The following is a 144,179-nucleotide window of genomic DNA, read 5'->3' as shown; positions in this document are numbered from 1 at the left end:
AAATGGAAAACAGGAAATCACTCTTAGCCTTTGCCATTGTCCAGGAGTCCAGGTAAATCTGACCTGTGGGCTGTGGAATTCCGAAACAGTAAGTCAGCTGCATCATATAACCCTTGAGAGCCTAACGAGCTATGCAGGAATATATTTTGAGAGAGGGATAGGATAGAATGCTGTGAGGGAGGTGTGAAGGAAGAAGAAACAGGGGTTGACTTCAGCTTTTGTAAAGAGGGCAACATTAGGGGAGATGAGTGAGTACAGAAGAAGAAGTAGCAGATTCCCTGGGTCACTCCTGTGGTGCAGGCAGACTGTGCATCACTAGATGCCTCATGTCACGATAAGCCTCAGTCACATCCTGTGACTCTTTGGAGAATATTTGCTAGAGAGGTAGGAGGTGTAAGGAACTCATGGTGGCAACAGTAAAGACAGACACAAGTGATCACAGTTCAAGGGTGTTTATTGAACTTTATAATGGAAAACACCTAAACTAAACCTAAATCTAAGATGGGAGTAAGCTACGACCATCAAATAATAATAAGGAAGTCCTCGTAGCGTCTTGTCAAATAAAAAAGGGCCTATATTAAAAAGAAAACTATTGCCAATCCTTACCACTAAGTTACAAAAAAAAGAAATGTGGTATAATGTGCACCAGAAAAGAAATAAGTGTTCACAAATAATAAATCAGGATGGAATGGCTGATATAGTTGGAAAACCTTGCTTCTTCAAAAGGTATCAGCAAGTTACTCCCTCATAAAAGGAAACATTTTCTCAAACCGTACCTCACACTTTACATGTGTAACCTACAAAGTAGAAAAATAGGCTAATATTACAGAATCAAGTGGGAGTGCACATTATGCAATACATTGGGAATCCTTATGTTGGGGCTCGCTCTGGTGGGCCTACACAACTACAGTGGGTGTAACTGCTTTTTGCAAGCAGGCAATCCTTTTGTTAATCAGCACCAAAATGTAATTCGAATGAAATAGGAATGTAGCTTGAGCCAAGAGCCGCACCTCCAGGGTTCCCTTTTAATAGCCTGCCCAAAAGCACCCCAGAACAGGTTTGAAGGTGGAGACTTCCAATGGTCGTCCAGCTTGAGCCACAACTGTCCATGGAGGTCTTCATCAAACTATACAGGGCAGCTAACTTGTGCACTTTATATCCCAGAATGCTTTGGAGTTTGGGAGACAAACAAGGGAGGATGAGAGGGTTAATAAATGTGTTTAAATGGAATCGAAACCTCCTTTAACAATAGCAAAGAAGATTGAACATTCTACCTAAAAACCAGAGGTTTCCTTGTTTAAACACATTTTATTTCCATTTTAAAATTATTCAGAAAATGTATATACTTCTATATACGTAAAACAAAGGGGAAGAAGCGAGGGGAAAAAAAGGGAGGAGAAGTAGGGTGTTGGTCTATCCAAATGAAATATACAATTCATTAAGAGCATCCCAGATTTCTCCATAGTCTTCTAATGTAGCCTTCTTTTGGAAGGACATCTTCTCCCCAATTGAAAGATTAACCACTTTGAGTGCTGTATATACCCATTTCTCCCCCCCACAGTTAAGCCCATGACTCATATCTAACCCAATACACAATAAATTGGAGATCTCGGGAACAAGATGCTCAATATTTTGTCTATGCACTGAGGAAACCTCATTCCATTAAGGTTCAACTTTATTACAGCACCAAAATATATGAAGAGATGTTCTGCTTTCACTCCTGCAGTTACAACACTTATCTGTATCCAGTAGTTTGCAGTGTCACATGTTCCAAGGAGACCCAAATAGGTAATTTATTATCCTTTGTTGAGTGTATCTCAAGTCCAGATCTATAACAAATAGAGGCTTCCTATTTGCAAGTTTGATGCCTTTGCAATTAATTATATGAACTATCTTCAATAAGTTTGTGACAGAACATTTAAACGGTTGACTCCCATGACTAATCGGCTGCTTTTAGAATGTCTTCAAATCTCCCTTGAAGGAAAATGTATATAGAGTCCATGGCTCCTCTGCTTGAATGATCTTCAAAGCAGTTATATAAATCCCTACCTCTTTCAGTATCCAATGCACCCAAAATGCGAGAGTGGTGGAGACATTGGGTGATGGAGATTGCACTAAGAAATGAGTGGAAGAGAGGCTGACTGCTTCCTGAGAGTAACAGTGTTCTGTTCATAACATCTTAAATAATGAACCACACAAAGTGTTTGGTCCTGTGGGAAAGATGGGTAAGAAACTGGGGTGAACATACATTTTGTTCTGCGTTTAATGAAAGTCACTCGTTCTGGTGAAGATACCTTATTATCGTCATCTAAAGCTCTAATATCACCAACATGATTTATTGAGATAAAGCATAACAATACTGTTGACATAGTGAACAGTTGCTTTAAGGTAAGAACATCATTGTCGGGTCATGATTGGAAAAAGCAGGATCCTAAAGAAGATTGGTGTGGCCATCCACGAAGCAGCACACCCACTGTGCCTTTTCTGAGTAATAGTGGGATTGGGATGATCTGTTGATTTGGGCGAGGATTCCCTGATGATTTGAAAAGTGTATTCCGAAAGGCCTATGAAATAACAGGAAGGGCTAAAATCTTCAAGGTCATGAGGGGCAGATGATCCTATCAAATGAAGTCATGGAGCTGGCACACAGGGGCTTTTAGTAGATGTAGATGGGAGGGGAGAAATCTTGGGAGATCTACTGACAATGCGAGGAGTACTGGGGCCCAAACCTGATATGGCCAAAAGGGAGTTAGGATTCGCCTCCAGCTATGAGCTGGAGGTAAATCCGCCAACATTCTGCCCCTTTTCAGCGGGTATTACCACTGCAGTAATTGCACCAAAAATGCCACATTGACTCCAATGAACCCAGAACAATGGGGACTTCTACACTACCACCTGAATCCAGCAGTAATATGTCCAGACCAAGTGGCGGTAACAGTCATTGCATTGGGTGGTATTCTGGCAGATTTAGCTCCTAGCTACCACCCAACTTGTGATGGGGTTCATTACCCCTATTCCTGAAAAAGTTTGAATATTCCAGTTATGGAGTGTATGTGCTTCATTTTTCTATTGAAAGTCCGGTCATTCTCATAATGTTTTCTCTTAGAGGCCAAGGGATTGTGATTAAATCCCCTGCATCTGATACAATTTACAATAAGAGTTTCTTTTGGATCTCTTCAAAGTTTACTAGAGAAGGATTCGTTTTTATCATCAATGTCTTTTTTTAAGGTCAATGAAGACTGAATTTGGTGGCAGGCAAACCCGTTTTGTGTATAAAGGTAGTTTCCTCCAGAGTACTAAATATTCCAAAGATACCAAACCGAACTCATGTCTAATCACTCAATTAGGTAGAGATTGCACAAAGCCCAATGTTTTTTTCCAAAGCAAGCCCTCTAAGGAATTCATAAAGGGACCCAGAACAAACAAAACAACTTCCAACCCATATATTAGGTCAGGAAATATTTTCAAAGAATACTAATTCAACACTGGTAAAAGAGAGAATTTACACAGTTGTGCAAATACCCATTTAAATTGGTCGGATAGGGGTTTGATCTTTGTTTTCAGGAATTGCTTAACTGCTTGACAGGAAAAGGAATCTGAGATGGTAAATCCCAAGTAGGTCAAGGAAGTAACGTTTTCCAATATGATGTATCCAAACGCCCAGTGTATAGTCTTGGGAAGTTTCTTACTGGTAAAAATAACCAGTAAGATTGATTTTTTATTCTACTGACAAGTAAGTTATTATGACTTAATGGAGTGAGATCAAAAAGGAGAAGATCAGCAGTGAAGGCTAACCAATTGCAGGAAATAGGACCCAATTTCATTGGAAAGAAATTCACATTTTCCCATAAATTCTCGATATCTGCAATGTAGAGGTTGAAGAGCATTGGGGGAAAAAATATAGCCCTTCCTAATCCCAACATTTGTGTTAATAGGTTGAGATAGAGAGCCTTCTTTGTTTCATCTAACTTGTACTTGAGTACTCTCATGTACTAGCATGATTAAACTGTGAAGCCCCACAGGAATGCTGCAGCATTTTTATTTAGTCTAAAACCTTTCTCTTATAACCCTATCGAAGGCATTAGACACGTCCATGCACACATTGTATACTGGTTTACAGGAATTCCCTTGCATTGAGGCATGAGGCCATCCTGTTTCTCGCTAAATGTATCACTCCTTCCGGTCCCCTCCACTTCTTGTAGTTCAAAGCTCTTGCGGTGTGTTGTTAGAAGACAAAAGGTTTCATTACGAGTTTGCCAGTCCGGATACAACGGTACCGGTAAGCTTACCGGTACCGTTGTATCCGGACTGGCAATCTCCGAGTTTTGCTCGCGGGTGCCTTTCATTCTGCCAGGTCTGACCTGGCGGAATGAAAGGCACCCGTGAGCACAGCATTTCGGATGCACAGGCACTGTTGATAACGGTGCCTGTGCACCCTGCTTCCCCAGTCCCATTGAGCCCTATTGGGCTCAAATGGGAATGGGGAATAATTTTTTCCGGCACCCAGGAATGGGCAAATACTGGGCCCGGCAAGGCCGTAATGCCCATTTCTGGGCGCCGGAAAAAATGCAACTCCGGTGGCATCCGTGCCTGTTTTACAGGCACCGCTACTGCCAATGTTGTAATGAGGCCTAAAGTCCACTTATTCCAAGGACAGTGATTGGTCCCTTGAAGCAGACTTGCGTTTGACCAACAACCTGCAATCTTTTGCCTATAAAAGAAGGGGTCCTTCACCAATTATTTTATTCACTCTTCGACAAAGACCTGAGGAAGAATTTGTTGGAACCTCATTTGGGAGAGTTGTACTTTCAAAGCCCTCAACCACTGAGGTGAAGAAGGAGAAGTCCGAGGCAGAGGAAAGCTCCTCTCCCTACTCACTACCAGGGCACATTTGGGGTGACACTTTCTGTGGGCCAGGATCTACAACTCTGCATTAGAACCTCCCTAGGCTGGGAGAGCATACCCTGAATGGAGTCATTCTGTCCTCGCGCTCCTGTAGTGGGTATCACAGCAGCTGGAGGACCAGGTTAGCTAAAGCTCCCTGTTTTGCCGTCTCTTACCAGTTAAACTTTGTTTGAACTGCGTTCACCATCATCGAACCAGAGGGATCCCACCGGGGCTGTTGTTGGCACTCCAACTGAACCTTTGAATGACTGTGCCTGGTTTGTTGAACCAGCTTGACACAGCATGTCAAATGCTAGGCTCATATCAACTGCTCATCACCGAGACTCAACTTGAATGACTGGAGTGTCACTCGCCAACTAGACCCATCGGTTACACCACAGCTTAACGAAACTCGACTTTGAAAAATACTGCTTCACCAAATGGAGCAAAATGATCCTCTGTTTGAAACAACGCTGATCACTGACTCAAACTGCTGAAACTAAATTCCTTTACCCTTCCCAGTGTCTACTACACTACTCTAACCAGCTCAACATCAAACAGATCCTGGTGAGCACACTGACCTGCATCCCTGAACCGCATCTTCGAACCTCAGAGAGCCACCAAATTTAAATCAGCTAAATGCGAGCTTGCTGCTTGCGCTTACATGATCCAACATACCCAAGCTGAGCTCCATCCATCCACACCATCCATTCACACCACAGCTAGAAGCCAGGATTCATGCTGTTGAACTGCCAAAGAACCACAAAAAGTTACTATTGACCCATAATTTCCCCTGGTCCATTTTGGGACACTAGAGACGAGTTAGGCCACTTGTGCACCTTTATAATTCCAACGACATATCCTTTTGTGATTGTTAAATTGCCTCTCCCCCCATATTCATACCCAGAGTGCTGAACCATTCTCTCCATTGCATATTCTCTGTTCCTTTCACAATGCTTTCTATTTAGTGTTCTTGTAGATGGTGTGTTTAATTAAAGCATATATATGTTTATAGAACTTTATCAGATATTTATGGGGCAACAATTAATGCAGGGAGTTTGATCCCTCCGCACAATCAAAAGCACAACACCAATAGCTAAATATTTTTGTGTTCTTCTGAGAAAGCAAAAAGAAGATATCGAGGCTGAGTACCCCAAAAGGAAATACACCAAACGCGGGTTCAAAAGATACACAGATCTTTATTCTACAACTGAACATTTTCAAAGGACAAAGCAACAGATAGCTATCAGGCTCTCAGTACAACACAGCGAATACCAGCCCTGTTCAGTGTGTTCAGTGAGTGGGACTGTACATCAGAATAGTTGCACCTTTTATACACTCCAAAACATGATGTCCAACCCACTTGTAATTTAATGAATCTCGGATCTAGGGTTCGTGCCGAGTTCGTTCCTAATTCATGCATCCATACATTTAGGGGTTATGCTTAATACATTCGCCAACAAGTTACAATAGCAACAGTGTGTCTTTGGATTTCATATTGAACCTTCGTACACATTTATACAATATAGTTAAACAAGTGTTCACATTAGATGCTCAAACAGTATTGTGCACGATATATGTTCATGGATTAGCTTCATTGGTACAGGTAATCCTCTATACATAGGTCAATGAAGGACAAGGTCTCAGTATATGACCCTAACATTTGGCCTGTGGGCAGTTTACATATTAACTTGTACACAGAGGTCAAGACTGCCATGTTACATTCAAAATGACACTGTCCACCATCTTAGAACACAGGGTGACTTTAGAGTGAGAATCTAAAATGGCGGATGAACCTAAAATGCCAGCTAACGCAGATCTAAGGTCAGGACCTTGCAACGCGGATTTCGTCACAGAGCGACTTGTCCTAGGCCAATATATATACATACGATCTAGAGGGTATAATATGATTTTCCGTTCGACAAACCCTCCTTTTGGCCTATGCTAAGCGCTAAACTACTTCTAATCACTTTACGAATAACTCCACGTCTCAACGTCCATAAACCCTGAATCATCCTCAGAGATATCAATTGCCATTAGATTGGTCACTAGAATTTATTTCAGCACATATTCATTGGAGTTCTTGTCTGGGGCGTATACCTTGCGTCCTAATGTACCCATCGCCTGTGCACAACATCCACTTAACATCGAACATATAACAGGAAGGCATTGTATACAGCAACAAAGGAACAACAGAATTCCCAAAATGATCAGCAAGACCGAGAGTACCTTCCAAACCCAGGATTGCAAGAAGTCCCAGAACCAAACGCTAAGATCCCAGTTTCCCTCAGGCACATGAACATCTGAATTTAGGACATGCAGATTCTGTATTGCCTTGATGATAGTTGGGGAGGAATATGGCAAGAAAACACAGTGAGCAGACCCCTAATTTGCATACCCTCCACGTTCAGCCAGGATGACATCTAATGCCATCCGGTTCTGAAGTGCTACTAACCTTATTGCTTTCTGTTCTAAAGTCATATTATAGAATATGTCAGTGGTCCGGTTGATGGTTCTCTCCAGTACTCTCGCTAGTCTCCTGATATCTTCTGAGTTCAGTATTTTTCCCCAAAATGGCACAAAGGATTTTGCTACGTCTCCCAGAACTGGTGCTGGAGTGTCACCATTCTCGTTCCGCCATGGACGAGCCTTTGTAACCTCTACAGTACTGGCTATGAATACCCCGGGTAACAGGATCCCTAAATAACAAGTTCCCTGCCAATCCCTGGGTAACCATGCAAATGCTACATTACCGCAAACAAAGTAGACAGGTTCGCCTACATACAAAGGTCTGTCTTCCCCAGTCAAATTCGCAACGTTGGCGCAATCTTTAAAATCACCCATTGACTGAGTACCATTCCTCTGTATGCAGAAAGAAACTGAATCGGGGCCATCATTGACAGTGTAGGAAGGAGGCATGGCATGCTTTTTGCCTATAGGAGCCATTTTAAAAGAAATCAAAGATTGAAAAGGACGAGACAGTCTATCAGAAGGCCTAGTAGAAGCAACATTAGGCTTACTCCAATTCGCAAAGAGCGAGCACCCCAAGGGAGTCAGAACACGTTTTTCAAACTGATTCAAATTAGTCCCATCAAAGTTCCCTGAGATGCTTTTGTTCCAGTGACCAAAGAATAGTGCTCTAAGAGAAGCATAGCATGCCGTTGTCAGAGGTAAAGGATGAATATACCAACCTAGCCCCTTATCCCCGTGTTGTGGTAAATGTGAGCAGACCCAACAGTTGGACTTATTAAAGATGGCATGTGTAGCATTCATAATGAGTAATAATGTGTTGTTATGATATCTCTGTCTATGCTGAGAGTCTCTAGGAGATAGAGTGTGCAGAAGCACGAAAGGAGTAGAAACAGTAGGTACATTTTCAGTCGGCAACAAAAACTCAAGTGGATGTACTTCTTCTAGGTACCAGAAGCCTAAAACAATGACTATTATAAAACCAATTAACATTATCACAAAGCAGCAGTATGTTTTCGGGGCCCACATAGTTAAATGTTCGTTTCCGTAGCTGGTCACACAGTCTTTTCCCTTTTCCATACGAGCGGAAGCGGTTGCAGGCATTGTAGTATTCAAACGAAAAACACCAATGTTTTTAGCTGGCGACCTCCAGGCCGAGCGTCTTCTTAGTCCTTCCACAAACCCTAGCCAACAGAATCCCCTTTTTAAACAATTAATCAGGCCAAAAGCAAGCCCTTGATGACTTTCTTTTTCTCCGAGCGCACAGCCGAACCGTGCCGTAAGTCTATTTCCTTGGACGCAGATTGTACCTTTTGATCCCTGGTACTGATTGATCCGTGAACAACGTGTCGTCACTTCCCACTGGAAGCGGCGAGCGAACGGAAGTAAGGTTAGAGGCACAATTGGGGATCGCCTCTGGAAACAAAATGGTTGGAGAGTGTGGGGTGGAATGGCTGTTTCCCCAGACCTCACAGGATCAGGGAGAATCCCGACACACTTTTGATGCCAGTTACTGCTTCGGGATCGTTGGTTGCAGTACTCATGAGGGGTTCTGATTCTTCTGTATCGTATGGCACTGGGTGTGGAATTTTCTTGGTGTGCATCGCACGGATCTAATTTTTTCGGCCTGACACCCGCACCGCTGTCTGTGTGACCAGTAGGACCTGGAAGAGGCCCCACCAATGAGGTGCAAGGCAAGAAGATCGCTCAAAGGATTTTATGAGGACCCACTCCCCAGGTGGTATGCTGTGGCCGGGGCCCTCGTATCGCACAGGTAAAGCCTCTTGCACCTGGTGATAAATCGAATACAAGTTTTTAGTCAACTGGCTACAGTAATCTGAAAGAAGTACATTTTCAACATTTCTCAAGGAATGACATTTTGGAATGTTCCAGATATTAGCAGGCCTCCCCATTACCACCTCAAAGGGAGAGAGGCCAGTCTTGGTTTGAGGGGTTGTACGCATTGATAACAACATGATCGGTAAGGCATCCGGCCATTTTAGTTTGGTGCCGGCACACGTCTTAGCGAGCTTGTTTTTGATGATGCCGTTGTGCCTTTCCACTAGTCCGACACTCTGAGCATGTCTGGCCGAATGGAACTGTTTATCGATCTGTAATCCCGCACATATCTGCAGAATTATAGCAGCGATAAAATGTGGACCATTGTCCGACCAGATGACTCTTGGTAGCCCGAACCTTGGGAAGTATTCTTTTAACATAGTCTTTGCAGTAGTCATGGCTGTTGCATCTTTAACAGGAAAAACCTCAACCCATTTGCTGAAAGCACAGATGACAACTAACACATACATCAGATTATTTCACCGTTCCATCTCAATGAAATCAAAGTGTATAACCTCGAAGGGGATAGAAGGTGGACCAAAACTTCCCCTAGGAGTTGATGTTCCCTTTCCCACATTATGCTGTAAACAGATCATGCAGTCTTGAACAAAGCGTTCAGCTACCTTAGAGATTTTGTCGTTTACCCATATTTTTTCCAACATTTTTGTGATTTTACGGGCACATATATGTGTGGGACCAAGGACCATAACAACCATCATCATAATGTACATGTCGGGAAGTAGCCATTTCCCTTCAACTCTGTCCACCCAACACCGATCATCATCAAGTTTCCCCAAGCCCTCAGCCCATTTCTTAGACTCCTCTAATGTGGCATCAGCTTGGATATCCCTTACAGATTCAATACCCTCATCCATTGTACAGGCATTTGTGGCTTCCCTCGAAGTATACATGTCTGAAGAGAGATCAGCAGCAGTCTGTTTAGCTATCTGATCAGCAAAAGTGTTCCCTTTTCCTACATCATCTACAATCTTTGATGTGCTGCGCATTTTACAATAGCCAGCTGAGTAGAGAGTGCAAGCGCTGAGAGTAGACGTACTATCACAGAGCCATGCTGGATTTTTGTACCATGTGAAGTTAAGAACCCTCTTTCTGACCAAAGTCTCCCAAAGTTGTGAACCACCGTAAAGGCATACTGACTGTCAGTGTATATATTCACGGTAAGCCCTTTGGAAAGTTCGCAAGCTCGGGTCAATGCTATAATCTCTGCGGCCTGCGCAGAGTTATGCGTGATTCTCTTGGTTTCCACAATCGTGCTCAATGTAGTGATTACATAAGCAGCTGTGGATGTACCATCCAGAAGTTTAAAGCAGGAGCCATCACAAAACAGCTTCCCTTGTGGACTGTTCAAAGGAGTATCATTTAGATCAATTCTACCCTTTGTCTCTTGTTCGGTAGTGTAAAGGCAGTCATGTGACTCTTCGTCACTGCAAGCAGTACCTTGCAGGAAAGGTAAGAGTTCAGCCAGATTAAGAACACAACACCTCTTAATTTGAATGTGTGGTGCAAAAAAGATCAATTAAAATCTCGTCAACCGTGCGGAAGTGAGGTGTTGCGTTTGAGTTCTGTTCAGTAGAACATCTACAGAGTGAGGTACCATCAGAGTTAAAGCATGGCCTAGGACCATTCCCTCACTCTGTTTTACATACGCAGCAGCAGCAGCGACAGCTCGCAAACATCTTGGCAAAGCGCATGCTACAGGATCGAGGGCGGAAGAAAAGTGACCACATGGCCTATTCTTCCCTCCATGTTCCTGCGTTAATACGGCCAAAGCACATCCATCACATTCATGCACAAACAACACAAAGGCCTTTTCATAATTTAGTGTGCCCAAAACCGGTGCCGAGCACAATGCAGTTTTGAGCAAATCAAATGCACGCTGGTGCTCTATGTTCCACGGCAATGGCGAAGAAATGCCCTTCTTCGTCAGAGCCAACATCGGCTTAATCGTTAACGAAAAATTAGGGATCCACTGCCTACAGTAAGAAGCCATTCCTATCAAGGATCTAACTTCTTTCTGTGTATTCGGAACAGACATGCCAGAAATGAGTTTTATCCGTTCAGGTGTCAATCTTCTTCCCTCCTTTGACAGGAGATAGCCTAAATAGGCGACCTCCTGGCAACAATATTGACATTTCTGAAGCGAAGCTTTATGTCCGTGTTTAGCCAGGTTAACAAGTAACAACACAGTGCCCTCCTTACAAGTGCTTTCTGAGTCGGCAGCTAAAAGCAAGTCATCAACATATTGAAGCAGTGTACAAGTAGAGGTCAACTCAAGGGTATCAAGCTGCTCTTTCAAAGCCCTACTGTAGATACTAGGATTTTCCGTGTAACCTTGTGGTGCACGGGTAAATGTGAAGGAGCGTACCCCTAAAGTAAACGCGAACAAGTATCTACTGTCCTTGTGTATAGGAATACTAAAGAAAGCATTCTTTAGATCCACAACACTAAAGTGAGTAGTTGAAGCTGGAATCATAGTCAATATCGTCGTCACATCAGGCACAATTGGAAATTGTGGAGCGACGATCTTATTGATGGCACGTAAATCTATTATAAAACTAAAGGGAATTGCATTATCGCCTTTTTTGTACATGGGCAAAATCGGACTATTGCACAAACTACCTGCAATTTCCTCAATCATCCCTCGATGCACAAAATTGCAGACAATGCATTTCAAAGCTTGTTCACCATCGATCGAGATCTTATACTGTGGAATACGTGGCAGCTTAACTCCATGTTTCAAAACTATTTTAACAGGCTCAATTTGTAAAACACTGACATCATTGTCCTCAATTGCCCACAAACACTCCGGAACATCACTAAATTCCGGCGGCAAAGGTCTAGTCAAGGATTGAGAGTCAGAAAGTTGCTGTGGTGAAATCGTCAAACATACTCCATCAGAGGAACAATGAATTACCACATTTAATTCCTTCAACAGATTCAACCCCAGAAAATGTCTCCACAATTCGAAGTCAAAAGCAATGGACAATGGTCCGTAAAGCGACCCAAACAAATAGGTACCGGCGAAGAAACCGGGCAGACAACTTGTGTGCCAGAAAACCCTACAGAAATGTTAGTTTGCCCTGACAGTGGAATGTTTGGAACTCGAGAATGATCATTGGAACACTTTTGTGCCCCTGTATCTATTAAGAATAGATGTTTCCTATTTCCCACTATCATTTCAACGTAGGGACCTTTCTGATTAACGGGAATAGGTGTAGGTTCCAACCCCTGCTTCGGGCAATCCTAACGAAACAGAATGTCATCAAAAGGAAGTTCTTCAGAGAGGTAAGCGGCAGAAGGATGGTCAAAAATGTTTCTAGCATCCACACTTGGTGCCTGATTATCCTGTGAAAAAGGTTGCTGTGAATCTGGTGCAAACTGACCTCTACCAGGGCCCCCTAAACCCGGGCGACCTCTGGATCTTCTACCCATATTCCCAAATGTGTTATTTGACCTCTGTCGGAGGATTGGGCATTGTGCACGCCAATGACCGTCTTGCCTACAATAGGCACACTGGTTAATGTTTACAGGACCCAAGGGCACATTTCCTTGTGGAACATACTGACCTCTAATTTGTGAATTACCCCCTCTAGGGCCTCTAACAATTTGCTGTAACAATATTTTTGTCTTCAAATCACCTTTTATCTTTTCAACTCTTTCCTTTTCATTATTGACACGATTCCCATAGTACTGAGCCATGTGCAGTACTTCTGATTGAGACTTCGCTTGCAAAGCGCTCTCGGAAGACATGATTTGCGACTGGATGTCAGGCAGCAATCCACGCACAAATTTATCTACAAATAATCTTTCCCCAGACTTTGTGCCTAAGTCTTGTCCACTGAAATCCGAGTATACCTGTTCAAACCGATTAAAGAACTCGATTGCACCCTCAGACTTCCCTTGGACACAGGCAGTTAGTTTGTCCCAAATAATTCTCTTTTTGGGAATTATAGTTTTCAATTTCGCAACTATTCTGTCAGGCAAAGTTAGTATCACCTGAGGCGGTCTTTCGCCAGCTGGCCTTTCTCCATTGAGTCTAATTATGTTAGCCCATGTAGCTCGTAACCCTGCTACACCATCTATAGTTCTAACCTGTTTCCACAAATCTACGGGCAGGAGCACAGGAAATAACAGATCAATATCACTCAAAGTGAATACTGAGGATTGCAAAACAGACTCTATTTCTTTATAGAACCCTGTTGGGTTTTTCCTAATTTCGGGAATAGATTGTCTAATGGTGTTCACTTCCTGTCTTGAGAACGGGACGTGAACGAACTGCGACACATAATGTGCAGGTATTTCCTGAGCAGCCGCACCCGTTGCAAGGTTAGCAGGAATCTCAACTTTCGGGACAAATGTCAGAGGAACCTCTCTCATAGGCAACTGAGAAATAGGAAACTCTGAACGCTTACTAAGCAACAGAGCTAAATCGAGCACTAAAGCAGCCAAAGAAGTGTCAAATGAAAAAGCTCTCTTGTAAATACTCAATAACTCTGCGGGACAACACATCTTTCTTTTTACACACTCATCCTTTAGGTATTCTACCATTACCTGTATCACTTTCCTCTGCATTTCTGGTGTATACTGACTATATGTGTCATATACTTCAACAGGAGTTATCGATGCGTCTGAGATCCATCTAATCGTGTCTTTCGGGCAGATTCGCATTTCCTCAGATATCAATTTTCGACAAGGAAGGAACCGTTTCTGCACATACATAATGTCCAAACTATCTCCATCTTCATCCTCATTCTGTAACCTTTCCAGCTCCTTTCTATACTCAAATACCCTTTCAACATGCTCTTGTACTCTCTCCGCAGTATCTCTAGAGAACGCTAAGATGTTCAGATCCCTCAATCCTTGTGGGAGATCTGCATTGTTTAATCTGTCCCACATTACACACAAATGAATCCCTAATCTCTCAATAAAAACATTTTTCTCAGGAAAATTGTCCATATTAGAAAGTGTGGCAAAAATATTAGCTTGATCACCCTTCTATACAATGCTTAGCCCATGCAATCAACTCACGTTTCTTCTCTGGAGGTACAGTATTGCGAGTGACAACCCTTGATCCCACTCCCTGATCTACTACAAGCGGTATAGAACCACTTGGAAGATGGAGAGTAGGTATGTTCAACGGAAGCGTTACCACTGGTGCAACAGGTAAAGGTGGAAGAGCAGGTGGAGGAGCAGCGACAAAAGGAGGACCAACAACTGGAGGAGGAGGAACAGTAGAGGGAACGATAGGAGCAGCAGGAGGAGGAGGAGTAACAGCAGGAAGAGGCAAACCAGCAGGAAGAGGAACATACAGAGGTGGCGCAGTGGCAACAGGCCTTCGTTCATTTAACAATTTGTCGATAAGTTCATCGGAAACAAGAAAGTCTTTGGAAGGATAGATTTTCTGGATACCAAGTGAGAAAGCCCTATCCGTATTCCTAGCTGAGTCAGACTGCTTATCTTGGTCATATAACAACGCTTTTTTGGCGTTTGTCTTATGACGGCGCGCATGTTTTTCTCTACTCTTAAGCTGCTGTAAAGCTTCTTTCTTCCAATTCTGTAACACATCAAATGCTGCAGGTCTAGCCTTTTTCTTTAATAATATAGATTCTAAATACTCAATACAAGGAATTTCAAAACTACCATTGATTGGCCACTGAAGTTCGGAAGCATGTCTAGTTTGTCTGTGCCAAATATCATTAAACACTATATTAGCAATGCCATGCTTACAGTAAATAGTATAAGCCAACGACCCCTCCTGTGGTGCCGGACGGCTAAATTCCAAAGATTGTTTGTCACCGCGGAATAACGCCCTGAAGCAGGCAGACAAAATCCCAGGCATGTCACAATACTGGTGTTACCTGGTCAATAATTATACTTGCAAGCACAATGCCCCAAAACAAATTATCAGGATACTTAAGAATCGTGTCACGACTCACCTGATCAAGCCGATCAGATATCAAAGTTTTTATAACAAATTTTACCTTGTGTTTGGTGATTTTGGCAAATCTGCCTTCCTCGATAAGTGGACCTGCGTCAAGATGCCGACTCGGACCGCGTGCTCACCGTCCAGGGATCGGGCCGTGCAGCGCTGCTGAGGTGTTGCGTCTCATTCAAGAAAGGGGCCCCTTTTACATTGTCCTATCCCGGTCCGATAGCCGCGTCAACCTTCAAAGAGCTGGCATCAATCTTGAGGGTCCCTATTTGGGTGCCATCTGTGAAAGCAAAAAGAAGAGGCTGAGTACCCCAAAAGGAAATACACCGAACGCGGGTTCAAAAGATAGACAGATCTTTATTCTACAACTGAACAGTTTCAAAGGACAAAGTAACAGATATCAGTCAGGCCCTCAGTACAACACAGCGAATACCAGCCCTGTTCGGTTTGTTCAGTGAGTGGTACTGTACATCAGAATAGTTGCACCTTTTATACACTCCAAAACATGATGTCCAACCCACTTGTAAGTTAATGAATCGCGGATCCAGGGTTTGTGCCGAGTTTGTTCCTAATTTATGCATCCATACATTTAGAGGTTATCCTTAATACAATAATATAGTTAAACAAGTGTTCACATTAGATGCTCAAACAGTATTGTGCACGATATATGTTCATGGATTAGCTTCGTTGGTACAGGTAATCCTCTATACATAGGTCAACGAAGGACAAGGTCTCAGTACATGACCCTAACATTTGGCCTGTGGGCAGTTTACATATTAACTTGTACACAGAGGTCAAGACGGCCATGTTACATTCAAAACAACACTGTCCACCATCTTAGAACACAGGGTGACTTTAGAGTGAGAATCTAAAATGGCGGATGAACCTAAAATGGCGGCTAACACAGATCTAAGGTCAGGACCTTGCAACGCGGATTTCCTCGCAGAGCGACTTGGCCTAGGCCAATATATATACATACGATCTAGAGGGTATAATATGATTTCCCGTTCGACACTTCACTAACACTGTCTTTAACACATGTAACACCACCATTATCCCTCACCACTTTTCCAATCGGCAAACCAAGAATAAGGTCAGTGTGCAGAAAGTGTATATATATATTTAGTAGACAAAATTCTGATCACACAATAAGTAGCAAAATGCACGCCATCTTACTGTGTGGCTCACAACCATTCCTTCCAATAACTTCAATACAAACAAGTTGAACACAATTCACTTTTGGGAGTAAAATTTGCAGAACATTTATGACACACCAACATATGCATTTTTCATCTTTACTTTCTATTCCCCCTTGTTAAATAGAAGCACAGGTTCGTGGAATATTTCATACACGTGGGTCACTCACAAAATACTCTTAATATCCAGTTAATTTAAGCAGCACCTGAGAACATGACATGACAGTATTGCTTTACCATAGGAATTGTAAATGGTCTGACTTTAAATGAAATGCAATGCTTTTTTATTTGGCAAAAGAATAGACATGTGAGGCACTCTGTATTTCACTCCTTCCTGCTCAGATTTCAGTTCTAGCAATATTCTGGCACAACAACATTAATAATACCTCTTTTCTCACTATATAAAGAAACGTTTCCTTTACGGCGAGACATTGAACAATCTCTCATTCAATTTGGAGTCTATCTCACTCTCATTAGAAATTGTGCTTTTAAATCAATTGTTTCACTTTGCTTAACCTAGAAAACAGTACATACTCATATATTCAATGAGTATGTGGTACCCTGTCTGCTTTAATGCAAGGCGCAGAGAGCGTTCAATAGTTTGAAATTTCGTTTTGCATCCATCTTCCCTTAAAGGAATGGTGCGCTCAGAAATATGAATTGCTAAAATGATTGACAATAGTCTAAAACATAGCTTAGACATATTTTGAATGGAAGTTCCTATGGTAACACTTTGAGAAAACGAGGCTCAAAGTGTTTACATGGGAGCATCCATTTTGTGATTTCAGGCAGCCTCCTCAGCTCTGCCCTTGCGGCACTAAACAAGCAGCAAAAGCCCCCTACTGGGAGCTTTTGCTTACTGCAGCCAGAGCAGAGCTGAGGAGGCTGCCTTCACTTTCATTTTACGTTTTATGTGCTCCCCAAGCCCAGATAAGCACAGAAAATGCAAAATGAAGGCAAAAAGCTGAGGCGCAGCAATTAAAAATAGAACGTTGTTGTATTTGTGATTGCCGTGTTTGGAAAACCACGGAGATCAGAAATACAACAACGTTGTAATTCTGACAGCGGCAGCTTTCGTGTGGAGTCTCCTGGGCTCCCCCAACCATGAGGGAGTCCAGGAGAGTCCAAGCGAAAGCTGCCACATTCAGAAGAACAACAACGTTTTTTGATTTACAATTACTGTGGCATTTACAAATACCAAAACGTTGTATTTCTCACTGCGGCAGCTTTCGCTTGGAGTCTCCTGGACTCCCTCAGGGTTGGGGCAGCCCAGGAGACTCCACGCGAAAGCTGTTGCAATGAGAAGCACTGCAGCATTTCAAAACACCTACAATGTGTTTCTGCCTGCAGCAGCTTTCACTTTGGGGCTCACGGGCTCCCCCCGGGGTGCCCAAGAGCCCCAAAGTGAAAGCTGCTGCAGGCAGAAACACAGCGGCATGGAAACACAACCATATCCTGTTTCTGCCTGCCTTGGCTTTCACTTTGGGTCTCCTGGGCTTCTTGGGGAGCCCCGGAAACCCAAAGTGATAGCCACGGCAGGCAGAAACACAACGTGGTTGTGTTTCAAAAATGCTGCGGTTTTTCTTTCTAAGTTTCTCAGGTTCCTCCAGCTCGGAGCAGCGTGAGAAACTTAGAAAGAAACCCGCCGCATTTTTAAACACAACAACGTTGTATCTATGTTGGCGGTAGCTTCAGCTTGGAGCCTAAGAGCTCCAAGCTGAAGCTACCGCAAACATAAATACAACATTTTAAAAGCTGAGGTTTTATTTCTAAGTTTTCCAGGCTCCTCCAGCCCAGAAAACTTAGAAAAAAACTGCAGCTAGTGCTTATTTAAAAAAAAGAAATTACCACTTACCGAGATGCAGCTGCAGCTTTCCTGCCTTCAGTCTCTAGTCTCTGTCCTCTGTCCGGCACCAATGAAGCAAAAGCCACCCAGTGGTAGCTTTTGTTTACTACAGCTGACTGGCTTTTGTTTCATTAGTGCCGCAAAGGCAAGTACAGGTGGCATCCATTTCACAAAATGGATGCCTCCTAGTGCTTCCCATTTTAAAGTTTGAGCTTCATTTGCTCAATACTTTACATAGGGACTTTAAAAATATATATTTTTTAGATATTTTTTTATTATTGCCCATCTTTTTGGCCAATAATATTTCTGAGCACACCATTTCTTTAAGGGTAATTTTGAGGTTTGCAACAGGGACACAGGTGGTCGAAAGTTACTTTATATGACTATACTGTTATTCACACTGGGAAAGAGGTTAGAGATTTTGAACTTCTCCAAGATCACCCCGTGTCATTTGGCTATGTGGGAATTAAATACATTATTAATAAATCGCAATGGCTAAGGATCTACTCCCGGAAGACCTCCCTACGAATGTCTACATGGGAAAAGATACAAATTAACAATACCCCCACCAATGGTTTGTTCTGTTGGGATTAAAATACATTGAATATCTCTCTGAATGTATGTTCAGTAAAGTCGTCAAGCTCCAGGGTCATCTCATGGCAAGCATATGGATCTGGTAAGACTGCCCCTCCAGCATCAATCCCTCTGTCCTGGTTCAATCAGGATTTTAATCTTTCTCCTGGTCTCATTCACCTCCTTCTGTCTCCCTTCCAATCGTTTCATAGAGCGCCTGTCAGCTTAGACAGCTCAGATTATTTCCAACAGCTCTCTTCATTCTGGACAGACAATACTCAATTTGGCAAGACTCCCTTTTCCCCATTGTGTGTCTACTTTTAAAACCATTATCACACCCCAAAATATCAAAATTATCATGTGCCAGCTTATTGGCTCATGATTCAGATTGGACATCTATTGTCCTCCCCCTTTTGCAATGATTGGTTCCTTTAGCTACTAAGCTCCATTTCTGAGAATTATGACTCCACCTATTTGGAAATGGCATTTCTAAATACTTCTACTGGGCTTTGAATCTTCAACATAACACATTTCTTCAATTTCTAAATAGGCGTCACACAATATACATTTCTGTTTTGCATGGCGGTCACAACACAATTTGTCTAATGTTGCACACGGTTCAAGGTGTGAATGGCAGATTGTTATGATTTATTTCTTCAATCAAGATCAAATTTATCATCACAAGATTTTCTAGACAGGTATCTAATTTAGTAAGCTACCATCTTCTCATCGCCATGACTTTTCCCAGGAAGCTATAATCAGAGTTGAATTTTGATGGACGTTATATCATCAGATGGTGCTTTTGATAAGCTTTTCAAGCATATTTGAACCATTTTTGTAAGTGTCACGGCCCTCAAGTTAATGGACAAAATATGATTCTCAATATAAACCTATAGCAGATTTATACATACTTTTCACTTCACTTAATCACACATTTGTTCTTCCCAAGACCCTGATGTAGTCCTGGGCACTCAGTGTTGATTCAGTCTGCAATAAAAGAATCATCTTCTTTCACTGTTAATGGCGGAATCCTGTTCTCCTTATCCTCTTCAAACAGAGGGGTACAACTCCACCCCCTGATTCATTGAACATTCTCTGGTGCATGTCAATTGTCCTACACTCAGGGCTTCACCACAAAATTGAATTTAATTTTGATTATAATTTAGAGTTCACATCTATTAGCAACCATTTTTGTTGACTCAGTGGTCATCTGTTCACCCCAATAAACCTTGGTCGGGAAAAAGTCCATCCCCTTCCAGAAGCTTCAAAGAGAGATTTTCCGTCTGGTACATGTAGGGGCAGGTGTGCCGTGCTTGGGCTTTTTAATCGAATGTGGGGAAGGTCTCTAGACTTAAACACACGTTTTAAAGTCAGCTCTGAAAAAAAACATTGTGCTTTTAAACTGCATTTTTCATTCCACAGTATACATTTTGCTTCAACGTCTGGCATCACATGAGATGTATTTTGCTTGCATCTTCTTTCTCTCAGTTTATTTTGAAACAGTGTTAGGCAGAATCCTGTGCAGCACCCTTTGGGAACACTACACACAATTAAGACTACAAGTGTAAGTACAATTTCACATTTGGTACAAGCCTGTACTACACAGTAAAGTGGTAACAATGGCTGAGCAGCCAGACTTATCTCAAGAGTAAAGTGAGCAGTAGAACAAGTTATACAAAGGACCAACAGTTACAATGATTCAAACAAACACTTACTCGAGGTTTCTTGGTAAAAAAATATACATATATTTACACAGTCAGTTTGAAAACATTACACTAGCAAGAGCAGCCCAATATCACACACTAATAAACCACAATTGCACAACCGGTAAGTAAATGAACAAGTTCAGCTCCCCTGAAGTGGTAGCAAAATGGCATTTCAGATACTTAATAAAGGGGTAAAAAGACAAGGTTATACAAATAGACAGCACAAATACTTGCATAGGCAGGGCAAAGGGTTTCAGTAAACTACAACCAGCAATTCAGTTCATAGGCCTGGGCCAAAGTCAATGGTTCAGAGTCTTTGTATAGGATAGCACAGTTCTAGTAGTAAACGGTTAAGTCTTTGCCACAGAGTTTAGAAGAATTTGGCTAGGTGAAAAGTTTGACAAATGTTTAGGGAAGGACAAGCCTTCAAAGTTGAGGAAAGTTCCACGAACTTTCGCGATGGCGAAAAATATTCCCGGTACCATGTTTGCACAGCACCTTGTTAGTGAAGAAGAGCTGTAGCTGAGGCAGTTGTCCCTGGTAGTTCGAGGAGATCTCGCTTTTCCTGATCTTCAGTCATGGGGACAAGAAGGAGGATGTCGGAAGGTTCCTGCACTGCCCAGGGATGAGGCCAAAAGCTTTAGCAAGTCATCGGTTTAAGGTGTGAGTGCCTTAAAGTCCACAAGCTGATTTCATTCCCTCTGGCTATCCGGTTTTCAACAGCACTCTGATGAAAATTCGACCAGATGGGGATGGTGTCCAGGTGGCTTGCGAGTTGATTGTTCCCACCAAACTCAAGGGAAGAAGTTAACCTTGAAGGGCCTCTGTCGATGGAGTTTCAGGCAATTCAGACCTGCAGCAGGACTTCACCGGTCATCCAGGAGTTGCAGCAGTCCTCTTCCTTCAGCTCGTCTTTGGTTCTTTCGTTCCAGTGGTTGACTCTGCTTTCCAAGTCCCAGAGACCTGCTTTTAAACAGTTTTCCCCCATTCATTCCAGCCTGGCTGTCACTCACACAGCAGGGTGGCTGTCCTTGCCGGACAGCCAGCCAGCCAATCATGCCAGAGTCTCCTAGGAGACTAAGCACAGGGAGTTTCGGGCACCTCCCTCACATCCTGTCCACCCCAGACACTCAGGCACCAAAGGAGGGCTTCACCACTGAAGCCCACCAAAGGCCAATGAACAAAGGGACCAAACCTGGTTTGGCACGCAGAGACAAACACAAGAAGGACCTTTCCTAAAAGAAATGGCGGAAAAAGTCAACCGGCATCTGTTTTTACAGATAAGTCTTGGGCGCCATATTGAAATATATGGCTGACCCGAATTTTAGCCACCGTTGTTCGTGGTCGGGAAAAATCATGGTAGTTTGTTCTAAACCACTGCCACCAGCAAGTAGAAAAGGGTAACATTTGACTGTTACTTGAGTGTTTTGACTCAGGGGAAGCTAGGCAACCCATTCAGCACTCTATAAGAAGATAGTGTGTGCTGGGTCAGTAAAGTTAAAGAGACTAGTAAAGTTAATTTAACTTTACATGCTCTGGGAGACAGTAGTCAGTCCCAGAGAAGGTATTTAAACCTTGGGAAGTCTGAAAGACATCCCTGTGCCACTGCACTGAAGGTGCTGAGTGACACAAAGAAAAAGATGATGCCTATGGAGATGTTTAAAACTCCTTAACCAAAGAACACAAAAGTAAAACACATTGAAAATGAAAAGTTCAAAGCCCCAAAATATAGCAAAAGACCTGGAGGGCTCTAAGGTAGAGGAAATGTAGCACTGAGAAATATCCCTAACAAACAGTTGTTCTGTAACCAACAGTTTCCTTAATGTGTGCCTTTGAATTTACTTCTGCAGTGGAGTTTCATCTGTCGATGTTAATTTCCATGCTGCAGAATGCACACATTTCCATGGTAGCTCTCTGAGTTAGCAAAGCTGCTCTTTGGGCTGCGGTCACATGTATTGGAGAGTAGGCCTCTGGTTTTGGGCATTGTCCTTCGAAACCAGGGCACATTTAATTTAATTTTTCCTTTTTTCTTCAGCCAACATTTTTCCACCTTCTTCAGTTGCTTGGTAGTTCAGAATTGAATGCTGGTCTTGTCTCTGCCAAAAGTGTGCATTCATATTTCTGCACCGTTTGGGCTTTACTCAGCCAGAGGCAGAGCATTTTTATCTTGGTGCTGAATTTACCCCACAGAAATCCCTGTGGCACTTCTCTCATGTTTTAATACCATAAAAGAGCAGGTGAGAACGGGGTTTTAATGGCAAGATCTCTGTCTATACGTGTAAAGGAATAGGGAGACAGCTTGCAGCTGTCAGAGAAAATCCTTTATTCATATAAGGAAAAAGAAAGGCCCTCCGGGTATCTTGCTTCAGACCTTCCGTACAGTGCCGCAGTTGGTAGGGGTGTCGCCTCCTCACTAACACCTGCTCAGTCTCCATAGGCCCAGGTGTGGTCATCCTCTCTTCTCCTGATCTCACTCTCCTGCAAGCAGGCTTTTAACAGGTCGACCACAGTAACGGGTAAATCAATGTCACCCATACTACCTGTGTCCCAGGTATACCCCATGGCCCCACTCCCTCTGTTCTCTATGGGGCATTGTGCCACCCTCTCCGTGCCACCCTGGCTCCGAACCCCTAGCATTTAGGTAGAGGGTTGGCCCCTGATCCATGGAATAGAGACTGGTGAGACCCCCAACTGGGTAAGTTTTCGGAAGCTGCAGAGACACTCCGAACTTCAGTAATCCATGGTCTGGTTGGCTCAGGTGATGCACCAGTAGAATGTGGAGAAAGAGCATCATACCGGGAAGGCAGGGACTCATAGTCCAGGCAATCCTACATGAAAGCAAGAGGGGTCCCTAGCTTGGAAAATGCTGGTGTTTTGCCGTCCCTCCACTACCGCCAGAGTACGGGAGGTTCTGCCATGGTCGCAAACACAGGGGAAAGCAGTCACCCCATCACATACCCCTATCGAGACATCAAGCCGTTTGGGCAGATCAATGGCACAGTACAGTGTTAGGGAGAATTCTCTGTTTAGGCTGAATTTCCCTACCTAGTGAGTCCCCCAGCAGCTTTGCTGGATTTCTGGGGTTCTTTTTTTCTCCTGCCAAGAGTGAGACTCTTTTACCCTCACTCTTGGACATGTTGAACTGTGTTATCTTGGACAAACCTTGTGTTGAATGGGCTATGGGGTCTTTTACTCCATAGGGCCTCATGTATTTTTATGATGTGGGTTACACAGCACCCTCTGTGCCGTGACCCAGGGGTGTCCTAGGGACTCCCCAACATAGACTCCATACCCTGGGACTGACTACTGTCTCCCAGGGCATGTAAAGTCACAAAAGACTTTGCTAGTCTTGAATCCTGAACAGAACCAGTACAAACCATCATATTGTGGACGTACTGGCTGGGGCAATTCGATTGCCCCAGGGTCTGTTAGTCGAGGGGGCACGTCTCCGTCCCCCCTGATCGAGTTTTGGCTGGTGGCAGTGGAAACTACGTTTTATATTCGACCGCGAATATTTTCCTATGGGATTTCCCATTGTTTTAGGCTAACACATTTAATTATTTATTTACGGTAGCCTTAAACATACCACCGGTTTATATATTTATTTTTATAACTCCGGTTGGGACTTTTTGCCAAAACTTGATGCTAAAATGGCGTTGGTGTTCGCCTCTGTAACTCTGACCCAAAGTGGAGCCCTTTGTTCCACTTTTGGCGGGCTTCTCCACAGAAGCCCTCCAAAGTGGTGCCACTCTGTCTGGGGTACTTAGGAGGGGTGGAGGGGGATTTAGGCACCCTGGACTGAGTTACCTTGGTAACTCAAGTCGCACTCCGTCCTGATTGGCCCCAGTGGTGAGCCGGTCGGCTCACCACTTAGCATGTTTGAGTGACAGCTAGGCTGGGTGAATGGGGGTTTGCTGCATAAAAGCAGGGCTTTGGGGACTGGAACTTCAGAAGTCGCCACAGGACCAAGAATCCGACGAGGGAAGAGCTGAGCCGACCTGCTTCGACGACACCACCCGGTGGAGCCCTGCTGAACCGTCTCACCACTTTTCCCGACGACCGAGGAGAACTCTTAACGGAGTGGCTCCTTCCCTTTACTGGTGGGGACAACCAGTTTTCGCCTTCTTTTCGCTTCTCGAGGTATCTCGTGGCCGCCTTGCCAGTGCCAAGCACCCCGGCAACCGGAACCCCACCACTTTTACCTCAAACCACGAAAGTCGGTACAACCCTTTAACCGGAGGACTCCGCGGCTGGTTTCTTCCCGGGCAGTGCAACGACCTTCTTCTTCTGCTCTTCAGCGAGAACTTCTTCTCCCCTGACCGACGTCGAGCCTTGCTGCCACTGCCTGGAACAACTGCCACCGCTGGAGGATCCTTTCCGCTTAAGGTACCGTGTTCCGCCTGGCTTCCCTTGCTACCGACTGTACGGGGTAGATTTAGCCCCCGGCTTTCGACCCTGGGAGTGCCTGGGACACCCTGGCTAAACTTTCTAAACCACTCTAAACTCTTTCTAACTCCTTGCAAGACTTTGAATCCCTAATAACAGTGTGATCTTGGGCACATTTTCGCTCCGGCTACTCTAAGAGTGGGCCCTGCCTAGTGACTTTTGCTCACCTGTGCTTCTTTGAACCTATTGCAAGTGTTCTGGATCTTAGAGTGGTGTGTTTAACCCATTTCTGCTTTTTCTCTCCCTTTCTTGGAAACTACTAGAGTGTCATCTAACGTTAAGCACTCACCTCTGTTTTAATTAAGTGGTGTTAACCTAGAGTTGTCTAGATAGGAGAAAGGATTGAATCTACTTTCGTTATAACTGTGTTTGAAGTGTTTACTATACTTTGCTAGAGTGCTTTCAACTTATGTGTGTTTAATAAATAACTATATACTTTTGAAACCAAGCTCTGGTCAGTGTTTGCTTGTGCTATTGTGTCTGGGTACATATTGTGTATACTCTGCATACTGCCTAACTCTTCTTGAGAGAAGTCTGACTGCTCAGCCACAGCTACCAGGTAAATCTGGGTGGTACGGACTGCTACCAAAGGGGTTTACTGCTCTACCTGTAGTCTTAAATCTTTTGCAGTGTTCCCCAAGGGAACTGCACAGGTTTCTGCCTAACACTGGTGTACAGCGGTGGGATTTGTATTGAGTATACATTTTATTGTGCTTTAGATACCTTAGTGCAACTAACCACAAAGCTTAGCACTGTAAAAAGTAATCCTCTAACATGTCAGTTATAGAAAGCTATAGTCAAGAGTCCCTTGCAGCCAAAACTGCTGATTGTTTAAGAGTGCTCTGTAAACATAAGGATCTCCTGACTAAGGGCAAGAAAATGGAGCTGATTGAAAGATTGTTGGCTAACCAAAGTCTGGGTGATGGTTCAGAGGAACCTACCACTCCAGCAACTGTAGATGACAGTATTGAAGTTAACATGGAGCAAAATGTTGATGATTCTGAGGAAGAGTCAGAAGAGGAGGGTGAGGCTGTTGTAACTGTCCCCCCTAGGCCTCTGCCTGCTCTACCTGCTGTACCTACTGGACCTTTACCAGGTCCCACATTTAGTCCTCAGTACTTTGAACTGGAGAAAATGAAGCTAGAATTGGAGTATAAGAAACTTAATGCTCAAACTGACAAAGAATTAAGGCTAAGGGAAATGGAGCTCAAGTATGACTTAGAAATGAAGAAATTATCTGTTGAGAATGCTTCTCTCTCTGGCTCCTCTAGAAGTTCCAGTCCTAAAAGACCCCGGATGCCTAAAGAATTGGTTGGTATGTATGAGCCTAAGTTGGATGTGTTGGATTGGTTGTCTCTGTTTGAATATAATCATGGGCTCCAGAACATCACAGGAAATGACTTGCTCACCTGGTTGTTCTCTAGGCTTCCCCCTGTTGCAACTGATGTGGTAATGGAGATGGGGGAGGAGGATAGGAAGGACTATGAATGTGTGAAACTAGCTTTGATAGCTAGGTTTGGGAAAACCCCTTCCCAGTATCTTAAGAGGTTTAGGAGCCTCAAAAAGCATGATGGTACCCCTTGGGCTACCTGGGTGAATGAATGTTTGAAAAACTTAGAGGGATGGATTAAGGGTTACAAGGTGAACACTTATGAAGGTATGAAGAATTTGTTTATGTTGGAGACTATTTATGATGCCTGCTCTCCTGAGCTCAGACAACACTTGGCTGATTCCAGGGAATTGGATTCCCGGAAACTAGCTAAGGCTGCTGACTTGTGGGTTGCCAACAGGGCCACTCACAGGGATTCTGGGGTAACTCAGAAGAAGGATGGGGAGAAACAGTCTAAAAAGGACTCCAAAGAGAATTCTAATAATTCCTATCCCAAAGAGGGCCCCAAACCACAAAATAACCAGGGTAAGCCACATGGGAAACCTATTCAGGCTACTGTACCTTCTGGCCACAAGCCAGAAGGAGGTCAGAACAAGCCACCCTTCCAGAGAGCATTTGGACAATGCTATGTCTGTCAGGGTACTGACCATATCAAAGGAGATCCCAAGTGCAAGGGTAAACCTGCAGGGATCAGCACAGTCTCCTTAGCCTTCACTCCTGAGGATGAAGTACAGATGGCTAGTGCCCACTTTGAACTCTTTGCTGAAGAACCCTTGGGTCTTCAAGCAACTGTAAACTTAGAGCCTATGGGTCTGGTTAGTCCCCAGAATAGGGTTGTGTATAACTCCCTACCTGTTAACTCTAAGGTGTATTATGTGGACAGTGTTCTTGTCAATGGCCAGGATACTCCTGCCAGGAGAGACACTGGGGCCAGCAGAACAGTAGTGGATGAAAGCTTCTTTCAACCTGAGGATGTGGCCAAAGCACCCAAAGGTCCCACTAAGATGTCTGGAGGCCCTGTCCAAATGGTTCCTATTCTACCAGCCCTCATTCAGTGTAACAACATGACAGTGAGGATCCCTGTCAGTGTTCAGACTGAGGTACCTGGGAAGGTCCTGTTAGGGAATGACCTAAGAACTCTAGGAGTAGTGTCACATACCCCCAGGCCTCCCAGTATGGAGAAGCAGAACTTAACCAAATTGGCTAGAAAGGCTACCTTGAAGGACCCTTCTAAGCCTGTGGGACCCTCTACTGAGAACCCCACTACAAGCCCTGGTTTTAGTAAGTTGACCTCTAACCCAGGCACAGTTCAGGATAGTATGCTAGGAACATGGGAGCCCCAACCAAGCTCCACCCTTGTTCCCCTAGTTTCAGAGTCTCTGACCCCCCCTGCTTCTGAGGAAGAGGTGGATAGACCAACTAGGCCCCTATCTGAACCTGTGAGAACTGGTAATTCTCAGTGCTGGTGGAAAACCAGAAAAGAAAAGTCTAAGGCCAGAAACCTTCAGACTGTTGGACCTTCTACTGAAGACCCCAACTCAAATCCTAATATTAGGGGGGAAACTCCTAAAATAGGTAAGGGTAGATCTAAGAGGAAGGGGAAGCAGGTACATTGCCTAACCCCAACCCCTCCAACCAAGAGGCCTAAGACCCAACCTGCTCCCACAAGAGAGGTGGTGAGGAACCTTGGAGGCCCCTCTAGATCTAAGGGAATCCTTTATAAGGACCCCTTCAAAAAGCCTAACCTAGGTTCAGAAGTTGTACCAACTTCTGAGGGACTGGTCAACCGGATCCCCTATAACAAAAAGACTGATGTTCCTCAAAGGGTCTGTAGGTCCGTTAGCTTGCAGAAGAAAACCTTTGAGTTCTCCATTGAACATAGGTCAAGGTGTCACCATCAAAATGCTGATGGACTCTCTAGGATGTATATCATCGACTAGAGGTATGAGGTTCATCCAGGAGTGGATTAAATCCTCCTGTCCCTTAGTCTGGGGGGGGCGAGTGTTAGGGAGAATTCTCTGTTTAGGCTGAATTTCCCTACCTAGTGAGTCCCCCAGCAGCTTTGCTGGATTTCTGGGGTTCTTTTTTTCTCCTGCCAAGAGTGAGACTCTTTTACCCTCACTCTTGGACATGTTGAACTGTGTTATCTTGGACAAACCTTGTGTTGAATGGGCTATGGGGTCTTTTACTCCATAGGGCCTCATGTATTTTTATGATGTGGGTTACACAGCACCCTCTGTGCCGTGACCCAGGGGTGTCCTAGGGACTCCCCAACATAGACTCCATACCCTGGGACTGACTACTGTCTCCCAGGGCATGTAAAGTCACAAAAGACTTTGCTAGTCTTGAATCCTGAACAGAACCAGTACAAACCATCATATTGTGGACGTACTGGCTGGGGCAATTCGATTGCCCCAGGGTCTGTTAGTCGAGGGGGCACGTCTCCGTCCCCCCTGATCGAGTTTTGGCTGGTGGCAGTGGAAACTACGTTTTATATTCGACCGCGAATATTTTCCTATGGGATTTCCCATTGTTTTAGGCTAACACATTTAATTATTTATTTACGGTAGCCTTAAACATACCGCCGGTTTATATATTTATTTTTATAACTCCGGTTGGGACTTTTTGCCAAAACTTGATGCTAAAATGGCGTTGGTGTTCGCCTCTGTAACTCTGACCCAAAGTGGAGCCCTTTGTTCCACTTTTGGCGGGCTTCTCCACAGAAGCCCTCCAAAGTGGTGCCACTCTGTCTGGGGTACTTAGGAGGGGTGGAGGGGGATTTAGGCACCCTGGACTGAGTTACCTTGGTAACTCAAGTCGCACTCCGTCCTGATTGGCCCCAGTGGTGAGCCGGTCGGCTCACCACTTAGCATGTTTGAGTGACAGCTAGGCTGGGTGAATGGGGGTTTGCTGCATAAAAGCAGGGCTTTGGGGACTGGAACTTCAGAAGTCGCCACAGGACCAAGAATCCGACGAGGGAAGAGCTGAGCCGACCTGCTTCGACGACACCACCCGGTGGAGCCCTGCTGAACCGTCTCACCACTTTTCCCGACGACCGAGGAGAACTCTTAACGGAGTGGCTCCTTCCCTTTACTGGTGGGGACAACCAGTTTTCGCCTTCTTTTCGCTTCTCGAGGTATCTCGTGGCCGCCTTGCCAGTGCCAAGCACCCCGGCAACCGGAACCCCACCACTTTTACCTCAAACCACGAAAGTCGGTACAACCCTTTAACCGGAGGACTCCGCGGCTGGTTTCTTCCCGGGCAGTGCAACGACCTTCTTCTTCTGCTCTTCAGCGAGAACTTCTTCTCCCCTGACCGACGTCGAGCCTTGCTGCCACTGCCTGGAACAACTGCCACCGCTGGAGGATCCTTTCCGCTTAAGGTACCGTGTTCCGCCTGGCTTCCCTTGCTACCGACTGTACGGGGTAGATTTAGCCCCCGGCTTTCGACCCTGGGAGTGCCTGGGACACCCTGGCTAAACTTTCTAAACCACTCTAAACTCTTTCTAACTCCTTGCAAGACTTTGAATCCCTAATAACAGTGTGATCTTGGGCACATTTTCGCTCCGGCTACTCTAAGAGTGGGCCCTGCCTAGTGACTTTTGCTCACCTGTGCTTCTTTGAACCTATTGCAAGTGTTCTGGATCTTAGAGTGGTGTGTTTAACCCATTTCTGCTTTTTCTCTCCCTTTCTTGGAAACTACTAGAGTGTCATCTAACGTTAAGCACTCACCTCTGTTTTAATTAAGTGGTGTTAACCTAGAGTTGTCTAGATAGGAGAAAGGATTGAATCTACTTTCGTTATAACTGTGTTTGAAGTGTTTACTATACTTTGCTAGAGTGTTTTCAACTTATGTGTGTTTAATAAATAACTATATACTTTTGAAACCAAGCTCTGGTCAGTGTTTGCTTGTGCTATTGTGTCTGGGTACATATTGTGTATACTCTGCATACTGCCTAACTCTTCTTGAGAGAAGTCTGACTGCTCAGCCACAGCTACCAGGTAAATCTGGGTGGTACGGACTGCTACCAAAGGGGTTTACTGCTCTACCTGTAGTCTTAAATCTTTTGCAGTGTTCCCCAAGGGAACTGCACAGGTTTCTGCCTAACATACAGGTAGCAGCGGCCAACTGAAAAGCATCAGGCTTATCTACAGTCTGGAACACAAAGAGCTGCAAGGTGAGGAACCATTGCAATACACAGTGATTAGAGTCTTTCTGGGCAGCCAGCTGTTGGAGGGGGGCATGATCTGTAAAGATAGTGAAAGAACGACTCATAAAGTAGTACTACAAGGTCTCCACATTTTTTAATATGGCAGTTTGTGTGTAAGTAACTTTCTACTGATGAAAACAATGGGATATAGGTCATCATCTGTCCCTTGGGACAATACAGCCTCTAACCCACAGCCCGATGCGTCGGTCTGTAGAAAAAAGGGCTGAGCAAAGTCTGGACATCTCAGGACAGGGAATGTAGAGATTTCCTCTTTCAGCTTCCTAAAGGCACGGATTGCCGGCACATCTCCTGAGAGGTCTCCTGAATGTGCTGCCTTAAGGGCTCCCATCAAGGGTGCTGCCAGGGTGGAAAACAAAGCAATGAAACACTGGTAATAACCGACAAATCCCAGAAATGCATAGATGGCTTTCTTTGTAGAGGGGAGAGGGAGCCGAATAATGGCTTCAACCTTGTCGAGTTGTGGTTTGATGAGACCGCCACCAACCATGTATCTGAGATAATGAGTTTGGGTAGAACCCAGGGCAGTTTTCTTTGGATTGATATGAAGCCCTGCAGCCATGAGGGCTGCGACCACGTTCATCAGATGCACCAAATGTTCTGTCCAGGTTCTACTGAAGACAACAATGTCATTGAGATATGCAGAACTATAAAGGTCATGAGGGGCCAAGATCTTGTCCATAAGTGACTGAAAAGTAGCCAGAGCCCCATGTAAAACAAACGGGAGAACAGTAAACTGCAAGAGCCCCCGGGGACTGGCAAATGCTGTTTTCTCTCGATCTTCTTTTCGTAAAGGGATTTGCCAGTAGCCGTTTGTAAGGTCAGTGGTACTCAAAGATGATGCAGAACCCAGCCCTTCCAACAATTCATCAGCCCTTGTCATTGGATAGGCCTTATAGGTGGAGATTAGGTTACACTGGTGGAAGTCCATACACAACCTTGTAGTTCCGTTGGGTTTCGGTACCAGAACGTTGGGGGAGGACCAAGGGCTGGACGAGGTTTCAATGATATTTAGTCTAGCATTTCGTCCGACTCGGCATGAACATCCCCTCTTTTTTCTTCAGGTATCCTATATGGCTTGAACCTCACTGTCCGGCGTGGGATGGTATTGATGCTATGCTTGATAACATTCATCCTTCCTGGCAGAGTGGAGAAAATTGAAGCAGTAGGGTTTTTGTAATTCCTCTAGTTGCAGTGGACAGAGGCCCTCATTACGACCCTGGCGCAAAGCGAAAAACGATGGCGGTAAACGATTACCGCCATCGTATTCCGCTCGGGCCGATTACGACCCGTGACCGTAAACTACGATGTCACTAGCGGCATCGTAGCTAACGCTGCCGCTGACTGCGCCAAGGGCGCGCGCACGCGAACATCCACACCGTACTTAGCGCCATGGCGGAAAGGTGCGGGAATGCCGACCCAAGCGGACATGCCCCTAACGCCATCACCCAGGCCGTTAAGTACCTTACCGCCATGGTGCAAATTACGCCATCGCGAACCAACCGTAAAGGGCCATGTAAAGTGAATGCAGCTGCCACAGGTGCACAGAAACAGCACAGGTGAAGGCAATACAGACACAGGAAGTACAAAAAGAGCACACCCCACCCCTTCCCACACCCAGTCACACTCCACAATGATACCAATAGGACTAGCAATGTTGGGGCTGGAGGACCTGATAGCAATGCGAGTGCTACAACAGCAACTACAACAACTACAACTACAACAACAACAACAACAACAACAACAACAACAGGCTGCACAGAGGAGACGCAGGAGGAGAAGGAGGGCAAGGCAGGCCCAGCAAGCCCCACCAGCACAGCCAGTGCCACCACGCAGGCAGCCCCCAATCCCACGCATCAGCCCCAGCCCATTCAACCTCACCGCTGAGCAGATCCACACCCTGTACCGACTGGACCGGGTCACCATCACCACCATTGTGGACATGATACACAACGACATCGTCAGCATGATTGATACACCCACTGCCACCCCCCCCTACTGAAGGTAGTGTCCGTGCTCCACTTCCTGGCCACAGGCACCTACCAGCACACAGTGGGGCACTTGCATGGCATATCACAACCATTATTCTCGCGTACACTGATGCAAGTGCTCGATGCCCTCCTCAAGCACACAGATGACCACATCTCATTACCACGGTCTGCCCAGGAGATTGCCAACACCAAAGTGGGTTTCCATGCACTGGCCGGCATACCTGGTTGCATTGGTGCCATTGACTGCACCCATGTTGAATTGGTGGTCCCACATGCCATGGAGGTACCGTACCGCAACCGTAAACATTTCCACTCAATCAACGTGCAAATGGTCTGTGACTCCAACAGGATCATCACACATTGTTGTGCCAGATTCCCCGGATCAACCCATGATTCTATGATCCTTCGGAACTCAACAATACCACGCTACATGGAGCGACATGCAGGCCCAAGATCCTACCTACTCGGTGAGTCTAATGACATGAGCATGGAAATGCAAAGTGGGTGTTGAATGACGTACCAATGCATATTACATCTGGCAGATACAGGGGGGTGGGTGCAACTAGCAGTAGCCAGATCATTCCCTGTGGCAGCACTGACGTCAACAGAGAAGTGTACACATCATGCCTGACCTAATCATCCCAACATGTGAATGAAAGTGCATCCCAAAAACGACACAACCATTTGCAAGTGCATTGTGCAAATTGTGGCCGCATTGACCCTAAAGAATAACACCAACATGCACGTCACCATGCACCAACTACTGAAAGGCCTGTCCCCCACAACTGCGCACAAAGGAGGCATATGACAGACAGGGACATCAATGCACCACTACAAGACCCACAAACTGTCCCCATTGACACCAGTAATGCTCACTGGGGTCATAATGAGCCAGACATCGAAGTTGCTATCATGTGAGCTTCAAGCTCACAGGACACGTGCAAGGTCACATGAATGACGTCCTGAACGGACACAGTGGATGGCCACTCACAAGGCAATCGTCCCCCCTGCACTGTGTTTTAGCATGCAAAACAGTACATGAGAGCCATGAACACATACTGGTTGCACAGTGTAAATCCATATCCACAACTCCAATTGGTGCACAGTAACAGTCAGAATCAAGGCATGGTTGTGCGTCTTGTTCACATATCAATCTCGTTCATGACACATTCTTTTCTCACATTTTACAGGTGATGCGGGCTATCCCCTGAAGAGGTGGCTCCTCACACCAGTCCGGAACCCATCGAACCAGCATGAGGAGGACTACAACCATAACCATGCACGTACCCGTGTGGTGATAGAGCATGCTTTTGGCCTACTGAAGGCACGTTTCCGCTGCCTCAGCAGGTCTGGCGGGGCACTCCTGTACCGCCATGAGAAGGTTGCAAAGATCGTCATGGCATGTGTCATGCTACACAATATGTGCATCAGACGAAACGTGCCTCTGCCCCCTGACGCAGAACCACAACCACCTGATGATGGGGATGATGATGATGAGGATGGGGCAGCACCTCAGGGAGGCAGCGATGCACAGGAGGGCCATATAATGCGTCAGAATGTCATTGACCGATACTTCTAGCACACACAGCGAGTGTGTGACATATGGATGGCACTTGGGGCACTGTGTGTGTCTGGTATGTCAACACTGTGGACTGTAACAATAAAGCACACATACGCAATGAGCAATGTCCACACTTTTAGTTTGTGAGAAAAGAAAAAGTGTATTGTACTACTGAATAGGTATAACAGTACCCCTCCCCCTCGCACACTCCAACACATCCAATACCCCCCTCCCCCTCCCCCCTGCACACTCCAACACACCCAATACCCCCCTCCCCCTCCCCCCTGCACACTCCAACACACCCAATACCCCCCTCCCCCTCCCCCCTGCACACTCCAACACACCCAATACCCCCCTCCCCCTCCCCCTGAACACTCCAACACACCTAATACCCCCCTCCCCCTCCCCCCTGAACACTCCAACACACCCAATACCCCCCTCCCCCTCCCCCCTGCACACTCCAACACACCCAATACCCCCCTCCCCCTCCCCCTGAACACTCCAACACACCCAATACCCCCCTCCCCCTCCCCCCTGAACACTCCAACACACCCAATACCCCCCTCCCCCTCCCCCCTGAACACCCTGCAAACATGTGACAGTGCCCGTGGTGAAATGAGTATAGTTCAGCACACTATTGACTGCCCCCTCTCCCGGAACCTGGGGCCCCCCTGCCTGTGCTCCTCAGGGTCCTGGATGACCTGCGGACGGGAGAGGCTTGTGCTGAACTTGCAGCCGAGGATGTACCGGGCTGCTCAGTACGGCATGTGTCCAGAATTGTCTGGATGAGCTGGCTCATCATCTGCCGCCCTGCAGCAAGTTCGGTGCAAATGTCCCTGCTGGCAGTTTGGATGGCAGCCCTGATGCCATCAGCACTCCTCTCCATGGCTGCACTGGTACTTACACATTCTGCTACATGCTGCGTGAGGAGTGTGCCCAGTGCTTCCTGCCTGTTGGCAATCTGCTCCAGCAACAGCTGGAATTCTGGCCCAATGGGGGGTGCCAATGGGGGACCAATGGGACTACTCCCATCTTCCACAACTCCCACTGGGCTTGGAGTTGCTGGCCATGAATTAGCTGGCGATGGGCCCTGGGTGTCATCTCCATGATGGCTGATTGGGGATAGGTGTGGTGAGTGCAGTTGTGTGTTGTGGTCAAGTCCGGTGTCATCCTCCACATCACTGTCGGAGCAGGCAGCGATGGCTGCAGTCTCCCCAACAGTACTGCTCCCTGCTGACGCATTGCCCTCAGTGGGCAACAGTGGGTGTGGTTGGGCTGCAGGTGCTGTCACGACCCCTTCCTCGGGGGACTTTGCTGCCCTGGGCTCTTCAGCCTGGCGTGGATTCTGCCTGGGTCCAGCAGAGGTGGATGCATGGTTCCCCTCTCCCACTTTCCTGGCCTTCTTGGCTGGGGTGCTGGTGCTGTCGTCCCTGCCAGTGTCCGATTGCGAGCCTGTGGTGGAGCAGAGGAGGGTGACTGTTATTGATGGTTCAGCGGACATTGAGCAGGCATTGTGAAGAGTGAAATGGATAGATGGTGGAGTTAGTAGCCCGTGACATACAGGTTGCCTCCCTTTAGGTTCGGTTTTGCATGCAGGTGTGTGTCTGCCTACTGTACAGTGTACATGCTGCATGTGCGCAGGGTGTGGCTCATCTGCTGATGTGTTGCGTCTGCCACATTGTGATTGTCACGTGCAAGTGTATCAGGGTGTCTTGCAAGGCTGGATATGAGGCACCTACCTGTGTCTCCAGATCTCGGGGCCCCTCTCTCCATCTCGCCGACACCTTCGATGCACTCAATGCCAATCAGAGAGGCACATGTCTCCTCCCATGGCTGCATCTTCAGTGGGGAGTCTGCTCCCCCGCCAGTTCCCAGGGCCAGGTTACGGTTGGCAGACATAATGCCCCGGACCCTGATCCGCAGGTCGTCCCATCTCTTGCGGCACTGTTTGGAGGTGCGTGGGGTGGTTCCAACAGCACTGACACGTTGTGCCACAAGTTCCCACACCTCCTTTTTGCGGCCTATGGCTGTTCGGGTCATCTCATTGGAGAAGACAACATCAGCCTTCTCCTGGAGCGTGTCTGCAAGCATTTGCAGTTCCTCTCGACTGAAGCGCTCCTGCCGCTGCCTGTCACATGCCTTCTTGACAACTTTAGGCATGGTTGGCTGTGGAAATGGGTGGGTTATGGGAATGTCAGGGTTTGAGGGTTGGTTGTGGTGTGGTTGGGTAGGATGGCAATGGATTGTGTTTTTTAAGATGGCCGCTGTGCTGTTTCCCGTTCCGCCGCGATTACGCTATTTCCGGTTCCGCCTAATTGCGGTCACCGCTAATTACGGTGACCGCTGACTACGGTCGGCGCAATGATGGGTGGCGGTAGGTCACCCTGCGCTGTTAACGAGGGCGGTAAGGGCTGTTTACGGCATGGCGTAGTTTACGTTACCGCCATGGCGTAATGCTCGTGCGCGATGGGTCGTAATGTGGCGCTCTTATCGCCATCGGACCATGGCGTTAACGCTCATTACGCCATGGCGGTAATTTCAATCACTTACCGCCTGAGTCGTAATGAGGCCCAGAGACTTTCACTGCGGCAAACATCTTGCAACCCAGAGGAATCGAGAAGTGGCAACTGTTCTTCTGGTAGATCTTCGGAGCACATGATAGCCACCTGTCTGGGAGGCTCTCTTCACTCCTTGAGGAGGTTAACATAGTATCTCTTCTCTTTTTTGCATTGATCTGGTTAGTGTTCCAGGTAGTTGACTGGTCCAAGGATGGCAGAGATCGTAAAGGGGCCCCTCCATTGAGCTAACATTTTATTTTGACTGGTCGGTAGAAGGACCAATACCCGGTCTCCTACCTTGAAGGAATGAATTTGGCTCTGTCGATTATAATGTCCTTCTTGGGTTAACTGCACCTGTCCCAGTTTGGAGTGAGCCATGCCCCAGAGTTGTTCCATATGAGTTTTAAGTTCGAAAACATAATGCGTCAAAGGTTGCTCCTCCTCTTGGGCTTCCCAATCCACGTTGACCAAATCAAGAATAGGTCTTAGCTGATGACCAAAGAGCAACTCAAAAGGAGTGAACCCTGTGGAAGACTGCAGAGTATCCCTCAGAACCATGAGAACCCAAGGTAAGGCACAGTCCCAGTTTTGGCCCATGCGAGACGTAACCTTCTTACGCATGTATTTCTGCATCTTGTCGTACCGTTCCACCAACTCATCTATCTGGGGGTGGTAAACGGATGTTCTGATTTGCTTTATCCTTAATTGTTAGTATACCCTTTTCGTGATGGTGGACACAAAGTTTCTCCCCTGGTCTGTAATGATTTCTGAGGGTATCCCAACCCTGGAAAAAAATAGGAAGAGGTGGTAACACACTTGAGTTTCACTGGTTCCTCTCATAGGGAAGCCTCTGGGTAGCACATGGAGTAATTACCCACAACCATCAGATACTGATAACCATGGCTGGTTGGTTCCAGAGCCCCCGCAATGTCATCCTTATTCGTTGGAACAGTCCTTGGATAAAGGCATCTTCTGAAAAGGAGCCTGGGGAGGTATGTAGAGACTGGTCTTCTGACAGGTTGCACACCTCTGACAACACCGAGTGATATCTGCATATACTCCAGACCAATAAAAGCGCTTCAAGGCTTTTCTTGTGTGTTCTCAGGTCTGCGGTGTCCTCCCGAGGCTTTGTCATGTGTCAACCGGATGGCAACCGTGCATAAACCCTTAGGTACCAACAGTTGTTCCCTTTCTGTGGCTTCAGGGGTCATGTCAACTCGACAATACAGGCCCATTTTCTCCATGAACCAAGGGCCTGGGAAATCCTGGGGGTATTGGGCAATTACCGCTCATTCTCTGGCTTTTTGCAATGTAGGGTCCATAAGAGTCTCACTCTTGAAGGAAATCATTGTGCCGTCGGTCATCCAGTCAGTCATACCAGCATTTGCTCCCACATGGCCCAGTTCTTCTTTTCAGTCTTTACTTCCCTCCGGCTTTTCCGGGTCTTGACTTGGGAAGGGGGTCCCACCACTGAATGTGGAAAAGGCCCCAGAAAGCCTTGTGGATGATGTGGAGGGTCTTGAACTTGATCCTCATAGCCACCAGGAGCCAGTGGAGAGATTTTAGGAGAGATGCAGTCTCTGGGCTTGAGGCCAAGGATATGTCTTGCAGTCCTATTCTGGATTAGTTGAAAGTGGCAAGGAAGGATAAAGGCAGATTGAGGAAGAGGCTGTTACAGTAGTCCAGCTTAGAGAGGACCAAAACTCTGGAGACATTAGGCCTCATTACGCGGATGGCGGAGAACCATGGCACTATTAGCGCCATGGTTCATGCCGGTAAAATACCGGCACCGCCCTGGTGGAAAGGGGAATTACCGCCCCATTCCAAGGTCGGTGGGGCGGTAATTCCCCCTTCCACCATTGCCCTTCCCCATTCCCATTTTTGCCCCATAGGGCATAATGGGAATGGGGAAGGCGCTAATTACGGTACCGCAAATTGCGGTACCGTAATTAGCTCCCTGGGTCCCTTTGCGGGTTGGTTTTTAACGCCTGCAAAAAGCAGTCGTTAAATTTCCCAACCTGGAAAGGGACCTCGTAGTAAGGCGGTAAGGATTTACCGGTACCGACAAAATACCGGTACCGGTAAATCCTTACCGCCATCTGTGTAATGAGGCCCATTGAGTTTCTGGGGGAAGGTGAGGAAAAGGAGAATGCCTCTGAGGAGGTGCAGCTGAAAGTGGGCCTTCTTGGCAAGGTCTGCGATGTGAGGAGTGAAGGAGAGAGAGGAGTTGAAAATGATGATGCCAGGTTTTTAGCCTCACAGGAGGGTGAATGTAGGGGACCCATGGAGGGCGGTCAGAGATTAGGAAGGATGGAGGGAACAGGGGTCCCAATGAGAATGATCTCAGTCTTGCTGGCATTAAGGCAGAGATCGTTAGCAGTGCACCATGACTGAATAGCAGTCAGACAGTCAGGAATGAGAGAGGAAGAAGAGGAAGAAGTGGGGGGAAGCTTGAAGGAGAGCTGGGTGCTGTCCGCATAACACTAGAGAGAGAAGGAGGAGTTCAAGTGGGCCAGAGGGGCAAGGTAGATGTTGAAGAGCCACAGCAAGAGGATATAGCTTTGAGGGATGTTGCAGGTGGAGAGTATGGTTGAGCAGAGGAAAGGGCCCAGTTGAACCTGGGAAGGTCAGTCATATAGGAAGGAGGTCAACCAGTCCAGTGCAAGGTTCATTATGAAAAAGGGCATCACAGAGTCGATTTATAAGGGTGTCATGATTGACTGTATCAAAGGCAGAGGAAAGATCGAGAAGGATGAGAATGGAGGGAAAGTTGGAATCGAGATTTGAGAGCAAGTCTTCACAGGTGTTCAGGAGAGCAGTTTTCATGCCTCTGGCTACTCTGAAGCCAGACTGGTGGTCGTGGAGATAACCAACAGATTCAGTGTGATGAATCAGTTGGGTGATGACCAACTCCTCCAAGAGTTTGCCCGGTAAGAGAGTAATGGATATAGGGCGGTAGTTAGCCAGACAGGAAGGGTTGGCAGAAGGCTTTTTAAGGTGAGGGTGCACAAGGAAGTACTTGAGGGGTAGTGGGAAGGTGCCAGCGGCAAAGCATTGGTTGCAGAAATTAGTCAAGACTGGAGCAAGGGAGGCAATGTTGTCCTTCATAGTCCTGGAGGAGCAGGGGAGCACCTGTTTGGAGGAGGCATTCATAGAGAGGACTTGTTTAGAGCCCTTATCCGGTGCTATGGGTGAGAAGGAGGAGAGTAGGAGTGAAGGAGGCCAAGGGTGGCCTGAGAGCAGGTAAGGGAAGAGGGAGGGGAGTAGAGGGGAGTGACGGCAGGATGTACTGAGTTTTGTGGTAGTGAAGTGGGAGGCCAGTGCAGTGCAGAGGTCCTGGGATGGCAGAGGAGAGGTGGAGACTGCAGTAGGATTGGTTGGTTTCTTGCAGATTTAGAACAGAGATGCGGGCTTCGATATGGGCCTTCTTCTTTGAGCGGATGGAGAGTCTGTATTGCCTTTGGAGCAGGCAGCAGGGCAGTCTGTCAGTGGATCATAATTATAATTGTTTTTTTTATAATGCACTTAATACCAAAGAGGTTTCTAAGCGCAGACTCTGGATTCAAATCCATAGAGATGGTGAAACCTCAGATGTCTACCAAGCGACCTCCCTTATTAGGAATTCCAAAGGAATTACACATGACATATTTGCATCTACTGCCCTTGTTTCCTTCCCTGGGCAAGGACATACCCCTGGACGTCTTTACCTCAACATTTAGGAGCGCCATCAATCAGTCGTTTGAACTTCTGGCCCCATTGAAACAGCCATCTCAAAAAAAGTAACCCCTCATAAGCTGTGGTTATCCCCTGATATGCTTGTTGCTAGAGCCAGAAAGAGAAGAGCAGAATGCCAATGGCGTAATTCTCCCTCTGATGTCTCTCTTTTTTCTTATACAGTTTCCATAAAATCCTACAAGAAACTTCTGCTGAAGGCCAAAGAGGATAAACTAAATACAAGAATTGAATCTGCTAAATCTAAGCCAAGGGAACTGTTTAAAGTACTCTCTAAATTAAAGGGATTCCAGCTGACCCTCTACTGGCAGCAGATAATGCCTGGTGTCAATTTATCCACAGAAAGTGATAGGTCGCCTACCCCTACCTATAGACCCTGAGTGACAACAAGGTTAAGTCCAAGGAAACCTCATGTAATTTTGAGGTTATAGAAAACACACAACCCTCATTCACATATTTAAGTTATTGTACAATTTTCAATTTATTATTCACAAGATTTATAAAAAACATTAGTATAAAAAACAACACCTAAGCCAATATAAAAACAAACTGTGCTAATCACTTACAGTCTTGCTAGTGCGAGTGTACCAGGCCTTACAAGAAGGTCATAAACCATAGTGAAAAGATAAAAATAACAGGAAAAACAGTATATCTTACTGTTCAAGTGTACATGTGTACTTGCAGGGGAGAGTCAACATATATTGTAGTCTCCCAACTACTGATGTATACCTCAAAGGTTTATGCACTGAGTGAATGATCTAATATTGTGTGTTTAATTTATTGATCACTCAGTTTCAGATAACTTGCATCGATATAGGGTAGCACAGGGGTATATGATATGCACCAGCTATCCTATTATAAATTATTTAATATGAGAGGTAGGAATCGGCTAATACACACGTTCCTCTTAACACGTCGACATATGTTTCGGCCTTGTGACTCATACGGGACTCTCTCTGGTGCCGTTGGTCGTGATGTAGATAATGGCCGTCTTCAGGACAAGAACAAATTGGTTTTTTCGTATTGAATACTTTCCCATTAGTTAGACATCTAAATTGGGATATATAAAAAAAGGGAGTACATAAGGGGTTGTTTGTAAAAATTTCCTTACAAGTGGGTGTGGATTGCCGATGTAAAAGCTGCAATACCTTGGACTAACCTGCAGGAGGCTCAATTTCTTGGGGTCTGGTGGTAAATATCGGTGGATTCAAATATATTCAAATGGGTTCCTACAGGAATACCATCCCTTTCACGTCAAATAGGGAGTCTGTAAGACACACGAACAGTAATCAATTAGATGCCTATATTGACTCTTCATCGTTTGTTATATATTAATTAAAAGGTGCCAGTAATTTATAAAAGTTACCTTTCATGATGTGATCTTGATAAGCTAACAGGCTAGAAGGACTTCACTTCACTCGATTAGCAGTATTCCTCCGTGTGTTGATATAACACTCTGGCTGTAAAAATATAGCATGAACAATTAGGGCTTGCTAGGGTGTGACATATCGAAAACCTAAATGTGCCACATGTGTATCTGTGCATCATGCACCAAAGGTGCTAACGCAGTCTTGTATATTTAAATAAACCGGTGTAATTATAAACCTCAGAAACATTTGACTTCTCACGTCCGTGTTTACACCGATCGCGTTTGGCAAGTGAATACAGCGACATAATGCTAACAGTGCCCTCAAACTAAATAGATCTAAACTCACCTCTTACACGAGCCATAGTCGGTAAGTTCTAGTTTAAGATGTTGTTGATACGTCTCATAGCACAAAGTATCGGCTAAGTCCGTACTTTAAAGGGAACGTCAGAGGCACGTGAGGAATATCACGTGAGTATATGCACCGCGGTAGTGTGCATTTCAACTGTTGCATTCGACGTTTTTACAAGAAATCTGATATTTTGTATTAAAGAGGACAAAGGTAGCACGGACAATCTGCGAACCTTCACAAAATATAGTGAGTCGCCGCACACCCGGTCGATTTTTAATGATGATCTGGCGAAGTGCACCTGTATGGTGCATGTTGGGGAATATAGTACATACGTTTTAACTATGTGTTAAAAACAACAAAATGTAGTAGAAACGACATAATGTCAAGCAATTATTTTATACAAAATGAAGGCATAGATCTAATCACCGGATCGGCAAATCCACTTATATTATTCATAACATAATGGATGCCAAGTAATAAAAACAAACCTGGCCTTAAAGGCCGTACATTGTATATTATCACGCAATGTTGCAAAAATGTAGTAGAAACGACATAATGTCGAGCAATTATTTTATACAAGATGAAGGCATAGAACTAATCACCGGATCGGCATATCCACTTATATTATTCATAACATAATGGATGCCAAGTAATGAAAACAGACCTAGCCTTAAAGGCCGTACATTGTATATTATCACGCAATGTTACAAAAAAGGACAACAGTGACAATTTGTGAACATTCTTCAATTTTCGTCAGTCAAAACACCTATAGCCGACTTTAGTGTTGGTCAAGAAAAGTACCCCTGTTGGGTGCGTACTGGGAAAGTGGTGCACACCGCTAGTTTATGTATTAATGGCAACAAAACAGCGTCATGACAAATAAATGCATTCTATACCTCAACGGCAAGAATAAGATTGTCAATTAGACCAACCCACTTATTATGTTCATGTTCAATGCATGCTGAGCAAATGAAGCAAACTGTAACAAGGACCGAAACGTCCGTATGTTGTATGTTATTTTCAAAATTTACAGAAATTTGTTCCATTCAACAGCAATATTTAAGCCATTTTTTACAGAGTTGGTTTCATAAATCCAGCGTTGCTCGCACTTGATCAGAGTTAGATTGCGGTCGCCACCTCTTATTGCTTGTTTCACAGTTTGTAAGACGCACCACAGCATCTCTGTTGGTTTATGCTGTTTTTGCACATAGTGTGCCACCAACGGTTTATTATCTATTCGGTTTTTTATACATGACTTATGTTCGCAAATGCGCTGTCTAACTTGCCTTTTTGTTTTTCCAATGTATGCTAGATTGCAGGGGCAGAGAATGACATAAACTGCCCAAGTAGTGGCGCAATTAGTAAATTCACGTAATGAAATGACTCGAGTGCCTAAGGTGATATTCTTCATGTTCTTTGTTTGTGGGCAAACTGAGCATTTGCCACACTTAAAATGTCCTGTAACTGGGGAGAGACCCCATAATGTGTTCTGAGTAGGTTGTGATATTTTTACGCCTGGGTGAGTATGTACCAGGCTGTCTTTCAGATTTTTTTGTCTTTTAAAAGCAAAACGAGGTTTGACTGGGTTGAAATCTTCTGTTTTTAACATATCCCAGTGTTTCAGAATGGTTTTTCTCAAACGTGCACTTATGGGGCTGTAAGTGCTTACACAAGTAATTTTGTTTAGTGTGGTTTTCTGCACTGGGTTAAGACAATTTTCCCTATTCATGTGTTGAGCTCTCTTGTAGGCTCTTTGAATAGTTTGTTTTGGATAGCCTCGTTCTCTCAATCTAGTTTTGAGAGCTTGTCCATGCGTTTTATAATCTGATATTTGTGAGCAATTTCTGCGGATACGCAGAAATTGCCCAAACGGAAGGCCCTCTTTTAGACTATTGGGGTGGAAACTAGAATATTTCAGAAGTGTGTTTCTATCCGTCGGTTTTCTATAGAGGACAGTTTCTAGTTGCCCTTCATCTGTCTTAATAATCTCAAGATCTAAGAAGGAGACTTTCAAGTTGTTATGTTCGACTGTAAACTGAATGTACTGATTTTGAAGGTTGAGCCAGGCATGGAATTCTATCAGGGATGATACAGTGCCTCGCCATAGCATGAACACATCGTCAATGTATCTGTACCATGCGATGATGTTGGATTTAAACGGGTTACTACAGTTGTAGATGAATTTGGTTTCAAAATCATCCATGTATAGATTTGCAAGGTCGGGCGCAAAAGTAGCACCCATACTGGTCCCTTGTAGCTGATTATAGAAAGTAGTTTCATACAGGAAATAGTTTTCTCTAAGTGCCAGGCGTATGCATTCTAATATAAAAGCTGTAGGAACTTTTGTCAAAGTAGTTGTACGTAAATCCAGATATTTTTGCATTACTATAAAACAATCTTGTTGGGGTATGCTCGAGTAAAGAGCCACCACATCTAGGGTGACCAGTATGTCATCTCGAGTAACTTGAATGTCTGCAATGATTTTTATCATGCTTGTAGTGTCTTTTATGTATGATTGCATCTTGTGCACAAAAGGTCGCAAAAACCAATCTGCATACATCGAGAGGGGTTCAAGAATGGAATTAATTGCTGCTACAATGGGACGACCTGGAGGTTTGAGTGAATTTTTGTGTACTTTTGGCAAGATGTAGAAAGCCGGTATGGTGGGATTTTGATTAATCAGGAACGACTGTTCGTCCTCGTCAATCCAGCCCTCATCTAAGGCGTATTTCATCAAACTTTGTATCTCATCTCTTAATCTATTCGTTGGATCAAGGGGTAGTTGTCGGTATGCTAGGGGGTCGTTGAGATGTCTAGCAACTTCTGTATCATAATCTTGCTTATCCCAGAGCACTATGCCCCCTCCCTTATCTGCAGGTTTAATTATAAAGGAGCTGTTTGCTTTAAGTTTTGCGAGGGCTTCTCTTTCTTTCCTTGATAGGTTATCTTTGTCATTATTATTCGTAGACAGCAGAGTTTTTGTTTCTGCAATAATACGATTCTCAAATGCTATAATAGATGGACTGACCATTGCATTCAGTGGTACAAATTTTGAAGGTGGTTTGAGGCCTGTAGTGCTTAAGTTTTTATCTTTTGCAACCGAGTTCCTGAAAAAATACTTTAGTCTAATAGATCGAAAGAACTTCTGGAGTTCAATTTCTGTTTCAAAACTGCGTGCCCTCGTAGTGGGGACAAAAGATAATCCTTTCAATAACAAGCTCTCTTCTTCCAGGGATAGTTGATGTTTGCTTAGATTATAGATTGGGACTACCAATTGAGAGGAGGGCCTTGCCAGTTCCTCGTTTGCATTCTGGGGGGCCCCTGATGTTTGTTGCGGCCTCGATTGCCCCGTCCTTGAAAAAATTGTTGTTGGGGCTGTTGTGCGGGCCTATTTGAAGTGTTACCCCCCGTAGAAGTACCTGCTGACGAGTCACTGCTGATTGAACTGTTTGATGAATTAGAAAAATTCACATACGATCTCTTCTTGAAAGTGGCATTTCTATACTGGGCTTGTTTGTTAAGGTCATCATAGTATGATTCTACCAGGTAGGGATAAGTCCGTGTTTCTTTATACTGTTCTACATCTTTCTTTAGTTTCCAAAGTTTTTTCTCGATGATAGTTTTGTTAAAGGTAACTATTTCTTCGTCTATTTTGGCTAGCACATCTTTTAGATTTTTCAAAATATTGTCCTGTTTAATTTTTTGTTCCAAAGACGCAATCTCATCTTGTTGAAGTTTAACTTCCTCAGCGGAGGTCTCGATGATGAGAATCAAAAGGTCGCGGGAGCATTTGTTACTAACCCCGCTAAATTTTCCTTTGAACTTATTGTTGTACGTAAATACTCTCGGAATATTCTTAATTTGCAAACCCTCTGGTATAACTCCAGCTTTCAAATAGGCTAGCATCAATTGGCCATGACTTTCCGTCCTGACTAATTTCTTCTTCTTCTGAAGCAGAATCTCTGCCTCATTAGACTGTATAATTTCTGTGGGTGCTGAAATGTTGTTACCCAACAGTGAGGGCATCCCCATTAATTTGAGGTATACCTCATCTGAAAAAGACACTAAATTCATATTGTCCATTTTGATTAATAGAAATGGAATCTATATATAGGTCTATACTTTACTAGACCTCGATAGTTATTAGCAACCTCAGTTGGTTTGCATAAAATAACTGAACCCAACAACCAAAGGGTTGTCCAAAATCAGTATTATAAGAATGGGTACTCCCATATTTTTTGTTATCGAGGGGGCGGCACTATCTAAGGGATACTAATACGAAAGCAACAGAAAGTGATAGGTCGCCTACCCCTACCTATAGACCCTGAGTGACAACAAGGTTAAGTCCAAGGAAACCTCATGTAATTTTGAGGTTATAGAAAACACACAACCCTCATTCACATATTTAAGTTATTGTACAATTTTCAATTTATTATTCACAAGATTTATAAAAAACATTAGTATAAAAAACAACACCTAAGCCAATATAAAAACAAACTGTGCTAATCACTTACAGTCTTGCTAGTGCGAGTGTACCAGGCCTTACAAGAAGGTCATAAACCATAGTGAAAAGATAAAAATAACAGGAAAAACAGTATATCTTACTGTTCAAGTGTACATGTGTACTTGCAGGGGAGAGTCAACATATATTGTAGTCTCCCAACTACTGATGTATACCTCAAAGGTTTATGCACTGAGTGAATGATCTAATATTGTGTGTTTAATTTATTGATCACTCAGTTTCAGATAACTTGCATCGATATAGGGTAGCACAGGGGTATATGATATGCACCAGCTATCCTATTATAAATTATTTAATATGAGAGGTAGGAATCGGCTAATACACACGTTCCTCTTAACACGTCGACATATGTTTCGGCCTTGTGACTCATACGGGACTCTCTCTGGTGCCGTTGGTCGTGATGTAGATAATGGCCGTCTTCAGGACAAGAACAAATTGGTTTTTTCGTATTGAATACTTTCCCATTAGTTAGACATCTAAATTGGGATATATAAAAAAAGGGAGTACATAAGGGGTTGTTTGTAAAAATTTCCTTACAAGTGGGTGTGGATTGCCGATGTAAAAGCTGCAATACCTTGGACTAACCTGCAGGAGGCTCAATTTCTTGGGGTCTGGTGGTAAATATCGGTGGATTCAAATATATTCAAATGGGTTCCTACAGGAATACCATCCCTTTCACGTCAAATAGGGAGTCTGTAAAACACACGAACAGTAATCAATTAGATGCCTATATTGACTCTTCATCGTTTGTTATATATTAATTAAAAGGTGCCAGTAATTTATAAAAGTTACCTTTCATGATGTGATCTTGATAAGCTAACAGGCTAGAAGGACTTCACTTCACTCGATTAGCAGTATTCCTCCGTGTGTTGATATAACACTCTGGCTGTAAAAATATAGCATGAACAATTAGGGCTTGCTAGGGTGTGACATATCGAAAACCTAAATGTGCCACATGTGTATCTGTGCATCATGCACCAAAGGTGCTAACGCAGTCTTGTATATTTAAATAAACCGGTGTAATTATAAACCTCAGAAACATTTGACTTCTCACGTCCGTGTTTACACCGATCGCGTTTGGCAAGTGAATACAGCGACATAATGCTAACAGTGCCCTCAAACTAAATAGATCTAAACTCACCTCTTACACGAGCCATAGTCGGTAAGTTCTAGTTTAAGATGTTGTTGATACGTCTCATAGCACAAAGTATCGGCTAAGTCCGTACTTTAAAGGGAACGTCAGAGGCACGTGAGGAATATCACGTGAGTATATGCACCGCGGTAGTGTGCATTTCAACTGTTGCATTCGACGTTTTTACAAGAAATCTGATATTTTGTATTAAAGAGGACAAAGGTAGCACGGACAATCTGCGAACCTTCACAAAATATAGTGAGTCGCCGCACACCCGGTCGATTTTTAATGATGATCTGGCGAAGTGCACCTGTATGGTGCATGTTGGGGAATATAGTACATACGTTTTAACTATGTGTTAAAAACAACAAAATGTAGTAGAAACGACATAATGTCAAGCAATTATTTTATACAAAATGAAGGCATAGATCTAATCACCGGATCGGCAAATCCACTTATATTATTCATAACATAATGGATGCCAAGTAATAAAAACAAACCTGGCCTTAAAGGCCGTACATTGTATATTATCACGCAATGTTGCAAAAATGTAGTAGAAACGACATAATGTCGAGCAATTATTTTATACAAGATGAAGGCATAGAACTAATCACCGGATCGGCATATCCACTTATATTATTCATAACATAATGGATGCCAAGTAATGAAAACAGACCTAGCCTTAAAGGCCGTACATTGTATATTATCACGCAATGTTACAAAAAAGGACAACAGTGACAATTTGTGAACATTCTTCAATTTTCGTCAGTCAAAACACCTATAGCCGACTTTAGTGTTGGTCAAGAAAAGTACCCCTGTTGGGTGCGTACTGGGAAAGTGGTGCACACCGCTAGTTTATGTATTAATGGCAACAAAACAGCGTCATGACAAATAAATGCATTCTATACCTCAACGGCAAGAATAAGATTGTCAATTAGACCAACCCACTTATTATGTTCATGTTCAATGCATGCTGAGCAAATGAAGCAAACTGTAACAAGGACCTAAACGTCCGTATGTTGTATGTTATTTTCAAAATTTACAGAAATTTGTTCCATTCAACAGCAATATTTAAGCCATTTTTTACAGAGTTGGTTTCATAAATCCAGCGTTGCTCGCACTTGATCAGAGTTAGATTGCGGTCGCCACCTCTTATTGCTTGTTTCACAGTTTGTAAGACGCACCACAGCATCTCTGTTGGTTTATGCTGTTTTTGCACATAGTGTGCCACCAACGGTTTATTATCTATTCGGTTTTTTATACATGACTTATGTTCGCAAATGCGCTGTCTAACTTGCCTTTTTGTTTTTCCAATGTATGCTAGATTGCAGGGGCAGAGAATGACATAAACTGCCCAAGTAGTGGCGCAATTAGTAAATTCACGTAATGAAATGACTCGAGTGCCTAAGGTGATATTCTTCATGTTCTTTGTTTGTGGGCAAACTGAGCATTTGCCACACTTAAAATGTCCTGTAACTGGGGAGAGACCCCATAATGTGTTCTGAGTAGGTTGTGATATTTTTACGCCTGGGTGAGTATGTACCAGGCTGTCTTTCAGATTTTTTTGTCTTTTAAAAGCAAAACGAGGTTTGACTGGGTTGAAATCTTCTGTTTTTAACATATCCCAGTGTTTCAGAATGGTTTTTCTCAAACGTGCACTTATGGGGCTGTAAGTGCTTACACAAGTAATTTTGTTTAGTGTGGTTTTCTGCACTGGGTTAAGACAATTTTCCCTATTCATGTGTTGAGCTCTCTTGTAGGCTCTTTGAATAGTTTGTTTTGGATAGCCTCGTTCTCTCAATCTAGTTTTGAGAGCTTGTCCATGCGTTTTATAATCTGATATTTGTGAGCAATTTCTGCGGATACGCAGAAATTGCCCAAACGGAAGGCCCTCTTTTAGACTATTGGGGTGGAAACTAGAATATTTCAGAAGTGTGTTTCTATCCGTCGGTTTTCTATAGAGGACAGTTTCTAGTTGCCCTTCATCTGTCTTAATAATCTCAAGATCTAAGAAGGAGACTTTCAAGTTGTTATGTTCGACTGTAAACTGAATGTACTGATTTTGAAGGTTGAGCCAGGCATGGAATTCTATCAGGGATGATACAGTGCCTCGCCATAGCATGAACACATCGTCAATGTATCTGAACCATGCGATGATGTTGGATTTAAACGGGTTACTACAGTTGTAGATGAATTTGGTTTCAAAATCATCCATGTATAGATTTGCAAGGTCGGGCGCAAAAGTAGCACCCATACTGGTCCCTTGTAGCTGATTATAGAAAGTAGTTTCATACAGGAAATAGTTTTCTCTAAGTGCCAGGCGTATGCATTCTAATATAAAAGCTGTAGGAACTTTTGTCAAAGTAGTTGTACGTAAATCCAGATATTTTTGCATTACTATAAGACAATCTTGTTGGGGTATGCTCGAGTAAAGAGCCACCACATCTAGGGTGACCAGTATGTCATCTCGAGTAACTTGAATGTCTGCAATGATTTTTATCATGCTTGTAGTGTCTTTTATGTATGATTGCATCTTGTGCACAAAAGGTCGCAAAAACCAATCTGCATACATCGAGAGGGGTTCAAGAATGGAATTAATTGCTGCTACAATGGGACGACCTGGAGGTTTGAGTGAATTTTTGTGTACTTTTGGCAAGATGTAGAAAGCCGGTATGGTGGGATTTTGATTAATCAGGAACGACTGTTCGTCCTCGTCAATCCAGCCCTCATCTAAGGCGTATTTCATCAAACTTTGTATCTCATCTCTTAATCTATTCGTTGGATCAAGGGGTAGTTGTCGGTATGCTAGGGGGTCGTTGAGATGTCTAGCAACTTCTGTATCATAATCTTGCTTATCCCAGAGCACTATGCCCCCTCCCTTATCTGCAGGTTTAATTATAAAGGAGCTGTTTGCTTTAAGTTTTGCGAGGGCTTCTCTTTCTTTCCTTGATAGGTTATCTTTGTCATTATTATTCGTAGACAGCAGAGTTTTTGTTTCTGCAATAATACGATTCTCAAATGCTATAATAGATGGACTGACCATTGCATTCAGTGGTACAAATTTTGAAGGTGGTTTGAGGCCTGTAGTGCTTAAGTTTTTATCTTTTGCAACCGAGTTCCTGAAAAAATACTTTAGTCTAATAGATCGAAAGAACTTCTGGAGTTCAATTTCTGTTTCAAAACTGCGTGCCCTCGTAGTGGGGACAAAAGATAATCCTTTCAATAACAAGCTCTCTTCTTCCAGGGATAGTTGATGTTTGCTTAGATTATAGATTGGGACTACCAATTGAGAGGAGGGCCTTGCCAGTTCCTCGTTTGCATTCTGGGGGGCCCCTGATGTTTGTTGCGGCCTCGATTGCCCCGTCCTTGAAAAAATTGTTGTTGGGGCTGTTGTGCGGGCCTATTTGAAGTGTTACCCCCCGTAGAAGTACCTGCTGACGAGTCACTGCTGATTGAACTGTTTGATGAATTAGAAAAATTCACATACGATCTCTTCTTGAAAGTGGCATTTCTATACTGGGCTTGTTTGTTAAGGTCATCATAGTATGATTCTACCAGGTAGGGATAAGTCCGTGTTTCTTTATACTGTTCTACATCTTTCTTTAGTTTCCAAAGTTTTTTCTCGATGATAGTTTTGTTAAAGGTAACTATTTCTTCGTCTATTTTGGCTAGCACATCTTTTAGATTTTTCAAAATATTGTCCTGTTTAATTTTTTGTTCCAAAGACGCAATCTCATCTTGAGGGCTGGATTGACGAGGACGAACAGTCGTTCCTGATTAATCAAAATCCCACCATACCGGCTTTCTACATCTTGCCAAAAGTACACAAAAATTCACTCAAACCTCCAGGTCGTCCCATTGTAGCAGCAATTAATTCCATTCTTGAACCCCTCTCGATGTATGCAGATTGGTTTTTGCGACCTTTTGTGCACAAGATGCAATCATACATAAAAGACACTACAAGCATGATAAAAATCATTGCAGACATTCAAGTTACTCGAGATGACATACTGGTCACCCTAGATGTGGTGGCTCTTTACTCGAGCATACCCCAACAAGATTGTCTTATAGTAATGCAAAAATATCTGGATTTACGTACAACTACTTTGACAAAAGTTCCTACAGCTTTTATATTAGAATGCATACGCCTGGCACTTAGAGAAAACTATTTCCTGTATGAAACTACTTTCTATAATCAGCTACAAGGGACCAGTATGGGTGCTACTTTTGCGCCCGACCTTGCAAATCTATACATGGATGATTTTGAAACCAAATTCATCTACAACTGTAGTAACCCGTTTAAATCCAACATCATCGCATGGTACAGATACATTGACGATGTGTTCATGCTATGGCGAGGCACTGTATCATCCCTGATAGAATTCCATGCCTGGCTCAACCTTCAAAATCAGTACATTCAGTTTACAGTCGAACATAACAACTTGAAAGTCTCCTTCTTAGATCTTGAGATTATTAAGACAGATGAAGGGCAACTAGAAACTGTCCTCTATAGAAAACCGACGGATAGAAACACACTTCTGAAATATTCTAGTTTCCACCCCAATAGTCTAAAAGAGGGCCTTCCGTTTGGGCAATTTCTGCGTATCCGCAGAAATTGCTCACAAATATCAGATTATAAAACGCATGGACAAGCTCTCAAAACTAGATTGAGAGAACGAGGCTATCCAAAACAAACTATTCAAAGAGCCTACAAGAGAGCTCAACACATGAATAGGGAAAATTGTCTTAACCCAGTGCAGAAAACCACACTAAACAAAATTACTTGTGTAAGCACTTACAGCCCCATAAGTGCACGTTTGAGAAAAACCATTCTGAAACACTGGGATATGTTAAAAACAGAAGATTTCAACCCAGTCAAACCTCGTTTTGCTTTTAAAAGACAAAAAAATCTGAAAGACAGCCTGGTACATACTCACCCAGGCGTAAAAATATCACAACCTACTCAGAACACATTATGGGGTCTCTCCCCAGTTACAGGACATTTTAAGTGTGGCAAATGCTCAGTTTGCCCACAAACAAAGAACATGAAGAATATCACCTTAGGCACTTGAGTCATTTCATTACGTGAATTTACTAATTGCGCCACTACTTGGGCAGTTTATGTCATTCTCTGCCCCTGCAATCTAGCATACATTGGAAAAACAAAAAGGCAAGTTAGACAGCGCATTTGCGAACATAAGTCATGTATAAAAAACCGAATAGATAATAAACCGTTGGTGGCACACTATGTGCAAAAACAGCATAAACCAACAGAGATGCTGTGGTGCGTCTTACAAACTGTGAAACAAGCAATAAGAGGTGGCGACCGCAATCTAACTCTGATCAAGTGCGAGCAACGCTGGATTTATGAAACCAACTCTGTAAAAAATGGCTTAAATATTGCTGTTGAATGGAACAAATTTCTGTAAATTTTGAAAATAACATACAACATACGGACGTTTAGGTCCTTGTTACAGTTTGCTTCATTTGCTCAGCATGCATTGAACATGAACATAATAAGTGGGTTGGTCTAATTGACAATCTTATTCTTGCCGTTGAGGTATAGAATGCATTTATTTGTCATGACGCTGTTTTGTTGCCATTAATACATAAACTAGCGGTGTGCACCACTTTCCCAGTACGCACCCAACAGGGGTACTTTTCTTGACCAACACTAAAGTCGGCTATAGGTGTTTTGACTGACGAAAATTGAAGAATGTTCACAAATTGTCACTGTTGTCCTTTTTTGTAACATTGCGTGATAATATACAATGTACGGCCTTTAAGGCTAGGTCTGTTTTCATTACTTGGCATCCATTATGTTATGAATAATATAAGTGGATATGCCGATCCGGTGATTAGTTCTATGCCTTCATCTTGTATAAAATAATTGCTCGACATTATGTCGTTTCTACTACATTTTTGCAACATTGCGTGATAATATACAATGTACGGCCTTTAAGGCCAGGTTTGTTTTTATTACTTGGCATCCATTATGTTATGAATAATATAAGTGGATTTGCCGATCCGGTGATTAGATCTATGCCTTCATTTTGTATAAAATAATTGCTTGACATTATGTCGTTTCTACTACATTTTGTTGTTTTTAACACATAGTTAAAACGTATGTACTATATTCCCCAACATGCACCATACAGGTGCACTTCGCCAGATCATCATTAAAAATCGACCGGGTGTGCGGCGACTCACTATATTTTGTGAAGGTTCGCAGATTGTCCGTGCTACCTTTGTCCTCTTTAATACAAAATATCAGATTTCTTGTAAAAACGTCGAATGCAACAGTTGAAATGCACACTACCGCGGTGCATATACTCACGTGATATTCCTCACGTGCCTCTGACGTTCCCTTTAAAGTACGGACTTAGCCGATACTTTGTGCTATGAGACGTATCAACAACATCTTAAACTAGAACTTACCGACTATGGCTCGTGTAAGAGGTGAGTTTAGATCTATTTAGTTTGAGGGCACTGTTAGCATTATGTCGCTGTATTCACTTGCCAAACGCGATCGGTGTAAACACGGACGTGAGAAGTCAAATGTTTCTGAGGTTTATAATTACACCGGTTTATTTAAATATACAAGACTGCGTTAGCACCTTTGGTGCATGATGCACAGATACACATGTGGCACATTTAGGTTTTCGATATGTCACACCCTAGCAAGCCCTAATTGTTCATGCTATATTTTTACAGCCAGAGTGTTATATCAACACACGGAGGAATACTGCTAATCGAGTGAAGTGAAGTCCTTCTAGCCTGTTAGCTTATCAAGATCACATCATGAAAGGTAACTTTTATAAATTACTGGCACCTTTTAATTAATATATAACAAACGATGAAGAGTCAATATAGGCATCTAATTGATTACTGTTCGTGTGTCTTACAGACTCCCTATTTGACGTGAAAGGGATGGTATTCCTGTAGGAACCCATTTGAATATATTTGAATCCACCGATATTTACCACCAGACCCCAAGAAATTGAGCCTCCTGCAGGTTAGTCCAAGGTATTGCAGCTTTTACATCGGCAATCCACACCCACTTGTAAGGAAATTTTTACAAACAACCCCTTATGTACTCCCTTTTTTTATATATCCCAATTTAGATGTCTAACTAATGGGAAAGTATTCAATACGAAAAAACCAATTTGTTCTTGTCCTGAAGGCGGCCATTATCTACATCACGACCAACGGCACCAGAGAGAGTCCCGTATGAGTCACAAGGCCGAAACATATGTCGACGTGTTAAGAGGAACGTGTGTATTAGCCGATTCCTACCTCTCATATTAAATAATTTATAATAGGATAGCTGGTGCATATCATATACCCCTGTGCTACCCTATATCGATGCAAGTTATCTGAAACTGAGTGATCAATAAATTAAACACACAATATTAGATCATTCACTCAGTGCATAAACCTTTGAGGTATACATCAGTAGTTGGGAGACTACAATATATGTTGACTCTCCCCTGCAAGTACACATGTACACTTGAACAGTAAGATATACTGTTTTTCCTGTTATTTTTATCTTTTCACTATGGTTTATGACCTTCTTGTAAGGCCTGGTACACTCGCACTAGCAAGACTGTAAGTGATTAGCACAGTTTGTTTTTATATTGGCTTAGGTGTTGTTTTTTATACTAATGTTTTTTATAAATCTTGTGAATAATAAATTGAAAATTGTACAATAACTTAAATATGTGAATGAGGGTTGTGTGTTTTCTATAACCTCAAAATTACATGAGGTTTCCTTGGACTTAACCTTGTTGTCACTCAGGGTCTATAGGTAGGGGTAGGCGACCTATCACTTTCTGTTGCTTTCGTATTAGTCTCCCTTAGATAGTGCCGCCCCCTCGATAACAAAAAATGTGGGAGTACCCATTCTTATAATGTCAATTTATCCACTACAGTTTTGCACAGAAAACTAAAGCACACCAACAAAACATTGTGGACCACCTCAAATTAGTACAACCCTCCAAAATCGGAACTCCCCCTATCTGTCTTTCCCCTGACCACTGCCCGCCCTCTTTTTCCTTCCAGGAGGTGTCAGAAAGTGAGGTTCAAGATGTTATATTTAAGTTGAAGCTGACATCCTGCAAAGGCGATAGCTTACCTGCCTCACTCTTTCAAGACTTTCAAAGCTCACTTGTGCCATGGGTAACCACGCTTGTTAATCACCCCTTTGCTGTAGGCTTTGTTCCTGCAATCATTAAGGAAGTCTGGATCTCACTTTTATTAAGAAAAGAGAATCTTGATATCAATGCCCCTGGAAACATTCACCCGATTACTAATGTCCTTTTTCTTTTAAAGATTCTGGACAAATTAGCAACGAACCAGTACCAAAGTTAGGTGCAGGAAAATGATATTCTCGCCACTGACCAGTCTGGGTTCCGTGATAATCACGGAACTGAAACTGCCCTTTTAGATTGTAAGTGATTTCAATCCAGCACTTCACCTAAGTCAATGCCTAGCGTGTAATGAGCAACTGAAATTCTTTTTTATTTGTGTCTAAAAGTTCTTTTATTCTGAACGATGTACCACTTATGTCATGCCCCTCTCTTGGAACCCCGCCCCCGTCACACTGAACCAGGAATCAGGCTGGTTCGCAAAGTTAAATTATTTATTTATGTATTCACAATATAATCACACTATGTTTAATGGGATACAATAATCCCCTATGGGGTGATGTCACACTAAGCAATCTCTTTAATCACAAGGAGTAATAGTGAGCAAAACAATTTAGCACAGAAGTAATACTTTTGTGAGTGTTCAAATCAAGTAGCAATGTGGTTACTATTTCCCCTGCACACCCCTCAACCCCCAACATGCAATGTAAAGAGATAGGAGGAGAGAGAGAAGGTATTCAGGAATGCAGAATTCAAATAAAATGTCAATCCCAATTTCCCCCCAGCAAACACAAGAGAGAAACAGAAATGATTGGAATGGCTTGGGTAAAACACTAAATATGGGCCAAATTGCTGAAATTGTTTAAATTCTAATGGGAGCCGCTTAAGATAGTTACAGGCAAACACTAACAATGATTTGACACTAATAAGCAATGTGAAAACTTTTAAAATTGAGGTCGGGTGCAATCAGAAACTGTTTTACACGTGTAATGTTTTGCCAAAATGAAAATTCACGGCAAACTTTTCCACGCGCAGTAATTGCGATCACGGGAGACCTATATGGATTTGGAATGTGGTTTTAGGTTCTATGGAAAGCTTCGGATGGTAGCTACAGCAGAAGTTGACATTGTGTTTCTAGCATAAAAATGAAAAAGTTATAGACGTTTTTGTGGAGGTTGTTTTTCTGAGATAGGCGCAAGAAGGAGAAAACAGGGATGCGCTTTCAAAAGACAAACAGGGTTTCTTTACACTAGGGGATGACTATGAAGATGCAAATACCACACGGAAGCAGAACCACTGGACCAGGGCGCTGCTGGATCCGGGCGACTGCCTGCTGAGGAGGTTGCCTCTTCAGATGAAATATATGAGCGCAAAGATATTTAACAATACTAGTACCGAAGGAGATAGCAGGGATAAGATAGAGGGTTCAGGCAATTCAAAAATATTTCTAACAATGCAGGGTTGGAAGACAAGATAGGATGGATTTGGATAGGGGATTACTATGGACAGTACATATGCTAGTGACACAGTCCTATTCTATGGATACTCACTATATATGTTTGAACAGAACCGTCAGGAATTCTAGTCCGTCAAGATTTCTGGACAGGAATTCTGCTGGGCACACTGGACTGGGCATCAAGGTGCTCTCGACTGCATGGCACAGCACGACTGGACTGGATCTGCAATGGCTCTCTGGTCACAGCACAGCATGGCACAACTGGATTGGGTCTTTTGATTCTGGTAATAATTCTTTTAGCAGAAAAGCAGTTACAGCACAGCGCATTCAGCTTTTCAGGATACTGCAATTTCACAAGGATTTCTTGAACTCAGTGAATTGTGACACCCAGCAAGAATATTGGATGTTTGATGGTGTTTTGTACCGGCATTCTGTAGTTTCAGCAACCAAGAAAAAGATTTGAAAACAAGATTCTGGATTCCTTTCAGCAACACTGCTTTTCATGCCGTCTCCATTTTTACTTGTTGTGAAACCCAGTGACATGTTTCAGCAGTGAGGTCTCAGTTCCACCACTGACCGCATGCATGGCAGATTTGGCAGCCATCTTTTTGTGTTGCAAAGCGCGATTTCCATAGGTTTTGGCGCGCTCTGGGTTTTTGCGGCCATTTTGATAATTCTGGCACCATTAGCACACAGGGATGCTGCAGGGCAGAGCATAAGTGGGTAAATACATCCCACAAGATCTCAAGTCCAACATCATTGAGATCGTTGACAGAGGTGGTCAGTCTTTGCTGCTTCTCTTAGATCTGTCAGCCTCTTTTGGTCTTATTGATCACACAATCCTGGCCGACAGACTGATTGATACAAGTGGGCGGATGCTCAATCCCTACAGCTAACTGGCTTAGATCCTTCCTTGGTCCGCGCAACGTCTATGTAACCAAGGACAATGTGCACTCCACCAAAGCAACACTAACCTTCGGGGTCCCGCAAGGATCATGCCTTTCTCTGCTTTTGTTCAATGTTTACCTAAAACCCCTGTGCAATCTGCTCTCCTCTCGGGGTGTATGATTAATTATGCAAACTACACCCAGATTGTGCTTGAACTCTCAGGCCGCTACAGCAAAGACCTCAAAATAATAAACATCATCCTTAACAGTATACAATCTTGGATGGCTAGAAACTCCCTAGCTTGAACAATAAGAAAACGGAGCTACTCATTCTAGGCACACAGACAAAACTTAAAAGGCGTAACCCATCCTAGAGTAGCTTTCCGATCGCAGGTAACTTTAACAAGGTCTCCGATCATGTGAAAACTTTGGGAGTCTATTTTGACCCTCATCTTTCTTTTAATAAACACATACTGTATCTTAAATCCTCCTGCTCTTACTATACTCAAATGCCGTGGCAACTTCGTCCTTATCTCTCAGAGACCAACAGGGCCATGATTGCAGCTGCTATCAACACCAAGCTGGACTATTGCAACAGCCTACTAATTGGTTCATCTCAGGCAAACATAAGAAGTCTTCAGGTGATTCAGAACAGAGTGGTTCAGGCCGTTTGCAGCATTGGCTGACGTACCCATGTTAGCAGCGCTCGTAGGAAACTGCACTTGCTCTCAGTTAGCCAATGAATCAATTTTAAATGCATTATGATTACCCATAACTGATGAACTGCTTCATCCCCCCACTATCTCTCAACTAGAAACTCCAAAAGGCCTTTTTGTTGCACCCTCCGAACGAATAAAGACAAAAGCAACCCTGTGTCCTGTTGAAAAAATTGGGCAGCACAAGCTTCAATGCTTGGGGCCCATACCTCTGAAACCAGCTGTCACCAGTCCTCAAGAGCAACGAGTCAACCGCTCAATTCAAAAAACCATTGAAGACATATCTGTTTGACTCAGGCCCAGACTAGTCCTATTTTAGCCCCTATTGTACATCCCTCCTGCTATGACTTAACATGTTTCTTGTTGAATTTGTCCAGTGAGCACTTGGAGGTCTATGGGTATAAAGCACAATACAAAAAGTGAATAGATAGATAGATAGATAGATAGATAGATAGATAGATAGATAGATAGATAGATAGATAGATAGATAGATAGGCAGAGGCTTTGCCGGGCGACCCAAAAGATGAGATGACCAGGGAGCATGGTCGGACAAGGAGAGGTGTAGTGAAAGGGTTGGAGATGGGGATGTCTGCTGAGATGAGAGCATCCAAGATGTGTTTGGCTGAGTGGATCGGACCAGAGGGAAGTATGGCTATGGATAGGTGAGCCTACTTGCCCCATGTCTCCCTGTACTTTATAAGTGGCATGCATAAGGGCAGTTCCAGTCGGTACATGGGACGTGGTAGATAAATGACATAAGGGCTTTGATGGGAAGGGCTACTTGTGCCCATCATTGGACCCTATTCCATGCTCTGGTTGATCAGACTGTCTGAGTGGCAGTTTACATTTTTGCATTTAATTATTTAATGTCTCACACTTGTTTCTATCTGCCAGGATTTCCTGCTTACATTAACAGAGTTAAGCTTTGAAATCTGACACTGATGTTTGGCTGGCTTCAGGCATACTACTCTGAGCCACCAATTGATCCCTTATTTTCTACACTTCATCTTGGAGGATTTGATTAGCTCCCTGAGAGCCTTGCATTATGTGATCATTTTCAACTTCTCTCCCTGAGTGTCTCTTCAATGTGCCGCCTGTAACAGTCCAGCCTCTGCTTGTCTCAGGTGCTCCATCAGATCTATATTTTTGGGTCAGTTCCTGATCAGGTGGACCATTTTCTACCTCCATTTTCAATTCTAGCACATCTTTTTCATTGATCAGATGTAATTTATGTTGCTTCAGAATATTTAAAATCATGATGCATTTGATCAAACTCCTTTTGTGAGGCAATCTCTTTTATGATGAACTGACTATTTTCATGTTTAGTTCATTTATTGACTGAAGGCCATCATTTTATCCAACAATGTACTATTGTATTTAGTTTGGTCATCCAACTTGTGTTGCTGTTGACTTAAAGTTTCTACACTCTCTTTATGTGTGTTCTGCAACATGGAGAATTTAGTTTTTTGTCACTGTGCTCTGGCAAGTATGTGGATTTTTATCTCATTTTAAGCTCAAGAATTGTTTGATGCTGTAATTTATCCTCTAACTAGATGAGTGATTGCTGGGCCTGTAGCATACTGGAATCTTTATTTTGCAATCCCTCTTCTATGAATTGTAAATGGTAATACAACTGAGCAGTGAGTTGGGCTATTGTTATTTTTTCCTCACATATATTTTGAGTTATGTAGACTTCTGCTAGGGCTTTATGCAAAATCCCACCTTCATGCCAAATATCTGTGACTACTAATGTAAATTCCTCTATCATTCTGGCTTGCCAGCCATCTACCCCCTGCTCTGGCCCCTGAATTCACCATGAATAAAAGATTTGGCTAGGAGGTGTTTTCTGGCTACCTCAAGCTCTATGTCCCTCATTTTGAGTGCAGTTTTTACACAACTCCTTAGAACTATCGCTACACAGAACCAGAATTAATGCGCTTTATTCCTGCTAGGTTGTACAACAACCAATGCTAAATCAAATGATCTTTGCATTAACTCTGCACAGTCGTATTCCTCTGTATTCCTGTAGACACCTCCCTGATTTTCAGGGGTGACACAAACAATTGTACTTAAGCAACTGAAAAAATACCCTGCCATGCACCTTACTGACGTTGCACTGAAATGAAAAGCCTGGTAACAATGCAAATTGTCATGAATCAAAACAAAAAGCTAGATCCCGGCATAAACCCGCATTTATGAAGGAGATGTTTATGGGGCAACAATTAATGCAGGGAGTTCCTCCCCCCCCAATCAAAAGCACCAAACCAATATCTAAATGTGTTTGGGTTCTTCACCAACACTGTCTTTAACACATAAAACACCACTATTATCAATGACACCTTTTCCCATAGGGGAACCAAGAGTCAGGCCAGTATGCAGAAAGAATATATTTTAATATATAGTGGAAAAAAATTCTTATCACACAAGAAGTTCCAAAATGCATGCCACCTTATTCTGTGGCTCAGACACTTTCCATCCAATAACTTCAATACAAACAAGTTGGAAAGAATTCACTTTGGGAGTAAAATTTGCAGAACATTTACGACACAACAACATATGCACATATGCATTTTTCATCTTTACGTTCTTTCCCGCCTGTTAAATAGAAACACAGCTCTACAGAATACTTGCAATACTTGGGTCACTCACAAAATACTCTTAATATCCAGTTAATTTAGTTAGCTCTCGAGAACATGACATGGCAGTATTGCTTTCCCACAGGGATTGTAAATGGTCTGACTTTAAATTAAATGTGCTTTTCTATTTGGCAACAAAATAGAAATGCACAGCACTCTCGTCCCTGTGCACTTTTCAGTTCTAGCAAGATTCTGGCACAATAACATTAATTAACAGCCTCTTTTCACAAAATATACTGAACCCTTTCATTAAATTTGGAGTCTCTCTCTCTCTCTCTCTCTCTCTCTCTCTCTCTCTCATTAGAGAGTGTGCTTTTAAATCTCTCATTCAATTTGGAGTCTCTCTCTCACTCTCATTAGAGAGTGTGCTTTTAAATCAATTGTTTCACTTTGTTTAACCTAGAAAACACTTTAACATTTTGCATCACAAGATTTTATAGACCGGTATCTAATGTAATAAGCTACCATATTACTGACTCTACGCTCTGTGATGTTTTCTGGGAAGCAATAATTACGTTTTAGCGAGTAACTCTGGTTTGAGGGAAGTTATGTCAGATGGTGCTTTTCATAAACTCTTTGAGCATATTTGAACAATTTTTGTAAGTGTCACGGTACTCAAGTTAATGGACAAACTATGATTCTCAATATAAACCTATGGCAGAATTATTAATGACATACAAAATGTTCACTTCAATAAATCACCCATTTGCACTTCCCAAGACCCTGATATAGTCATGGGTAATCAGTGTTCATTCAGGCTGCAATAAAACATTCATCTTCTTTCAAAGTGAATGGCTGGACCATGGTCTCCTTATCTACTTCTAGCAGAGGGGTACAGCTCCACCACCTGACACATTTGACATTCTCTGGTGCATGCCAATTGTCCTCAGCTCAGGGCTTCACTGAAATATTGAATTTCATTTTTACTATTATTCTGAGTTCACATGCATTAGCAGCATTTTTTGTTGACTCAGTTGTCATCTGTTCACCCCAATACACCTTGGTCAGGTACAAGTCTGTCCCTTTCCTGGCTATGTAAATGCTTCAAAGAGAGATTGCCCATCTGTGCCTGGTACATGTATGGGCAGGTGAGCAGTGCATGGGCCTTTGAATCAACTAGGGGGAAGGTCTCTAGACTTAAACACAAGTTTTAAAGTCTGCTCTGATGACAAAACATCAGGCTTTTAAACTGCATTTTTCTTTCCACAATATACATTTTGCTTCAATGCCTTGCATCACACAAGATGCATTTTGTTTCCATCTTCTTTCTTGCAGCTTATTTTAAAGGTTTTTCTGTAGCCATCAGTTTCCTTCATGTGTGCCTTTGAATTTACTTCTGCAGTGAAGTTTCATCTGTACATGTTCATTTCCATGCTGCAGAATGCACACATTTCCATGGAAGTTCTCTGTGTTAGCAAAGCTGCACTTTGGGCCTTGGTCACATGTATTGGACAGTAGACGTCCGGTTTTGGGCCTTGTCATTTGAACCCAGGGCCCATTTAATTTTATTTTTCCTCTTTCTAAAACCAACATTCAGTTACTTGGTACTTCTGAATGACATGCATGCTCTGTCAACAGTGGGCCTCATCAGACGTTGGGCAGTGCGGTAAAAATGTTGCAGTAATAGCGTTACCACTGCATTACTGCACCACCCAATCACAGGTGTGCGGGAAAGTCAGAGGATTCACCTCCAGCTCTGTGCCTGAGGTGAATTTGCTGACTTTCTGTCCATTTACGGCACAATTACCGCTGTGCAATTACCACCCAAATTGTTTCCTATGGACTCATAAATCAAAACCAATGGGGACTTGCACTGCCACCACCACTTTTGATCTGGCGGTAATACCGCCGGACCAAGTGGCAGTAATGGTAATTGCGTTGGGTGGAATTCCAGTAGATTTACCACTGCAATACTGCCCAACTTCTTATGAGGACCAGTGTGTCTACATATTTCTGCACCATTTGAGCTTAACTTAGCCAGAGGCAGTTCATTTGTATCTTGGGGCTGAGGTTACCCCACAGAACCTTGATTGGACATTCCCTTTGTTTTGCAATGTGTTACTTTTCTGTTTTGTTTATAACTGGATCACATTCACACCCCTCTTAAGAGCATAGCCTTCCCTCTGACCACGTTACCACAAAATGTGAAGGAACTATATCTCTTGACTGTGTCTTTGTTACCTTTATGGTTAGGATCACTCCTGGTTTGTGGCCGTTGGAGGGCTGAGTAGGCACTTTAGCCACTATGCATCCTTGTACTTCTGCAGGGCAGAAGTATTTTTGTCACAAGGACCTAGAATATCTAAGGGCCTCATCATGATTTGGGTGGTAACGCCGGCGCTATTAGCGCCGGCGCTAATAGCCCTACCGCCAACCCCCCCGGCGCTATTAGCCCCGGACCATGGGTTTGGCCGAAGGGTTATTGCCCATTCCCCATTGGGCCCATTCGGGAATTCCTCATTCCCCACTGGGCCCAATGGGGAAAATTTGCGCTATTACCGCTGGCGGGAAATCCGCCAGCGGTAATGGCACCGAAAATCGGCAATTTTGCCGCAGATTTCCCCTCAGCTCAGAGCTGGGGGGAAATCTGCCAAAGCCATGATCTGGCAGACCCTTAAATGCGGCGGTAATAGCACTACCGCCGCATTTAAGGGTTACTGCCAGACTCGTGATGAGGCCATGTTTTGCCTGGAAGGACTTTAGTGCCTTGTCTCTTCTTTGCCTTTCTTTAATAAGAAGGTAACCATAAATTATTCTGGTCAGGACTTTGGTATCCCAACCAGGGGGGATTAGTCAGGGGAACTCCACCCGGAGTTTGCTCCCCTAAACCCTCCCCAAGGGTTTCCTTATCTAGCATATAGGTAGAGATAATTCAGCTTCAAAAGGATCCCACTCAGTTGATCTAGGGTGCTAAATTTTAACCGGGCCAAAGAATGATTACAAAATGTCATCCCAGATTTCAACCTTGAAGGGACTGTAACCTTTGGATGTTAGTCGATCTTTTCTTCATCTTAGGAGGAGAGTCAGTGTCGTCAGAGTCTTAGTCAATTGAAACTTAAATTGAGATTGCATGCAAAGACCTCAAGTTCAGAGACACCTTTTTAGACTTAGGAGGTGGGGGGAGAAGCTTATCTCCCATCTTCTTCATTTTTAGGGACCCTTTAGGAGGTGTCCTCCTCTGTCTCTTCTGTAAGAAGTTTGGATTTGTGCTTCTTTTTCAATGATTTTGATGGAGCTATGGTAAACTCTTTGTTAGGAGGCAAGGAAGAAGTGACATTGTAAGGGTGGTAATGCGCTATTTTATTATTAGGCCTGTCTAAGACTGAGTTGTATGTTTTTTTATGGTCCCTCTGCATAATTCATTGTCTACTGCACTGCATTGGCTACAGAGCTCAAAGAAGTGGGTTCCCTAGAAACTGTGACTCATCTGGGATGTGCTTTCCATCATTACTAACATCTGAATTGGAGTTTATCAATTGCTAAATCATTGGGTTGCAGCGTACCTTCCTGGAACTGGAGGCTGACATATTGATATAAAAGGATTAGCAAAACAAAAACAATGAGCCTCATTACAAGTTGGTCAGTGCGGGTTCAATGCAGGGGTTTTACTGTATACCACCGCATTGCCGCACTGCCCAACTATGAGAAAAGGGGCGGAAAGTTGGAGGATTCACCTCCAGATATGAGCTGGAGGTAAATCCACAAACTTTCGGACCGATTCCGGCCATCGAAATGCCCCATGGAGTCATATGGACTCCAAATAAATGGAGACTAACACTGCCACAACAACTTGTAATCCAGCAGTAATACCGCCGGACCAAGTGGTCGTAACGGTATTACAGTTTGGTTGTTCCTCTGCGGATTTACCTCAGAGATACCACCAAACTCGTAATAATGCCCATTGTACCTTCGGCAATAAGGCCCACAGACAGCTCCCGTGAAGAAAAGAGACCAGAGAACATTGTGGTGACACCCCATTGACAATCAGGCTGAAGAGAGTTAAAGTGGCAAAGCTCAAGCAGGCTCCAGAAGATAGAGCATAGTGTTCGACTCAATGTGGAGGGGGGATGCATGTGTTTCTATGGCTCTAGCTACGCTGCAGCTGAGCGGTCAGAGAGGGAGTAACTGAAGCCCCAGGGCGCCCTGCACTGTCTGTTGATAACTCTGGAGCAGGAGCAGGTCGGGGTGCGAGGAGGGCAGGCCGCACAGCAACAAAAATAAACAAAGTGGACAATTCACCAAATGGTCATTGGATCTGGCTGTGAAATTAGCCACTTAATATAACAACCCAGTAAACATTAGTCACATGACACCATCTGTACGTGATATATAAAAGCACAGTAACATGACAAGTATGCATCACACAACTCTGAGCTGCTAAGAAGCGAATGACTGCAGGGTTATACCATGGGGTTGTCACTTATTGGTTGGCGAAGGAGCATGACATTGCACTCCGTGTTACATTTAAACGTGTTTTCGTTTTTTGTTTAAAGTACATTTTGTTTGCTGCTGGCTTGTAGTTAAGAGGGCCGGCAGCGAGCCTACGGTCTTTACAGGCAAACGCCAAAGCGTTGCATGGTGTATGCCCCTATTTACATGGAATAGAAACACACTGAGGCTGTGCCTGGAGGCATAAAAACCAAGAGAGTCGCAATAGTCAAGGTTGGAGCACACCAAAGAAGCAATAATCGCGATATGTTGCACTTAGCAGGCTGAGTACGGCGCTCCGTGGGAACAAAGTGAGCGATCGCTGTGGGTTCCGTTGCTAAATTGTTATATTGTCTTTATATCAGCAGTTCCTGGGGTTAAGTGCTTATGGATTGTGCACTAGGGCGGAACTCGAAATCCTGTTTCCTGAGAAAAAAATCTGTCACTGCATAATTTTCTCATGCCGAGCCTGAATTGGGCCCACATTGTTACCATATTACCGCCCAGCTGATATGTGTTAACTAACATAATTGCTGTTTTACCAAACCGCATGCACATACTATAATGAGCCACTCAATGTGCAATTTAACTGCACTGCAGTTGATGAATACTTAATACTTTAAAGAGGATGTCCTAAAATTTAATAGTTTATTTTATTATTACTCGTCGGTATAATTAACTAGGGATGCACTTAACTCTGGCTTATCCTGGCTATGGAAAAGGATTTTATGTTTTACACAGGGGAGAAAGTCTGTCAGGCCATGGGTCTCTCCCTTGATACACATTATTAGAGTCTTTTTAGAGACAAGCAAGCAATTTTGCTGTCATTGAGTTTGTTCAAATAGAATATGTTTATCTTTGCAATACTCTGGGGAGAGGGTGTCAGGGAAGCATCACGAGCGAGCAGCTGACACCCCTTTTGCATAAAGAACTAAAAAAAAACGCAAATGCATACATCGGTTTCATATTTGTCTTCGTTTCAAACAGCATTGATTCTCCGGGTCAATGTAAACATCATGCCACGTTATGCTGGTTTAAAATGGCTGCCTAACTGCTGATATTACAACTTTTTGTGTTGCGCATTACTTTTATGGTGCCCATTTTTCCATTTGAACCGTAAGGTTGTTGGTGTATTTTATTAGCATAAATCCTTCTTTTGTATAGATTGTAATTACCTCATGATTTTGCAGAACATTTCGCAAAGAAACTCATGTTTAGAGGTGGTTTCAGTTGTGTACCTGCGCGCCTATTATCGCACGAGGCAAATACAATCCCATTAGCATTGTTTTTACATATCGTTCAACATGCGTCGTTAGCATGTTTTTTTTTTTCTATTTGCCCAGTCTAGCGGTTTATTACCGTATAACATGGACAGCCCCCTTGTCCAATTAGGGCGCATGAAGCAATATATTAAAGGTGAAGATAATCTCTCAGAATTTCAGAGGAGCAATTAGTTGGGCCCAGAGTGGGATGATTGAAATGAAAATGTAAATCAAGCACCAAAGCGGTTCAGCCCTATGGCGCTTCTTGATGAAGTGACTTCACAAAGAAGAGCCCACTGGGGGAGTCCTTTGTCACCCAGAGCAGCTCGCGGCGCTGCCTTGTCTGTGGAAAATAAACGCACTCTTTGTGCTCCTTCTGCGTGCAGGTTTTTCTGTACGCTCACCGTCACGTTAAACACGCGCCAGACAGGATACCTGCGCACGGACTGGTGGCTACACTTGATTGATTGACGTCCAGAACCACGTGGTCTGTTCCAAGTCTTAATCATTGAAAACACGTCGCTTCACAATGATATTTTCACCTTTTAAATCGGATTTTAGTTTATGCAAACTGTGCGAGGGGGCGGGTATACGCTCAATGTGTATACACACGGGATTATGTGCTTCGAAATGCTCAGGTTGTATAGTATTTTAAGTATTATATTGTTTAGTTTTATCCGCTACATTTCTAGCAAAAAATAAGTGCTTCACAAACGAACTTGTTCTTTTTTTTATTAAAAAAAATAATGTTCACCTGGTTGTGTGACTAATTGGGTTCGAAAGAAGATTTTATGTATTTAACATCAATCACACGAGGCTGGAAAGACGGAAACCTTTTTAATCAGACATAAAAGTGCGAATCACAAATCGCTTCGTTTTCATCTAATCAATTCATTTTTGCAACAACGTTTCCTTTTTTAATCAGTTCGTGTTTAGCACAAATTGATCGTTTCGTTAAAAAGGATTTGTTTTTTGAAGAATTCTATCGATTTGTTTTAGCCTATTTGTCAGAGTGAACACTTTAAGTGAAATAGTGCGCCTCTCAATTTTCTTGGGTGGCACATTTTCAGTATAAACCTTCATTTTTTAAAAAAAAATTAGGTTAATTAAGTGCACCCAATCCTAATGGTTATCATGTTTTCCAGACCTGGCCTTTATGCGATATAATAGGCATTATTTCAGGAAAAACATGATGTGAGAAATATGCGTTCTAACCTTATATATATACAAATCCAACCTTCACACTCACATCAACTATATTATTGGTGCAACATGCCTAATATTTAAAGCGAGTGTTAAGGTTGGATTTGTAGTGATATGGTGTGAGTTTGTATACTTCAAGTGTCATGGTTGAATTTATAGTGGTATAGAGTGAGTGTTTCTACGATAACGCTGTTATTTCTGTTTGTAGACTTTACATTGTGTTAAAGTAACCTTAATTCTCATTGAAAAAAGTGGACAAAGTACTTTTTAGAGTGGTTTTATTGCAGGGATTATGGTGTATGAGTGTACATTATGTGTATGGCATATGTCTGTATTTGCGTATGCGTGTATGTCATATGCATTACACATGCAAAACAAAAGAGGTGATGGCTGGAAGGTTTAGAATGAATCTTAACCTCTGGCATCGCTCTGGGCAACCCTCCAGACCATCGTTCTTCGCCTGCCAAGCCATTACAAAAGGGAAAGGCCGTATGCAAATCAGGCTTGGTCCCACCCCCAAAGGGGTAGGCCAGCCCGAACTGCTAGGTCACATCCCTTCTGCACGAGACCACAAGCATCCTCAGACATGTTTCAGCCTTGTTGGGCGTTATCAGTGAGGAGTAGCTTGGGTCTCTAGGCCCAGCAGGCACGGGACCCACGTCTGGGCATACCCGCCCCACTCGGGGTGACAATAGCAAAACAAAAGAGGTGATGGCTGGAAGGTTTAGAATGAATCTTAACCTCTGGCATCGCTCTGGGCAACCCTCCAGACCATCGTTCTTCGCCTGCCAAGCCATTACAAAAGGGAAAGGCCATATGCAAATCAGGCTTGGTCCCACCCCCAAAGGGGTAGTCCAGCCCGAACTGCTAGGTCACATCCCTTCTGCACGAGACCACAAGCATCCTCAGACATGTTTCAGCCTTGTTGGGCGTTATCAGTGAGGAGTAGCTTGGGTCTCTAGGCTCAGCAGGCACGGGACCCACGTCTGGGCATACCCGCCCCACTCGGGGTGACAATAGCAAAACAAAAGAGGTGATGGCTGGAAGGTTTAGAATGAATCTTAACCTCTGGCATCGCTCTGGGCAACCCTCCAGACCATCGTTCTTCGCCTGCCAAGCCATTACAAAAGGGAAAGGCCATATGCAAATCAGGCTTGGTCCCACCCCCAAAGGGGTAGTCCAGCCCGAACTGCTAGGTCACATCCCTTCTGCACGAGACCACAAGCATCCTCAGACATGTTTCAGCCTTGTTGGGCGTTATCAGTGAGGAGTAGCTTGGGTCTCTATGCATTACACATGTCATATTAGTGTATTGCAAACAGGTGTTTTGCATTTGAGTGTATGGCATTGATGGGCCCCTAGGGGACCCTCGCGTATGGAAACAAGGCACAATCACCACACACGAACTGATACGCCAGGCACGAAGTTCAGTTCCCAAGATCTAGGTTTTATTGCAAAGCAAATAGTCTCAGTCGGCCTACTGGGTCTCACGTCCCGCAACGTGTGTCACCCAGACCTCGTGGGACGCAAGAGAGCGAGCATTTTACATCAGTTCCATATATACAAATTTATCATTTTATTATCAGTAGTGACACATTCAAAACCGCCCATAATGTATCTTTCTTTGCAATGGTACGATGATTGACAATCATGATGAATATGACACCCTTCAGACATTTATTCAGCAACAGTTTGCAATTTGCACAGATGCAGACACTATTCTTTGTTTTAGGGAACATAATACTCTTGTTCTTACAAGCAAGCTGCGTGCAGGGGAGAGACACATTCCAGGCCTCACTATCTTCAAGTTTCTATTTGTGGGCTGGAGGTCAGCTCGATCTACATATGTTCAATGGAGGGGGGCCCCAGAAAAGAGCATATTTCAGCCTTTAACTGTTAATTTCTATAGTTTCTGCCGCTCCAGCGAGACTAGCTGGCACCTGCGTAGTGATGAAATGCCTTGTTGTTTACTTACAAGGACTTGTGAGGGAGGAGACCGGGGCATTGCTGTCTGGGTTGTCTGGGCTCCATTTCAACATGTAACTTGTGGCCTTGCTCTATGCATGAGCAAGAACGAAATAGAATTCACTTACAGCAAAGCATTCTGAACAGAAAAGCAAAAAAGCAAAAATTACTAAAATGGCGAATTCTATTCCTACAAAATGGACGCTCTCTGGTTATGCTCATGAGGCTGTACCAACAATGCTGAATATATGATGTGGTTGGTTTTCGGCCAACAAGATATACTGTTTATGCTAAGGAAGGGCTTTTTTTCTAGACTCACAGCATGTGACTTGAATTGTATAGGGCGTATTAGTGTATGGTGTATGCCGAAAGAGTGCACAGCATATGTGTTTTATGTTGTATCTGTTTAGGTTTATGGCATATGGTGTCTGGCAAATGAGTATATGCTGTAGGAGTAGCACATGGTATTTGGTACGTGAGCGTTTGGCATATTATTAAGGGGTGTATGAATGAGCGTTGGATTTATGATGTATGGGCACATGTCATATGGGAGTATGGCGTATGAGTATATGTTATGTTATGGGGCATTTGTATAGCACCTTTCACCATTGGTATGATCACAACGTGCTGTGGGTTGAACGCCCTCGGGCACCGTAGTCCAGGTCAGTGGAAAAATAGGATGATAAGTAGTACATGCGTGCACTCAGTGTGAGTGCAGCTAAGCTGACATTCTGTGGTGGGTGGCTACAATTTAATGCTGGGAGTGGGGTGGAGGTTGTGCAAGTCACTAGTATGTGATCGGCTACCTCAAATTCTCTTGGGTAGCTGCATTCTAGCGGAGGGGATGTTTGTATATGAGATTATGTGTGCAGGAAGGGCTGATTTTTTCATAGGGTATAGCTGTGTTCTAAAGATCATCGAAGGGTGCATGGTGGTGTATAATTCTGTGTGCAGTTAGTGACCAAGTTAAACAAGGGAGATAGCCGCATTCTAATTGTTTGTTGGTGCAGAGGAGAGAGTCAGCACAGCATGTTGGTAGGTATGTGTGAGTACCTGAGAAGTTGGAAGAGGTCCTCTGTTCCTGATTGCCTTCCTGTGCCCGCCGAGATAACATTTGCTCACTATTATAGAGGTTTGATGTTTTAGTTCTCCAGGAACTTCTCGGTCTAGTGTGGAGTTAGTTCTGTTTTGCCAAACATGGCAGTATCTTTTCCTGGATTAACAATATCATGAATGTTGAGTTTGCCCGTTTCCTAAACCTGCTGCAAACCTTCACTGGGCCAAGCGATTGCAGATCTACAATGTGCTATCCCTGGTCTACTAGAGCGGGCAATTGCTTCTAGGTTAATACCTTCTTGATGTGCAGTTACATTCGGTTCTGTTGTGTCGGAATTACGAATACTTCCTAGATAAGTGGTTGGGTACTCAATGAAGGGCCCCGCGTCAAACCAGGCCGTGCTGTTTGTGCTGTGCCTGTCTGACATTTTGAGGTGCAGCGTATGGTTGAGTATTCCAGGTCTAGTCTGTGGTTTGAGTATAGAGTATTCGGTGACAGCTCATCGTTGTCACTTACGAGAGCTTTCCTCACCAGATTCCTCCCCTGATTTAAGAGCATTCTTTGCCAGTAAAACAAAGCCAGTCCATTCCTAATGTTAGAGCATAAGTGCTAATAGGCCCATTGTTCCAAGTCCCGAGTATTCATTTACAGTGGATGGTTGAGTATTTCCATACTAGTTTATGGTTTGAGTTGTGGGTAACACTGCATCATTGTCCCTTACGAGAAATGGAATGTGCAAGAGACCTCACCTGATCTGAGAAGGTAGTGCATACTCGATGGAATACAGAGAGTAAGCCCAATCATAGCGTTCGAACATAAGTGTTACTAGGCCCTGGGTTTGTATTCCTGGGCATTCATTTCCAGACAAATAAATATACGCGTTAGTGCGTAGGTGCTAATGGCCATTCATTGCCGAACATGTGAGGAGCCAACATGATCATAAAGTTAAACATAATTGTTACTGGCAACCAGGTTCTGTGTCCCAGTCATTCTTACATGCCAGTAGTGTTGGATTCTAGGCCATTTCAGGGGGCTGGTCGGGAGGCATGGTTTCGTGGGGAGCGAAGGCCAAATCGGTCATCTGTACCATTTAGGCGAAGAGCCAGGTTTTTAGTGCTTTCTGGAATGCCATGTAGTCTCAGATGTGTCAAATGAGGGTGGGCAGTGAGTTCCAGATTGTAGGCAACGGGGTTGAGTAGGCAGACCCTCCGATCCTGGCTGAATTAGAGGTAGGGACCACTAGGAGGAGGGCAGTGCTTGACCTTATAGTGTGGGTTGGGAGGTAAGGCATAATCTTTTCTTGTATGTATTTGGGGCCATCCTTGTGCACAGCTCCATGAGTAATGCACATGATTTTGAAGGTAGCCTGTAAATAAATCCAGAGCCAGTGTAAGGTGTGAAGAGCAGGTGAGATGTGATCCCTTCGTCCGAGGGCAAGGAGCAGTCTGGCAGCAAAGCTTTGGACTCTGGAGTTTGTTAGTTGATAGGCCGGTGGTCTCAGGTAAAGGGAGTTTGCATAGTCAAGTCTGGACATAACAATGGACATAATTGTGGACATAATTGCTGCAAGTCTATTGGGGTAGGTGAGGTAAGGGAAGATGCATTTCAGAAGCCTAAGGTGGAAGTGGCAGGATTTGGATACATTGTTAATGCAGTGTGACAGAGTTAGGTCAGAGTCGATTGTGAAACCAAGGTTTTTGAAAGAGGTGGAGGTCGGAGCTGGAGGGACGAGGGGGTGGCCAGGGAGATGGTTGTGGAAATATGTCTGTTTTACCGCACATGATTACTAACTAACTAAATAGATTTTTATATAGTACAACACTCACCCAAAGGTCTAAGGGCGCTCACAGGGACAGACAAACATAGAATAGATCGGCTCAGACTAAGGGGAAAGAAGTCACTTGGAGAGGTGACTGGCAGAGTCCTTTAAGGCGACCAGGTGTATCATCTGTTTAAGAATGGCTTTAGGCATCAAAGAGAAACATCTTGAGATGCTTTCTAAACTGCTGCAGTGTTGCACATTGTTTAAGGTAGAGCAGGATCATATTCCAACTTTTCAGAGCACAAGCGGCGAAGCTTGCGCCACCTAGTTTACTCAGAATAATGCGTGGTTCGGCCAGTAGCCTCAGGCTATTAGATCGCAGAGCATGCTTTGGTGTGGCCATTTGTAGTCTAGATTTAAGATATTCTGGGGCATTGCTTAAAGACAATTACTAGCCCTTTGAATTTTAATCGCTGCTCGATCGAAAGCCAGTGTAGTTTTTTCCAGTATTCTGTGATATGTGATTGACGACTCAACCCACAGACAGCTCTTATAGCTTCATTTTGTATAGTCTGAAGACTGCTAATGTTCCCTTTAGAGGTTCCTATAAGAAGGCTATTGCAGTCGTCTAACTTGGCTTGTGGTTGACTATAGCTGCTGCAATGGACGCTCTATTGACTTCTGACAGATACGGACGTATTTGCTATAGAAGGTGGGTGAAAAAGGTACATGATGATTTGAGAGAGGACACATGTTTCTGAAAGGTCAGGTGAGCATCAAAGAACACTCCCAAGGTCTTTACATATCCAGATACTAAGATGTTATTGCTGCCTATTTCAAAGGCCTTGTAACATGCGTCCATGTTTTTTAGCCTATGAGGTGTACTAATGACCAGTAAATCTGTTCTTTTGTCATTAAGGGCTAGATAATTTAGTGCCATCTGCTGCTGGATTGCCTCACAAATCCCATTAATAGTAGCCAGATCATCTTTGTAGACCCGAGATAGTTTAACAACTGTCATCGGCATAGTTGTCAAATTGTATGCCCATGGATTTTAACAGGTCGCATAAACATTTAATATATATGTTGAAAAGTAGGGGAGACATGGATGAACCTTGTGGGACATCACACGTAACGGGAACTTTCAGAGACTTTGATAATCCCTTAGCAACACAGGCACTCCTAGGGCCAAGAATTGATTTTAGCCATAGCACTGTTTCTGGGGAGCATAAGCCTATTATCTGAAGTCTCTCTGCTAGGAGGTTACGATCGACCAAATCGATTGTAGAGGATAAATCCAACAGAAGCAGGAGAGCAGAGTTTCCTTCCTCAATAATTTCTGTTATGCTGGCCTTCAGATCTAAAAGGGCTGTCTCGGTTCCTTGGTTAGTTGAAACCGGACTGCTCATTGGCCAAGATGTTATTAGTTTCAACAACATTTTGAAGCTGTATGTAAGCTATCTTGTCCAGAATTTTAAGTATGAACGGAACGTTGGTAATGGGACGATAATTTTCTGGCATCAAGGCATCAAGATTATCTTTCTTTAAAAGTGGGGTAACTCATGCCTCCTTGATACCAGAAGGAACAACAGCCTCATCAAAGGAACGATTAATGAGTTCTGTGACCCATGGTGTAAGGGATGATCTCCGTTCAGGGACGTCATTTGGGGGTCGCCAGAGGTCGCAAGAGCGACCTCTGCTGATTGGACAGCGACCTCTGTCACTCTCTTGCGACCTCTGGGAAGGGGCGTGGCTTCAGCCACCAAGCGTTGCGTGCTGCGTTCCTCCATTTTGTGAGCAGCACGTGTGGTGTGGCACAGCGCTCCTGCTTCACGCTGCGTTCCTCCATTTTGTGAGCAGCACGTGTGGTGTGGCACGGCGCTCCTGCTTCACGCTGTCCAACAAACAACAAACATGGTAAGTCAGTTAAAGTTATTAGATTTATGTATGTTTGTCTCTCAGGTCGTCACGTCACGTGTAGTGTGCTGCTAGGTTGGGGTCTGGTGAGTGGGGTCGGAAATGCGGCGTCCTTGCCGCAGCGGGTTCCAGTGCTGAACTCCCCTGCGGCCGCGGCGCCGCTAGCCAAAGGCCCAGGCTGAGGTGTGTCACAACTCGGCCTGGGTCTTGCCTGCGCAGGTGACTCTGAGTTGCCGGCCTCCCCATCCCATTAGAGAGAAACCTGGGGGAAACTCAGACATGTGCTGTTATTAACGAGATGCCGGCACTGGAGGTTCCCGGGGGCTCTTCTGTCGCCCCCTCTCTTCCCTTTCTACTCCACCGTGTGTTCTATATTACGCGGGGGCCAGAGCCCGGCTCTGGTGCCTTATTCTGTGTCCGCGTTCAGCGGCCTCTCTGTCTTGCACCGGGTCTGTCTTTATCCCGGTCCTGTTCTTCGCGGCTCTCTCCCTTCCCCGCCGACTTGCTGCTCGCTTCCGCCCCCCCCTCCGCCAGCTTCTCCCCTCGGTTATTTCGTGTCCCCTCTCCCCGTTGCCTGGTCTCCCCTTCTCCCCTGGTTCTCACGTCCTTTGTTTCGGCCCCTCAGTGCTCTGCCCCTCTGTTCTCTGCCCCTCTTAAACCCCTGCCCTCCCCCGCTTCTCTTGTTGGTTTTTATCTCGTCTCTCCGCCCCTCTTATCGTTTTATCTCGGTACTTTTCTCTTCCTCACCGTCTTCTTATTTTTCTTCAATTTGTTTTCTATTCCCGTCCTATAATGTTTCTTTTTGTTTGTTTCTCGGCCTGGTACTTCCTGCCCTGCCCCCATCCCCACTTTCTCACCTTCGTGTCCTTCTCATCTTGCTTCACTGTGTTTATTTTTTCTTTTCAGCTTTTTCCTTTCTTCCTATACTCTGCCTTTACGCGTCCTCCTAATTGTTTTCTCGCTCCCCACCCCGCCCTTTTGATGGCTTCTGTTTGAATTTTCCTTCTGAAAGCTCGTAAACTAGCGCCCCCCCCCCCAGGCCCTCAACGTAAAATGTGTATTCCATCTGCCAGTCAGGTGCTGGAAACCTGAAAAAACGACTCAGCCTTTTATCCTCCCTGCGCCTGTAGATTATCATGAAAAACAGCTCCTCTTAGTTACAGCGCTTCGAAACGGCACGACATGTGGCAACAAGCGCTCTATGAAAGGTGTCATTCTTGCATCTGTGTCGAAAACCTTCCGCTTTCCTTGCTCTTATTCTTTATCCCCTCCCCGCTCCTACGCACCATTCTCCCATCTTCGTCTCTCCGTTTTATTCTTCTCCACAAACCTCCTTGCGCATTCTTCCTTCCCATCTCTTCCTCTCTCCCCCTTTATTTTTCTACATGTAGTTCTTTGTCCAGGTTCGCGGCGTCCCACTTTTCTGTTACGACTGTAATCTTCCCTTCCTTTTTTTCGTATCCCTTTCCTCTGTTACTGTACTCTGCCTCTTCCCTCTCTATCCCCCATTCGTCTGTTACCGCAATCCTTCCCTTCCGTCCTTCCCTGCTCCCTTTCCTCTGTTTCTGTAATCTCCCGTTTCCTCCCTTCTCTGCCCTTTTCTTCTGATGCTATAATCCCCCGTGCTACTCTCCCTGCCTCTTTTCCTGTTACTGAGCCAGTGCTGACGGCCAGTATGTTATAAAAAAAACTTGATAAGAAAAGGCAAACAGCTTGTTTTATAGGAGAGCACGCTTGAACAGACGGTTGAACATATTCCTCTCCCCCTATTGCAAAGTTGAAGTACTTTCAAAAGACACTTCACATGGGCACATTGCAACGGATGTGAATATTATGAAACATATAACATTGCAGTGATCATGTAAACATGGTCAGGTGTAAACTGTAAGCACCGCACCGCCATCCTGTGAAGACATTTGAAACACTTGTTGACCACCCCCAAATGCCCACACAGTGGTGTGGTGCTGTGGGTGCAGATGTGTGCCCTTTCTGTGCACGTCTTGTGTCATACCCTGCCTCCAGAGACACTTGCAAGGGAAACGCACGGAATCCCGTCCCCCTGCTGTTTCGTGTTTCCATGGACTAATTCCTCCAGTGGAAACGAGAACAGCTGGATTTTTGAGTGCACAGCCCAGGACATTAGCACCAGCAAGTGACAAGATTCACAAATGAAAGGCTAACCAGTCTAAATAGTGTTACCGTGTGTCCACAGACGTCGCATATGCTGACTTTGCATGCTACATTAACGTTCACTATTACAGATGTTCAAACTCTAGACTATTTCTTTTTTTTAAAGTTTTCTGAACACACATAGTGTGCAGGGAGGTACTTGCCTCCCACAAGAAGCCCATTTCCCATGGAAGACCTCCCGATCAGTGCACTCGCATACCCTGGAGAAATACAACACAACATTGTATATTTCCTCAATGGACGTCGCAAACTGTCTTGAGTTCATCGTACCGCAACCCCCACTTCTTGATAGGTGTCCTGTCCTGTGTATTTTGGGAAGCATTCCAGCCTGCTAGCATTCCAGACCTCAGCTCATGTGCCAATCCATTAAACCCATCAGAAACTCGTCTCGGTGTGACAGCTTTCAGGGACTCCCCACCAAACCACCCCATACATCCCCAGCAATAAAGATGCACAGCGCGCCTCATAAACCCAGGCTAGTAGGAAGGAGCTACACATCCGGGACTACAATGGTACATTTTACAGCACACATTTTGTGAAAGATTTGGCAAAAAGCCTTGCAATTGGCAATCGGTTTTGTAGGGTAACGTGAAAAAATCGTCAGGTCACCAACAGTGCACGGTAGCATTTTCTAACGCATTTTCATGATTCCTTTGCCCACAATAAAGGCCAGTATTCTGCCATTGCAATAAGACATTTTCCTTCTGGCTGTACTCACAACACCTGCTAGGATCACTCAGAACCCTATGAGCCCATCCAGAAATCATAGGCTGGCTCTGCCAAAAAAAAAGTTGCCTTTACCTACTCCTTTAGAAATATGGACCTGTAAGAACCACCAAGATTAAGTAACCCTTTCTGGTCTCCCCATCAAAGTGTGTCATGTATCCACTCTGCTGAGCTCAAATGCCCATCCTCGCAGAAGCCTGGTCATGCCATCCCTGCTAGCTAGAGCCCCTAGGACCAGACACGCGATTAGGCATGTCCCGCACTCACACTTAAAATGTATATGTAAGGAGGAACATTTTAGGCAGAAAGGTCAGGAGAAAGAAACTGAAGTACAGAATAAGTGACTACGTGACAGGCAGATGCGGTGTGATTGTGTTACGCTCTGCCACTTGCCTTTGTTAGTGGTTCACCTAAGGCCTGTCCCGGCCAGAGTGCAGGGAAGGGCAGAGGCAGGGCAGAGTCACATAGCTGTCAGGTCACTGGATTGCTCTGAGTCCAATCAAAGTAATCACCTACCAGCCACTGTACAGACAGACTAATGATACATATGATGATCCATTCTTGTATGAAATGTCACAATACACTGATATCGTAACCATTTTTTTCTTAATGCACTGAGGGATAATGCTTTATTAGGCCACTTCCTGTGATGTCATGGTGGGGGCGTGGTCTAATGACATCACGTCCTGTGGGGTGTGGTCAAATTACATCACTTCCTGTGATGTCACTCTTGGGGGTGTGGCACTGTGATGTCACTTCCGCTACCCCTGGCATTTTGGTGAAATGACGTCCCTGTCTCCGTTGTCCTTGGGTTGAGAAGGAGACGCATAGGTGATTGTCTGTAAAGTAAGCTCAGGATGGTTTGTGTGTCATCGGCATAGTTATAGCAGGTGAGGTTGTGAGAGCAGATGAGCATAGCCGGAGGGGTCATGTAAAGGATGGAGGGAAGAGGTGAGAGGCAGGTACCTTGTGCACTCGAGTGCTCACTTGGAGTGCAGTGGAAAAGAAAGGGGGAGATATGTGATTTGCTGTCTGTTAGTGAGGAACGAAGCGATTAAGTTGAGCGCCGAATCTCAAACTCCTAAGCATTGTAATTTATTAAGGATGGTGTGGTTAACAGTGGCAAAAGCTACTAGGAGGTCAAGAATAACAAGTACAGCACATCCGTCTGAGCCTGCAGTGACTTTGAGGTCATCCCAGATAGAGATCAGTGCGGTTTCAGTTCTGTGGTGAGGACGGAAACCTAATTGTGTGGAGTCTAGGAGGTTGTTGGATTCCATGAAAACGTTGAGCTGGGAGTAAGCAGTGCAGTCATTGAGCTTTCCCAAGAATCAGGTGTTGGAAATGGGCCTGTAGCTGATTGGTTGGAAAGGGTCGAGGGATGGTTTATTTAGAAGGGGTTTGACATGAGCGATTTTGAAGGGTTCTGGGAAGATGCTGGAGGTAAGGGAGTCATTAAGGATGTACCTTGCTAGTTCCCCTGCACATGCAGAGGTAAAGATTTCTTTAAGTTGAGGGGGGAGCAAGAAGGTCAGCTGTTGGACAGCAGTTTGATGAATTCCTGACTTGAGATGGGGATCAAAGAGCGTAACAGAGGGGTCTGTGAGAGCTTGTGGTTTGTTTCATGAGGAGCTGGTGTTGGGTGGGCAGTGAGGTTGGGAAGTTTGGGGTTGCGGGTGGCCGTCTTGTCTAGGGCTTTTTTGTGGAAATGTTCAGAGATGGAGTTGCAGAGTATGCGGGAGGAGGTGGTCGGGGCAGAGTTGCAACAAGGGTCCAGTAATTCAGAGATTATCCTGTGGATCTCTCCGCTGCTGCTGTGGCAGATCAGGATTCTGTTATTGTAATAGGCTTTGTGGTCTTTCAGGTCTCTGATTTATAATTGCAGTGATGGCAGGCGTACACTGATTTGCTTTGAAGGGTTTTTGGAGGCATGCCATTTGCACTCGAGGGAGTGGGTTTTAGTTTTGAATGTCTTTAGGTGGGGAGTGAACCACTTGGGGGTTGGTCCTTGGCAGGTGGGAGCGGAGCTGGAGGAGTGAGAGGAATTAATGAGGTGTTAAGCCCAGAGTCGAAGAGGTTGATGGGTTGAGATCTGTCTGCGGCTGTGAGTATGGGGAGGGCATGGAGCAGGACTTCTGCCAGGTCTGGTATTATTTTGACCATGTTCCAGCACATGAATTGCGAGAGAGGAATAGAGCAAGCCTTGAGAGGTGGAGGGGGTATACAGAGAGAGAAAGGTATGGCTGAGTGGTTTGTCCAGATGAGGGTCTGTGGGTGGATGTGAAAATGAGGTGAGATGAGCGGAAAATGGAATAAAGGGTGTGGCAGCAGTGTGGGTGGGCCCTGTAATCTGCAGGGTAAGGTTGAGTGCCTCTAGACTGTCGACCAGGAGTTAAGTCATGGGGTTGTTGGGCAAGTCAAACTGTCACGTTTTTTTTTTACATGGCACACTCCAGCCAGGGACTTTTCTGTTTGAGTAGGCCTCCAACCCATCTCACACCCAACCTCCACAAACACCCTGTGTCACAATGGACCAGGAATCAGTACACTGTGTATCAATACGATATGTATTAATTTATTATTTAATGAAAAAAGAAAAATAAACAATTGTACTGCCACTAATTTTGTGGTACACAATTGCACTAATCTCTACAAAACAATTTGGTTAAGATATCCTGTTACAATTTTCACAATCTTTAATGACAACACAGAAAAAGAGCAGTTTTAGAAAGAGATAACACCAACGGTTTAGCACTCCCCCTGCAACACTCACCCACAAACCTTAGCTAACTTGATTCCTTTGAATGAAAGGCAGTAGCAAAGAGAAGGAATGGAGAGAGAAAATTGGATTTTGTGTAAAGCCCACCAACCCAGGATGGGAGGCCAGCAAAGAAAGTGAAAACCCGTTTTTGGAGCAAAATGGCAGAATTGGATTTGGATTATTACTCACACGGCTAGGGGACAGAAGGAAAGGACATTCATGTTGCTTACAATTGACGAAATAGGGAAGCTTAGAGACTACTATTAAGCACACTAGGGAAACACCAGAAATAAAGTAGGAAAATCGGTTTTGGAAGGAAGCAAAGGCAACAGGAAAGATACAATGGCAAATGCAAATTAATTTTACACAGGATTTACAATGACAGGCAGCACAAGGAAGGGGTTTAGCTCAGAATAGGAAAATCGGTTTTCAATGACATGGACCGAGACACATGACAGACATACTTGTAGGCAAAAGGGATTGCTCTCAATGGGACTACAGTTTGGGGTTTTAATAGGACAGATGCAAATAGGAATTTTTGGGGTAATGCACACAATACACGGGCAAATTCGGTTTTCAGTTCCAAGGAGACTAATTCTTTTGAGACAATACTTTAATGACTATAGTTATTCAACAAAGACACCAGGGACAAGGGGGTTAATTTTGAATTTTAACCAACCTGTACTGTGAATGTCAATGGGGGAATTAATTGATTTACTTAAGAATATGCTAAGAATTTACACAGACACTGAGTGGTTTACCAAAGTGAAAATGTGAACATACACAGGCTAAACACAGTTTCTTCTATGAGAAGGTGTCTGAATTACACTAGCAATGTGGAATTTTCAATGGGGTTATCAATGGGGTGTCAATAGCTTTTTCAATGGGTGCAATGCTACAAGAAGGAAGGGCTTTTGCAATTTAGGGGTGTGGCTATTTGTTACTTACAAAGTAAGCCTTGGTTTGGCATTCTGGAAAGCCAGCCGGATCTCAGGACACTCTGGACAGCTATGCAATGGTCCTGGTCACTGCACTCTGCCTTGGTTTGGGATTCTGGAAAGCCAGCTGGATCTCAGGACACTCTGGACAGCTAGGCAAGGGGTCTGGTCACTGCACTCTGCCTTGGTTTGGGATTCTGGAGAACCAGCTGGACCTTAGGACACTCTCAAAGATGGTATGGTTCAGCTGCCTCCTCTCAGTCCTCCTTCTCCTGTCTCCCCGTATTTTTGAGTGTCCTCTGATGTAGTACAGTCCCCCTTATATAGCACAAATGACATCACTCACTTTACAATCTATGGAGAGTACTCTCTAATTACCCCTACCCCTCGGATAGGACAGTTTACCATTCCTCTCTGCCCCCTGGCATGATTGATTCAAGGGACGAGAGCACCATCTGTCTATTTGCATTTATTACCTTTCTTTGTTCTCTTGTCCACTTTTTGACAAAACCCAGTTATATCTCATAACTTCATATTTCTACTAGCCTCTGACATATGCATTAGATATGCAGTTTCAGTGGGTCATAGGGAATTAGGTAAGCTGATCGCCAACTCCATACGAGGTAGCATGGCCCTTTGGCACATTTTTGCCATTTTCATAAAATGTATAACACTTATGTCTTTGCAAATGATCAAGCATGTTCCTAATTTCACCTTCCATCGTTCTATCACATCTCATAATTGTCACATCTTCCGAGCAGCCAGAAACTAGTCTTAACTGGCCACCTCAGTCCCCAAAGTCTAAGAAAAATGCATTTTAACTCTTAAAAACTGCCTGGAAATTACATAAAAACATAGCATAAAATGAAATCATTTCTCATTCTAATTGCTCCAGAAATGCCTAAAAATGGAATCAGTCCTTTAATGTCAATTAGGAGGATCTGTCCCCCTCTGTGAGAGGGGCGCTTTATCCCCCACAGCCGATGACCAGAGATTTTTATTACCCCCTTTGCATTTGTCAGTTTGTGCTTGGTAGAGGGTGCAGGAGGAACTCACACCCCCCAGTCAAGTTTTTAGCCACACTTGCTTTCCTTGAAATCCCTGAGCCCGTGCCTTCAAGTCTGGCAGATCAGGGAATTATAATGCTCTCAGTACATCACATGCTATTGCAGGCTGATTCACTGGTAGGTGCGACTTCCAGTGGGAAGTGGGGGTTTCAATTGAGAAGTTTCCTGCCTGAGCCCAAAAACGGGTTCTTCTGGTATTATGAGCCTCTTTCAAGGTGATTGAAGTCTTGTGGGTGGAAACATAATGCACATTACTCAGTCAATCCTCCCCCCACAGCATATTTCCCTGCCAATTCTGTGCGAGCAGAGCTATCCTTTCACAGTGGTTTTTTAAAGTAATTTTTCTTTTTCACAAGTGTGCAAGCCATTTTGTTTTAGTTTGTAGTGTTTCAAGGGATGCTGTTCAAATGAAATGGAAAGCAAAAGCTGTGTCGGGTTGTAATGTTGAAATCCTTGCCCCTCATGTGAATTAAAAGTAAAACAAGGCTGTTTTTGGATGTAGTGCATAACCTTTTGTCATTCAGATGATACACTAGAAACGGAAGGGCCGTTTTTGGATGCAGTGCACAACTTCATGTCATTCAGGTGAAACAAAAGCAATGCAGGGACATTTTTGAATGCAGTGCATAACTTCAGGTCATTCAGGTGAAATAAAACAATGCAGGGCCTTTTTGGGTTGCAGTATTGCAATGCTTGCCACTTATGTGACAGGGAAATCAAAGCACAGCCATTTTTGATGACAGGGTTAAATGCAATGTTTTAGGTGGAGGGGATTTCTGTTCAGGGCCTTAAATGCACCCCACAGATCCAGATATTAAAGTCCCCCAGTAGGGTGGGTTCTCGGTGGGTAACTAATGTGGCTGCTAGTGAGCCACATAGGGTCTGGCGAAATGTCTGTCATATCTGGGGGGCCTGTAGATGAGTATGAAGCAGTGGGAGAGAGTGGGCGGGAGAGAGAGATTGACTAGTAGGGATTCACAGTTAGCTGTCCAAGGCTGAGTTTTGGTGAAGGTGATGGTTATCTGTGGTTTGTGGAAGATGGCTAGTTTGCCTGCTCTAGAGGTTCTGGTGTGGGTGAGGAGCGAGTAGTCAGGTGGGAATGCTTTGTGTGGAATCGGTTTGTAGTTATACAAGAACCATGTTTCAGCGATAAATGTGAGATCAGGATTTTCAGAGGTTAGGAGATCAAAGATGCTGTGTCTGTTTCTGGCCACAGAGTGGGCATTGATAAGGAGGCACGTGAGTTTGTGTGAAGTAGTGGGGTTGGCTCTTCCAAGGGTGTCAGCGGCTGGCAGGACTGGGGTGGTCAGTGTTACTGATGGGATGTGTTGGTCATTGGGGAGGATGGTGTGACTGGTTGGAATGGGTCGGTCAGTGTAACTGGAGGGATAGTGTTGGTCAGAAGAAGGGATACTGTTGGTAGGAGGGTGTGTGTGGGTGGTGAGACAGGAGCGGGAAGAGGGAGTGGGTGGTCACAGGCCATCGAGAGTGGACTGGCATGGGTTGGGAGGCTAGGTTGGCAGTGATTGTCTCAGAGGTTGGGGAGGAGTCGAGAGGGGACGTTCAGTGGTTGCAGGATTAGTGCTGTTCAGGTTTGGTGTCCAGAGGATGGGTGGGTAGTGTTGTTGTAAGTGGTTGGAGATGATTGGGGATTGCTTGTGTTTAACGAGGGAAATGGAAGGCATATGTATCAGAGGGGACATGAGAGAGGGGTTAGGAAAGGTGTGGTAGGTAGATTGATGCATGGCTGCAGAGGTGTGTTGTGCTGAGGGCAAGGGCAGTTCCTGCCTCTGTGTTCTGTGTGTTTGGGTGCTAGAGGTGTGTGCAAGAAGGTGGGGGGTCAGCAGGGAATTGGGTTGAAGCAATGGTTCAGGAAAGGGCAAGAAGTGCCATACTGAGAGAAGGGAAAGAAGTAGCAGGTGGTGGTCTGGTGGTGGTGGTCATGAGGGTGGAGGGGTTAGTGGCTGAGGAGCAATGCTTGTCAAGGGAGATGTCGACGGGGCAGGGGAAGTGGAGCTTCGGCTGGTTGTGTTGGCAGTGGCAGCAGTAGTGAGCAATGGGAGGGGCACTGGCTGTCAGAGTGCTGCTGGGTTTCCTTGGTGGGGGGGCTGGAGAGGTTGCGGGATGGGACAGGAGTGACCAGGATAGATGGTAAGAGGTCAGTGGTTGGAGGAGATGGTGGAGGTCCTTTGGAATTGTGGGAAGCTCCCCTGGAATGAGAGTTGGATGATGTGTTGTGCATGGAGTTCCATGGGGTTCAGGCTAGGGAGGAGAGGGAAGGGAAGGGAAAGGAAGGGGGTACAGAAGAGGAAGGCGAGTTCCTGGAAGTTGGCATAAAGATTAAGCTACTGGCAGGGCAGTCTTCTGGTAGGGTAGGTGGGAAGGTGGGGTTGGAATTAAAGTGGATGTGAGAGGAGTTAGGTGAGTAAGGGACAGCATGTTTTTTGTTGTGCCAGAGAGCTCCTCTCATCTGAGAGTTGGAGGATGTGTGGTGAGAGGAGGTGGTGGGGGCGACAGTCTAAGGGTAGATTTGGGCTGGAAGGGTAGGTGTTGAAGAGGGTGTGCAATGTGTCAGGATGGTTCCTTAATGAGGACACAGGGGTTAAGGTGGCAGTGGGGATGGGGTGTTTTTTGGAATGCCAGAGATCTCCTCTTGGCCGTGAGTTGGAGGGTGCATGGAGTGTGTCCGTGTGCAGGAGTGTGACTTTAGGCAAGTGTGGTTCTAAGGGATGACAATTGTGTGAGGGTAGTGGTGGTCTAGGTTTTTGGTGTCCCCAGCTCGAGTGTGTGTTGGCAGTCATGGTAGTGTTTGGAGTCTGGCTTAGGTGAGTGGCTGGGATGGAGAGGGGTTAGGACAGTGTTGCTAGCCGACCCGCTTGACAATAGCAATAGAGGGAAGAGTACCCAGGTTACCAACCTAGAAGGAATGGGAAAACATCTAGAGTTGAAGCACAGCAGTAATGGGAAAACACCTAGATTGGAAACACAGTGGTAATAGGACAACAACCTAGATTTGGAATGCACCAGTAGTGGGACAGAACACCAAGAATTGGAACACAGCAGTAATGGGAGAAACACCTAGAATTGAAACATTGTGGGAATTGGGGAAAGACAACCTAGTACATGAGTGTTTGCCATTTGAGTGCATGCTGTATGTGCATATGTCATAGGAGTGAATGCATATAGCTATCGTGCATGCTGAATTGCATATGAGTTTATGGTGTGTGAATGGCATCTGAGTGTTTGGTTTGTGAACGTGTGGCATGTGAGTGTCTGGCCTATGTGCTTAAGGCATATCAGTGTATTGTAATGTGTTTTAATCGGGTGACATCTAATTTGGGGACCTTTACACCCACCCCCAAACCAGGCACGCACAATTTTCCTTTATTTAATCAAGTTCTTTTTATGAATCTGGGATCCCCAATTTAATAACATTGATCCCTTACAGCTCCCCTCCCCTTTCAGGGCAAGAAACACACAGGGTTGCACGGAAGGCATATTTATTAACCCAATAGAAATATTTAACTCAATTTCAGGAAAAGAAGTTATACTTCCATTAAATCCAATTACAATGATGAAAAATAATCAACACGTTAGTCACTTCAGTTTCCAAGGCTACAGTTATTGAGATTGAGACTTTTGTAACACACCCATCACTATAGGTATCTATACAGTTACTTCACCCTGAGCACCCATGCACCATGCATTCAATGCATAAGAGTCCAGGAAAAATCCTTCCTTTGTGAAAAGTAACACATTAGATTAAAGTGCCCCTGCCTATCTGATTCTCTCTACTTAACCTTTATTTAAAGTACCACAACCCTTACTCAATAGACATGTCAGAATTTCAGCAGCATTCTACAATTTCAGTTGCAACAGACTACTATACCTACATGTATGTAAATGGTTTGTAGAAAATAAAATGTATATTCAGCATATATGTAGGCCAGATTCCCTTCAGGGATGTTGCTTTTAAAGTGTAACTGTCTCACTTTCCATGGGCATCTTAAACAGTGAGAGAATGGGTAGCAAATAATCACCTTCTCCCTTTGGTAGGGAACAACTTAGTTTTAACAACAATATTCTGCTTGATGGTATACCCAGGAATTATTCAGTTATATTCTTTTTCTAGGTATGCACACAGTGAGATGTCCATTTAACTCCCCAAACATTATTCCGTGCTAGATATCATTACACAAGAGTGAGGGGATCTCACTGTAGACACCCCAGTGCACCTAATCTATAAAATATGTCTTTTTACAGAAGCACATACACTTCGAAATGTTCCATAACTTCTCGGGAATGCACAATCAATCTATATATTCACAGCCCGCAGTACTGATGAATTACAGAGGTCCAGATTTAATCTACTTCCCTTTACATCATCACTCCCCTCAGGATTATTTCCCATTTAGATCATACTCACATATGCATTTCTTTTGGCTCTATCAAAGACAGGTGGGCACCCTCTAGGTGGGCTTGTTCAATGTTCCCCCTCTAGGAACAGGTGAGCATCAGTCAGCAAGATGGCATTAGCTTTCCTCCACAGCCTGTCTGCTATTTCTTCCATTTTCTCACTTGCAGGGTAACAATCCAAAATGGGTCCAAAAGGAGAGCCATCTAGTCCTTCTCATTCCTCTTGTTATCAATTCTTCTTTCTCTCCATCAGTCAGTTTGTGAGCGAGTGAGTCTGTCATTGTTTGTCTGTCTCCACATTCAGTATGTGTTGAATCTTACATAGAACAGCAACCGCACCTTTTGAGATGTGCATACTTTTCCCAATCTAATTGGTCAATGCATACGATTGGACAGTGTGTCAAAAGTGACATTACAGTAGACAACCCCTTCACAATCAGTGGGCGTATTCATGAGGAGGGCAGTCTGATTGGAGTAACTTCTACACCCAGTTTCCCTCTAATTTCATGTGATGTCATCTCAGGGATTTCTTACATTATATATTGTAACATTTTGAGATCATACATTCCACACATATGACCTCTTTACTAATCAACTCACCACATTTCTCTCGTCCAAATTAAATGATACAATCTGTTTGATAAGACCAATGGTTAATTACTTTGGCTTATAACTTATTAATACTTTCTGTATATATGTTTTCCATCTCAAATTAACAGGCTCGTCCCTGCGGAGTCTAGGACATATGACACATTAGCGTGTGCTTTCTTTGTGACATAATACAAATGTCCCTAATTTGCATAATTAAAATTCACATTAGAAAAACTGTTTTCACAGCATTAAATAGAGCATCCCAAGCTGAACAAGATTTAAAATACATTTTTTTCACTTTATACATATTAGTCAACAACAGAGCATCTGGTGTCTTCAGTTCTTTCACTGTTAGTTCAGGACAAGAAGTATAATATGCATGACTTTGAAGTTCTGCATATTTTCAGAAAACCTTTATTTTTCCAGGTATTTTCTTTTCCTGCCTTCATGAGGGCCTGGGAGATTTAATTATCAAATTAGGTAACACAGATCCACTGGCCAAACTGAACCTCTATTAGTTGTTCATTATCTTAAGTCCCATACACATATGCAACAGAATAGAAACGCTGCCTTAGGAATGATAGGCGGTCGAGCCTCCCTGTGACTAAGGTGCAGGCCAGTTGGTATTTTTACAGGTGAGCCTCCACAATTTCATCTCTGTGAGAAATCATGAGATTTGTTTTCACATCTCATTTTGGAGGAGGTGGCATGAGCAGAATATTTATGTCATAGCGCAGTTCTGGCTTCCTTTAATGTGGTCCCATTCAAAATTTCAGCTTTTAATATACATTTTCCTGTTCCCTTTGATTTGATATTTTCCACGCTAACACAGTAGGTTATCCATTTTTAATAAACAATTGCAGAATTCTTTCTGACACTTGGACATCTTTATCTCTGGCCTTGTCAATTCTAGTTTTATTTGAGTTGCTGCAAAACATGGCACATTTTGTTTGCGCGTGTTTTTTCCAAATGCTGTCTGCAGACCGCAGCTTACATGCTGTTTTTAAAATGACGCCTTGCTCTTTTCTTTTGAATTAGGCTTCTCTACAGTATGTCATGATAGTGTATGTCACGAGAGTGTATGTTGTGTGAGTGTATGTTATGAGAGTATGTGGCATAAGAGTATGTGGTGTAGGTATTCATGGCATAATTGGACATGGCATATTAACATCTGGCTTAAGGGTGTGTGGATTAACAGCACGTGGGGCTAGAGTATGTGGTGGAATAGCATTTGTCATAGGAGTGTGGCATAAGTATGTCACATAAAAAGCATGGCCTACAAGCACATGGCATAAAGGCATGAGACTTTTTTGTGTAAAGGTGTGTGGCTTAACAGTGTATACTGTAAGATTGTGTGGCACACACATGTTGACATAACACTGTGTTGTAATTGCATGTTTCATAAGTCTGTGTGGTGTAAGAATGTGTGGTGTAAGGCGTATGAATGTTTGGTGTATAAGTGTCTGGCATGTGAGTCTTTGGTGCATATGTAGTGTATGTGTGCTTGGTGTGAAGTCAGTTGTACAGATGAAAAACACATTTAAGTAAGGTTTCACTATGATGTGAGTTTGTATATGTATGAGTCAAAAAAGAATGTTACATTTAATACATTAATGCAATTAACATCTCCTTTGTTTCATAAGCATATGAAAATTAAAATCAAAGTCATTGCTGACTTTGATGTGAGATTTTGTACGTAGTCGTGTAAATGTACAAAATGTACATCGCTTACATGTACATATATAGTTTGTGTAGAAGATGTACATTCATTCTGTGCATGGATTATAGACCTTATATGCATATGTAAACTCATATTAAAGTGAGGCCTGATTTTCCTGAGAGGTTTTATATGTGTAGGAGGCATTACATTTAGTACATGTATACAATTTACATCTCCTATATGTCTTGTATTCATATGAAAACTCACACAAACGTCAGATTTGAATTTGGCGTCAGTTTTCATGTGTATAGTATTGTAGATATGCAAACTGTAATACGTTTATATGTGCACTTGGTACAGAAGATACACATTCATTCTGGTGATGCGTTATATATAGCTAACTCTTAAAATGTGAATAGCTCAGAATTGGCCAGTTCAATTATCGAAAGTTTTTTACTGCACCAAATCCTGGGAAGAAATAGGTGCATGCAAAACATCTAAAAAATCCAAGTGGACAATATTGAGATATTTGGTCTGAAAATGTTTTTCTTTTCCCTATGGGAATACCCCATAGGGAAAACCCATGTTAACCACATGTTAATTAACTGCAGAAGCGTACAGAGCCTAAACATTTAAACATATATATTTATATCGTGCACCTGGAGGCCCAGAGGCATAAGGGTGCCAAACAAACAAACAAAAAAATACAAACCATTAAAATGCAGTGGGTTTACTCAACAATGCTTTGTTCGGGTATGTGGGACTCCTGTCTACTAAACAATTATGGGTGATCGAGAGCAAACGAACAGCCTCTGCGACCTCACTACAAACTCTACAAAGTCTATTACTAAGAAAGGACTTCATCCATGTTGTAGCTTTATCTGAGAAGGTGGCAACTTCTTTCAGCCTGGTGATTAGTAATGAATCGTCCACCAGATCAAACGCTGCGGACAAGTCCAGCAGCAAAAGAAATGCTGCTTGTCCCTTGTTCATTACTTAAAGCAATCTGGACTTCAAGTTCAGCAGCGCGATTTCTATGCCATGCCCTTGTCTAAAACTAGATTACCATTTATTTAAAATATTGAGATTTTTCAAATGTTCTAAAATCTGAGTGTATGCCACACGATTTAATTTTTGTATTAAAAACTTGGTGGTTGTAGTAGGTCTGTAGTTGGCCAGAACCAATGGTCAAAGACCAGGCTTTTTTAAAAGAGGATTAATCCAGGCATGTTTAAGTTAATCTGTAACATGGCTTGAAAGATGTATTTACACATTTGGACAGAGTTCCAGTCAGGGCACGAGCACACACTTTAATCTTATAGCAGGGCATATATCCCCTTTACAGCTTGTGGTTTAAGTTTGTTCAAAATGGCCAAAATGGCCAACAGCTCAGCTTCAGAACTGGTCTCCGAATCCTTCTGTGTTATTGTAATTTATTGTATTAGGAGACACCTCTACTTGTAACAGCATGAATATAGAAGATGGAATATAGCGGATGGAACAGATCGAGCGGATAGAACAGATGGAATGGATGGATGAGAAGGAGTAGATGGAACGGATAGAGCAGATGGAATGAAAAGAGCGGATGGAACAGATCGAGTGGATGGATCGGATGGAGTGGATGGATTGGATAGATCGGATGGATCAGATGGAGTGGATGGATCGGATAGAGTGGATGGATCGGATGGAGTAGATCAATCGGATAGAGTAGATGGATCAGATGGAGTGAGTGGATCGGATGGAGTGGATGGAGTGGATGGAGTGGATGGAACAGATGGAATGGATAAAGTAGATGGAGTGGATGGAACTGATAGAGTGGATGGAACAGATGGAGTGGGTGGAACGGATGGAGTACATGGAACGGATGGAGTACATGGAATGAACGGAATGGATGGAACGGCCTTACTGAAAACCCCCATATCACACTACCACGCTTACTCTCTCCTACACACCACCACTCAACTAGAACACAGCGATACTATGACACATTCGGTATAGCTGTTCTCATACTAACACCCGCCACATACTCCTCATCATCCTAATTAAACACCGCTAGATGAGCACACATCGCTAGCCTAAGCGTCTCCTCAGGCCTAATGCAGCCAGAAATCAGTCTGGGTGTCAACCCTCCAGAATGAACACATATTCCTGACCTCCCAACCACCACACCTACTGCTAAGAAGCAGCTATCATGCAAGTGCCACACCAGCTGCTCACATATCCGGTGCACCCACGCACCTTATGACTCTCTCTCTCTCTACTGACTTGAACTACGGTTCCCGAGGGCATTCAACCCATCAGCGCTTTGAGATCATACCAATGATACATAAGGCGCTATATAAATGCAAAGTAACATAACATAACATTTATCTCCTAACCCCAAGATTTTGTTTAATCCGATTTAACTTCCCCAGCAAAGCTTCTTGAATAGATGTACACCAAGCTACATCTTTCGTGGGACCATCTTGTTTGCTGGGGCATAGATTTTCAAGTTTGTTTAATACCTCGTACAATACCTTACACTCATGTAAGCATTGGAGATCCTAGTATTGTATGCTGTTTTCTTAGCTGAGATAACAGATAATTTATATTTCTTCAAAGCTGTATTATATGCTTCCTTCTCTGTGCTATCCTTGGAGCATTTCCAGGCATAAACACACTTGTTTTTTCATACCTTTAAGCTTTTGCAGTTTTGGAGAGAACCATTCATTCACTGTTTTAATAGGAACTAGCCTTGTTATCAGAGGTGCGAGTGCATTGGTTGCTCTCTGAGTCGTCACCTGAAAGTCTTTAACAACATCATCCACTGACTCCAAACTTTCTACAACCTCCACTAATTGGGAGATCCATACCTCCATTGCCTTCAGGGATAACAATGATTCCTTATGGGAATTCAGGAGGAACATACTCACCTTAACACTTATGTCGCTTGATATACAAAGGCGTTTTTTAATGGAAAAATCCCATTGAAAAGCCCTTGTATATCAGGCCCAAGGTGTTAAGCATGTTCTTAAAATATATATAGCCGTCCATAAAAAAGTCAGAAATGTTCCATGTTGGGGTGGATGCCTTCATAATTTGCTGTGATAATGTGTGAGATGTTTTCATGGAAGGGTTTAATTGAAGATGGTGGCATCCATCCAGGGGCTTAACATTCAAGCATTCCAACAGGGATTTTGATATGTATGCACCCACACAGAAATGTGCTAAAAAAATTGAGCCTGGTGCGTATATAAACAAACACATGTAAGCAGCTAGTGTCAAATTATGTACTGAAAAACAAACATACAATAACAATGGCATCCTAACTTAATAAAAGGATATCCCCTAAAACAGAGGTCGACCAGTTTTGATGATAAATGTGTCAATCCATCATCTTCTTCAGGACCCAAGCAAAAGTACTGGCTATTTTATGAGGGCACCACTCTCCTTATCGACTCAGGTGTGTGCCATCTTGTGACCTACACAAGGGACAAAAAACACATGCAAAAGATTTTGATTATGGCAATGTTCATCTAATTCACATTGGAACAAGTTCAAAAGACATACTCCATTGGGATTGTATGTTTGCTTTTGTTTTGGTGTACATAATTTGACACTAGGTGCTTATATTTGTTTATATTTGCACCCGGCTCACATTTCTGAGCATATTGCAGAGTGGGTGAATACTTGTCAAAATCCCCATTGGAGTGTTCAAATGCTGAGCCCCAGGATGCATTTAGGTCCAGGTCCTGAACACTTTGGGTGCTTTTAGCAGTGCATTTTGGCTAAGGGTTGTTTCATAATTATTCCACTATTATGTGCATTTATTGGGATCACAGCATATTATTGGTAGTTTAGTGGAGGGAGATTGCTTGTTTCTCCTTTTCTTTTATATAGGCGTTGCACCATCATTGCCTAAGGAGGGTTGTTTACCTGCAAGGACATTTTAGTGGTTCTGATTTAGGGTCAGCACTAGTCCAGTGTTAGACGATTAACTCAAGTGACTCATTGCTGTTCCCCCAGACATCTGGATGTGGTATGATTGCTTTAGGTGTTTGTTGTCGGTGATCAGAATGTTTTGAATTGTTTGTTTTAGTATTGAGTATCCCTGTTTTGTTTTGGCTTGACAACACTGTCAAAGAAAACGTTTCTGAAGAATTTCTTGTCATTTGACACCTCGATAAGCAAGACATTTCACCTTCATTTTATCAAATGATGCGGCACTTAGCCATCGGCGTACGTAATGCTCCAGCTAATACACAAAGCAGTCTCCAACACTCAATAATTTGTTTCCCTTCAATTGAAAAAAAAGGTTAAAATAACTATATGCACTTGAAAAATACATATAAAAAAGGCATGCATAATAATACTGTCTGTCAACATGTTTATTCGGATCAAAAAAGGATCCATCAAACACATACAATAATACAATAAATGGTGACTTCACATTACTTCTCATAATTACATATAAAACATTTCCCAGCGATGGAAACCAATCAAAACATGATGCTCTTTAAAAAGAGATAAAATCACATAGCATACAAAAGAACATAAAGGACATAAAACCTGTGCGGAGTTGATCCATGCAACTTAACAAGTCATTGCATATATCGGTAGCGAATAATTAATAAAAAGGAGAGAAAAAACCCAAAGGATGCTCCCAGTGCAGTTGGGACAGTATTTTAAAATTCTTCAAAAGATAGGCTATTTTCAGTGCATTTACATAAGCAGTCTGTTTCTTCGGTGTATAGCTCTTTTCAGAAATGTTAATAGAGCCCATTCTGTGAAACGGAATCTGCCTTCAGGAGATAAATAACCGCTGGCCTTTAGGTGCGGATATTGGCTGACCTAAGCACCGACAGTATAGTAGACCATCTGATGTTTATATAAGCAGGACAGAACAATAAGGGATGTGCCATGTCCTCTCTAGCATGCCACATGCTGGGCAACCCACCTCGTTGGGAAACCCATGCCATTTTGCAGCGTAACCCCTCAGCTGTAGAAAGTCAAATCTCGCACAAGTGATCAGCCAGCAGTCTCTCATATTAGAGCCCCAAATTAAATAGGGCTGGATCACTTCCACCCGACTGATCACTGCATGTGCTCTATTTGATAAAGTTACAGATGCCATGATATCTCTTTTCCTCTAAACATTTCTCGTAGGCTCCCTTTGTTGGATCTCATTAGGCTTTTGGTCAACAGGTTCACTGGTGGTGAACGTGCCCGAATATATCCACTGGAAAATACTCCTCAATATAGGAGAGCCACAGGATTTTCCTACGATTGTCCTTTACCATTAGGGACTTAATGACAAAGTGGCATACAGATGCATACTCATTTGCCCAGGCCAAAGCCCACTGGTCCTCACAAAATTCCACTCCCAGATCTCTATGAATAGAGATACAGGGAGCCGCTCCAGGAAGTCCCATTAGCCTTCTCAAGAATGAATTCTCTTTCACCCGAATCTCAGTGGCTGTCTGGAAGCCCCAGAGTGGTGCTCCATACAAGGTAACTGCTTTCGTCTGGGTGGAGTAAAGTTTTAGGACAACATCCAAGTGTTGTCCATTACAGCGGCACAAAGATCGAGCAATCCCTCCCACTTGTTGGCTAAACTTAGCAGATTGTCGCTTAATATGCGCCTTACTCGTGACTGACTCTGATAATCTGACCACCAGGTACTCAGATTCCTACACTTGGGGAATAATATCTCTGTTACAAATCAGAGGGAGCATTTTCGCTGGCCTCATTCGCCCCGTACATCCCATTACCGTGGATTTTTTCGTGTTCATTTTAAGCCCAAGGTCTACCATGAAGGCCAGATAAGTGTAGATCAGCACCTGGAGGGCCCTTGGGGTTCTGGCAATTATCACGGTGTCATCTGGATATGCCAGATATGCCAGAACCGGAAAAGCCCTGCCCCCAGGTACGAAAAATCCGCCCTCATGTCCACCAAAGCCTGTAATAGGCCATTTGTACAGAGGGTAAAGAGGATCGGAGCTAAGACACACCCCTGTGCACAAATGCCTCATTCTCACTGTGCAGTGCCTGCAATACCACCAAGTTATTATTCAGACAGCCAAGCACGGTCCAAAATCCTGATATATCTACTTTGTCAAAGGCTGTGCTCAGATCCATGAATGCAAGATACACTCCCTCCCCCCGCAGAACACTGAATTAGAAACAAGCAAGTAGAGATTTAGGCTCTGTTCCATGGAACCCACACCTGGGTGAAAACTAAACCGAATGTCCACCAAAACCAACCTCTCCCTCAGCCAGGATTCAATATGCTCCAGCAATGCCCTTCCAAAGATTTTAAACAAGGTATCCAATAGTGAGATTGGTCTGTAGGACATGGAGCTAGAGGGATCCCCCTTCTTAAAGATCGGAAAGATTAGTTGCCTTCCACGACGGTGGATATAGGCCCGTATCCATGCAGGCATTAAATAACCTAGTCAGCAAAGGAGCCCAAAGACCCTGATGATTCTGAAAGAGATCTGATGGTATGGCATTGGGGCCTGGTGCTTGATTGTTGGCCTGTTGCATAATGTTCGGAGACATCTACTCTATCCTAAACTGTAATGGGGGATCACCACTCCCTTGACTTTTTGTTTGAGACCCACCACCAAACAGGTCACCAAAGTACCCCACCCATACTGTGTCTTCCACAAACATTCCACTAGGCTTCTCCCCTTTGGAGTCGGAAGTACCCCCCTTCACAAACTCCCAAAATGCCTTCTGCTCATTCCTCCTCGAAGCATCCAGGAAACCTTCCCATAGCTCACCTCAATTTCCCTCTTCCTTCTTGGTGATCTCCTTGCTGACACCCATCAGTACTTTCAAGGCCTTAAGAAGAGTTCTTTTGGCAACAGCGTATGCTTCGTCAAACCACCCTCTGTTACAGGTCTTAGCCGTCTTTTTGTAGTTAATCATGAATCCCTTGGCCAAAGCCACCTGTACCTCCGTGAACTGGTCTACTACATGGCCAGCGGATGCAGTGCTGTCCAAAATGTCAAAAAACGAGAGACAAGTTCTCCGACAAAATATGTAAATGATTTCTTTCCTGTGTTCTTTCTCATTTAATTCATCTGGATGTAACTGGGTGCGATGTTGCCAAGCATACTGGGAACTCTTCGTGGCCCGACCCCCCATAACTCCCTTCAATTTTAGGCATATAGGTTGATGGTCACTACTAACCTCTATCAGGACCTCAAAACCCAAAATACTATCCTACAATTCAAGGGAGACACACAAATAATCAATCATAGAGGAGCCCTGATGGTTATGGAATGTGCGATTACCCGGAATATCTGGGGCTATGCGTCTATTCACTGTTCGTATAACCCATTCTTGTAACCAAAACTACATTTGAAGATCCTTAACACACACCCGATCATCTTTCATCTTAGGCAAGGTGATATTCAATGTCCAATCCTCCAACGGGTTCAGTATATCATGTGGCACACCTGGACCCATTTTAAGGTTAAAATCCCCTCCCCAGGATACAATACTCTTTACCATTCTTTTTATTAATAAAAAGCTCATCCATAAATGCTTTAGCCCTGGCTAATTTGTCTACCTCAGCCTTATGAGGGCTATTACAGAAGTTTAAAATGTATCCCCCTTTGGGGGTGTAATGCGAAGAACCTATAGGTAATTCAACTTAGACTCCACCACCCGAACCCTGCAGGAGAACGATACCTTAATCAGACTAGCCATCCACCATAGCATCTGCCCCTCGGATTCTTTCACCCTGGTATCCCATATGAGGTATATCCCTCCAACCTTGGTGTCTCCAGGGCCCAGGTCTCTTGCAAGAGAATAACATCATGGGACCTCAAGAACTCCACAGTATTCTCCTCCTCAAATTTCCCCCTTGCCCCAGCCATATTCCAGGATAACAAACTTGCCACAGTAAGTGCTGTAATCAATGGCGTTGGTTCCCTCAAACTCTCCAGACCTGCGGTCCTCCCCGCTCCACACAGCCCTTCTGATCAGTGGGGCTGCACCTCTTAACCATACGTCAATCCAAATCCTAGCAAGAGGTTAGTGTCCCATACCGGTTTGCCAACTCTACCCCACTAGAAGTATGCACTTCTCCCATCTGCACATTTAACCTTTCAAGATTGTGATTGTGCCTCCACCCTGATGAAGTTCTTTGTACAAGTGGGTGGTACTGGGGCCGCCTTACATAGTCCTCCCTCAGTATTGCCCCGCTCCCAGTTGATACTTCTGGGCCAAGCCCCCCGGTTGACCCTCTCTCTAGGCAAGAATAGAAAAAGTCCAGGGAGACCAACTTACTATGGAGACTATGGCCATTAGGTTGTTAGCCTTTGGACAGGTTTGAATTGACCAAGTGACTAACCGTCATTGGGTCCGAAAAGGAAACCACAATACAGTCCCCTTCCACACTTTTAGGTTTGTGGCCAACCCATCCCACCCTTCTTGCCCTTAATATGAGGTTTGGATCAATGCTCGGCCCAATCAAATTCGAGTTGATCCAATGTGAAGCTTTGTTCATTAATGAAATAGTAGATTCAAAGCCCACCTTTGGAATTCCTGGGATGCCCATAATGATCACCACAAAGGGGACTGCTACAGGTGCTAAATGGAGGGTGATACGCCCCCCTCAGGAAATCAGCTTAACATTTGCCAGTGTCGCTTCCCCAACCCCCACCATGCCCATATCTGCCACTTTTTGTGTTAGGACTCTAATGGAATCATCCAAAATCACCAAACTGTGCATCACCCCAGACTTAAAGGCTTGCAATGACTCCAGTAGTGTCGGGGTTGGGGGCTTGAGCTTGGAATCCAGAAGGGATTCACACCAAAGGTTGTCCTCATCCCCCCACAGGTGGAATCTGGGTCCTCAATCAGTGCCCTCTCAGGACGCCTAACCCTCTGGCCACACACCAAGGGATCCACTACTGTCTCTGGCACCCTCTCCACCCTCTCTTCCATTATCAAGCTAAACTGCTCCCCTTCCCCCTCGCCCTTCCACTTAGATTTCCACTTCTACTTCATGGTCCGCTACCATACCAGGTATTTTATAAACATGGAGGCAAAAACTTTTAGTGAAACAGATAATGCAAACACAATCTGCACCTTTAAAACAATAAAATTAAAAGTCCACCACATGACAGAAAAAGTCCACATATCTGGTTGCCCACTATGAGTATAAACAGAACAGATTTCCGATGCTCTTTGCATTAAACGTTGTTTAATTTGGAACAGAGTCAAACCTCATGCAGCCGGATTGCATGCAAAGCTCCTGGAAATGGAATCCAGTGACCAAAGCCCAAAGTCAAGAGGAGGGGGCATGGAACAACCGACGGCTCGAGGAGCAGCCAGAGACCACCTCTCCCACGTCCCTCTCCCTCTCATCAAGTGGGGCCACAGATGACCAAAGGACCGACTGCCTAGGAGATAGAGCAGGGTGATAAAACACCAATCAACATGAGGCTCCTTACCTGGTGTACAGTCAATAGATCAGCAAAGGATGACAGGCAGAAAATGAGTCAATCTGCCAGTGGTTGCCTACGTTAGCTAGGCACCCAAACGTCACAGCTCGAGTAATCCTCTCCCCGATAAGGTGCTCCTGCAGCTCCAACGATCACAGGGAACACTCCACAACACTCCCGCGACGCTCCCGCTTCTGGGTTGTAAATTTCAAAGTGGACACGCCTCCCCAGGAGCAGAAAGGAAGAACAAACTGCAGGGCCTCTCGGAATTCTGTATTGTGACCTGGCTTAGTCTTTCAAGGCTCCCCAAAACCTCCCGATTTTACAAGATGTCCTAACGTCCCATTTTTTGGCATAAAACAATCCAAGGAGGCGCATTATGTGATAATTCACACATACATAAAAATATACAGACAAGCATGCGCAATAATTTGCATAACATACAAAACATCATACGTACATGCATGCCTTGCATACAATACGCAAAACTTCATACACAAACATTGTGCGCATATATACCGTAATAACGCTGCACCCATACTTATACTCACGTGACTGGAATAATGCTGCAACACTAAAAATATGCATGTATGCCTAATGCCTGGAATAGTGCTGCAACACTATAAATATGCATGCATGCATAATACCAAATACATTGTGGTTGTATACAAATATTTTCTTATAAAACTTCCACAAAATAATATTAAAATGTTTGTCCAAGAAAAACACTCCTTGATTTATAAACAGTATGTGCAAATAGTTACCAACTGTGCATGCATAATATAAATCAACCAATCAACTTACAGAACCACTCCACCAAACTTACATTACAAGAAGTGCCCAAACGTGCAACTTATTGAACCATGCCTATTAACAATATTAAACACTTCAATTGAAGACAGTGACTAGTGTGGATGGAAAGTAAGTACCCTTTACAATCCTATATTATTTTTTTAATGTGTAATTTTAAAATGTTATACTTCTAAACAAATAATTACAATTTAAATGCAGCAAATTTGAAAATGTCAACAACAACCACTCCTTTAGAGCCTTTGATGGCGCTAGGTTAGTAAATAATGTTTTGTAAAATCACCTTTTAACAGTGAATGCAAATTTTGTTTAAATGTTAACAGTGTAAATAAAAAACCTACCCTTTTAATTACTCTTTTTATAATGCAATATAACAATAAATATAAACTGTAAATACAACTTAACACAGAAGAGCACTATTCATTTTTTTGATGAGTCAATACACTTCACATGCTGCATAGCTTCAACAACTGTTTATATAAAATTCAATTATGTTTGTGTTGCTAGATGAAAATGAATACCAATGTAGCCACTCATCTGTAAATTAATTAACATAACACCACTAGTGTATGTCACTATGACTGTAGGTACTAGCGTATCATACATACCACTATGTATAAAATGTTAATACGAATGTAAGCAGTAGCATCAAATGTCTTTACAATTATAATATACACGTGTATATGGTAAACAGCATCTAATTTCATATTTTAATAACATGTATTCTTTGGTATCGGTGAAACATCAACATTAAGAGAAGATGACAAAAAAGAACACAAACATCATCATAAATCTTGTAAGAATAATTTATTATAAAACACATAAAGACATTCACCAAACTTGTGTTTTTCACAACAAACAAAGCACAATTGTTGAACCTAAAAATGTAAAAATACATTAACCAAAAAAAGAGTATTGCATCCTTTGTTATTCAATTGCAGTAGGAAAACACAAGCATGCAAAGAAATTAGTATAAAAAGGAGAACATAAAGAAAAACACCACAAACATTCCTGAAAAAAGAACACAACAATGAACATAAAAGCACACATATAAGTAGGCACCCGGATGTTCAAATAAACATTCCCACAAATGGCATAACAACTATACCAACAATTGGTAACATCAAAGAAGAAAATGTATTTAAAAAAAACAACTTACAACAGAATCAACATGTATTGCACCAGTTGATGTCTTACTGCTAGGAAAGATTTCTCTTTACTGCACCCTTTCCTTTCATCTTTATGGAACTCCCAAACATTTTGTTATTATTTTTGATTCTGTCCTGCTCTTATTGCAGTGCAGTGAAGCCGTATGCTTCACTACTCTGGTTTTTGCTCATATGTTATGGGGAAACTGACATGTCCTTTAGGCTGTCAGTACTGGGAAACCTTGTTTCTCTTAGTCGTGTTACTGTGTTACTACTTTTGGTTACTTTTGTATCACTTGTGGTCACTTTTTATCATTGTACAATGCAGCTTACACTGCAGTAAAATTTGGTACATTTTTGTTTTTCCCTAGACTAACACTCAGAGGATCTTTGGTTACTCTAGGTGTGCTAAAAAGATAAGCTGGTGGCAGCAGTGACTTTATCCTATTTTTTGGGACTTTTTGTTTTAGCTTTACCACGTTTTAAACTGTTGGCTACTAATTGTGGCTACTGGTGAAACATTGTCCTGCCATGAGAATTTTTGCTTATCCTTTTTCCATCTTGTTCTATATCCTTCTTCCTGGCCTGTGAGGCCAGGATAATCCTTATAAGCACTTCCAGTGCCCGGAAAAGCAGAAGCTTTTGGTGGGCTACTGGAGGGCTGTGTGTGTGTGTTTGCTGGCAGGATGTGGGCTGGGACTGTCTGGTCGCATTCCACAAACTGGTGTCAGTGTGTCTGAGTCATATCCATGAAAGGTCATGCCAGTGGTCCTGATTGGAGCACTGCTGGGGTGTGTGTGTGTGGGCTAGTCATGTCAATGGCTAATGAGGGCAGAAGCTCTTACCTGGCTTTTAGGATAAGAAGAGGACCCCTGCACCCATTCCTCAGAGATACTGGATAAACCTGAAGGAGCCAAGAATCCTATCCATCTGTGAGACCTGCAAAAAAAACAGAGACCCATCGGAAGGAGGCTTGGCTGCCAACCTCTGCTGCTGTCCTGGAGGAGACCTGCCTTGCTGAGGATCTTTAGCAGCCCTGCGAAGGAGTTGTGACCATGTGAGTGGAGAGAACATCAATTTCTGATGTCTGCTCGGTGCCCTGCAAAGAAGAGCCTACTGAACTGTCCCGGGACCGTCCTGTGGCTGACTTGCTCAGAGTTTGGGCTTCCGTGCTGCCAGTGCCACCATTTCGAGTTTCAACCTGCAACTTTGGGGATCCTCAACTGGCCCTACAAGACTCACCTCTGCGAAATTTCATCCTCCTAGCATCAAGGGGACCCGAGATTGGAGGGAAAGTCTCACCGCAGCAGTTGAGTTCATTGCGTCGCCATGCTGCGGTGACCACCATCCGAAATCACTTACCTGACCCAAGTCCAGTCCTGAGAGGGGTCCTGCATTGAGATCTGCTTTCTTCATTCGAGAGTCCTTACAACAGTGAAAGACACCAACCAGAGATCAGCTAGAACCTGCAACCCCTGCAAATCGAGGACTGCTACCTTTGGCAGGAAAAACAACCTCAGAACCCCTTCCTTTGCCCTGCCAAGTCTGGGGAAGAATTAGAGTATGGGGGTAAGTTACAGTGATTCTCACCCACCCCTAAACTCCCATTATAAGTATATGGGCTTATAATAAACTTTATTATAACAATATTGGCTTTGCCAGTGCTTGCTTGCGCAAGACTTCTGAAATTGGGACTACTTCTGTTAGAAGCTACAATTTAGCTTAGACCGCCTGTCACTGCTACCTGAACAGGTTTGCCTACAGCTCTCCAGAGTTGTCCCTGTCACAATATAGTTTGCATATAGAAAAAGAAGCGTACCAGAGTCCGGTACTAGAGAATTGCTTACCCCTCACTATTCTGATCCTAGAGAGGGATTGAAAAAACTTATGGTCACACACACTACAGTCTACACAACAGCATTAACATAGACGGTCAGCAAATTACAAATAGCCAGACGCATCAGCGTACATGAGATAAAATTTTAATTATAAGTAAAAAAGGATTAAAAAAGCAAATTTGTACAAAAAAGAAACACAAATATCTAATTTTTGTATCAAACACACAAAGCAAGGCTACGGAGGAAAAGCAAGAAAACAAAAAGACACGCAGAAAAGGGGGAAATTAATACACCCTCAAATCTTAATAAGTAGTTTAGAAAACGCCTAAATTTAGACATTTATTGAGATGTGGGGTGTCGACATGTTTCGGCCAATGGTTGTATTGGACATTTTCTCAGATGTCCACATAGAAGTAGATATAGTGGCCATCTTCAGGACAGGTAATTTCTTCACGGTAGACCTTATGGATGATTTGGTGTTGACATCATAGATTTATTTTCACTGGGTCAAGAGTGATCAAAAGGTCAATCAATGACTTGTAGCAGGTGCGTAGTTACTCCGGTTTTACGAGCAGATGACTTTCGCCGTACACCGCGAACGTTGAGATCGAGACACAATGCCTTTAACAGCCAGCCTCGTGTTACTTTATCAACTACACAGCGGAGTACCAACGCTGATTTGTTATTACACACGGGACACTGTGACACGTTTGCTATATGCCCGCCCGTCGGACTTTGTAGCGTTTTGAGGGAAAATTCGAACACGGCACTACAACAACGCCTTGGGCTAGTTAAGCCAAATAGGAGGAACCTCAGCGTTCGTCCCAGTTACACACCATTGTCCCTTTTAACAACGATGCGGTTGAATTTTATAAAGTGATCCCGTGACTCACCTGGATTAACACATCTAGATGCACTTTGCGACAGATCAGTCCCCAAGGGACCTCCAGTTGCAACTACTACAAGTCATTGATGCGTCTGGCTATTTGTAATTTGCTGACCGTCAATGTTAATGCTGTTGTGTAGACTGTAGTGTGTGTGACCATACGTTTTTTCAATCCCTCTCTAGGATCAGAGTAGTGAGGGCTAAGCAATTCTCTAGTACCAGACTCTGGTACGCGTCTTTTTCTATATGTTTACCTATCCCATTTTGAGAATTGCTCCCCCGTAAACAAACATTTTGGGATTTGGCTTCCTTTCATAATGCAATATAGTTTGGCACTCTGTACATCTTTCCACCAGGCCAGAGTATAGAAAATCAGTCCTAACACATACAATCTGTTGTCAGCATGCAAAACACCTGAAGTCAACAAATAGAAATTACAAAAAAACACTCAAAATAAATGAATATGTATTTCTACTGTACACACATCACCTATAGAAACAGATATATAACCGTCAGTGCCTATTACTAGTTCCTGTACTACTTTAATAATTGAACGTGCTGTTACACCACAAAAAACTGAAAATATCTCACCTAATAATAAACATACTACTATGCCAACAGTTCAAAGTCTACAAATCCAAACAAGTAGTACAAATACATTCCCTATTACTACTACTATTACTACTAGTACTAGTAATACTACTACTAGTACTATGTCAATGGTGCAAAGTACTTTTATTGAACAAGAAAAACTGCCTCCTAGTACAATTCAATTACTACTTCAAAAAATAAAATGTCTGATATATCTAAGTTAACATCAGGAAAAAGCAATTTAAAACTCCTTTATTTTTAAGTAATTGTATTTTAAAAAGTAAATCTAGCATGGCACTGAGAATGAAACAGATAATTTACTTATTACTACTACTCCTATAACTTATACATCGTCAAGTGCAACAACTGAACAAATATGCTATTACTGGCAAAAAAAAGTTACATCCACAAAATATAACTACCTGTGGAACAATTCCATTTGTCAACTAAGATCTTTCATTTGGGACAACTTTGAAACTCGGGCAACTCTCAAAAATGTAATTTAGGAAATTCTGCAACGTTAGCAAATATGCAAAACAAACATGAACAACTATATTTTAGTAACGTTTATAAATATTAAACTCCTGGACAACTTCAATTAAAAAAACCCAGTTCCACTCTAGTTAGTACAACTCAAAAACAAAATACTAAAAGAAAACATATACAAACTGTAACTGTAGAAAATGGAAATGAACCTGTACCTTCTAAAGTTCCTAAAAACATAGCAAGTTGGTTTTTGTGTGTCACTTCAAAATTTACCAAGTATTGATCTAGAGTATGCTTATTCATTTTTAGGCTGCTTAAAAGGTGGAACAATAATTGCAGTAGGAGAAACAGATGCAGCAATACGTCTGCAAAAATTACACTATCATCAATTCAGATATGCGAATAAAAAGTAAACATTTATTAAACCATTTCTTTTTTACAAAATAGTACACATGTTAAAGTTATTAATTTGAAATTAAGCACGCAGTGGTAGAGGATAGTGGGGAGGGGCAGGCAGCACGATTGTAATTGTTCCCTTTCTCCTAGGGAACCACAGTCACCACAAAGACCCTCCATTCGGGGGAATCTCCAGCTATGCCCCTCCTTCCCCAAACCCAACAGTGTTTATACATTCTATCCTGAATGGTGTTGGGGTAAGAGAGGTGTGGGGCATGCAAAGCAACAAGAGGTCCAAGAGAGAGAGCATGCAACAAAAGAAGAGGTGCAGGCACTCCCGTAGGGCATCAGGTAAGCGTTACACAGACCCTGCCATACCACACTCCATCGAAAAATCCACCACAATCAACACCTTCTTCATCCACAAAAGCAGCAAGATTTGCCAACACATTGACACAAGCTATGCTTCCACAGACACACTTCAGGTCTGTCCTCGTGAACTTTCCACACCCTGCACAACATTCAAGACACTCTGGTCACCCTCAAAGCCATATTGTATACAGAGTACACCCTCCCAGAATCCATCCTCAAGACCTTCACTGCTGATGATCTCCTACCTGAATATCATAAACAGCTCCCTAATGCAAGGCACCTTCCCATCGACCCTAAAGACAGGACAAATCCTCCATCTACTAAAGAAACCCATTCTGGATCCTAACAACATAGGTAACTATCACCCCATCACTCATCTTCCGTTCCTAACCTACCAATCCAGGTTCAGACCCAGATGCAGCACGGAGATGGCAACCATAACTGTGGTCAATGAATCCCTCAACATCCTTAATGTTGGCCACCCCTGCCTCATGGTTCTACTCAACCTCTCGACCTCCTTTGACACAGTAGATCACCAGGTGCTCATGGACACCCTACATCAGCGCATGTGTATCAGCGATCTTGCCCTATGCTGGTTCAAGTCCTACCTTGCCAACCACCAGCAGTTTGCTCAGATGGACTGCTCTAGATCCCCAATGCTACTCATAACCTGTGGAGTTCCACAGGGTTCCATCCTCTCCAAAGTGATCTTCAGTCTATACATGAAGACACTGGGAGCCTTCCTAGCCACACACAACATCCCCATCCACCAATACACCAACGACACACAGCTATACCTCAAGATTGACTCCATCAAGGACATCTACAGTTTCAAAACCTGGCTCTCGCTGATCCAGCCTTGGATGCCCTGTGCATACTTGAAGCTCACCCTCTCCAAGACCGTATTCCTACTCCTCACCAACAACACAGAACACCCAGACATACCGACCTGATTATCAACCATGAACCCTTAGGGCTTCATAACTGAGGTCTCCTCTGGCACCCACTCCCTCAGGATCCACATTAAAAAACACCTCTCCATCAAGACACACATAGCTAAGAAAATGCAGACATTTTGGTATAAACTCTCCCTCCTGCGGTAAATCACGCCCTTCCTCCATCCGGACAGCTTTAGTTCCATCATTCAAGCACCGGTCTTATCCTACCTGGGTGGGAGCAATGCCCTCCTCGAAGGCCTACTGCTGTACTCTTGTGTGCCCTTGAGAAGTGTCCTACAGGTGGCTGCATACCTCATCAAGGGTCTATACAGATACAACCACATCACCCCGGCCCTCATCGAGATTTACTTGCTCTCAATACATGCACCTTTAAGTCTTGCTGCATCATCTATAAGGCAGTCACCCTCAAGTCACCTAACTACCTCACAGTGAAACTCAGCATCTCTGGCAGACAGCGCACCAGCAGAAGCCAGTATACGTGCAGATTTGAAATCCGAAACTGCAAAAAGGGAAGGACCAGAAAACAAGCCTTCTCTTCCTATGCCCCAAGACTATGGAACCTCCTCCCCGTAAGCATCAGACTCGCCCCCACGCTTCTACAATTCTAAAAAGAACTAAAGACCCACCCCTTTGAGGAGTCTCTCCTCATCAATACCTAGGCCATCACATCGCCCCCCCTAACCACCACCTGACTCGCTAGACACCATCCGCCACTCTGCTCCCTGAAACCATGTACAGCTGTACCCCTCTGTATCCTACCCCTGCTGTACATCTGCTCTGTTGTTACCTCTGAATAGTGCTCCGTTACGCATCTGTATTGTTGTATAGCCCTGCAAAGCGTTCCGTTACTTCTCGAAGCTAGGTCTGCCCTCAATAAATACAATAATAATAATTTTAAAAATCATATATTTCAATAAAATACATTATAACACATAATAATTAATATCATTAAATAGTAAATAAAAAGATTTTACAAACAATTACAAAACCTTAAAAAAACGCAGGAAATTATTTTATTTTATTTTTACAAATGTGTTAAGGTTAAACCAACAAAAACGCAAAGTCTACAAACAAAATAAATCATAACTTTAGGGTAATAACATAAAAATATAACATCAATGCATTTAAAACATATTAAATGTAAATCCTTTTGTTGATTGGGATAGTGAATCATGAAGCCGCAATGTCAATTTGTACCATTTTCAAGTCTATTGAAATTCTGCAGGCATTTGTATTCATATTTATTTTGCACATTTTCTGTCCAAATGTTACCTCTGAGCACTGCAATTTTAAAGTCATAGAGGGAATAATTTGGTTCCGAAAATTGCCCACTGATGGCTGTGTCCTTACTTCATCACTTAACATTTTATCTGGGTAGATTCACCCTCTTAAGTAGTTGTTGGGCAGTTTCCCCAACATAGTATCCCCACAAAGAACATTTCATAAACGTAATCAGATACACAATATTTCTGCATGCACATGTGAAACTTCCTGTAATTTTGCAATCATGCATGTGGGGGGTGCCATGCCTGTATCTAAATTATAGCTATGTGGACAGGTCAGGCATCTTTTGTCATTGCATGGCTTTTTCCATTTTGTGTGCGAGTCAGAGTAAAGGAAACAGGCAAGGTAAATGAAAGTAAAGAGTGAACAGAGAAAAAGATGGGTGTACCTAGAACAGTGGAGATTGGAGCTGTAAAAGAAAACATAACATCTTGAGATGAGCCAGAAATATGAGGCATAGGAAACTGAAAAGTATGGTAAGAGTTAGGGATAGGAAGAAAGGGAATACCAATAGGCGTAGTAGCAAGATGGAAGTTAAAATCCAAGGAGTCGCTGCAACTACACCAGCTGTGCAATCAGTGCACATATGCAGCTACATAGCCTAATCAGGGATTGTAACAACACCAAATGTGCCATCAATTTGCAAAAAGGCCACATCATTTGCCTTTCCAATTTGGCAAAGATGCCTAGGCAAGGCCAAAATGTTAAAGAGGACAATGATTTCTAATTTTCCAATGCAAATGCCGCCTAACCTTTACTTTTCTCTTCATGCTTATAAACTTCTCGTGTCTGTATTCATCTTTTCACATCTCAATTATTGCTCTGCTCTTCTTCTTGGTCATCCTGCTTACCAACTGGCCCCTCTTTCCTCTATTTATATTAAGCCATCTTCTCTTAAATTTGTCTCCCCATGATCATGTGCTTCATGCTCTAATATATTTTCGCTGGTTGACCTTTGAGTCTATCTTGATCTTTCATTTCCGCTGTACTCCATTTAAGTGCCTTTAAAGGGATGGTCTAGTAAAAATTTTTATTTAAAAAATAGATAGGCAACATAAAAAAAAAATACTAGCATTCTCCGTTTTAAAACTTCCTATGTAAAATTTTGAGCTATTCAAGCTAAAAAATTGCAAAAGCAAGCACATGGGCGCATCCATTTTGTGAAATGGAGGCCCTCCTGTGCTGGCTTTTGCGGCACTAATGAAGGAAAAGCCAGCCAGCTGTAGTAAACAAAAGCTACCGCTGGGTGGCTTTCCCTTCATTAGTGCTGTAGGCGGAGGACGGGGACCGGAGACCAGAGCAGGAAAGCTGCAGCTGAATCTCGGTAAGTGCTATTTTTTTTTAAAAAAAAAATAAGCACTAGCTGCGGTTTTTTTCCTAAGTTTTCCGGGCTGGAGGAGCACGGAAAACTTAGAAATAAAACCGCAGCTTTAAAAACGTTGTATTTATGTTTGCGGTCGCTTTTGAAGCGACCGCAAACATAAATACAACGTTATGTGTTGGAAAACGCTGCGGTTTTTCTTTCCAAGTTTCTCAGGCTCCTCCGGCTCGGAGGAGCCTAAGAAACTTGGAAAGAAAACCGCTGCGTTTTCCAACACAACCGCGTGTGTTTCTGCCTGCTGTGGCTATCACTTTGGGTCTCCGGTGCTCCCAGGGGAGCACCGGAGACCCAAAGTGAAAGCCACAGCAGGCAGAAACACACGCGGTTATGTTTACATGCCGCGTAGTGTTTCTACCTGCAGCTGATTTCCCATTTGGGGCTCTCGGGCTCCCGGTGGGGAGCCCGAGAGACCCAAATGGGAAATGCTAAATGCTGCGTTGTCTGCCTAAATCTGCTTTCCCATTTGGGGCTCTCGGGCTCCCCGTGGGGAGCCCGAGAGCCCCAAATGGGAAAGCAGATTCAGGTAGAAACAACGCGGTTGTTTTCCGCAATGCCGCGTTGTTTCTGCCTGAATCTGCTTTACCATTTGGGGCTCTCGGGCTCCCCACGGGGATCCCGAGAGCCCCAAATGGTAAAGCAGTTTCAGGCAGAAACAACACGGTTGTGTTGGACAACGCTGCGGTTTTTCTTTCCAAGTTTCTCAGGCTCCTCCGAGCCGGAGGAGCCTGAGAAACTTGGAAAGAAAAACTGCAGCGTTTTCCAACACAATGTTGTATTTATGTTTGCGGTCGCTTCAAAAGCGACCGCAAACATAAATACGTTTTTAAAGCTGCGGTTTTATTTCTAAGTTTTCCGGGCTCCTCCAGCCCGGAAAACTTAGAAAAAAAACGCAGCTAGTGCTTATTTTTTTTAAAAAAAATAAATGGCACTTACCGAGATTCAGCTGCAGCTTTCCTGCTCTGGTCTCCAGTCCCCGTCCTCCGCGTACAGCACTAATGAAGGGAAAGCCACCCAGCGGTAGCTTTTGTTTACTACAGCTGGCTGGCTTTTCCTTCATTAGTGCCGCAAAAGCCAGCACAGGAGGGCCTCCATTTCACAAAATGGATGCGCCCATGTGCTTGCTTTTGCGAATTTTTAGCTTGAATAGGTCAAAATATTACATAGGAAGTTTTAAAACGGAGAATGATTGTTTTTTTTTTTATGTTGCCTATCTATTTTTTTAAATAACATTTTTTACTAGACCATCCCTTTAAGTTATGGCTTCTCCCTCTCTCTTCTTCCCGGTTAGTTGTTATTCTCCTAGTGGGATTCGGTTTGCAAATGCCCTGGGCTCCATCATTTACCTGTGGCACACGTAATAAAAACCCCCCTGAGACCTTTAGCTACAAAGTGGCAGAGAAACTGCAAACTCGAGATTGCAGTCTCACTGGAAAGTCTATCCTCCAGCGCCAAAATTCCTGTCTGTCACTGCCAACACACTGCTCTTCCCCATCTTGCAGCCATCACACTCCATCCTTCATCTTTTCTGCTCTGCATTTCATCCTAAAGAATTCCCTGCAGGGTTGCAGCATCACTCTAATACCAAAGACCAGGTGACACGTCAATACCTGGGGCGTTTGTATCTGTTGTTTGTAGTGGAGAGGGGATTTCATTTTGGATTGTGTGAGAAGTGTTTGGAGTTTGAGGGAGACAGCAGGGTAGACCACTGGGGAGTGAAATGAGCAGGGATTCTGGCTTCTGCCCTGACCAATTCCCAATGAATGACTGACAAATACCTTATTGCCCTGTCCAAGATGGACCTTGCCCTGATGTGCAGAATTCCCAGCAGGCTACTGAACACAGCACCTGAGCGTGGTTGTTCACTGAACCAAAGGTTCTTGCTTCCTATAATGCTTTGCTGTAGCTTATGGAAATTGACTGGAGTTTACAGACTGTCCCATCTCCCTCATCTGCCAATTTGCTGTCTTGTTGCACATATGATACAATGCATCGATGTGAGGGAGAGAAAGAGAGAGAGAGAGAGAGCAGGAGAGAGCGAGAGAGAGAGAGAGAGAGAGAGACAGATATGGACAGTGGCAGACTAAGCAAGTGAAATTTGACAAGTATACAAGAGGCCAGTGGTGGGAGCTCTGGGTTGCAGGTTGTTTTGCCTTGTAAGAACTCATCCTCCAGTGCCTGACTAACTGTCTCCACTCTAGGATCTCCTACCGCCATACACCCTACACACAAGCTGCACAGAGATGGCCACACTAACCGAGCCACGACTAAGCTTTGCTCTTTAGCTCTTCTGCACACTCATCAGTGGCTAACCAGAAGCAAGGCGCTGTAGTCTATTAGATATAGGGCTCTTGCATATGGATGACATGCGCCCATGTTTCTCCAGCAAACCCATAGAAATTGTTTGGGTGAGATTGCAAAAAACACTGTTAACAGAGAAATGTCAGTATGATGGCAGGTTTTCATCGAAGGAGAAAAAACATCCATTAACTTGGCCTTGGTCAGACTGTTAGCAATGATTTTTAAGAAAATTGAAGAACTGGCAAATATTTTAACTGTATTTCTTCTTTTTCCTTTTTTTCTTTCTCGCTTTCTTAGATTTTGGATTATAACTACATGAATGTTATTTTTGTAATGGCCTAAGGTTTTCAATTGCAAAACCACAAGATGCCAATAAAAAAAAACATAGAAAGCACATTGGCACTCAGGAACCAAGCACTTCTAACCTGCACCCATCAACACCACAGGTTTTGCATCTGCCTTTCCCACTGCCCCATTAATGACCAACCCCATTTTTTCTTACAGAGCCAAGCTCAGCGAGGCCAACAATATTAGAAGATAGGTGCTATACAAGACCATTTTCATTTCCGTAGCAGCATTATAGATCTCTCTCACAGCTTCTTTTGGTTGTCCCTCATTCTCCATGTGCTCAGTCTCGCTTCCGTTTCTTTTCTCTTCTGGTTTCAAAACACTAGAATTAAGCTAAAAGGCATCTTTCTTCCTGTTCCTTCTCACCCAAAAGACTTATACCCCTGTCTTCATCCTGATTAATTATGTAATGTATTTATCCCTGCTTATAAATTGAACCATTCTTTTGTGTTAAGTTCTTTGGTGAAAGCCCACGTATAAGATAAATAAATACATTTAAAAAGCTGATTTCATGTCGAAAAACAATGTGAAAAGAGAGGTGTTTTTTGCTTTGGCTTTGCCTTGAATCCCAAAAACCCACAATTATTGAATGCATATTTTTTAAATGGTTTGCATTAATTTTCAGCACGCATCTAGCTTTACTTGGAACACACAGCCCAAAACGTTGAAAATCAGATCAGCCAAACTCTAGATGTTTTGAAAATTCAAATGTATCTACATATTTGTATATTTGCAATAGGTCTTTACCGACACTAATATATGAACAACAGGCACATCAGAAATTATGCCCCCACCATATGCATGTAATACTATGGTCCACAATATGCAAAAATAACATGCACAGGTTGAATTACTGGACACACACTCCGCCATGCAGGACATTAGGAAGCAAAATAGCCACATACAACAAACCAGTATGTACATTGCGGATGCAGCATTCCCGCACAAACAGCACCATCAACAACCAAACTTGTTTACTGTTACCTTCGCTCGGTATAGGGAATTTACTGCCAGATTATAAGTGGGGTAATGTGGTATTAATTCCCCTAGAGTCTGTAGGTCTCCATTATACATTTTTGCAACAGTAGCTCTGTTTGCAGTAATGCCTTTGTTTTCAAGGAGAGTGGAGGCGACAGCTCCTGCAATATGCTGGCAGTATTTCCACCACTTTTCCCGTTGTGGACATAGGATGACTCCAACTGTACTGAAGTTTATTCCCAAACTGTTGAACTCTTAATGAAGACTTTTGTATATGCACCCACCATGCATGGAATCCATTTTAGCACAATAGCCGCACACAATTTGCACAAACAACGTGAAGATGTGTATGTGCATGATGGCTGAATACAATTGCGCCTTATAGGCCCATACTGCAAACACTACCAATACCTACAGGTGACACAAACAAACTATTCATGCAGTAGGGGAAGGTATACATCCCCCCACACACATGCACACTCTACTAACAGAAGAACACACACACACTCTACTAATAGAAGACATGCCAACACCCAAACACTACACACACACATACATCCCCACACTTGCACAGTGTTAATACACATAAGTATTATGCACAGAATATTCAAGGAGTGTGCATTTCCAGAGCAACATGCAATATACACATGCATTATGTTCAGAATGCATGTAAGCATATAATCATATGCTCGGAATATTTACATGCATATAAACCTTTGAAAAAAGGCTTCTAATGCAGACAAGACACAAATTGCATGTGAACACAACACACATACACACAGGCAACATACAATATGTACATATATTATGCACATAGTGCATGTAAACAGAGACCACACATGTGTAACATGCAATAGACATAAAACACATACTCCATGCTCATTATATATATATATATATATATATATTTACATGGCCACGGTAGTTATGGTTAAGTTGCTGTTTCCATAGGAAGAGCACTTTTTGGGCGGCTTATAACTTCGCTCTCCCTGGACGGATCCTCACCAAACTTCGCAAACAAAGTATTTGGGTCACTCTGAATGTTTTTGGTGAGGATTCGTCCGGGGGGGGCAAAGTTATAGGGGGGTCCCAAAAATTTTTTTTTCCCCATGGGTTGAATGGGAAAAAAAGTTTGCTCACGTCTACAGCCCAAACCGCTGGACGGATTTTCACCAAATTTAGACCAGGAGCAGTGGCTTGGTCCCGAAAGCGTGCTTTTGCAAATTTTGTGAAAATCCATACAGTAGTTTTTTTTAAAATGACCAAAAAGTAGGTAAAAAAAATTTGTGATATCTGGGTTCGGTCCGCAGACACACTTCCCTGTTCGCTCCGCGGACAGTGTCCTGATTGGCCAATCGGCGTGCGTGATGTTCGCGGACATGCAACGTGTTCGCTGATTGAACGGCGTGGAGCGTGAAGCGCGTCAGATTTACGGTAGCGCCCGCCATCTTGGATTCGCGGTCGTCCGCGGACAGCGCAGTGAAACTTTGTTCAAAATTTGTATTTAATAGAGTGTGTTGGAGTCTTTGGGGAGGGTGGGAGTGTATGAGATAGGATGAAAGTTGTGTTTTTTATGTGTTAGACGTTCTTTTTGTGTTCAATTTGTCTGCAGACATCACGGGTGTTCTGAAATGTTCTAAATAAACTGAATGGGGGGTGTTCTGAGGACTCAATATGTGTCTGTTTTGTTCGCAAGCAAACTGAAACTGTTCTAAGAACACTCGCAGTGTCCTGAAATGTTCGCAAATAAACAAAATGGGGGTGTCCTGAGCACGCTGTCCGTATTGTTCGTTGTCAAGTTGAATATGTTCTAAGAACACTCGCGGTGTCCTGAAATGTTCGCAAATACACAAAATGTGGGTGTTCTAAAGACGTTGTCGAACACTCGCTGTGTCCTGAAATGTTCGCAAATATGAATGGGGGTTGTGGCTGACAAGTTGAATGTGTTCTAAGAACACTCGCGGTGTCCTGAAATGTTCGCAAATAAACAAAATGGGGGCGTCCTGAGGACGCTGTCCGTATTGTTCTCTGTCAAGTTGAATGTGTTCTAAGAACACTCGCGGTGTCCTGAAATGTTCGCAAATAAACAAGATGGTGGTGTTCTGAAGACGCTTCTATGAAAACTCGCGGTGTCTGGGGAATGTTAGTAGGGGGTGTCCTGAAGACGCTGTCCATATTGTTCTCTGTCAAGTTGAATGTGTTCTAAGAACACTCGCGCTGTCCTGAAATGTTCGCAAATAAACAAAATGGGGGTGTTCTGAAGACGTTTCTAAGAACACTCCTGGTGTCCTGAAATGTTCGTAAGGGGTGTCCTGAAGGCGTAGTCCGTATTGTTCGCTGGCAAGTTGAATGTGTTCTAAGAACACTCGCAGTGTCCTGAAATGTTCCCAAATAAACAAATGGGGGTGTCCTGAGGACGCTGTCCGTATTGTTCTCTGTCAAGTTGAATGTGTTCTTAGAACACTCATGGTGTCCTGAAATGTTCACAAATAAACAAGATGGTGGTGTTCTGAAGACGCTTCTATGAACACTCGCGGTGTACGGGGAATGTTTGTAGGGGGTGTCCTGAGGACGCTGTCCGTATTGTTCTCTGTCAAGTTGAATGTGTTCTAAGAACACTCGCGGTGTCCTGAAATGTTCGCAAATAAACAAAATGGGGGTGTCCTGAGGACACTGTCCGTATTGTTCGTTGTCAAGTTGAAAGTGTTCTAAGAACTATCGCGTTGTTCTGAAATGTTCGTAGGGGGTGTCCTGAAAACGCTGTCCGTATTGTTCGCTGGCAAGTTAAAAGTGTTCTAAGAACACTCATAATGTCCGCGGACATTAAAAGGTTCCATAGACCATAGTTGAAATGTTTGACTCTATGGGTGTGATATGCTGCGGTGGTTGTTGCCAGGGCATAGAGTCTTGGGTGCATGGCCATTTGCACCCAAGACTCTATGCCCTGGCAACAACCACCGCAGCATATCACATTCATATTTGCTTATAACTTTGGGTGAAAGACAAATGTATAAGGAACAAAGGTATTAGATACTATGGATGTGATATGCTGCTATGGTTCTCCTTATTATTGTATACTTACTGTTTGGTCTAGTAACCGGAGTACATGTATTTCTTGTTAATTTCTGTGATAAAAGAAAATAGCATGTTAGTATTAGTATTTTGTAATGACTCATTACATTGTATAATCAATATACTTTTTTTTTGCACCCTCATATTTAGTAGATTACAAATCAGAGTACTGTTCAATTTGCTCAGTTTCTGTATTTGTTGCTAAAATCATTGGGTCTGTGGGAGAAAAAAAATCCATGTTGGATTAAAAAAAAACCTTTTTCTGTTATGCTACAGTTTATTTGTTTGTTTGTTTTCAGTGTTCACTTGTTGTTTCTGGTTAATGCTTTATACTTTGGCTTGTTGTATTTTTTGGAGCAGTAACATATTATTTATTTGTTTTGATATTATAATATTTTGGAGCAGTTAGATGCCAATTGGCGTATTCTAACTGTCTATTTTTTTGATATATTTTAGTGGTATTGATTTATCTATTTGGATATTGTTACATTTTGGGACAGTTAGATACCAATTGGCGTATTCTAACTGTGTATTTTTTGGTCTAATTTAGTGGTATTCATTTATCTAATTAGTTGTTGTAGAATCTTTGAGCAGTTAGATAGCTTTTGGAGTATTCTAACAGTTTATATTTTTTTAACACAAGTTTACTTAGGTTTTAAATACAGTTTAGTTATCAAATTTTGGTTTTAAGAACATCAAATAAGCATTTGTAAGATTTTCTGGTAATCTCTACTTTAGAGTAATGGTACTATCATTACATTCAAACCATCCACATTTCTTTTTTATATATGCAGTGTAGTGCCCTGAATTGGTTGTGGTTCCTGCGTGGTAGATTATACCTATTGTTGTGAAGGTTTTCTTACCAAGTGATATTTGACCATGTGTGAATCCAGTCAGCTTGCAGTTGTTTTTGGTACCATCGGCATTGTAACATAGAAGCATTAGTATTATGTATTTACTATGTGTTTGTATTACTAACGTGAAGCGATTATCTGAATTGCAGGTAGAGCATAATCTAGCATGGTTTGCATTTTGTACAAGTCGCTGAAATGGAATGGATTCACAATTTGGTATTTATATATATATGAAGCGTTCATTGGGGATTTCTTCTTGTGTCACATTGTTGCAGAGAGTGCATGTATGTTTCCACATGTATGAAATCTGAAAGATTTCATTTATAGGTATGTTTTTGTTTTCCAGTACTTGTAGTAAGTACATTATTAATTCTTGTGGATCTTCCTGTGAATTTATAGTGAATTTCACAATTCCAGCACAGTAGTCCAATTGTTGTCTTATTTCATAAACACTACACGTGTTGTCAGGATTGTTTGCTGCATTTCTGTGAAGTACTAACATTTGCAAACACAATGGGTCTGTACTGTGTAAGTAAATGTTGTCAACAATTGGTGGTAATTGAAATAGAATATTCATTGCTACATTTGCGTAGCAACTTACACCAACTATATTTGAGAATTTAAATGGTCCAGGTAGTTCTGTATCTAACTGCTTTTTTTGGAGTCTGTCTTCCTTCTTTAAAGAAGTACCTGGTTTACTTTCCCTAATTGATTCTTTTTTGCTTGTGTTACTTGATGAAGTATTAGTTTCTTTTACTCTCTTTGGAGGATTTGCAGTGACATCCTGTTGCATTTCTGTTTGATTTATTTTTCTTTTATAACGTTTTACTTTTTGTGGAACAGAATATGTGTTTAGGTGGGGGATGTATAGTGAGCAAAGTCTATTGTATTCTAAAATGCAAGGAATATCAGCGTTTATTTTACTTGCATCAAAGTTGATTGGAAATAGACCGTCAAGTGTACGTAAGCGTGATAGTGCTACATAGCTCATGCCTTCTTTAAAGACTGTGTTACCAATATCTATCATTGCTTTGTCTAGGGTAAGACCTTGCGATTTATGAATCGTGACTGCATATGCAAGAGCTAGAGAAAATTGTTCTCTGCGTACATACATATCTTTGAAGAGAAGGAATCTAGCTGTTGAGCGTCCTATCCTTTTTACTTCTGAAAGTTTGTCAAAGAGTATATTGACAAACTGAATTTTGTTGTCACGTGGGTATGTTTGAAAACCAACAACTGTACCCAGTGCTCCATTAACTAGTCCTTGGTCCACGTCAAGGTTACGTTTAAGCATTACTCTGCAATTTAAGGATAATTTTAATATCTTTTCTAAGCCTGCTGTGTTTGAGATTGATTTTTCCAAACTATTCAGTCTTGTTGTGGCTTGGTCACACATGGGTAGTGTCATACCATGTACATCTAGTTTGTCTGTGGCGCTAATTTCCATGATTGGTTGCATTTATTTACTTAGCATGAGTTCATTGAATTTGAAACAGCTTGCAAGAGTTGGCATTAAGGCCATACAATTGACATTTTTGTGGGCTAATTGTTCCATAACATCTGTAGCACATGCATTATCGCCATAAAGTGCATTAATGTGCCGGGTTTTCAATATTGCTTCTGCTTCTTTAGAAAGTATACCAACTCTGATACATTTTAAAATGTTGGCATAAGTGAGATCTGCAGATTGCCGCATGTTTTCTGTTAATTCTCTGTATTGGAAATGTTGCCAAAGGTTGACATTTCCAATGCTGCCAACACTTTTACGGCAGAGTTTGTGTCCTAATGTTTTAAAAATAGGCTCACCTTTTACTGGTGTTAATTGAAGCAGATCTCCAAAAACAATAATGTGTTTTCCTGCAAAGAGCTCTTCATAGTCTTTTTTGAGTACTTCTTGTAATCCGAGGTGAATCAAAGCTAACATCAGGTTGGAGACCATGCTCACTTAATCTATTAGTAGCATTTTCATTTGTTTCAATACTCTGCGTAATTCCATTGCAGCTTCTGCAGAAAGTTTGTAATAGTCTAATTTTTCTGGTGTTCTACTGGTAATAGCAGTAATCGGTATAATGTAACACCACCTATGTTGTAGGCAGCTAAACCTGTGGGGGCAGTGACAACAGCTGACAGTTTGTTGTTTGTCAATTGTTGAAGGAACTTACTAATGATTTTGATTAGGAATGTTTTGCAAGAACCAGCTTCACCACTGACCTACAGTAGTATAGGTTTATAATTATGGCAGGAACATTCTTTATTTTCATGTTTTACACCATGTGCAATTTGTTTTGTTAGTTCTTGAAAAATGCTACTTTGCTCATTGTTTAGTTTTGATTGTAGTATAGTTAAGTCTTCCTTATCTTCATACTGACACATGGTGTTTTCTACTTCTATCATAGCTAATTCTGCCTCATTTATTATTAGTGGTTCTCCCAGTGGTTCTTGGCTTCCTGTTACAGAAGGTTGACTACTGTCAGGAGTGTCCTTATCTAGTTGGGCTTGGAGTTCTTCTTCGTGTTGCTGTTCATTGTGCAACATTGTTTTGTACTGTGTAAAGTTTACATCAGTTATAGTGCTTTCATTTGCTTTGAAAGCATCCTCATATGAGTCATAGTTATCTAGTAATTGTTCTTCTTTTCTCCATGGTTTGAAGAGTTGTAGCAGGGACATGTAATATACTTCTTTATGTTGAGGAGTCTTTAATGACAATTTGATATGATTAATTACATTTGATTTAGTGTGTTTAACTAAGCTGCCTTCACAGTTTGTCACTCTATATTTACCTTTTTTTTCATCAGGTTTCATATTATTTTTGTATGTGTAGTTTTCGGCTATGTGGTATAGACACATGTTTTCCAAAGTATTACTTCTGTTTGGGTAGTATGTGTCCAATAAATTGTTTTTTAAAATGTCTTGGCTGTTGGGATCATGCTTGGCTATTGTTTCTATATCTTCATATGCTTTTAGAACTCTTTTTCTAGATTCAGCTGGACCAAGACTTAGCCATACTATATTTTCAGATTTACCATTCAATGCAGTACCAGTTAAACGATCAGCTGCTTCATATGATCCACATTCTCTATGGGTGAGCATGCCCAAGCTGTATAATTTCCGAGATACTGTTTTATCTGATGACAGGTCATTCCAGAGGTCTTGGAGCTCTGTCTTTTCTGCTTTAGTTAAGTATGCTGTGACATATCGTGCAACTGCAGTAGAATTGTCTGCAATGTACTGCACATCTATGTTTGCATTCCATAAGTGGGCAATGATTGCATTATAATCATTGATATATTTTTCTTCTTCTTTTCTTTTTATGTAATATGTATTTTTAGGTGACTTACCTTTAACACTATGTCTAACTGAAGACATGAGGTTGTTCACTTGACCTGTATTTGTAACTAGTCTAGGGAAACCAAATCGGCATTTGGTGTAGTATTTCCCTTTGTTTTAGTATTTGCAACGACAATATTTTCCACATTTGTGTCTTTGAAATTGTAAAATTTGTGCATGAAGATCACTATTTGTGGCTTCTGATGGAATTTCACAAGTGACATATTTTTCAATAAACTGTAAAACAGTGGCATCACTGTCTTCACCAAATTTAGGAGCATCTTTAATCCATAACAGCATGTGGATATGTGGTGCTCCTCCTGCTTGGTATTCTTTTCTCCAAAAGAAGTGTTGCACTTCTCCAAGGGGAGGAACAGTTTTATTACAAATAAAATGTAGCATAGCAATGAAGCGATGGTGAAAATATCTTGAAACATTAACAGGATCCAAAGAACAAAGTTCTCCAGGTGTTAGTATATCTATGTTTGTTTTGTTTTTATTTGATATGCGTAGGAAATCATGTAAATCTTCCCATGCATATTCTGCACAACTTAATGTAACAAACCAAGTGGGTGGGCCAAGGTTTCTGATCATACAACGCACATCTCCATGACGTGAAAACCAGTACTCTTTAGTACCACGCATATTTGCTAATAGATTTGTAATATTTGATTGTAAAACCTCATCCTTTTGTTGCACTTTTTCTAATAATTGTGTAGCTGTCACATTTTGAAAGTGTGATCCTGATTTTAATATGTGTGCATCTCCGTAACATAAAGTTGCTAGTTCACTTTCAAAGAGTAGGTGGAATATGTATTCCCAGATTTAGACAAAATGTGGATCTTCAGAATACATCCGTAATGAGCGGTATTCTGAAGCTGATATTTGAATAGGTCTATCGTCATACCTTCCTCCTTTGCCAGTAGGAAAGAGTAGAAGAAAAGCAAGTGCTTCTATACTTTTTTCCCATATGCTGAGCGGGGGTGGGGGGAATAGGGGAGACACAGGGCATGAGAGGGGGGTGGGGGGTAATACAAGAGTGACACGGGCAGGAGCGGGGGGTGTGGGGGCATGAGCAGGGGGTTGGGGTAACACAAGAGTGACATGGGCAGGAGCGGGGGGTGGGGGGTAACTGGGGAGACAGGGCATGAGCGGGGGCTGGGGGGTAACAGGGGAGACAGGGTATGAGTGGGGGGGTAACAAAAGGGAGACACAGGGCATGAGCGGGGGGTGGGGGTAACACGAGGGAGACACGGGGCATGAGCGGGGGTGGGGGGAACAGGGCACATGGGGCATGAGCGGGGGGTGGGGGGGAACAGGGGGGACACATGGGGCATGAGCGGGGGGTGGGGGAAAGGGGAGAGACACACAGGGCCTGAGTGGGGGTGGGGGGGAAGGGGAGAGAGACATGGGGCATGATCAGGGGGGTGGGGGAACAGTAGGGAGAACTGGGGCATGAGCGGGGGGTGGGGGAAGGGGAGAGACACACGGGGCATGAGCGGGAGGTGGAGGGGAAGGGGAGAGACACACGGGGCATGAACGGGGGCTGGGGGGAAGGGGAGAGACACACGGGGCATGTGTGGGGGGTGGGGGGAGGGAGAGAGACACACGGGTCATGAGCGGAGGGTGGGGGGAAAGGAGGGAGACAAGGGGCATGAGCGGGGGGTGGGGGAAAGGAGGGAGACACGGGGCATGAGCGGGGGGTGGGGGGAAGGGGAGAGAAACACGGGGCATGAGCGGGGGAGGAAAGGGAGAGACACGGGGCATGAGCGGGGGGTGGGGGGGAAGGGGAGAGACACATGGGGCGTGAGCAAGGGGTGGGGGAAGGGGAGAGAGACACAGGGCATGAGCGGTGGGTGGGGGGGGAAGGGGAGAGAGACACAGGGCATGAGCGGGGGGTGGGGGGAAGGGGAGAGAGACATGGGGCATGAGCGGGGGGTGTGGGGAAGGGTAGAGAGACACGGGCATGAGCGGGGTGGGGGTGGATGGGAAGGGGAGAGACACACGGGGCATGAGCAGGGGGTGGGGGGGTAACACAGGGGAGACAGGGCATGGGTGGGGGGTAACACAAGGGAGACACGGGGCATGAGCGGGGGATGGGGGGGTAACACGAGGGAGACATGGGGCATTAGCAGGGGGTGGGGGTAACACGAGGATGACACGGGGCATGAGCGGGGGGTGGGGGGTAACACAAGGGAGACATGAGGCATGAGCGGGGGGTGGGGGGTAACACAAGGGAGACACGGGGCATGAGCTGGGGTGGGGGTAACACAAGGGAGACACGGGGCATGAGTAGGGGGTGGGGGGTAACAGGGGAGACATGTCATGAGTGGAGGGTGGGGGGGAAAAGGGGAGACACGGGGCATGAGCGGGGGGTGGGAGGGAAGGGAAGAGACACACGGGGCATGAGCGGGGGTGGGGGGAAGGGGTGAGACACACGAGGCATGAGCGGGGGGTGGGGGAGAAGGGGAGAGAGACACAGGGCATGAGCGGGGGGTGAGGGGAAGTGGAGAGACACAGGGCATGAGCGGGGGGTGTGAGGGAGGGGAGAGACACATGGGGCATGAGCGGGGGGTGGGGGGAAAGGAGGGAGACACGAGGCATGAGCGGGGGGTGGGGGGGAAGGGGAGAGACACACGGGGCATGAGCGGGGAGTGGGGGGAAGGGAGAGAGACACGGGGCATGAGCCGGGGGTGGGGGGGAAGGGGAGAGAGGCACGGGACATGAGCGGGGGTGGGGGGAATAGGGGAGACACGGGGCATGAGCGGGGGGTGGGGGGTAACACAAGAGTGACACGGGCAGGAGCAGGGGGTGGGGGGTAACACAAGAGTGACACTGGCAGGAGCGGGGGGTGGGGGTAACACGAGGGAGACACAGGGCATGAGCTAGGGGTGGGGGGTAACACAAGGGAGACACGGGGCATGAGCTGGGGGTGGGGGTAACACAAGGGAGACACGGGGCATGAGCTGGGGGTGGGAGGTAACACAAGGGAGACACGGGGCATGAGCGGGGGGTGGTGGGAGCAGGGCACACGGGGCATGAGCGGGGGGTGGGGGGGAACAGGGGAGACACATGGGGCATGAGCAGGGGGTGTGGGGAAAGGGGAGAGACACACGGGGCGTGAGTGGGGGGTGGGGGGAAAGGGGAGAGAGCCACGTGGCATAAGAAGGGGGGTGGGGGGAACAGTAGGGAGACACGGGGCATGAGCGGGGGGTGGGGGGAAGGGCAGAGAAACACGGGGCATGAGCGGGGGAGGAAAGGGAGAGACACGGGGCATGAGCAGGGGGTGGGGGAAGGGGATAGACACACGGGGCATGAGCAGGGTGTGGGGGGAAGGGGAGAGAGACACAGGGCATGAGCGGGGGGTGGGGGTGGATGGGAAGGGGAGAGACACACGGGGCATGAGCGGGGGGTGGGGGGTAACACAGGGGAGACAGGGCATGGGTGGGGGTAACACAAGGGAGACACGGGCATGAGCGGGGGATGGGGGTAACACGAGGGAGACACGGGGCATGAGCGTGGTTGGGGGTAACATGAGGGAGACACGGGCCATGAGCGGGGGGTGGGGGGGTAACACAAGGGAGACATGGGGCATGAGCAGGGAGTGGGGGGTAACACAAGGGAGACACGGGGCATGAGCTGGGGTGGGGGTAACACAAGGGAGACACAGGGCATGAGCAGGGGGTGGGGGTAACAGGGGAGACATGTCATGAGTGGAGGGTGGGGGGAACAGGGGAGACACGGGGCATGAGCAGGGGGTGAGAGGGAAGGGAAGAGACACACGGGGCGTGAGCGGGGGTGGGGGGGAAGGGGTGAGACACACGGGGCATGAGCGGGGGGTGGGGGGAAGGGGAGAGAGACACGGGGCATGAGCGGGGGGTGAGGGGAAGTGGAGAGACATGGGGCATGAGCTGGGGGTGTGAGGGAGGGGAGAGACACACAGGGCATGAGCGGGGGTGGGGGAAAGGAGGGAGACACGGGGCATGAGCAGGGGGTGGGGGGAAGGGGAGAGACACACGGGGCATGAGCGGGGGGTGGGGGGAAAGGGAGAGAGACACGGGGCATGAGCCGGGGGTGGGGGGGAAGCGGAGAGAGGCACGGGGCATGAGCAGGGGGTGGGGGGAAGGGGAGAGAGACACAGGGCATGAGCGGGGGTGGGGGGGAAGGGGAGAGAGACACAGGGCATGAGCGGGGGGTGGGGGGAAGGGGAGAGAGACACGGGGCATGAGCAGGGGGTGTGGGGAAGGGGAGAGAGACACGGGCATGAGCGCGGGTGGGGGTTGATGGGAAGGGGAGAGACACACGGGGCATGAGCGGGGGGTGGGGGGTAACACAGGGGAGACAGGGCATGGGTGGGGGGGTAACACAAGGGAGACACGGGGCATAAGCGGGAGGTGGGGGGAAGGCTAGAGAGACACGGGGCATGAGCCGGGGGTGGGGGAAGGGGAGAGAGGCACGGGGCATGAGCAGGGGGTGGGGGGAAGGGGAGAGAGACACAGGGCATGACCGGGGGTGGGGGGAAGGGGAGAGAGACACAGGGCATGAGCGGGGGGTGGGGGTAAGGGGAGAGAGACACGGGGCATGAGCAGGGGGTGTGGGGAAGGGGAGAGAGACACGGGCATGAGCGCGGGTGGGGGTGGATGGGAAGGGGAGAGACACACGGGGCATGAGCAGGGGTGGGGGTAACACAGAGGAGACAGGGCATGGGTGGGGGGTAACACAAGGGAGACATGGGGCATGAGCGGGGGTGGAGGGTGCCACGAGTGAGACACGGGCATGAGCGGGGGGGTGGGGGGTAACACGAGGGAGACACGGGGCATGAGCGGGGGGTGGGAGGGTAACACAAGGGAGACATGGGGCATGAGTGGGGGGTGGGGGGGAACACAAGGGAGACACGGGGCATGAGCTGGGGTGGGGGTAACACAAGGGAGACACGGGCATGAGCAGGGGGTGGGGGGTAACAGGGGAGACATGTCATGAGTGGAGGGTGGGGGGTAACAGGGGAGACACGGGGCATGAGCGGGGGTGGGGGGAAGGGGTGAGGCACATGGGGCATGAGCGGGGGGTGGGGGGAAGGGGAGAGAGACACGGGGCATGAGCAGGGGGTGGGGGGGAAGGGGAGAGACACACGGGGCATGAGCGGGGGGTGGGGGGAAGGGAGAGAGACACGGGGCATGAGCGGGGGGTGTGAGGGAGGGGAGAGACACACAGGGCATGAGCGGAGGGTGGGGGGTATAGGGGAGACACGGGGCATGAGCGGGGGGTGGGGGGTAACACAAGATTGACACGGGCAGGAGCAGGGGGTGGGGGGTAACACAAGAGTGACACGGGCAGGAGCGGGCGGTGGGGGGTAACAGGGGAGACAGGGCATGAGCGGGGGTGGGGGGTAACAAAAGGGAGACACGGGGCATGAGCGGGGGGTGGGGGTAACACGAGGGAGACACAGGGCATGAGCTAGGGGTGGGGGGTAACACAAGGGAGACACGGGGCATGAGCTGGGGGTGGGGGTAACACAAGGGAGACACGGGGCATGAGCTGGGGGTGGGAGGTAACACAAGGGAGACACGGGGCATGAGCGGGGGGTGGTGGGAGCAGGGCACACAGGGCATGAGCGGGAGGTGGGGGGGAACAGGGGAGACACATGGGGCATGAGCAGGGGGTGGGGGGAAAGGGGAGAGACACACGGGGCGTGAGTGGGGGGCGGGGGGGAAGGGGAGAGAAACACGGGGCATGAGCGGGGGAGGAAAGGGAGAGACACGGGGCATGAGCGGGGGGTGGGGGGAAGGGGAGAGAAACACGGGGCATGAGCGGGGGAGGAAAGGGAGAGACACGGGGCATGAGCGGGGGGTGGGGGGAAGGGGATAGACACACGGGGCATGAGCAGGGTGTGGGGGAAGGGGAGAGAGACACAGGGCATGAGCGGGGGGTGGGGGTGGATGGGAAGGGGAGAGACACACGGGGCATGAGCGGGGGGTGGGGGGTAACACAGGGGAGACAGGGCATGGGTGGGGGGTAACACAAGGGAGACACGGGCATGAGCGGGGGATGGGGGTAACACGAGGGAGACACGGGGCATGAGCGGGGGTGGGAGGTAACACGAGGGAGACACGGGGCATGAGCGGGGGGTGGGGGGGGTAACACAAGGGAGACATGGGGCATGAGCGGGGAGTGGGGGGGTAACACAAGGGAGACACGGGGCATGAGCTGGGGTGGGGGTAACACAAGGGAGACACGGGGCATGAGCAGGGGGTGGGGGGTAACAGGGGAGACATGTCATGAGTGGAGGGTGGGGGGGAACAGGGGAGACACGGGGCATGAGCAGGGGGTGAGAGGGAAGGGAAGAGACACATGGGGCGTGAGCGGGGGTGGGGGGGAAGGGGTGAGACACACGGGGCATGAGCGGGGGGTGGGGGGAAGGGGAGAGAGACACGGGGCATGAGCGGGGGGTGAGGGGAAGTGGAGAGACATGGGGCATGAGCTGGGGGTGTGAGGGAGGGGAGAGACACACAGGGCATGAGCGGGGGTGGGGGAAAGGAGGGAGACACAGGGCATGAGCGGGGGGCGGGGGGGGAAGGGGAGAGACACACGGGGCATGAGTGGGGGGTGGGGGGAAGGGAGAGAGACACGGGGCATGAGCCGGGGTGGGGGGGAAGGGGAGAGAGGCACGGGGCATGAGCGGGCGTGGGGGGAATAGGGGAGACACAGGGCATGAGCGGGGGGTGGGGGGTAACACAAGAGTGACACGGGCAGGAGCAGGGGGTGGGGGGTAACACAAGAGTGACACGGGCAGGAGCGGGGGGTGGGGGGTAACACGAGGGAGACACAGGACATGGGCTAGGGTGGGGGGTAACTCAAGGGAGACAGGGGGCATGAGCTGGGGTTGGGGGGTAACACAAGGGAGACACAGGGCATGAGCGGGGGGTGGGGTGAACAGGGTACATGGGGCATGAGCGGGGGTGGGAGGGAAGGGAAGAGACACACGGGGCATGAGCGGGGGTGGGGGGGGAGGGGTGAGACACATGGGGCATGAGCGGGGGGTGGGGAGAAGGGGAGAGAGACTCAGGGCATGAGCGGGGAGTGGGGGAGAAGGGGAGAGAGACACGGGGCATGAGCGGGGGGTGGGGGGGAAGTGGAGAGACACGGGGCATGAGCGGGGGGTGTGAGGGAGGGGAGAGACACACGGGGCATGAGCGGGGGGTGGGGGGAAAGGAGGGAGACACGGGGTATGAGCGGGGTGGGGGGGAAGGGGAGAGACACACGGGGCATGAGCGGGGGGTGGGGGGAAGGGGAGAGAGACACGGGGCATGAGCGGGGGGTGGGGGGAAGGGGAGAGAGGCATGGGGCATGAGCGGGGGTGGGGGGAATAGGGGAGACAGGGGGCATGAGCAGGGGGTAACACAAGAGTGACACGGGCAGGAGCGGGGGGTGGGGGGGCATGAGCAGGTGGTGGGGGTAACACGAGGGAGACATGGAGCATGAGCTGCTGGTGGGGGGTAACACAAGGGAGACACGGGGCATGAGCTGGGGGTGGGGGGTAACACAAGGGAGACACGGGGCATGAGCGGGGGGTGGGGGGAGCAGGGCACACGGGGCATGAGCAGGGGGTGTGGGGAACAGGGGAGACACATGGGGCATGAGCGGGGGGTGGGGAAAGGGGAGAGACACACGGGGCCTGAGTGGGGGCTGGGGGGGAAGGGGAGAGAGCCACGGAGCATGAGCAGGGGGGTGGGGGGAACAGTAGGGAGACACGGGGCATGAGCGGGGGGTGGGGGGAAGGGGAGAGACACACGGGGCATGAGCGGGGGGTGGAGGGGAAGGGGAGAGACACACGGGGCATGAGCGGGGGGGAAGGGGAGAGACACACGGGGCATGTGTGGGGTGTGGGGGGAAGGAGAGAGACACATGGGTCATGAGCGGGGGGTGGGGGGAAAGGAGGGAGACACGGGGCATGAGCAGGGGGTGGGGGGAAGGGGAGAGAAACACGGGGCATGAGCGGGGGAGGAAAGGGAGAGACACGGGGCATGAGCGGGGGGTGGGGGAAAGGGGAGAGACACACGGGGCTTGAGCAGGGGGTGGGGGGAAGGGGAGACAGACACGGGGCATGAGTGGGGGGTGGGGGGGAAGAGGAGAGAGACACGGGGCATGAGCGGGCGGTGTGGGGAAGGGGAGAGAGACACGGGCATGAGCGGGGGTGGGGGGGAAGGGGAGAGACACACGGGGCATGATTGGGGGGGTGGGGGGGAGGGGAGAGACATAGGGCATGAGCGGGGATGGGGGAAAGGGAGAGACACGGGGCATGAGCGGGGGTTTGGGGGGGAGGGGAGAGACACGGGGCATGAGTGGGGGGTGGGGGTAACACAAGGGAGACACGGGGCATGAGCAGGGGGTGGGGGGAAGGGGAGAGAGGCACGGGGCATGAGCGGGGTTTGGGGGGGAGGAGAGAGAGACACGGGGCATGAGCGGGGGGTGGGGGGAATAGTAGGGAGACACGGGGCATGAGTGGAGGGTGGGGGGGAAGGGGAGAGAGACACGGGCATGAGCGGGGGGTGAGGGTGGGGGGGAAGGGGAGAGACACATGGGGCATGAGTGGGGGTGGGGGGAAGGGGAGAGACACACAGGGCATGAGCGGGGGGTGGGGGGAGACAAGAGAGACACGGGGCATGAGCGGGGGGTGGGGGGTAAGGGGAGAGAGACACAGGGCATGAGCAGGGGTTGGGGGGAAGGGGAGAGACACACGTGGCACGAGCAGGGGGTGGGGGGAAGGGCAGGGAGACACGGGGCATGAGCGGGGGGTGTGGGGAAGGGGAGAGAGACACGGGCATGAGTGGGGGTGGGGGCGGGTGGGAAGGGGAGAGACACACGGGGCATGAGCGGGGGGTGGAGAGGAGGGGAGAGAGACAAGGGGCATGAGCGGGGGGTGGGGGAAGGAGAGAGACACGGGGAATGAGCGGGGGGTGGGGGGAAGTGGAGAGACACGGGGCATGAGCGGGGGTGGGGGGAAGGGAGAGACACGGGGCATGAGCGGAGGGTGGGGGGGAGGGGAGAGACATGGGGCATGAGTGGGGGGTGGGGGGTAACACAAGGGAGACACGGGGCATGAGCAGGGGATGGGGGAAGGGGAGAGAGGCACAGGGCATGAGCGGGGGGTGGGGGGGAAGGAGAGAGAGACATGGGCCATGAGCGGGGGGTGGGGGAACAGTAGGGAGACACGAGGCATGAGTGGGGGGTGGGGGGAAGGGGAGAGAGACATGGGCATGAGCGGGGGGTGAGGGTGTGGGGGAAGGGGAGAGACACATGGGACATGAGCGGGGGGTGGGGGGAAGGGGAGAGACACACGGGGCATGAGCGGGGGGTGGGGGGAATGGGAGAGAGACACGGGGCATGAGCGGGGGGTGGGGGGAAGGGGAGAGAGACACGGGGCATGAGCGGGGGGTGGGGGGAAGGGGAGAGAGACACAGGGCATGAGCTGGGGGTGGGGTACAGTGGGGAGACACTGGACATGAGCGGGGGGTGGGGGAAGGGGAGAGACACACAGGGCATGAGCGGGGGGTGGGGGGGAAGGGGAGAGCCGCACTGGGCAATAGCGTGGGGTGGGGGGAGGGGAGAGACACACGGGGCATGAGCGGGGGGTGGGGGGGAAGGGGAGAGACACACGGGGCATGAGCTGGGGGTGGGGGGGGTAACACAAGGGAGACACGGGGCATGAGCGGGGGGTGGGGGGTAACAGGGGAGACAGGGAATGGGTGGGGTGGTAACTCAAGGGAGACACGGGGCATGAGCAGGGGGTGGGGGGTAACACGAGGGAGACATGGGGCATGAGCGGGGGTGGGGCGTAACAGGGGAGACACGGGGCATGAGCGGGGGGTGTGGGGGGAGTGGAGAGGGACACGGGGCATGAGCGGGGGGTGGGAGGAACAGTAGGGAGACACTGGACATGAGCAGGGGGTGGGGGAAGGGGAGAGACACACGGGGCATGAGCGGGGGCGTGGGGGGAAAGGGGGAGACACGGGGCATGAGCGGGGGTTGGGGGTTAAGGGGAGAGACACACGGGGCATGAGCGGGGGGTGGGGGAATTTGAGAGAGACACGGGGCATGAGCGGGGGGTGGGGGGAAGGGGAGAGAGACACGGGGCATGAGCGGTGGGGGGGAAGGGGAGAGACACAGGGCATGAGCGAGGGGTGGGGGGAACAGTAGGGAGACACGAGGTATGAGCGGGGGGTGGGTGGGGAAGGGGAGAGAGACACGGGCATCAGCGGGGGTGGGGGTAGGGGGGAAGGGGAGAGACACACGGGGCATGAGCGGGGGGTGGGGGGAAGGGGAGAGACACACGGGGCATGAGCGGGGGTGGGGGGAAGGGGAGAGACTCACGGGGCATGAGCGGGGGTGCTGGGGAAGGGGAGAGAGACACGGGGCATGAGCGGGGGGTGGGGGGAAGGGGAGAGAGACACGGGGCATGAGCGGAGGGTGGGGGGAAGAGGGGAGACACACGGAGCATGAGCGGGGGGTTTGGGGAAGGTGAGAGAGACACAAGGCATGAGTGGGGGGTGGGGGGAAGGGGAGAGAGACACGGGCATGAGCGGGCGTGGGGGGAAGGGGTGAGAGACACGGGCATGAGCGGGGGGTGGGGGGAAACGGAGAGAGACACGGGGCATGAGCGGGGGGTGGAGGAAGGGGAGAGAGACACGGGGCAGGGGGTGGGGGGAAGGGTAGAGAGACACGGGGCATGAGCGGGGGGTGGGGGGAAGGGGAGAGAGACACGGGCATGAGCGTGGGATGGGGTGGGGGGGAAGGGGAGAGACACACGAGGCATGAGCGGGGGGTGGGGGGCAAGGTGAGAGACACACAGGGCATGAGCGGGGGTGGGGGAAGGGGAGAGACACACGGGGCATGAGCGGGGGGTGGGGGGAAGGGGAGAGACACGGAGCATGAGCGGGGGGTGGGGGGTAACACAAGGGAGAGACGGGGCATGAGCGGGGGTGGGGGGTAACAGGGGAGACAGGGCATGGGTGGGGGGGTAACACAAGGGAGACACGGTGCATGAGCAGGGGGTGGAGGGTAACACAAGTGAGACACGGGGCATGAGCTGGGGGTGGGGGGTAACACAAGGGAGACACGGGGCATGAGCAGGGGGTAGGGGGTAACATAGGAGACACAGGGCATGAGCGGGGGGTGGGGGGAAGTGGAGAGAGACACGGGGCATGAGCGGGGGGTGGGGGGAACAGTAGAGAGACACTGGACAGGAGCGGGGGTTGGGGTGAAGGAGAGAGACACACGGGGCATGAGCGGGGGTGGGGGAACAGTAGGGAGACACAGGGCATGAGCGGGGGTGGGGGGAAAGGAGGGAGACACATGGGGCATGAGCGGGGGGTGTTGGGAAGGGGAGAGAGACACGGGCATGAGTGGGGGGTGGGGGGAAGGGGAGAGACACACAGGGCATGAGCGGGGGGAACGGGGACGAGAAACGGAGCATGAACGGGGGTGGGAGGAACACACAAAGAATCATCGAGGGGGGGGACATGGGAGACACGGGCCATGAGCGAGGGCTGGGGGGAACAAGAGAGAGACATGAGGGCCTGTGCCTCATTGCCTTTTCGTGGACGATGCAGCCCACATCTACACTGTGCAGGCAGCAGATCCCGCTCCGATAAACAAAGATGGCGAGCGTCTCTGAAAATAGACGCACTGCACGCTTCACGGCAGCCAATAGAAAAGCACGTCAGATGTCCGCAGACATCACGCGAGCTGCTTGCCCAATCACCGTCCTGTCCGCGGAGCAAATAGGGAAGTGTGTCTGCGAAGCAAACACAGATATCACACATTTTTTCTGACCTACTTTTGGGTCATTTAAAAAAATACTGGACGGATTTTCACCAATTTGGGAAAAAAAAGTTTTGGGAACCCCCCTATAACTTTGCCACCCCTGGACGAATCCTCACCAAACTTTGCAAAAACAATTCAGAGTGGGGCATATACTTTTTTTGCAAAGTTTGGTGAGGATTTGTCCAGGGGGAGCGAAGGTATAAGCCGCCCAAAAAGTGCTCTTCCTATGGAAACACCAACTTAACCATAACTACATGGCCACTACCGTGGCCACGTTATATATATATATATATATATATATATATATATATATATATATATAAGACAGCATTACATATGCATTCACTGTATGTGCTGAGCGCATGTAAACTGCACAATTGCAATGTGTATATATCATTGATATGCCGTCTCAATATGGCATGACCATATAACTCACACCAACGTAAGTAATACTGGCAGCAACCAAAATTCGCTTGCCTGATGCCTGCAATCACAATAAGCATGGTGCGGAATATACCATACACAAGTAACTTCATTTGCAGACACAATAGGTAATACACATAAACATTATGTGTGGAATTAATGGAAGCACAGATCACACACTGAACATGCATGTAAACGATTACAGAAGCCGAGCAGTATTAATATAAGTCAGACACTGTTGTTGTGGGTTAAAACATACTGATTTATTTGAGATTGTTACAAAAGGGGGCAAACTAATGGGAACACATCTCAACCATAGGATAACCTTGCCCTGAAATCCAAACAGTAAAGTGTCTGTGTTCAATGTAAGTCTCTGAGTCCAACAGATGTCTCTGGATTTCACAAAAGTCTCTGGGTTCAACAAAAAACTCACTGGGATTGTTCTCAACATAGGATATCCTCCCCTCGAAGTCCAAACAGTAAAGTTTCTGGGCCTCTTTACAACTTTGCCGGTATCCTGGCGGTAATTCCATCAGGATACCAGCAAATGGTAATACCATTACTGGCACTAAGTCTGGTGGAATTACATCGGATTATGAGTGCCGGTAACAGTGGTAAATTCCCATTCCGTGGAGTCCTACAGGACTCCATGGGGGTTTGCCGTGATTACCGGCACCGGTAATGTCAGTGCTTTTTTGCTGAGAGGGTGGCGAAATTACCTCCAGCTCTTAGCTGGGAGTCATTCCAGCCACCCCACTGGCAAACATGTGCTTTGCCAGTGCAGAAACATGCTGTTATACAGTAATATCGGCACATTAATTCCCCACTGGCAACGTTTTTTTTAATGAGGCCTCTGTGATCAACAAAAGTCTCTGAGTGTAATAGGATTTGTACCCCTGAATCTAGGGATCCCTTCTGGAGATATGTTGTCAATTATAAGTCACTCACAGGCTGAGGGGGGGGGAGTTGAGTGATCTGGAATTTTCTATGCTTCTTACATATGTAGATTCAGCTTTAATACTTCTTGTCTTTGAATCGTACGAGACCCCTTCATTGTGTTTTGGCTGAGGCAGTAGGGGAATCTAGGGCTTGGCAGGATAAATATATGCCTCAGAGCATCCTCAATGATTTTGGCTATGTAAGCTTCTATGCAGATTGGGTCAGACTTCCTTCTTCATCTCCCTGTCTTGGTCTCCTAATTCTAAAGCCCAACATCCCATCCTCTACCTGATGGATATAAGGCTTGACTTATAAGGTTGATGTGATTTGTATCACTGAAACATGGTACAATACATTTTCGAAACATATCTTTGATGTCTTGGTTCTGGAGGGATATGCAAACTTTCATCAAGATAGAGTGGATATAATTAGTGGTGGTTTGCAATTGGTTATTGTCAGAAATGTTCTCAAATGCCATATCTAATGGCCTCAACTATAGATGTGTCAGTATATTTTCTATTTGTGCTTCAACCGCTACACACATTTTTGTGATTTACTATCCACTGAGTGCAAAGTGAGTATTTGTTCACAAATTAATGCACTTTATAACATTAACATGCATTTCTTCACTGCTTCCTTCTTTCTGTGAGATTTGAACCTACCATGGGCAAATATATTATACATGCATGTAAGTACGCTTGAGAAATTATTTCACAAAGTAAGTTTAAGGCAACACTGTGAAGTTCATACACAAGTCAAAGGGAGAACTTTAGATTGTATTTTCAGCCCAACCAATACTAAATTGTTGCTCAACACCGAGTTCATTGATTGGTCTGATCATTTCATTTTATCTTGTGGTCTTACTTTTGAACTCTTTGTCAGCTTGATTAGGACAATGGGCCTCATTATAACTCGAGGGTATGGAAACAACGATGGCGGTAAACCCGCCGCCACCGTTGTTTCCATGCCGGGCGATCTCAACTCCTGCAGGCGGAGGCGGCAAACCCGCCAGGTCTGACCTGGCGGGTTTAACACCGCCCGCCTGCAGGCGGACGAGGAAACACCGGCACCATCACGAGTGGGACTCAATGGGAATGGGGATTTACACCATTCCGCCTCCGGGATTCCCAGGACACCAGGGTCGTAATGCCCTGATATTTCCGGGAGTCATGGAGGTGGAATGGTAATACGAGTCCGGCGGTAACCAGGCAGTTTTACCGCCACGGTTACCGCCGGACTCGTAAGAGGCCCAATCTGTTAAATGCTCTCCTCCTAATATCAGATGTGCCTTCTTGGCCACCTGAAGATTCTGTAATTAGATAACACAAAGCCACACAAATGGCAATGGATAGAATTACCCAATTAGAATCAAAATCAGTACCATGACTCTTGAAGAACTAAACACTCAACGACAAAAAGTTAGGGGCCATGAATGAACATGGTGCATAAATCCGTCAACGAAAAATACAGATAAGATGAAAGAAGCACATAAGCGATGTTCTCGGGTTATAATAAAAGCAAAACAAGTCCATTATTCATTGATTATAGACGTACCCATAAATAAACCAAAAACACTCTTCTTAATAGTAAAAGAAATATCTAACCCAAAGACCGCATGACACTCCAGCCGATAAGACTGAAATGTAATGATTTTGTCAAATTCCTTTCAGGCACATTTTTTTACATTCAGGATGTAATTGTCCCCTTACAAGTAGCAACAGAGTCTTGGATTGTAAAATATTGTTTGTCTGAGAATCTTTTACTTTGATTGATCTTGAGTCTGTTTTTAATGTCATGTCTAGTCTAAAACCTACTTTTTTTGCACAAGACTTTTGTCCAGAAAGAAATGTTGGTTAGGTATCGTATACCAGAGGTCTGGGGGTTTCTACGAGCTTACCCGTTCAGCTCCCAAGGCCCAACAACCCTCTCCCAGTAACAAACGGAGGACTCAGCCAAGGGCAAGTTAGAACTGCTGTTTATTCCGAAAATCTACAGGCATCATACAGGACATTAAAAAAACTCCAGAGTCACTGCACAGTGTCAGGCCGTTTTGTGGCAAAGTAGCATCACAACATGTGCCCTTCCCTGAAAAAACTATAACTCTTTCCGGTTGGGTGATCGGAGTGTTATACCTTATAGGTTGCCAATATGGATCTTGGTTGATTGGCCCTCGCATGTCAGGTGGCTGGCCTGCCCCTTCCCAAAGAAATTAAATTGTTGCAGTGTCGCAGGATTACCATTCACCCTTGCCCTCTGACATCCACACCTTGATTTCTGTCCACTGATTGGCTGGAACTGGTCTGCTCAGACCTGGGAACCAGCTCTGTTCTCAGCTCTCTGCGCACCTCTTCAAGGTGCTAAGAATGACTATGTGTTCCCAATGTATCTGTCAGCAGTACCACTTTTGCCTGTGAGAGTGCCCTCAACATTGCAAAGTTGTTAACAAGTTCATGTGTCACTTGATGTCTGTGTTGCTAGCAACTGTTTGTCTTCCCTCCGCGGGTGAATAACCATTGTATAGCTCGGCTGCATCACCTGGTTGAGGACCACAAAATCAAGCTCTTCTGTTCTGCAATTTATGATGATTTATTCAATTTTTCTGCAAATGACCCCTTATCATTTTAGGTCTGGAATGTGTTGCTTGTCTCTGACCTTGGCTGCAAGCCCTGGCCTACTGTTCTGTGAAGCCTGGTTCTGCTTTCCCTTGTCTCTCATCCTGCGGCTTGTGGACTTATGTGATCCTCGTTATACCTATATTATGATTTCTGCATATCTATACCATGCTTTGTTTTCCATAGGTTAGTCATATTTGGTTCTTCCAGGCTCCATATGTGATCCTGTAGTTCCATAAGGTTATTTGCCATAAGCATCTGCAAGCTTGCTCTGCATCTCTTCATTGCCTTGCGTTGAGCATTTCTGCACTTGGCTAATGAGAAGAATATTAAAGGCTTTTTACAGTATTTATATGTATCTGTCCTCTATCTACAGAACTGTGTAAGCATGTTCTTTGTGTATTCATGTGTGTGTTTGTGTAACTTTGTGCATGGCCGCCAGTGTACTTCATGACGAATGTGGCTATGTCGTGGTGTCACTAATGACATCAGCACATTGGTTTTCTCAGCATTAGTCAACATCCATCGAGGCATTTTGGTCCTTGACCAATGTTGAAGCACCTGTATCCATAAAGACATCGGGCTTCATTACGGGTCCGGTGGTAATCATGCCGGTGATACCGGCTGGTTGCCGCCGGACCTGTAAACATTTACCAGCACCTGACTTGCCGGTAACACCAGGGGATTATGACCCCGGCAGCCAGGAAGTCATGCGCTGGTAAAATGTTGTTCCCCATTCCCATAGAGTCCGACAAGACTCTATGGGAGTGGGGAACACAGAAACACTGGCACTCTGCTGGCAGGTGCTGGTCTGCCCAGCAGGTCAGACCTGCCAGGCAGGAGGGCACCCGCCTGGTAGAGTTGTAGTGTGCTGGTCCGGAAACAATGGTGCTCGTAAGCTTACCGACACCGTTGTTTCCGGACCGGCATGCTTGTAATGAGGCCCATTGATTGGATATGGTTTAAATGGCTGCCTAAGAGAACATCTTCCCACATACATGTCAGTCACTGGTCCTCCTCAGAGCTGTCTGAATAGTGAGTGACTTTATGCATTTTTGAATCTTCGTGCTGTCATGTAAATGGGGCAGAGGAGGGGCATTCCAGGGACCCTCTCTTCGGTTCCCCCTTTGGTCGATGTGTCGACCAAACCTCCCTACTTAATCACTCTTGCTTTGGGTAGCCAAATCTTCGTTACTCCTCCAAGATGTCCATAGTAATTTGCATGATCATCGAAACTCCAGGTCATGTAGCTATAGTCTCCCTCCGAGTTGCACCATACCCAATTCCCCCAGTATCTGTTGTTGTCAAAGAGATTGTCAAATATTACATCTCAGTCAGGAAGAGGGGGCATTCCTTTATCCTTGCTCTCAGGTTATTTCTTTCTTCCACTATCTTGTCCATTTCTTCTGTTCACATCCACTAACGCCTTCATCCCTATTGTCTTCTCAGTAGTATTGCGACATTGTGTAATACAGATCTTGACCACACCACTACTGCTAGTATTAGTGCTCCTATTAATAACTTCAGTCCATCTGCTAACCATATTTGCATCATGACCATATCTATGACAGCTCTGATCCTTTCCGGTTCCTTTGGCTTCCTCCTCTATCTTGGCATGCATCATCGATAACCTTGTCACTGCTTCTGTCAGTGTGCCATTCTCTCCATCATTTGCAGGCACGAATGTGCAACAGGAACTCCCGATCTTGGTGAAAACTTTTCCTTAAATTGTTGTGAGAAGGTCTAGAATATGTCTGTTCTGGAGTGCCATTAACCTTACTGATTAAAGCTCTTCTTTTATCCCATTGAAGTCATTTACTGTAGAGTTGATCATCTGCATCTTGTTATCTGCAACCATTTAATGTTTGTATATGTTTGAACAGATGGAACTACAGATGCGAAAAACATGAAAAAACATCTCTGTCCTGCTGAACAACCGGTGCTCAGGAGGTACATCGTCTAGTGGTGCTTCTGATTCTGATGAGAAATAGTTGTCTCTTTTCACTCTACTCACTTCTACTGACTTTTCTTTCTTCCCTTTTCTTCCAATTCTATTGATCTCTTCTTTCTCTTGTTAGTATCCAATATAGGGAAGTCGCCTATTGTTACATCCTTCTGTGACACTACCAGTACTAGCATATTGATGGGCACAAACAAGCAAACTCCTTCCTAGTTGGGGGGCAGCTTCTCATCAGCCTTGGATCCACATGCCCAATAGTGATTGATTAATAATGCCGTGCCTACATTCATTGCTGTATGCTTTTCTGTGTACCTACACTCTGTATTTTCTCCAACCTTTACTGCACCATCATTCTAGTAACGTAATGCTGGTTTCTTCAGTGGTATTATGGGTATTGGTCAAGCTTCATTTTCCACCCAGGTGAGCAACCTGGTGCTCACATCCCATTCTTTCAGGCATTTGTCATTTTCTCCTTGCATTGTGTTTACTGGTACCTGTACTAGGTCTGTGCTTTGCTTCCTACTACTCCCACTTTCCGTCCTTCTGATGTGTATATTTGGCCATATGCAAGCATTTATAGTCTATCCCAACATCCTGGCTATCCTCCAATTTCCTTGCCATTTCCTTGCCCCCCTCTTCGGGTAGGGTAACTCCTTTAGTGTTATTGTTTTTGTCTCTCCTTTCTGTGGGTGGTCAGTTATGCATTCTATAGCCTGGTCTAATTGACAGTAATTGTTCATCATGTCAAGAGTTTTTATTTAACTGTCTTCATAGGGGAATGTTGCCTTGGACATCCATCTCAATGTTGCTGTTTTCCCTTGGAATGTTCCTTGGGTTGTAACCATGGATAGGTAGTGAGCAGACATTGCAGCTCTCCCCAGCGGTTTCTTTACCACTTTGGTCATGTGCTTGTACCACATATTGTTAGACGCTCAAGCAGTGTCGGTGAGATATAGGTTCCCCATCCCATGTCTGTATCAGCACTGTGCTTACAGTGCTCCCCTGTCCACCTGACATGGTTGTTCCACATGCTGAGGTTGGGGTAATGTTAGTAGGGTATACAGGAGTAACACTAGTAACAAGAGTTATTCGCCAAAAAAGGAAAGCAAAGAAACCACTCGGAAATAAGAGACAAGACAAGATGCGAATTATTTTAATAACCGTCTCCATTACCTGTGCTTCTTGAATCCTGATGCAGCTTGAGCTTGAAGATATAAATTGCCCGCCTGAAATTAGCAGAAATGAGTGTTAATGTATTAGTATTATGTTAATTCACGCCCCGTGGAACATGAAGTCTGTCATGGCAAATATGAACAGTTGTTCCCACACAGCTTTAATTCTAGGGGTCTCTGAGGCCTGCAAACATGGATGGGCTTCCTCATTCTAGTTGCGGGTAAACTTGGGCCAGGTATGCTATGAAGACATGGAAATACGCATTAGGATGCCATCCCTCCCCCCGAGCTCTGTTGGATCTTCTAACAAATTGTACAAATTGGAATGTTTCAGGATGGGGATCAGCGGGAATCATGGAAGAAATACATCCAACACAGTCGCACTTTCACGATGAATGTGTGCGGAAAAAAAATAACAGTGTACCTTCACTCTGGATGTGTAGGCCTTGCCCTAACTCTGCTGCCTGTGGGCGAGTAACCATTGGGTGTCCTCTGCTCGGCAGTGCTGATTCCAAATGATTTCTTTCCTCTTCTTGCTGAGGATCGGTGGCCCTGTTGATGTCGGTGCTAGGAGAGGCCATTGCTTTGTAGGGTTTGATGTTACCGAGTTGATTCCAAACGTTCTTCACAACTAGTTTGCCTCCTCTCCTAGACAGGAATTCTACTATTTGGGGGCCGGTAAACTGTGGGGCATCACACTTGCAAGAAAAGTTCTTCAGGAGAACCAGATCTCCTGGGTACAACAGTGGTTGCTTAAGTAAGTCCTCATTGCTTTTGACACTGTCACCCTCTTCTCTGGCATCAGACCTCTCCTGTCATCTTTGAAGCTGGTGAGAAATAAAAGAGACACTAGCAATCAAGGAAGTTGTATACTCAGACATTTCCTGACCCAATGCATCGGCCACATTCTCAGCATCGTTTATTGCTCTAGTGGGAGGAGCCAGGGGAAGTCGCATGCACCATCCTGTCACTACCTCATGCAGCGTTAAATGGTGGTTGGACCCGGACTTATTGCACAGAGTGAACAAGGCTAAAGGAAGGCAATGCAGCCAGTTTTTGTTCAAAGTCATTTTAGTTTTGGCGATAGCTCCATTAAGCAGGAGGATGAGGTGTTCACACATCCCGTTTGCTTGTGGCTGATAGGCACAGGAGAATTTGTGCTGTATTCCAAGCAAGGTTGTAATTTGCTGGAACATCTCATTGGTGAAGTGAGGGCCATTGTCAGACTGCACAACCTCACACACGCTCCATTATGGGAATATCTCCCAGACCAGGAATTTTGCTGCTCTAATAGTGTCAGAATGGGAACAAAGACCGGCCTTGATCCAATGGGAATATGGACACACAGCCACTATCATGTAGCGGTACCATTGGCAGACTTGGATCATGTCAACATAGTCGAGAGGTAGGTATTGAAATGGACACACTGGGCAATTTATGGCTTCTCTCACTACCCTTAATGTATGACCTGCAGTATATTGTTTACACACTAAACAATTAATCATGTATTCGGCCATGTTTTATACCAAGTTAGGATAGAACCATGTTTCTCCAATATGAGCAGCAAGCACCTCCTTCCCTGTATGAGTTGTATAGTGCAGTTGTGTCAGTGCTGTGTACAATAATGCAAGTCACATGACCACCTTCCCTGTGTTGTTTTGCCACCATAGGGTATCTGTTGGAGACACTGTACATTCCCTCCTTAGCCACAGTTCCTTTTCTTCCCTGGGTGCCGCTCCCTGCAACTCCATAATTTGTGTCACTGGTAATATGTTGTACCATTCTTTCAGTATCATAGTTCTTGCATAATTGTACGTGTGGGACGAAGCCTTCATTTCTCAAATGTCCCCAAAGTAAGGTGGCACGTTTTGCCTCAGCGGCTGCTGCTTCGGTACCCCTGGAGATAGGATACTCCCTTTTTGTGTGTACTTGGCATTTCACTACTGATATTCGCTCTGGGAAATCTATGACCTCTACCAATCTGCTCAATAGGAGTGCGTGCTACACCGGTGACCCATCAGCATGTTTGAAGCCCCTGCTCATCCACCATGACAGCCCAGAATGAACTGTGGATGTTACATAGGCTGGATCCAAGTAAATTGTCACTTCCTTCTCCCTGCTGTGCTCTAATGCCAATATTAAGGCCACTAATTATGCTGCTTGGGATGAGTTATGTGATGGCAGTGGGGTGCTTGGAACTACCTCGCTTGTCCCGTCCTTTCTCAGTCTCACAACTGCTGTCCCATTATGCCTTTCCCCAGTCATTTGTCAGATGTTGAAGACCCATCAATATAGCGCACGTTTGCCCCCTCAAGTGCATCCTCCTGTACCTTGCGACTGACACTGAATTCTTCTAGGTTTGCTGTGCAGTCGTGTGCATAGTCACCCTTCTGTAAAACATCTGCGAGAAAGGTCGCCGGGTTGACAAGTCTTCATTTCACTATATTGAGAGCTGCGTTAGAGATTAACACCACGTAACACGAAGACCACTGTGTTGAGGAGGAGCCAAGTACCCCCACTCCAACTGCACTGCCTACATTACCTGAAAAATATGAACCAAAGTATGTGACGTATACTGAACAGTTAAAACAGCAAAGAGAAGAGCGTGGAATCTGTGCTGTACCTATAAGAATAGCTATACCTAAGAGAATATGGGAGGTAATGTACCCAGTGAGGAAACCCAACCTGCATACAAGACAATGGGGTTCATTACGAAGTTGGAGGTAATGGAAAAACGATGCCGGTAAAGTATTACGGGCACCGGATACCGCTCCGGGCTATTCCGACTCAAGAACCCGGTATTAGAGACTAATACCGTTGTCGTTAATAGCGGTATGGGCGTGGGCACGCGGCCCTTTGGGCCGGCAATACCGGGATGCCACTAACAGAAGGAGATCATAAGTCAGGTGTACATGCAAATACCGGCATCATGAAGGCACAAATATGGGATACCAGCATGCTAGCAATACCGGCATCGCGAACCACCTGTAACCAGCAATGTGCTGTGTTCCCAACTGCCACAGGTGCACACAATCAGCACAGGTGGAGGCAATGGAGCCTTTCCCAGCACAAAAGGATCGCACCCCTTTCCACACCAAAATGATTCCACTAGTAGTAGCAATACTGGGGCTGGAAAACATGCTTGCATTGCTACACCAGCAACAACAACAACAGCAGGCACCACATAGGAGACACAGGAGGAGAAGGAGGGTGAGACAAGCCCAGCAAGCCCCACCAGTGCAGACAGTGGTACCACGAAGGCAGCCCCCAATCCCTTGCACCAGAGCCAGTCCATTCAACCTGACCCCTGAGCAGATCCACACCCTGTATCGTCTGGACCGGGACACCATCACCACCATTGTGGACAGGATACACAATGACATTGTCAGCCTCATAGAAATATGCACCGCCATCCCCCCTCTACTGAAGGTAGTGTCTGTGCTCCACTTCCTGGCTACAGGCACCTACCAGGACACAGTGGGGCACATGCATGGCATCTCACAACCCTTATTTTCACGTATACTGAACCAAGTGCTTGATGCTCTCCTGAAGCACACAAGGGACTACATATCCCTACCACGGACCCCCTAGGAGATCTTTGCCATGACACAAAAGTTGGCTTTCATGCACTGGCAGGCATGCCAAATTGTATTGGTGCACTCGACTGCACCCATGTGGAATTGGTGGTCCCGCATGCAACAGAGCCGGCGTACCGCAATCATAAGCAATGTCACTCAATCAATGTGCAGATGGTATGTGACTCCAGTAAGATCATCAAACATTGTTTTGCCCGATTTCCCGGATCAACTCATGACTCAATGGTCCTGCACAACTCCACGCTACCACGCTACATGGAGCGACATGCAGAGCGACGTCCCTGGCTGCTTGGTAAGTTGCATGACAGGCACATGGCAGTGAAATGGGGGCATAGATTCACACACCACCATGGTGTCCTTGTTGTGGCGACAGCACAATGTGCATATCCCAAAACACTGTGCCCCAAAGCATCAACCAATTTCCATAGCAATGAAGTAAGCTGCACACCTATCACAACATGCCAAACTAAAAACCACCCCACATCCCACAACACGTGCACCACCCATCATCGGACCTCACCATCCATTACACAATCCAGCAACATGCTGTGAGTATTCACTATGTAAATGTCTGCAGCAAATCTCCACACAGGACAAGCATCCATGAGAGTGATCTGAACAAAACCACTAAGGGAATCCACTGCTTGTCACAGGGCCACCACCACAGAAGTCCAGCATTTCACCATGGGAATAATCAGCACTGAATGCCAAATAATGCAGAGACTACTGCCAACGCTGCCAGTTAGAAAATCATACAGAACACTACACATCACATAGTTAAGACAAACACAGCGGTATGCGTACACAAAATGCATGAGCAACATCAAGGCAGTGTACACTCTGTATCATCTTGAAGATGCAATCCACACCATAAGTCCATGGCACAGAACACACTGAGGGAAGGAAAAATGTGTGCATACAACCTGGGACATGTGCATGTGACCAACAAATATCTGCAGGCATGTGTGACAAGTACAGCTGTCCATCATGAATCGACTAACACATACCTTTTTTTCCATCACATGCAGGTGATAGTGGCTATCCCTTGAAGCTGTGACTCCTCACCCCTGTCCGAAACCCGCAGAACAGGCCCGAGGAGGATTACAATCGTTCCCATACCCTTTCCCGTGTGGTCATCGAGCAGACCTTTGGCCTGTTGAAGGCACGGTATTGCTGCCTTAGCGGGTCGGGTGGGGCACTCCTCTACAGGCATGAGAAGGTGGCCAAGATCATCATGGCATGGGTCATGCTGCACAACATGTGTATCCGACGGAACGTGGCCCTGCCCCCTGACATTGAACTGCAACCACCAGGTGATGATGAAGGGGATGAAGAAGATGTGGGCGCACAACATCACGGTGCAGATGCACAGGAGGGACGTGCTGTGTGTCAGTCAGTGATTGCACAATATTTCTAACACACATGGGTGCAGAGGGTGACATGAAAGTGGGACAGAGGGCACTGGGTGTGGGAGTACATGTACACTATGCACTGTACAGCAATAAATGACACATATGCAGTAAGGAATGTCCACTCAAGTGTTTTCTTCTGCTACACAGCGGGTGTATTTAACTGTTCAATTGTACAAAGTGCTCAAACCCTTCACCTCACACACTCCCTCTCCCACAACTCCCCCACTCACCCCCTCCTCCCTTCCCCT

Source organism: Ambystoma mexicanum, chromosome 1q (genome assembly GCF_040938575.1).
Source record: "Ambystoma mexicanum isolate Mex_15411 chromosome 1q, UKY_AmexF1_1, whole genome shotgun sequence".
In the NCBI taxonomy this organism is placed as follows: domain Eukaryota; kingdom Metazoa; phylum Chordata; class Amphibia; order Caudata; family Ambystomatidae; genus Ambystoma; species Ambystoma mexicanum.
The sequence above is the reverse complement of the archived record's forward strand: the minus strand, read 5'-3'. Positions refer to the sequence as shown.